Source organism: Heterocephalus glaber, unplaced genomic scaffold (genome assembly GCF_053883595.1).
Source record: "Heterocephalus glaber isolate CG9 unplaced genomic scaffold, H.glaber_assembly_v1.0 deba00001594, whole genome shotgun sequence".
In the NCBI taxonomy this organism is placed as follows: domain Eukaryota; kingdom Metazoa; phylum Chordata; class Mammalia; order Rodentia; family Bathyergidae; genus Heterocephalus; species Heterocephalus glaber.
This window is the reverse complement of record NW_028258369.1, coordinates 17,635,409-17,779,587: the sequence shown is the minus strand read 5'-3', so window position 1 is coordinate 17,779,587 and position 144,179 is coordinate 17,635,409. Positions and strand designations below refer to the sequence as shown.

At 41.8% G+C, this 144,179-nt stretch overlaps 1 protein-coding gene, 3 long non-coding RNA genes and 1 pseudogene across 5 annotated transcripts; 2 read left to right on the top strand and 3 right to left on the bottom strand.

Moving 5' to 3' along the window:
- Nucleotides 1–56,517: 56,517 nt before the first annotated feature.
- Nucleotides 56,518–57,067, bottom strand: LOC147823304 (uncharacterized). Its single transcript, XR_015444163.1, has 2 exons — nucleotides 56,800–57,067; nucleotides 56,518–56,639 (listed from the first exon to the last, which is right to left on the bottom strand). It is a non-coding gene; the product is annotated as an uncharacterized LOC147823304 (long non-coding RNA).
- Nucleotides 57,068–64,251: 7,184 nt separating this feature from the next.
- Nucleotides 64,252–65,138, top strand: LOC147823303 (uncharacterized). Its single transcript, XR_015444162.1, has 2 exons — nucleotides 64,252–64,856; nucleotides 65,017–65,138. It is a non-coding gene; the product is annotated as an uncharacterized LOC147823303 (long non-coding RNA).
- Nucleotides 65,139–86,478: 21,340 nt separating this feature from the next.
- On the top strand, nucleotides 86,479–111,688 carry Tlr8 (toll like receptor 8). Of its 2 annotated transcripts, XM_021249132.2 has the most exons (3): nucleotides 86,488–86,615; nucleotides 105,640–105,752; nucleotides 108,575–111,688. In XM_021249132.2, exons 2-3 carry the CDS (start codon nucleotides 105,660–105,662, stop codon nucleotides 111,686–111,688), a joined length of 3,207 nt encoding a protein of 1,068 aa, XP_021104791.1. In that variant the 5' UTR covers nucleotides 86,488–86,615; nucleotides 105,640–105,659. The 2 variants fall into 2 exon arrangements, with proteins under 2 accessions (XP_087049871.1, XP_021104791.1); XM_087193745.1 differs by lacking the exon at nucleotides 105,640–105,752 and having other exon boundaries at nucleotides 86,479–86,615.
- LOC101705171 (small ubiquitin-related modifier 2 pseudogene) lies at nucleotides 101,665–102,311 on the bottom strand (annotated as a pseudogene).
- LOC147823302 (uncharacterized) lies at nucleotides 110,025–122,799 on the bottom strand. The gene is made up of 4 exons (XR_015444141.1): nucleotides 122,583–122,799; nucleotides 113,278–113,397; nucleotides 112,526–112,854; nucleotides 110,025–112,238 (listed from the first exon to the last, which is right to left on the bottom strand). It is a non-coding gene; the product is annotated as an uncharacterized LOC147823302 (long non-coding RNA).
- Between the last annotated feature and the right edge of the window lie 21,380 nt (nucleotides 122,800–144,179).

Sequence of the window (144,179 nt, the reverse complement as noted above, 5' to 3'; positions counted from 1 at the left end):
GGGGAAGAGGGACAAGTCCCTATCCTTCCTCATTTCAGGGGTTGATGTCAAAATGTAGGGAAAAGAGATAACTCCCTCTAAAGTACCATTCTGAATCAACAATAAATGAATAGTAAATTCTCAACTAATTGTCACTCTATACATATAAATTAGGTCTGTAAAACACGATGCCATACTTGAATTGGTGAGATGAAAAAGACTCTTCTCTTTCGGCCAGAGATCAATGGTTACAAGTTTCCCTTCATTATGTATGTGCCTCACAGGAGAGAGAATCTCTACCTTCAAGGAGCTAAAGATATAATTTCCAAGACTCATTATAATTAATTGGGTTCTATAATTTCCTATGGGCAATTATAAGATATATACAATATAACTATGTGACTTGTGTTCTACATTACATAGATGCAGTATTTAGGGGCCATCAATTGTATTCATTTATTCTGTCAATAAATATTTATTGTGTACCTACCATGGTCCAGGTATTGTGCAAGTAGGCAGACACTGGTGAGCAAAAACCAGAAACATTCCCTGTTCTCCCAAAGATTACTTGGAAACCCATTAATCAGATAATCAAACTTAGGGAGCCTAATTGCTATGAAGGAAAGGAAAGGAAAAGGAAAGGAAAGGGTTTCTGTAAGATAATTCTCATGTAATTACTCAAAGAACTGAGTCAGAGTGAGGAGCAGAGGGACAAGCTGCCCTGAGGATGATCACACAAGTTGAGATGAAAGACCATACTTGGGTTTGGGAAATAGTGTGTCTTAGTCATATTGAACTTGAGAACCTTCAAATAGCCACATTGGGGATGCTGAGTCAGTAATTGACCATAATCGTAGGAGCTCAAGAAAGACAGTTGAGCTGGAGAGATGTAGCTGGAGTCTCCTGTGACAATGGTAGTGATGGACACCTTGGGTGAGGCCTTGCTGCTCACACTCTGGTCCTTGGAGCATCTGTATCAGCATCTGCTGGGGGTTATTAGAAACACAGATTCTCGAGCCCTGCTTCAGACCTGCACAATAAGAATGTGAATTTTAACAAGAGACCCAGATGATTCCTGGGCATGTTATAATTTGAGAAGTACTTCCATAGTGTAGAATTCTTCAACCTCAGCACTATTGACAGTCAGGGGCAGAAAACTCTTGCTGGGTGAGAGAAGAGCTATTCTGTGCATTGAGGAAGATTGAGCAGCATCTTTGGCCTCCACCCACTCAATGACCAGAGTGCTTCCCTCCCCAAGTTGTGACAACCAAAAATGTTTTCAGACAATGCCAAATGTCCCTTGAAGAATAAAATACAGCTCCTGCCCGGAAATGAGAACCACTGACCTAGGGACAGGGTATGGAGTAAAAGGGAAAACATGATTATAACTGAGCTTTGAATAATTCTAATCTTCCACAGCTAATAGATGAAGATGAGCCTGAAAAGGAAAGTGAAAAGAGAGATGGAAGAAAACCCAGGAGAACAGTGTCTAAGAAATCATGGAAAGGAGGATGCTGCTGAGATCAAGGTGCAAAATGCAACATACCCATTTAATTTAGAGAAACAAATGCTACTGGTGATGCCAAAACGAACTCTGTGGCAGAGAGGAAAGGATGAAGGCCAATTGGAGAAAGGTGGAAGGTGAATAGGTGTGAAAACTGAAACTGTGTGTTAGTTCCTTGTTGTTCAATGTGGCCCTCAGACAGCAGCATCAGAAGGCCCTGTGAGCTGGCTAGAAATGTAGCCTCTTGGGTCCCACCTCGGCCTACAGACTCACAATCTGCACTTTATAAGAGCCCCAGGTGACTCCTATGCAACAATAAAGTTTGAGAAACACCACAAATAGGCAATTCTTTAAATCTGGTAGTAAAGGAAAGGAAAGAAACAGACATTATGCAACAAGTTTGCTATGTGTAAGTACCTTAAATATACTACCTTCTATAGATGTAAGAAAACCACATATGGTTGAACATCTTGGATCTGTAAAAAGGAAAGTGTGGAATTTACAAGCTCATAAATCAGAACTCTGATTGCATTCCTATTTTAGAGATGTGTGCTAGACTCAAAATTTGACGATTTTACTAAGATCTCTGAGATACTTGTTATTCCCATTTTCATTCAGGCAATGAGTGTCCATGAACAAGTACAAATATGTTTGTCACCATTTGACTTCCATAGAAGAAAATGTTCTAGTGCTGTATACTATATTATTTTAACCTTTTTATTGATTGGTAGCCAGCAGGAATGCAGTTGACCTGCATTGTTCTAAATTTGTGGCTTTCAATATTTTCCCCATGCAAGCACTCAGGTAGAAGATGACACTATCCCATCAATGACAGGGGATAAAACTGCAGAGATTTTCATTGTGAAGCTATTACTAGGATATCCCAGCTGGGAGCATATACTAGCTTTCCACTGCTAGGACAAAATACCTGAAATTCACAACTTAAAGGAGAAAAGGTTTGTTCTGGCTCAAGATTTCAGTCCATGGCCTGTTGGCTTCAAGGCAGAAAACACCGTGGTGGAAGGGCATGGCAGAGGAACGCTGCTCAACTAATGGCATCCAGGAAGCAGAAAGCAGAAGAAAAGTACTGGAGAGGAAGTGGCCAGAGACCAGATATAGTCCCTGACTTAGTTACTACCATCATTTCTGGGACAGAGTACCCCAAGTACAACTTAAAGGAGGAAAAGTTTATTTGGGTTATACTTTGTAGAGGTTTCAGTTCATAGTCCGCTGGCTCCAAGGCAGGGCAGCACAGCAGAGGAGCATGGTGGGGGAGGTCTGAGGAGAGCTGCTCATGGCATGGTGGGAGGGAAGCAGAGACAGTGAGTCAAGGGAGGGGCATGGAGGGAGATAAACCCATCTAGGCCATACCCACACTGCCCCACCTCTTCAGACAAGATCCTACCTCCTAACTGCAAGTCAGCTGTAAGCCCCCTAATCTGATCACTTTCTACAAGCTCAACCTAGGAGCACATGAGGCTTTGGGGTGACATCCAGCTATAAATCATAACAGTCCCTAAGGTTCTGGCTCCATGATCAGCCCAGACACACTCAGAAGTGAGCTTTACTAATCTCTTGGGTGTCTCTCAAGCCAAACAAGTTGACAATCAAGATTAACCACCACAGAGCATATCTTTATTGTGAAACAGTCCTAGTAATTCAGATTTCAATTTCCCCACCTGTTATAGTGGTTCTTTACCTCAGTTCCACCTTGAAATTACCTGGGTATCTTTAAAAATACCCATGCCCAGGCCATATCATGGAAGTTCTAATTTAATTGGTTTGACCTTTTGGATTTTTAAAACCTGAGGATCATTCCAATGTGCAGGCAAAGAGCTCCCCACCTCAGGGTACCTGATGCAATAGAACTGGAGGTGGAGCATGAGGATTTGTATCTTTTTTTGTTGTTGTTGTTAAATTCTTTTATTGGTACATTTTAGGTATGCAACACAATTACATTTCCCATTGGGAACTGTACCTTTACATAATGCATCTTGGTTCTTATTTTTTCCCCATTCCTAGCCCTCCCTTCACCCCCTCCACCCTTCCCTATTTACAAAGAATTTGTTTCCATTTTTTCCATTTCTCATCATTTTCCTTTCCCTTCTTTCCTTTCCCCTGCCCCTCCCACTACCCCTACCCCTTTGGACCTTTTCTTCCTATTTTGCATTATCGATTATTCATTCTAGTCATTGGTACATTTTAGGTATACAATATAATGACATTCATCATTGGAAATTTGCACCTTTACATAATCTCTCTTGGTTCTTATTTTTTACCCTTGCCCAGCCCTCCCTTCAACCCCTCCATTCCTCCCTATTCACAAAGATTTTGTTCCTATTTTTCCATTTTCTCATATTAATCCCATTCCCTTCTATCTTTTCCCCTAGCCCTCCCACTTCCTTCCCCTTTGCCCCTTTTCTTCCTATTTCACATTACCTAGTATACATTTTAGTCCTTATTTACACTTTCAGTTTCTCACACCAGAGAAACTATTCAGTATTTATACATGTGTGTCCTATTTATTTCACTAAAGAGTATCGCCTCAATGTGCATCCACTTAGCTATAAATGTCTCTAATTTCTCATTTTTGATGGCTGAGTAGTACTCCATTTTAGAAAAAAAAAGCACATTTTCTTTACCTAGTCTCCAGTTGATGGGCATTTGGGCTGTTTCCAAGTTTTAGCTATTACAAACCGCGCTGCTATGAACATGGGTGCACATATATCACTGTGGTAAATTCATGAAATTTTGTGGTTTCTTTTGCTATGGATCTCCAATTTCATCCCACTATGGTCTGATAATATACAGGGGATAACTTCAATTCCTTTGCACTTACTTAAACATATTCTATGTGTGAGTATGTGGTCTATTTTGGAGAATGAGCCATGTGCAGCTGAGAAGAATGTGTATTCTGATTTTGTGGGGTGGAACACTCTGTAAACATCTGTTAAGTTCATTTGTTCAAGAGTTCAATTGAGTTCTTGTATTGCATTACTTATTTTTAGTCTAGTTGATCTATCTATTTGTGACAGTGGGGTGTTGAGGTCCCCCACTACAATTGTATTAGTGCATATATGACTTTTCATGTCCGTTAGTATTTGTTTTATCTAGTTGGGTGCACTAGTGTTTGGTGCATAGATATTTATGATTGTCATCTCTTCCTCTTGGATTCTTCCCTTTACAAGGATATAGTGTCCTTATTCGTCTCTCTTAATTAGTGTTGGTTTGAAATCTACTTAATCTTCCAAGAGGATAGCTCCTGCTTTTTTGGGGGTTCCCATCGCATTGAGTACTGTTTTTCACACTTTAACTTTCAGTCTATGAGTTTCCTTTTGAATTAAGTGTGTGTCTTGTATGCAGCATATTGTTGGATTTTGCTTCTTGACCAATTCTGCCAGTCTATTTCTTTTGATTGGTGAATTGAGACCATTAACGTTGATGGTTATAACTGAAACGTATTGATTTGTCACTTCCATGACGTTTTCTTTTTGTTGGGTTCTCCCCCTTTACATTTAATTTCTTGTCCTGCCAGATGGGTTCATTCTGCTTTGCTTCCTGGGGTTGTGATCCTCAATGTCTGTTCCTAGGATATTGTGTAAAATTCTCTGGAGTGCTGGTTTGGTATTCACGAAGTTCCTAAGGTGCTCTTTGTCATGAAAATATCTTATTTCTCCATCCATTTTGAAAGATAGTTTTGCAGGGTCCATCAATCTGGGTTGGAGGCTGTTTTCTTTTAGGGCTTGGAATATGTCACTCCAAGCTCTTCTTGCCTTGATGGTTTGTGTGGAGAAGTCTGCTGTGATTCTGATGGGCTTTCCTTTGTATGTGATTTGTTTCTTTTCTCTAACTGCTTGTAGAACTTTGTTCTTCTGTTGAGTTTCTGGAATCTTAACAATTATATGCCTATGTGTAGATGTTTTTTGATGAAGGCTAGCTGGAGTCCTATATGCCTCACTTATCTGTATTTCAAGCTCTTTTCCCCTGCTTGGGAAGTTTTCTGCCATTATTTCTGTTAAGAGTTTTTTTATGTCATCTGCACTCTCTCCTCTTTCTTCATTGACTCCAGTCAGTCTTATGTTATTCTTCTTTGCATTGTCTAGCAGCTGCTGGATTGATTTCTCATGTTCCTTTATAATTTTGAAACAATTTTTCTTTTCCTGGTCATTAATTGCAATCTTATCTTCTATATCTGAAATTCTGTCCTCTCATTGGCTCATTCTGCTGTGTAGACTTTCAATGGAGTTTTTCATCTCCTCGAAACCTGTTTGCATCTGTTTTATGGATTCCATTTGTTTCCTATGTTGGGATTCCATCATGTTCCTCAGCTCCTCTCTAGATTTATTAATCATGTTTTGCCCTAAGAGCACAATTTCTCCTGTTATCTGAGAAACTATTTGTGATTTCATTTTTTCTAGATCCCCTTTTGTTGCCAGTTCAGTAGGTCCAGGTGGTTGAGTATCAGAGTGTTCCATCTCATTTCCCTTTGGGGTTGCTGTAGGTGATCTGGAAGTCTGGTTTTGAGACTTATTTACGTGTTTTCTCATTTCGACTGGGGGGCGGGAGGTGCTGTTGGCACCCACGTGGATCACCTCCTCTGACCTGGGAGAGGTGGGACAGGGGCTGGGAGTAGCTGTAGGGATGGTGGCCCAGAAGCCCCTTCCTCTGGGCGGGGAGCAGCGGGAAGGATGGTGACTGGGATGCCCCTTCCTCTGGCCCAGGAGCAGTGTGACAGTGGCTCAGAAGCCCCTACCTCTGGGCCAGGAGTGGCAGGAGGGATGGTGGCCCAGAAGCCCCTTCCTCTGGGCCCAGTATTTGTATCTTTAACAAGCTAGGCACAGGTGAGGCTGATGGTCCTAGTCTTGCCCTATTGAATGGTTTTCAAATTTCATTGGCTGATATAATCATCTGAGGATTCCTAAATCCTGTCCTGGAGCCCTTGGATTACCTCTAAGGGTTAAGTCCTAACATCTACATTTTAAATAAAAACCCTCTCAGATAATGTTCATGCAAGTGATCTAAAGATGAGCTTTAAAGTTTAGATAAAAGCTTCAGATATAATTTATAACTTTAGGCACTGGGATGATACTGGGAGGTAATCTTGAAGAATGTTATCTCTTAGCCAGATATAGTGGTACATACCTATAGTCCCAACACTCTGGTATGCTGAGGCAGGAGAATTGCAAGTTTGAGCCTAGCATGGGAAACTTAGTGATTTATCAAGACTCTGTCTCAAAATATAGATTTTTTTTTAAAGGCTGTGTTTGGACATAGCTCAGTGCAAAGACCCTGGGTTCAATTCTCAGTTTCACAAAAAAAAGCCATCTCTTTCCTTTCTTTTCTCCTTGTCTTTCATTCTCATTCAAGCTGAATGTAAGCTCTGTACATGTTGTCACAAGGGACATGTTCAGAGTAAGCAATGTATATGGATTTTATCTTTTAATGGTTGAATGGTTTTAGGGAATTATGGGAGAAGTTGTGGAAGTAAATCTACTCACAGACATCAACAGGGTGAATATCCAGGATGTACAAAGAGAGACAGCTGTTTCTTGGCCCCTTTTGGATAAAAAACTGAAGAGGGAAGGGAAGAAAAACTACTGCAAAGGCTAGGAGGGTCTGTTAGACCTGAGAAAAGAAGCAACCTACTAATTCTATGTGGAAAATGATTCTACATAGAATTGGGACTAAGAAGTCAAATTAAGATTTCTGGGAAGATGGTGGAGTGGTAAACAGCAGCAAATCAACCTCTCGGAGATTCAGAATCCAGACAATGGAAAATAACAATTTGAGGAAGAAAAGAAGGAAGAAGGTGGATCTCCTGGACCCAGGAAGGATCTGAAGTGAAAATTTGAGCCCACTGGGGTTGGGGATTTAGCTCAGTGGTTTCACTGCCTGCTATGCAAGCACAAGGACCCAAGTTCGATCCCCAGTACCAATAAATAAATAAATAAATATTTGTGCTCACAGAGAAAGTGAAGAGACAGACCACAACACAGAAAAAGGAAGTGGCAAATTGCACTTTCTTCCTGACTCCTGGTTTGTAGTAAGAAAGAGGAGGCTTGAATCTACAAAGACACAGTGAGGGTGGATGACTCCAGAGGCCTCCAGGGAGAAATGCGTCAGTGGAACAGAGCAGTGGATACTGTAAGCTACAATAGCAGGTGAGTGACTCCAGTCCAAGCACAGGCCACGTCCCCTGGAGAGGGTGCTTGACCAGACACCATTTTAGGGCCAACTGAACCCTGAACTCTGAGAAGCCATGGGTTGGCTTCATCTCAGGGCTCTCAGTGAATGGGTGAGGAACAACCATGGGAAATGTCCAGGGTCGAGGAGCCAAAGTTAGGCCAGCAAGAGACACCCAGAGTGTTGTAGACTGAACATTTCAGGTCCAACTGCACAACCAGAGGCCAGGATCAGCTTGAAGTTCTGTGGGGTTGAAAGCACAAGAATCAGCACCCTGTTCCATTCCTGCTGCACGCTTGTTGGGATTATCCAGTACCCTGCCCTAATCCTACCGCAGGCTTGCTGGGATCATCCAGCACAGATATAGACTCTGACTCCTTTCTCTAACAGTAACAGCAGAGACACCACAGGCTTGAAATAACAGAGAAATCTCTTCTGTTTTCTCTTCTTTGTTCTTTGTTTTTGTTTTTTTTCTTGATTGTTTGTTTTGCTTTTTAATGAGTGTGAACATTGCTTTTAGGTTAGCTCTTGTTTTTGCTTTTTCCTTCTTTCTTTCTCTCCTGTCTCCTTCACCAGTTTTCCAAAGGCTGGGTAATCTTCCTTTGTGCTTTAACTTTGGTTCTTATCTTTTTCTCTTCTTTTATTCCTCTAGTTTTCCTCTTATGCATTTAAAATTTTTTCCCTGGAGAATAAAATCCGTCTACTGAGGGGATATTTGCTGTATATAATTTTCTCGTTTGTTTTAGATTTTCTTATATACCTATAAATCTTGTACCTATAGTTAAAGGTGACAAATTAACCATTACCACAGTTTGTCATTTTCTAGACTGTGCTTGATGCTATTGTTATTACTGATTGTACTACTTTAGCTAAGGTGACATAGTTGTGATCAGTTGTTCTTCCTAGATTGTCCAGGCATCATAAACAACACCATTGTTCAGTTCCACAGCAGAAGGTGCTAGGCCAAACAGGCACCAACTTCTCATCTCTAATAAGTTGGAGAGGTGGGATGTTGGGACAGACTCAAAAGCCAAAATCCATCTACAACAAGAAGATAACTTCAAAAAGTAGTCATTTCCTAAAGAGGTCTCAATACTAGTAATAAAGCAACCTACCATAAGCAATTTACAAACAACAACACAAAAAATTTTTTTTCAATAGAAAATGAGAAAACACATAAGTAAGACACAACCCCAGGCCTCCAGCTCCCCCACAGCAAATTCAGAGGATATTGAAATGGAGTATATCAAAAGCCATCCAGCAGAACGTTCTGAGATGGTAACCAGATGTAGCAAAGCAGATGAATGAGTCTTTAAAAAAGCAAAACAGAGACCGCCATCTCAGGCTCCTAGGGCAGTGAAGCTCAGCCGGTCCCAGCACCCAGAAGGAAGCTCCCTGCCTCCATCCCAGGCTCCTAGGGTAGAGAGGGTGAGCCGGTCCCAGCACCCGGAAGGAAGTTCCCCCACAGCCATCCCAGGCTCCTAGGGCAGTGAAGCTCAGCTAGTCCCAGCAACCAGAAGGAAGCTCCCTGCCTCCATCCCAGGCTCTTAGGGCAGAGAAGCTGAGCTGGTCCCAGCACCTGGAAGGAAGCTCCCCTGCTGCCATCCCAAGCTCCTAGGGCAGAGAAGGTGACCCGCGTGGGTGCCAGAAGCACCCCCCCCCATGGAAATGAGAAGACACATAAACAAGCCTCAAAAACAGACTTCTGGATCACCTACAGCAACCCCAAAGGGAAATGAGATGGAACACTCTGATACTCAACCACCTGGACTCTCTGAACTGGCAACAAAAGAGGATCTGGGAAAAATGAAATCAGAAATAATTACTCAGATAACAGCAAAGATTTTGCTCATGGTGCAAGACATGATTAAAAAATCTAGAGAAGACACAGATAAAAAAATAGAGGACCTGAGGAATATGATGGAACCCCAACATAGGACACAAATGGAATCCATAAAACAGATACAAACAGATTTCTAAGAGATTAAAAACTCCATCAAGGGCCGGGGATTTAGCTCAGTGGTTCTGCTGCCTGCCTTGCAAGCACAAGGACCTGAGTTTGATCCCTGGTACCAAAAAAAAAAAAAAAAAGAAAAGGAAAAAACTCCATCGAAAGTCTGCACAGCAGAATGAATCAATGTGAGGATAGAATTACACATATAGAAGATAAGATTGCAATTAGTGAGGAGGAAAAGAAAAATTGCTTTAAAATTGTAAGGGAACATGAGAAATCAATCCAGCAGCTGCTAGACGATGCAAAGAAGAATAACATAAGACTGATTGGAGTCAATGAAGAAGGAGGAGAGAGTGCAGATGACATAAAAAAACTCTTCACAGAAGTGATGGCAGAAAACTTCCCAAGCAGGGGAAAAGAACTTGACATACAGATAAGTGAGGCATATAGGACTCCAGCTAGCCTTAATCAAAAAAAATCTACACATATGCATATAATAGGATTCCAGAAATCTAACAGAAGAACAAAATTCTACAAGCAGTGAGAGAAAAGAAACTAATCACATACAAAGGAAAGCCCATCAGAATCACAGGAGACTTCTCAATGCAAACCCTCAAGGCAAGAAGAGCTTGGAGTGACGTATTTCAAGCCCTAATGAAAAACAGCCTCCAACCCAGATTGATGTACCCTGCAAAACTATCTTTCAAAATGGATGGAGAAATAAGATATTTTCATGACAACGAACACCTTAGGAACTTCGTGAATACCAAACCAGCAATCCAAAAAATTTTAGACAATATCCTAGGAAAAGACAATGAGGATCACAACCCCAGGAAACCCAGCAGAATGAATCCATTGGGTGTGACAAATTAAAAGCAAAGGGGGAGAATCCAACAAAAAGAAAAAGTCATGACAAGGCTTTTAAAACTTTTGACTTCATCTCTCTAATGAGTGTATAATTCAATCTTATTATTGTACTGATTAGTATTTTCCTGATTCTAGTGTTGCACACCATTCCTTGTGCTATACTGGCTATTTATCATCTTCTTATGTCTACATTTTAATTAGGTTGTCTATTAATGAGCTCTAAGAATTCTTTAGATATTCTGCTCAAAAGTTATATGCATTGTAAATATGGTCTTTTAAGGACTATTTTTCACTTTAATGATGTCATTTAAAGTTCTAAATTTTGATGGAATCTCATTTATCAATTTTTTTCTTTTATACATCATGTTTCTTGTATCCTAGGTAGTTCTTGCCTACCCTGAATTCATAAATATTTTCCCTTATAATTTCTTCTTAAAGTTTTATACTTTTAGGCTTTCTTATTTAGGTTCATAGATTCCTTCAAGTTATTTTCATGTATGGAAAAAAAGGGTTGAGGTTAATTTTTTATATATGGATACCAGGTGTTCTAGTGCCATTTGCTGAAGACACTATCTCTTCCTCGGCTCTTGAATCGAGTTTATATTCTATAAAATGCTAATGTTAAATAATCTTTCAAAACTCAGTGGACCATATATGTGTGGTTCTATTTCTAGATTCTCTATTTTATTCCAATGATCGATATGTCTTTCCTTACACCAACACTGCCTTGATTACTGTAACTTTAGAAGAAGTCTTAAAATCGGGTGCTAAACGTCTTCCAACACTGTTTTTGTTTTTGTTTTTGTTTTTGGCTTTTCTGAGTCCTTTATACTCCTACATAACTTTAAAATTTCAGTATCCAGTTCTTCATTTATAGCAAGTATACACAGACCTGAATTTTTATTTATACCTTGTGTTTTCTAATCCTGCTAAATTCAAGTATAAGTTCTAGGGGCTCCTAGAGATTTCTTAGTATTTTCTCTGGAGATGATCATTTCATCTACATATAAAGATTTTGCTTCTGCTGTGCCAATCCTATCCTAGTTGTGTCATTTTATTGCCAGACTATTTTGGTGGGGCCTAGGTTTCAAAGTTTAATGGACAGATAAAGAGTAAGCATATCTGCCCTTGTTCCCCACCTTAAGGAGAAAGCATTGTATCTTCTCCATTCATACAAGATGTTCTCGCTGGAAGTATGGAGTACATGTCTTTAATTTGTTGAGAAGTTTCTGTTCTACTTCTTGTCTCCTGATAGCTTTTACCATGAACAGCTGTAGAATTTGGTTCAATACTTTTTCTCCAACTAGTGACAGGATCATATGGCTTTTTCCTTTCCTCTGTTAAAATGATGACTTTTGGGGGTGGATCTTCCAATGCTGAACCAACACTGCCATCCCTGTAATAAAACCACTTTCTACATCCTACCAGATCTGACTTCCAATAGTTTGTTTTGTTAAACAAATTTCTCTCTATGTTCATACTTTTTTCTTCTATTATCTTTATCCAGTTTTAGGATTAGCACAATGTTGAGTTCCTAAAATGAGGAGAGAAGTGTTCCTTCCTTTATCTGCTTTAATTATTTAATATAATTTCTCAGTCAAAATGTTTATGAGCCTGCTGTTGTCATATAGGTAGGTTTTCAAGCTAGGAATATACTTCCTTTAATAGGTGCTATTCAAATTTTATATTTCCTCCAGAGTTAGTTTCATTAATTTGTCTTCTAAGGTACTTCTTAGAAGTTGTCAAATTTATTTCAAAACAGATTTTTGTAATATGCTTTCTATATCCTTTGAAATTCTGTAAAATCTGTGGTAATGTCTCCTAGATCTTAATATTGTAATTTTAAAAATGTATAACTGATATTGTGTAACGGGAATAAAAGGTCTAAAATAGCAGGGGAATTGGGAGGGGTAGGGGAAGGGAAAAAAGGGAAAGGAAAAAATATGAGAAGAGGAAAAAAATGGAAACAAGGTCTTTGCAAATAGGGAAGGGTGGAGGGGGTGAAGGGAGGGCAAGGGAAGGGAAAAAAAAAAAGAACCAAGATACTCATGTAATGGTACAAGATCCCAATGATGAATGTAACTGTATTTTATACCTAAAATGTACCAATAAAGTTAATGGGGAAAAAAGAAAACAAAACAAAACAGAAATAATTACACAAATAACTAAAGATGTTCACATAATGAAGGATATGGTTAGTGAATCTAGAGCAGATAAATATAAATCATAGAGGAGCTCAAGAAAGTGATGGAAACCATGAATGCCTGACATAGGAAAGAACTAGATTCTATGAAACGATCCAAACAGATATCTAGGAGATTAAAAATTCTATTAAAAGTATACACAGCAGAATCAACCATTGTGAGGATAGAATATCAGACCTAAAAGATAGGTTTGTGGTTAGGGAACATCAAATGAAAAATTTCTAAGAAAATAGCAAGGGACTACAAAAAATCAGCCCAATAGCTCCTAGATAATGCAAAGAAGAATGACGTAAGATTGATCAGAATCAATGAAAAATCAGAAGATAGCCCAAAGGACATAAATACCTGTTCACAGAAGTAATAGCAGAAAAATTCCCAAGCATGGAAAAAGTATTTGACTTACAGATAAGTGAAGCATATAGAAATCCAATGAGCCATGATCAGTAAAAAAACTACACAAAGGCATATAATAGTCAACATTCCAGAAATTAAACACAAGGACAGAATATTTAAAACCGCTAGAGAAAAGAAATAAATCACCTATAAAGGAAAACCCATCAGAATCACAGCAGACTTCTCAACACAAACCTTTAAATCAAGGAAAGCTTGAAGTGAAGTATTTTAGCTCAGTGGTGCCACCACCTGCCTCGCAAGTACAAGGTCCCGAGTTGGATTCCTGGTACCAAAAAAATTTTAAAAAGAAAAGAAAATGATAATGAAGACAAAACTTTCATGAATCCCAATTGAATGAATCCACCAGGCAAGGCAAGCAAATAAACAGAGGGAAAAGAAAGGGAATCCAAAAAAGGAAAATATGATAAGGATAAGTCAATACATATCAGTTATAACAGTCAATGTAAATGGACTCAATGCACCAATAAAAAAAAAAGACTGGCAGAATAGATCAAGAAACAACTTCCAACAATATGCTGTATACATGAAACATATTTAAAGCAGAAAGAAATTCATAGACTAAAAGTCAAAGGATGGAAAACAATACTCTGTGATAGGAACCTGGAAAAAAGCAAGGGTAGCTATTTAAATTGCAGACAAAGTGGATTTCAAGCCAAGACTGATCAAGAGAGACAAAGAAAACCACTACATACTTGTTAAGGGAACAATCCAAGAGAAAGAGATAACAATTATAAATATAGATGCACCAAATACAGGCACACCCAATTATATAAAATAAACATTAATGGATATGAAAAATCAGATAAACACTAATATAATTGTAATGATGGACCTCAATGCCTCACTGTCACAAATAGATAGATCAACTAGACAAAGAATCAACAGAGAAATACCAAAGCTGAACCAAACCTTTAAACAAATGGACTTTGTAAATATCTACAGAGCATTCCACCCCACAACAACAACAGAATACACATTCTTCTCAGCTGCACACTGGACTTTCTTCAAAACATATCACATAGTAGCTCATACAATATGCTTAAGTAAATGCAAAAGAATTGAAGTAATCCCATGAACATTATTAGATCATAGTGCGATGAAATTGGAAATCAATGGCAAAAGAAACCAAAAAAAAACTACATAAACATGTGGAAATTAAATAACACCCTCCAGAACAATCAAGAATCACAGATGAAATTAAAGAAGAAATTAGTTACTACAATAGAATAATAATGCCAATACAACATGCTGGAACTTACGGGATGCAATGAAAGCAGTTTTATGAGGGAGATTTATAGCGGTGCATTCTCATATCAGAAAAACAGAGAAAGCTCAAATAAATAACCTAATGTTGAACTTTAAGCTTCTAGTTAAAGAAGAGCAAGTTAAAGCCAAAGCATGTACAAGGGAGGAAATTATAAAGATCAGAGCAGAAACTATGGCAATTAAAACTAAGAAAACAATACAAAGAATCAATGAATTGAAGAGTTGGTTCTTTGAAAGATTAAATAAAATTGACAAACCCTTAGCCAACCTTATAAAAAACGGAAAGAAAAGACTAAAATCCATGCAATTAGGAATGAAAAGGGTGAGGTCACAACAGATGCTGCAGAAATTCAGAAGAAAATCTCTAATAAGATGGAAAATTCAGAAAAAATAAACAGATTCCTAGATACATATGAATTATCAAAGCTGAAACAAGAAAATATAAAAATTCTAAATAACCCAATATCAGTCAATGAAATTGAAGAAATAATTTTAAAATTACCAACAAAGAAAAGTCCAGGTTCTAATAGATTCACTGCTGAATTTTCCATGCAATTTACAGAAGATCTGATACCACTACTCCTCCAACTCTTTAATGAAATTTGAAGGGAAGCAATACTCTAAAATTCATACCCAGAAGAAAGCATTACCCTGTCACCAAAATCAGAGAAGGATACAACCAAAAAAGAAAACTACAGGCAATCTCCTTAATGAACATAGATGTAAAAATCCTCAATAAGATACTGGCAAACAGAATGCAACAAATCATCAAGAAGATTATACACCATGACCAAGTAGGATTCATCCCAGGGGTGCAAGGTTGGTTCAACATATGCAAGGCAATAAATGTAATACACCATATTAACAGAGCCAAGAACAAAAAACATATGATCATCTCATTAGATGCAGAAAAAGAGTTTGACAAAGTCCAACACCCATTCGTGAAAATTGCAGAAAATTGTAATAGATGGTCTTTATCTCAATCTGATAAAAGCCATCTATGACAAACCAGCAGCCAACATCATACCAAACCATCAAAAATTGAAAGCTTTCACTGTAAAATCTGAACAACACAAGGATGCCTGCTACCACCACTCCTGTTCAGTATAGTTCTGGAAATATCAGCCAGAGAAATTAGACAAGAGGAAGAAATAAAAGGAATAAGGATAGGAAATGAAGAAGTTAAATTATCATTATTTGTGGATGACATGATATTCTCCATAGAAGACACCAAAAACTCCACCAAAAAACTTCTAGATTTAATAACCAAATTCAGTAGCATAGCTGGATACAAAGTCAACACTCAAAAATCAATAGCATTCTTGTACACAATAACAAACTCATTGAGAAAGAAATTAGGGAAACAACAACTCTCATAATAACATTGAGAAAATGAAATACCTAAACATCAATCTAATGAAGTAAGTGAAGGACCTTTATATTGACAACTACAGCACCCTGAAAACGCAGATCAAGGAGGATATTAGAAAATGGAAAGATATCCCTTGTTCTTGGATAAGCCAAACCGATATAGTGAAAATATTCTTACTTCCAAAACTATTGTACTGATTTCATGCAATCTTGATCAAAATACCAATAGCATACCTCACAGAACTAGAGAAAACAATCCTAAGATTCATATGGAACCAGAAGAGACATAGAATAGCAATTCTGGTCAACAAGGCCAAAGCAGGGAGCACCACAATCCCTGATTTGAAATTATACTACAAAACTACCATGATAAAAACAGCATGGTACTGGCAAAGAAAAAACAAAAATAAATAAATAAAAACAAACAAAAAACCAAAAACAAAACAGACCCAAAGACCAATGGAATGGAATAGAAACTGAAGAAACAGCTTCAAGGACACTCAGCCGACTTATTTTTGACAAAGGGGCCAAACACCTTCATTGGAAGAAAGATAGCCTCTTTAATACATGGTGCTGGGAAAACTGGCTTTCCACATGGCAATTATTAAACCTAAACCCACATCTCTCATTATACACTAAAATAAAATTGAAATGGATCAAAGATCTAAATACTAAAACAGAAACAATCTGCTGGAAAATAGAACAGATAAAACTCTTGAAGGCATAGGTGCAGGCAAAGACTTTATGAACAAAACCCCAATTGCAGAGGAGATATTATAAAGAACCAACATCTGGGATCACATTATATTAAAATGCTTTTGCACAGTAAAAGAAACATCCAACAGATTGAAGAGACAACCCACAGAATGGGAAAAAATTTTGCCAGAGGTTCCTCAGACAAAAGAGTAATATCTAGACTATATAAAGAACTCAAAAAAATCGCACCTCCCCCAGTATTAAAGACCCAATCCAAATATGGGCATCTAAAATGAATAGATATGTCTCAGATGAAGAAGTATAAATGACAAATAAATATATGAAAAAATGTCCAACATCACTGGTCATTCAAGAAATGTAAATTAAAACAATACTGAGATTTCATCTCACTCCAGAAAGGATGGCTATCATCAAGAAATCAACCAATAACAAATGGTGGTGAGGCTGTGGGGAAAAAAGGAAACTTTCTTCACTGCTGGTGGCAATGTAAATTGGTACAAACAATATGGAAATCAGTATAAAGATTCCTGAAGAAACTAAAACTAGAGGTTCCATTTGATCTAGCTATTCCTCTTCTTGGTATCTTCCTGAAAGATTTAAAAGCATCATGCCACAGTGATATATGCATGCCTGTGTTTATAACAGTACTATCTGTAATAGCTAAATCTTGGAGACATCACGGATACCCATCAAGGAATGAATGGGTAAAGAAAATGTGGTTTTTATATCCAGTGGATTACTACATTGCCATAAAGAAGGATAAACTGAGACATTTTTAGGTAAATGAGTCCACCTTGAGAACATAATTTTAAGTGAAATAAATCAAACATACATGTTTAAATATCACATTTTTTCTCTTATGTGAGAAACTGAAACTGTAAATAAGGACCGAAATGGAGGATAGATATTTGGAAGTACAAAGAAAATGTCCAAATGGTAAGGGCAACAAGAGAGGGGGTGGGGGAACGGGAAAGAAGGGAAAAAGAAAAAAAGAGAAGAGAAAGAAAGGTGTGAAACCTGGTGTGATGATGAATCCAAACAAAGAGCCAAAACAATTGATCTGTGCAATAATCCCCAAACCAAAGAACCCAACCTAGAAGCTGCTGTCAGAATTATCCCAGAATGGGTGGAATATGATACAGAGATACGACAATTATTAGATCATCTTCAAAAGAAGAAGGAAAGTACAATTTTGGCACATGATGAGCTCTATCCCTGGTTTATGTGATTAACATGAAAGTATAACACAACACATCTGCCACCTGCTGGGGAAGTGTGGAACTACTGCTGTGACTAAGGAAGTTTCATTGACCAGTGACATTCTTCAATTTAAACCATCTTAAATATTTAAAATATTTAATGTACTTAATGTATGGAACAAATCTAGGTTATGTAAGAAATGTTTGTTGAATATTTAAAACTACATTGCTCTTTTTTCTGATTGCTCTGAACACTGTATTTTCACCAGTTAAAGTCTGATGTGCCAGATAACCCAGTAGAAGTTACATGACTAGCTGGTTCTCGTGGGTCTTTATCAAACCAGCAACTGCCTTTTGTATCCCAGATTTATGTGTATCTATATTTCCTTATTCACAAAATGCATTCAAAATTAAAAGAAACGTATTTTTTCTTCTAAGAAAGAAAAAAGACTTGTGGTTATCTCTGAATAGTAAAAACAAGTCCATTTATATTATAGCTATTCTTTTAAAATGGAAGTAATATTGTAGTATAATCATTTATTTACCATAAACCGTATGAGATTATTAAAAAAAGAAAAAATGGAAACCAAGCTTTTGTTAATAGGAAGGGGAAGAAGGGTTGAAGGGAGAGGAGGGGAGTGGGGGGAAAAGAAGAATCAGGATGTATTATGGAAAGGTACAAACTGCCTGTGATGAATGTGATCATTATGTATATCAAAAGAGTATGAATAAAATTAATTTTAAAAAATAAATCAACTTTAAAAATCAATTGTGCTAAAATAGACGTGTAGAGCTGGGTGTGGTGGTGCATGCCTGTAATCCTAGTACTCAGGAGGCTGAGGCAGGAGAATTGTGAGTTCAAGGCCAGCCTGGACTACCTATTGAGTTCAAGGTCAGACTGCACTTCATAGTGAGACCCTGTCTCAACAAACTGACAAAGATATGTTAAAATAGACTTGTAGACCAATAGCATAGAATAGAAAACAGAGGAACAGCCCTATGCACTTATAGCCATCTGATTTTTGACAAAGGGCCCAAAATATATGGTGGAGAAAAGACAGCCTCTTTAACAAATGGTGCTGGGAAAACTTGTCATCCATATGCAGAAGAAGGAAACTAGACCCTTACTTCTCACCCAGTAGTAAAACCAACAGAAATGGATCAATGACCTAGATATATGGAAAGCAGAAACCCTGAAACTTCTAGAAGATAAACACTTGAAGCCTTAGGCAGAGGGAAGGATTTCCTGAACAGAACTCCAATAGCGCAAGAAACAATAACAAGAATCAACAAATGAGACTATATGTCAAATTAAAAAGCAAACGAAAGAATCAACAGAGTGAAGAAACAACCTACAGAATGGGAAAAAATATTGCCAGCTACTCTCTTGAAGAGGACTAATATCTGGAACTTACAAAGAACTCAAAAAAATTAACATCCCAAAGCCAACAGCCCAATTTTTAAAAATGGGCAAATGAAATGATAGACACTTCCTAGAAGGAATACAAATGGCTAATAAGTACATGAAAACATATTCATCATCTTTAGCCATTAGGGAAATGCAAATTAAAACAACTTGGAGATTCCACCTCATCCTTGTTAGAACGGCTATCATCAAGCACATACAAAAAATTAATGCTGGCAAAGCTGCGGGAGAAAGGGAACCCTTCTACCTTGTTGGTGGGTTGGTGGGAATGTAAACTAGTAAAATCACTAAGGAGATTCCTCCAAAAAACTAAAAATTGAAATTCCATTTGACCCAGCTATACCTCTCCTGGTTATATTGCCAAAAGACTCATCTTACAGTAAGATGCATATCCATTGTTGTAGCAATGCAGTTCACAATAGCTATGCTTTGGAAACAGCTAGATGCCCATCAATGAACAAATGGGTGAAAAAGATGTGGCATATAATACACCATGGTGTCATTTGATCCTAAAGAAGAATGAAATCCTGTCACTTCCAGGAAAATGGATGGATCTTGAGACCATTATGTTAAGTGAAATAAGTCAGACCCAGGAAGTTAAATATCACATAATTTCCATATATGAGAAAATCGAAGCATAAATAAAGTAAAGGCCAACTCTTTAGAGATGGGAATGAGAATCAGGAGAAGGGGAAGGAGGGGGTAGAGGAGGGTGGAGATATATATATATGTGTGTATACACACATATATATATATATTCCATATATATCCTTCTATATATATTACCCCAAACAAATGTAAATACCATGTATTACAAATATATACCAATAAAAATATGCAACTAAAAAATAAGCTGGAGGACAAAATATAACAGTATTACAACTTTGAAAATCAAATTACACTACCTTCAATTTAATACCTACAGGATACATTCTGATTGACAACTTGTAATTTTTAAAATGCCAAATTAAAAAAAAAATCAATTGTGCTACCCCTCCACCACTGCCACTCTGGTTTGTCAATCAGGACCCAGAAATTGTGCCCAGATCCTGAAGTTAGGACTGCCCCACTCCACCCTCTGAGGGCCTAAGTTAAACTTCTGGACAGTTATGGAGGATGAAGCTCACAGACAAAAAGGAAGGGGATTCACAGAAAGTCAAGTCCTCTTTCTTACACTTGAATTTATGGACAGAATCACATCAGACACCAGACATATGTTTCCCTGTTTGAACATTTTCCCAACTGGTTCTATTTCTTACATTATCCTTTCTGTTTGGTGGGTTTTCAAAATTTAACTCGGTAGATTTAAATTTATACTTTGGAAACGCTGAACTTGATTTCACATCATTCATAATTTGTGAAATTGCCTACCCTCTAGCTTAGAACTTAGTTAAAATCCTCTACCTATTCTAAAACGGAAGGAGCAAAAATTACTGCTTCCTAGTGTTTGTTTTTCTTAAATCTTAAGTATTTTTAATATTCTTTGGGCAAATTATGAATGAAAGTATGTTTTTAACTTGGGTTACCATAACTGAAACTTCCCCCAAAACAAAAAATAAAATAGTTATACATGTGTCTATTTTCTTAATTTAAACAGCAGTTTGTATTTTATACTATATCCCTTATGTTAACACACAGAAACCGCCTGCCTGATCAGGAAGTCTAAACTAGTGCATAGTGAGCGCCATCTGGTGTCTAGATTGTTATTAACGCCTTTATGGTGGCTGGATCTTCCCCCCCGCCCCCCACCGTCTCTCTCTCCCTCCTCCATCTCTTTCCTTTTTTCTAATAGTCACCTTTTTAATTTCATGAGGATTTAATTTCAAAGAAATGTCTTTTTAAATTAAATATTTTTCTAGATTCCACATATGAAAGAAAACCTGATATTTGACTTTCTGAGGCTGGCTTGTTTCACTTTATATGATGATCTTCAGTTCCATCCAGTTTCCTGCACATGATATGATTTTATGCTTCTTTATGGCTGAACCATATTCTGCTCTGTATATACACCAAGCTGTCTTTATCCACTCTTCTTTAGGCTGATTCCATAGCTTAGCTATTTTGGACTGTGCCACAGTACACATAGATATGCAGGTATATCTATAGTGTGCTGATTTTAATTCTTTGGGGTATATACCAAGGAGTGATATAGTTGGATCATAGGGTGTTTGTTTGTTTGTTTGTTTGAGACACAGTCTCACTAAGTGGCAAAATTGCCCAGGCTGGTCTCAAACTCATGATGCTCCGGCATCAGCCTCCTAGAGTGCTGGGATTACAGGCCTTTGTCACCACACCTGTCTATTCTCAGTCTTTTGAGGAATCTCCACACTGATTTCCATACTGGCTATACTAATTTATGTATTTTTATTTTTATTTTTTTATTACTTACATTCTTTTATTGGTACATTGTAGGTATACAACACAATTACATTTCTCCTCGGGAATTGTACCTTTACATAATGCATCTTGGTTCTTATTTTTTCCCCCATTCCTAGCCCTCCCTTCACCCCCTCCACCCTTCCCTATTTACACAGGCTTTGTTTCCATTTTTTCCATTTCTCATCATTTTTCCTTTCCCTTCTTTCCTTTCCCCTGCCCCTCCCACTACCCCTACCCCTTTGGACTTTTTCTTCCTATTTTGCATTATCGATTATTCATTCTAATCATTGGTACATTTTAGGTATACAATATAATGACATTCATCATTGGAAATTTGCACCTTTACATAATCTCTCTTGGTTCTTATTTTTTCCCCATTCCCCTGCCCTCCCTTCAACCCCTCCATCCCTCCCTATTTACAAACATTTTGTTTACATTTTTCCATTTTCTCATATTAATACCATTCCCTTCTTTCCTTTCCCCTACCCCTCCCACTTCCTTCCCCTTTGCCCCTTTTCTTCCTATTTCACATTACCTATTATACCTTTTAGTCCTTATTTACACTTTCAGTTTCTCACACTAGAGAAACTATTTGGTATTTACACGTGTGTCCTATTTATTTCACTTAAGAGTATCGCCTCAATGTGCATCCATTTAGCTACAAATGTCTCTAATTTCTCATTTTTGATGGCTGAGTAGTACTCCATTTTAGAAAAAAAAACACATTTTCTTTATCCAGTCTCCAGTTGATGGGCATTTGGGCTCCTTCCAAGTTTTAGCTATCACAAATTGTGCTGCTATGAACATGGGTGCACATATATCACTGTGGTATGATTCTTTTAATTCTTTGGGGAAGATCCCCAGCAGGGGAATAGCTGGGTCAAATGGGACTTCCAGTTCTAGTTCTTTGAGGTATCTCCATACTGATTTCCACAGTGCTTGCACCAGTCTACACTCCCACCAGCAGTGGAGCAGGGTTCCTCTTTTCCCACAGCCCCACCAGCATTTGTTGGTGGTTGATTTCATGATAGCAGCCATTCTTTCTGGAGTGAGGTGGAATCTCAGCGTTGTTTTCATTTGCATCTCTCGAATGACCAGTGATGTGGAACATTTTTTCATGTATTTATTTGCTATTTCTACTTCCTTGTCTGAGAAATGTCTGTTCATTTCAGATGCCCATTTTTGGTTTGGGTCTTTAAATTTGGGAGGTCTGATCTTTTTAAGTTCTTTACAGATTCGAGATAGTAGACCTTTGTCTGAGGAACAGCAGGTGAAGATTTTTTCCCACATTATGGGCTGTCTCTTCACACTGTTGGTGGTTTCTCTTGCTGTGCAGAAGCTTTTTAATAAGAAGAGATCCCACTTATTGATTGTTTGTGCTAGTTCACGGGCAACTGAGGTTTTGTTCATAAAACCTTTTCCCACACCGATGTCTTCAAGAGTCCTACCCAACCTCTCTTCCAGACTGGCTATACCAATTTACATTCCCACCCACAGTACCAAAGAGTTCCCTCTTCCGACCTCCTTGCCAACATCTCCCAGTCATTTCTGACACATGAAGGCAATTGTGAAGTTCACAGGAGGCACAGATGCAGAAAGGCAAAAGGGACAATGGTTTTCTCCAGCACCACGAACCACTTCTGGAGATGTGAAGACCTGAAGAAAAGAATTCAAAGGACAGAGGAAGGAAACGTGTTGGTGGAAGGGGAGAATGGATCCTGGAAACGGGCATCAAACGAAGATCTTGTGGAAAACCAGCCTGAGCAGTAGAACCACCCGAGCCTGGGTCTCAAACAGAGCAGCTTGTCCCCATGGTTTCCAGTCTTCTTATATATTCTAATGCATTGGCCATCCCTCATATGTCTCAGCCTCTGGTGCTGGCCTTTCTGACCTGATGCCCTCAGCTCTAGCGCACAACTTCACTGCCTGAATCAGGAGGAAACCATTCCTTCCACTCTACACCAAAACAGGTTTTATGTCGCCAACCTCCCCGCTATCTCACAAAAACAATATTCCTCCTCCACAGAACCGATCTGCTTTTTGCTATCCCCAAAGAAAGGCGGCACTTCCCCTTTCGAGGCTGAGAGCCCATCCCTGGCTATGTCCCATCATCCCTCTCCCTACTTGGGAATCTGTCTCCAGCTGTTTTACTGTGTCTATTGTCTGTTGTCTCTTCCTTCCTGTGGCATCTCCTCCTCTCCTAAGCACACTTCTGTCTAAATCATCTTCCCTCCAGGGATTTTTGCCATGGCATTGTTTGTAATGTCAAAGCACTGGGATACACCCAAATGTCAGTCAACAGGAGATTCAGTAAATAAAGTGTTACATCCATAACAATATATGCAACATAGCCATTTAAAAACCCAGAAGACAGATTTGCATAGTCAAAACAGAATGAGAAGTGGAAAAAGTAGAATGGCATATATTATATGATCCCAATTTTACAAAAGAACTCTGTACATAATTATATTCTGGGATATGCATAACAAAAATCTTGAAGAACATACACCCATCTGTTAATAATGATTATCTCTGAGGAGTGGCATTTGTAGGGTTCTTATCATCTATGTCACACATTCTTATATTTGGATGTTTAGGACCACATGGGTATAATATTATAATGGGTAAGTATAATATTATAATCAGGAAATTGTACATATATAACAATTTCTTTAATCCTATCAATAGCATCCTTTGTGTGTTGCTTTCATTTTTACCAACATTCACCGACTGCTGTGTATACAAGACTCATCTGGATGAATAAAAACAGCACTTGGGCTCAAAAGTTTTACATTCTACTAGAGAATGGAAGGTGGTCCCATCAAAATAAATCCAGAGCAAAAAGTGACAAGTGCAATAGAGCCTTCAGTTCAAGTCCAACTTTACTGCTGAATTTGGGTAAATTACAGATCCATTGCAAGGAGGATGTGATGGCTGATTGATTGTGTCAACTTAATTAAGTGAAGCTAAACTCAATTGACTCAGCAATTCCACACCCTAGGGTATGGAAGACCCACCCTACGGTGGCTTGCCACCTGGATGGTATGAAGGGGAAATGAAGGAGGACAAATCTGCTTCTGTCTCTTCAGAGGCACCCCAATCTTCACCTTCACCTTGGACATCATGTCCTGGCTTCCAGGGCAGACTCTTCAGCTTTCCTCAGCCTTCCGGTGCAAACTCATCAGCCTCCTGATACAGACTCCCATGGAACACTGTAGTGAGCTCCACGCCTTCGACTGGATCCTTCAGTCTCAAGTGCACAGACAGACCCTCTGAACTCTTCCTCATCCAACTCTGTCGGGTGGCCATTGTAAGCCAATCTTGTAAATTCTTATATATTTGTATAGCATGTATCTGTTTCTCTAGTAAACACTAACTGATACAGAGGTGTGGTTTCTTTAATCAGAGAATGATACTAGAAATCAAACCTAAGCACTGGAATTGTCCACTGCTACTAGAGTGTCATTGCTTTTAGGTACTCTTGTTGTGCAGAACTGGGACACAGCTATATGAATACTAGTTTATATACACACCCAGGCCTATAATTATTTTTATATTTACTCATCAGTATCTCTATTAATCTGAGTATGACTTCATACTGACATCTCCAACCCTAATCTAGTACCACTTCGTTCATTCCAGCTTTCCCTCTTGTGTAAACTCAATCTTTGACCAAGCTCAATCCCATTTCAACTCATCCACCCTGGTCTTGCTGATAAGGAAGGCTAGTGCTCAAAGATTAATAAGCTATAGAAACATTTCCATATGATTGCAGACACAATGCATCAGTCATGCAGGATGATCTTGCTTCATCAACCAACCCACTCAATTGCAATCCTTCAGTCTCCACAGCCATCTTCTGGTCCCCTTGCCCTGACTCTGGGTCTAGTGTTCAATCTTGGAGCAAACTCTCACTCCCTCTCTAAAGCATTTTCCCTTGGGATACTCTGGGGCTTAGAGAAGACTGGAGCAGTGATCTCAGGCTCTCTCTGCTCCCATAACATGGTGGTAAGGAAAATTCCAGACAAATTGCTTCTTTCCAGGAATATAAGGTCTGGAGATGTAGCTCAGTGTGAGGCCCTGGGGTTCAATTCCCAGTACTGAAAAAAAAAAACCAGAATCTCAAAACACTAGTTAAGCACTTGACACCATCTGGCTCTAGTTTTTCACTTAGGGCATTTGTGAAGTGAGAAACTGAGAGAATACAAGAGCAGAAGTTGAATGATGAGAGTTCTCACACTCATGATCCCACAATTGCACATTTGGCCCTTGGTTCAGTTCCCTCACCCAGAGATAAAGGGGACCCTTCCAGCTCTAAACTGATATGGTTCTTTGTGTTGTTGTGAGTCCTTACTTGGGAGACACCAACTTAAGGCAACTTATAGGAAGGCCCAGGTTTTCAGATAATTACTCTTTAAGCCTAGATGGACTCAAGGAAATAATCTGTAGACAACTATGGAGAGTTTGCCCTATCCTTGCACCTGTGTGGTTAAGATGTGCCATTAGAAGGAGTCCCATTTATCATGGTGAAATAAGCTTCAATTGGGTTAGCTGGACTACCATGTACAGTTGCACAAGTTGTCTTCTATGGCAACTTATTTGGGCGTATGCCAGGTGAGCTTATACTCTGGCCCTCCCTCCTCCTGACCTACCCTTTGTCCTGAGTTGGAGGTATACCAGTTCACCGGAAGAGGGCTTTAGTGACTTTGTTCATCCAAAGAGTCACCATTTTCTAGTGGGCACAGAGAAGTTCTTTAGGCAAACACTTTGAGCTTTAATTGAATTGAAAAATAACAGTGCAGATGGCAAAACCCACCTGAGGTTGGGAATGAGTGTGGCGTGGTAGGTCCATGTCAGAGGGAGTGTTAAGACTTCTCTGAGAAGACTTGGGGAGAGTGGGGTAAGGGACTGCTGTGGTTTAAATGTTTGTGTCCCCTCCAAAATCCACAAAAAATTTCAATAAGTTGAAACTTATTGCCCAATGGAACAGTACTAAAAGGTGAGGCCCTCAGGGTTTGGTTATGAGGGCTTCCTCTTAATGAGTGGATTAGTGCCTTATAAAATGGCTTCAGTTCACGCTTTCCATCTTCTCCACCATGAGAGGACATAGCATTCATCCCCTCTCTCCAGAGGAGAGGGGAACAGGTGCCATCTTGGAAGCAGAGAGAAGCCTTCACCAGACACTGAACCCACTGGCCCCTTGACCTTGGCCTTCCCACCCTCCAGAACTGTGAAAAATGCATTTCTATTGTTTACACATTACCCAGTCTGTGTTATTTTGTTATCGCAGCACAAATGAACAAGGATAGGGGCCCTCGGGAATGAAGGAGGAGGACAGAGTAGGATGGGAGCTGGAAATTGTGAGGATCAGGACAGGACTGCCAGAGGGATGATGCCTCACCCTGTGGCTGAGTCCTCAGTCCATCCCGCCTCGGTCTGCCCTGACCAGGGAAGGGCAGCCAGCTTGGAAGGGCCAAGGGAAGCCACAGTGTGGCTCCTAGACATGGCTCCACAGCAACTTCTCCTTTAGGACCTCTGTATCTCAGTTTAAAACCAGAACAAAGTCCTGTAAGATTTGTTGTTTGTATAAGGGAATCCTCTTGTACAATTCTTCGTTCAAATATTTTGTTTAAAAACATTTCTTTTACATGACTCCTCCCATTTTGCCTTTTCTCTATTTAACACTGATTTTTTTTTCATGATAAATAGTTGATTCCAGACCCTTGGTGTTTGCTTAGGTCTTGAATCTTCTCCAGGGCTCCACATTATGTCCTTATGCAATATTTCATGGCAGCCCTGACATGGGGAAGCCATTAGCTACCTTCTGATTTTTCTACTGATTATTCCCAGTGAAGAAAGAGATGTGGCCAAGGCGAAGTAAGGCCCTGAGTAGTTCTCCATGCCTACTGTGGGCCACAGCCAGAGATGAATGGCGTGCCTAACCACAGCAAGGGTGGTAAGAAGAATACCAGCTGTACTTGTGGAATTTACTTTGTGCCAGGTGCTTTTCCATGAATTCCTCAGAGCCACTCTATTTATCTCATTTTGAGAGATGAGACCCCTGAGGCACAGAGAGGCTCATCTGCCAGCGACTTGTGTGTCTAAGATGCCAGACAGGAGTGATTAATGACAGACTTTCTTCTCCGTTTGGAGGAAAGACCTGCGCCAGCATGGGTGACTGGGAGAAGAAAGGGAACTGGCCTAGGAGATGTGCAAATGCTCTGTGCCACTTGGCAAGGCAAGGCAGGGAGGGCAGACATGGGCACGGAGCCCAGTTTCTGACTTGGGCAGGAGGAAAGATCACCCGAGCACTTTGGCATGGTGGATGGAGCTTCTGGTTTGCAGGGCCCTTCCTGCCTAAGTGTTGACTCCATTTTCATTTTTATCTTTCACAGTACTGGTAGCACAGAAAAAACTGAAAATCATGTTGTCATTTGCATAGACACAGAAAAATAACAAAATCTGATGCTCATTCTTGATTAAAAAACCCTCAAAAACATGTTCATAGAGGCATTTTAAATTTAAAAAGGCATAAAGGAAAAAGCTAAGGTTAACATATTTATTGTGAAATACTGAATGCTTTTAATCTAAGATCAGAAAAAAGGAAAGGTGGTCATGCTTACTACTTTCACCCAGCATTTTACTGGAAGTTGTAGTCAGTAAAATTTTTAAAAAGGTGAAATATTTTTAAAAGAGGAAGCAAAACTGTCTATATTTGCAGACGGTATGGCTGTTAATACAGAAACTATTAAGAAATCTATAAAACATCTACTTTAAAAACAAGTGAATTTAGCAATATCACTGGATACAAAATTAATATACAAAGGGGAAATTTGAAAATTTCAGTTTATAATAGTATTATAAGTTTTAAAAATATGTACAAGACCTCTATTCTGAAAAATGACAAAACATGATTGAAAAATTACTCAGTTGAAAACTTACTGGGAGACTAAGGCAAGAGGATTGCAAATTCAAGCCCAGACTGGGCAACTTAGCAAGACCCTGTCTTAAAATAAAAATTATAAAAGGTGGGGAAGAGGAAAGGGAGGGGGAGGGGGAACATGCAAAGGGGGAGGGGGAAGGAGAAGGAGAAGAGGAAGAAGAAGAAAAGAAAGAGTGGGGGGGAAACGTGTGATTAGAGGTATGTAAATGTTTTTATGCACATCACAGAGAACAACTACAAAAGGGAAAAATGATGAAAATCATCTGAATTAAAATTTTCTAATCATGAAAAAGACTGATAATCAGTATACATTAAGGATTCCTAAAACTCAATACAAATAACCTAATTTTATGCTGATCAAATTATTTCAGCACTCACTTCTGAAATGAAGATTACAGGAATGATCAAAAAGCACATGAAAAACAGTTTAGTAAATTAAAACCAGGAGATATCATTATATACCTCCAACGTGACTAACTTAAAAAGACTGGGGGACCAACAAATATGGATGATGATGTGGAACAACCAGAACTAACTATAGCCCATTGGATACCAAAAGTGCTTCTTTTAGAAAAAAAAAAAAGGCCTAGCTCCTTTATAAAAGGCTAAATATACACTGCCTAATGACTCAGAAATTCATCTTCCTAAAATCTACTGAAGAAAATCAAAAGCATTTGTTCACTCAACAACTTATACAAAACTGTGAATAACACTTTTATTCATAATAGTAAAAATTGAAAGCAACTCATGCTACAAAAATTAGTAGATTTGTAAAATGAGAATATCTGGTCAAAAGCAAAACAAAATTAGTAACTAGCAATCAGGCCAGAAATAATAGAGATGAGGTAAATAGAAGACCAGGGTGATGAAGAGAAAATCTTTAAAACAGTAAGGAGGAAAATCAAATTAGATACAGAGGAACAAATATAATAATGGTATCAGATTCCTCAACAGTAACCATGCAGAAGAAAATGGAACAGCATTTTTATAATGCTGAAAGAAAAAAACAAAGCTGTCAACCTCGAATCTTGGGGTCTTTTTTCCATTAAGTTTATTGGTACATTTTAGGTATACAATACAGTTACATTCATCATTGGGATCTTGCACCTTTACCTGATGTATCTTGGTTCTTATTTTTCCCCATTCCCCTGCCCTCCCTTCACCCCCTCCACCCCTCCCTATTTACAAAGACTTTGTTTCCATTTTTTCCTTTTCTAATATTTATTCCTTTCCCTTCTTTCCTTTCCCCTACCCCCTCCACTTCCCCTTCCCCCTTAGACCTTTTCTTCCTATTTCACAATATCAATTATACATTTGATCCTTATTTACACTTTTAGTTTTTCACACCAGAGAAACTATTCAGTATTTACATATGTGTGGCCTATTTATTTCACTCAAGAGTATCACCTCAATATGCATCCACTCAGCTATAAATGTCTCTAGTTTCTCATTCTTTATGGCTGAGTAGTACTCCATTTTATTTTTTTTTTAAAAAACACGTCTTCTTTATCCAGTCTCCAGTTGATGGGCATTTGGGGTGTTTCCAAATTTTAGCTATTACAAACTGTGCCACTATAAACATGGGTGCATATATATCACCGTGGTATATTGAATCTTGTATCTAATGAAAATATCTTTCAAAAATGTTGATGAAGCAAAGCATTTTGTAGTCTAACCAATGTTGAGAGAGTGTTATCACCAGCAGACACACCCTTCTAGAAATGCTTAAAAGGTTCTTCAAGGAAAAGGGTAACAGCATTACAAAGAAACTTAGATCTTTGGAAATGAATGGAGAATGACAGAAATGATAAATGTGAATAAATATAAAATAATATTTTTCTCATTTTTAATATGTGTTTTCACACTGACACTTTAAACCTAACACAGGAACAATGTATCAAGTAGAAATTGCATGCCAACAATAGCACAGATGATGGATGGGAAAAGGGAGTATATTATTGCAAGGTTTTGCCTTATAAGTCAACTGAAAGGGCATGATTTGAAAGTATAATGTGATGGGTTAAAGAAGCACATTGCAAACTCCAGAGCACATTACTAAAAAGTCAGCTACCTTCTATAAGACAATAACATGAACAAATTAGAATACTGAAACAATATTAAATTAATTTAAACCAAGGGAGCTAAGAAGAAACGGGAGTAGAAACAAATCAATAAACAGAAAACAAATAAAATGGTACTTTTAAAGCCAATACTGTTGATAATTACATTAAATGTATATGGTCTGAAACTCCACTTAAAAGACACAGATTATGTAATTGGAAAACAAAAAGAAAGCCCAATTTTATGCTATCTATAAAAATGCATTTTAAATGTACAGTCACATTACCTGTGCCTTTTATGAGTAACAGGATGTAAAAAGAAACCATGAAAACACCAAGTACCATAAAAGTGGAGAAGCTATATTAAGATTAGACAAAATAAACTTCATACAAGAAATATTAACAGAAGAAAATTGGAGAAGTTCACCATGGTAAAGGAAATAAGTATCCTAAATGTTTATGAACCAAGTAACAGAGATTCAAAATTCCGGAAGCAATAACTATCAGACTTGAAAAGAGGAATAGATAGACAAGAATACCTCTCTCAATAGTAAATAAAACAAGTAGACAGAAAATCAATAAGATTACAGAAAACTTTAATGACACTGCCAACTGGAATTTAGTTGAAATTTACAAGGGAGTCGCACCAACAACGTAGAACTATATTCTTTTCAAACACACATTGTGTGCGTGCTAAGATACACCATATGCTGGAACATTAAGAAATTAAGTCTAAATACATTTTAGAGTTTGTTTTCTGACTGCAATGGAATTAAACTAAAAAGCAGAAAGAGATCTTGAAAATTCTTAAATATTTGGAAATTAAACAAGAATTTCAAACCAATCCTGGAACTATGAAAAATCACATACGAGGGCTAGGGATTTAGCTCAGTGGTTCCGCCGCCTGCCTTGCAGGCACAAGGTCCAGAGTTTGATCCCTGGTACCAACCCCCCGCCAAAAAAAGTCACATAGGAAATTAGGAAATGTTTAGACTAACTGAAAACAAAATATAACATATCAAAAAATGAGATGTGGATAGTACTAACAAGGAAATATATAACTTTTTTAGCTAGGAAGAATAGTCTAAAACCAATGACTTAAATTTCTACTGCAAGAAGAGAAAGGAAAAAGAGGAGGAGGATACCAGAGTTCATATACATACATATATATATGTATATATATATAATGGAAATATTATAGGATAAAAATCAACATATTAGAAAATAGACACAAAATAGAAAATAGGAAAAAAATCAATGAAACAAAAAATGTGTCCTTTAAAAGAGCAATAAAATGAATGGACCTGTATCTACACTGATTAAGAGAAATTAGCAATCTAAATAGAGGGAACTGCTACAGATCCTTCAGACATTAGAAAATAAATAAGAGAATATCATAAACAGCCTTTGCTCACAAATTCAACAATTTGTACAAAATCTCCAATAGATACATATTATTAAAGGGGTAACAAGATATGCATAGCACTGTATTAATCACATAAAGTAAGTTTATAATGAAAAATCTCCCCACTAAGAAGACTCCAGATCCAGATGTTTCATTGATAAATTCTCTTAAGTTTTCATGGAAGAAAGAATGTAAATGCTACACAAACTCTTTCAGAAATAGTGGAGGAGGAGCCCTACACACCTTGAGCCATCTGATCTTTCACAAAGCAGCTAACGACAGCACAGGAGAAAAGACAACTTCTTTTACAAATGCTGCTTGGAAAACCATTATTCCTAGGTAAATATAGATCCATGTCTTTCTTACTGTACTAATATTAAATTGAAGTGAATCAAAGACCTAGATATAAAAACAGAAACACTGAATCTGCTGGAAGATGAAATAGGTAAAACAATTGAAGACATAGGCATAGGTAAGACTTCCTGAACAGAACTCAAATTGCACAAGAAATATTACCAATAATCAATAAATGGATTATATCACATTAAAAAGCTTCTACACAGCAAAGGAAACAATCAACAGAGTTAACAGACACCTGTGAAATGGGAAAATATTTTGTCACCTGCTCTCCTCAAAGAGGACTAATATCTTGAATATATAAAGAACTAAAAAAAATAGACCCCAAAAAGAAAAAGTTAAAATATGAGCAATTGAAAATGAATAGACACTTCTCAAAAGAAGAAGGCCAATAAGTACATGAAAAAAATTGCTTAGCATCTGTGGTCATTAGGGAAATGCAAATGAAAACAACACTAAGATTCCATCTTATTCCAATAAAAGTGGCTATCAAGGACTCAAAAAACAACAGATTCTGACCGGGATGTGGGGACAAAGGTAGCCTTCTACATTGCTGGTGGGATGTAAACTGGTATGACTACTATGGGAATCAATATGGTGAGTCCTGAAAACACTAAAATTAGAAATTCCATTTGACCCAGCTATATCTGGGTATCTCCTGGTTACCTTCCTAAAAGAGTTAAAGTGATCGTATTACCGTAACACATGCATACCCCTGTATATAGCAGCACAACTCATAACAGCTAAATCTTGGAAGTACCCTATATGCCCATAAACAGATGAATGGATAAAGAAAATGTGATATATGCATGTATATATGTATATATATATATATATGAATATTACTCAGCCATAAGGAAGGATAAGATTGAATCATTTGTAAAAAAAAAATGGATGGATCTTGAGAGTATAATATTAATTGAAATAAATCAGACACGGAAGGTCAAATATTGCTTAGTTTCTTTTACATGAAAAACCAAAATATAAATAGAGAGGAAAATAAAGAACAGATAATAGGAAACAGGGAGGTTAACTTTTTAGAGATAGGGAAAGGAAACTGGGGAAGGGAGAAAAGGGGTGTGGAGGGGTGAAAAAATAATCAAGATATAATATATATGTACTAATTCCCTGAAACAAATGGAATTATTATGTATCACAAACACACTAATAATTTTTAAAAGAAATAATGGAGGAAGAAAAATTTTCCAATATTTTTAAGAAATTAGTATTAATTTTTTTTGTAAGTGAAAACATTGTAGGAAAACAAAACTATAGACCAACATCCTTCATGAAACTGAAAAGTAATCTGAAAAGTCCTTCACAAAATACTAAATCAAACATTATATGTTAGAAAAGGTGATATATCTTGACTAAGTGGAGTTTGTCTAGAATTATAAGGCTGGCTTACTATTTTAATATTGATGCATACAATTTACCATATTAAGGGGCTAAAAAATACAAAACAAGCAGATACAGAAAATTAATTTGATATATGCTAAAATCCACTCATGAGGGGAAAAAAGGACAAATCTCTCGGGCTATTAGGGGTAGAAGGGAGCTTCTTGCTTCTGATAATATTGATCTATGAAAGACATACATCTGACACCATATTTAATAATGAAAGACCCCTAAAATTTTAAAAAAGTGTGTCCTTTGCCACTTATAGTTAACATTGGATTAGAGGTTCTGGACCATGCAGTAAGACTCACAAACAAATATGGCACAGATATTAGAAAAGAAGATGTAAAACACTCTATCCACACAAAAACTGCTTTGTGTATGTTCACAGAGATATTATTTATAATAGCAAAAACTGGAGGTGACCTAACTGCCTATCAACTTGTGTACTAATCAACAAATTTTGGTAAATCTAGAATATGGACTATTATTCAACAATATAAAGAATAAACTACTGATACCAGCAACAATTGCACCAATCAATAGTATGTTGAGTGAAAGAAGCCAAACACAAAAGTATACTTACCCTGTGTGAAGTTCTAGAAAAATCATAATTATTTTATACTTCAGAAAGGAGATAAATGGTTACTGTCTTAGTTACTTCTCTCATTGCAGGGAAAAAATACCCAACACTCACACATTAAAGGAAGAGAGATTTATTTTGGCTCACAGTTTTAGAGGTGTCAGTCCATAGCTGGCTGGCTTCAAGGCGGGATGGCAGGGCAGAGGAGCAGGACAGAGGAAAAAGAGTCCATGGCAAGAAGGAGAAAGAGATCAAGGGAAGAGGCAGGGAGACAAACTCTTCCATGCCACACCCTCAGTGACCCACCTGCTCCAACCAAGCTTCACCTTCTAACATCACATTTAGCTATAAACGCATCAGTGGAGTAATTCACTGATGAGTACCATGCCCCCATGATCCAGTCACCTCCCCAAAGCCCCACCTATGAGTGCGTGAGGCTTTCTGGGAACATCTGGATAGAAAACATAACAGCTGCCAAGGGTCAGAGTGGGTAAGATTTACTGCAAAATTGCAGGTGAGAACTTTCTCAAATGCTAGGAATACTCTATATCTTGATTTTGTGGTAGTATTATTCACATATACATTTGTTAGATCTCATTAATACATGTACTTCAAGTGAGTGTCTTTTATGTAAATTATTCCTCAATAGAAATGATTTCACATGTGGGGCCATAACAAAGTGTTAATATGCCGGGTAGAACACTGTGAACTGTGGGCAGTGTATTTGGGCACAACTGAAGCCAGGCCTTGCAGCCTGACTTGCGGTGTTCAATTGCTGGCTCTAACACTGTGTTTCCCATCTGTAAAGTCTGGATAATGGAATGAGAATTAAATATGCTGAATATAAAAAGTGTGTTAAGATATTTTAAACTATTACAATCATAAAAAGTATGTTCTCTGAACACAATGGAATTAAATTAGAAATCAATGGCATAATTATTTCTAGAAAATTCCCAAATATTTGGAAACTAGCACACTTTTAAATAATCCATGGCTCAAAAACTTTAAAAAAGCAAGAAATTAGAAAGCATTTTTTACTAAATGAAACTGAAAACAAAACATCAAAATTATAAAAATTATAAATTTTGGTCATAATTTACAACACTATATGCTTATACAAGAAAAGAATGATCTCAAAAATTACTGAAGTTAATTATTGAAGTACCCCACTGTGATTGCGCTGGAGTCTTTCTAACCTTATATGACAAGTAGTGTTTGTTTTATGAATTTGGGTGTGCTGATGTTTGGTGTGCACATAGTTTACAACAGTGTTCTCTTGGAGAATCTTTTTCTTTGTCTCTTCTCACCAGTGCATATCTTTGTAGATGAGCAGTGTTTCTTGTAGACAACATGTAAGTGGATCTTGGTTTGGGATCCAATCTATATCTTTTGATTAGAGAGTTAAGACCATTTCCATTAGGTGTTATTATTGAAAGGTATGTACAAATTCCCGACACTTTGTTTTTATTCTGGTGTTTATTTCTGTTTTCATTTGTTTATCTTCACTCCCAGTGAGATTTACTCTTTCCCGTTGTTTCACAGTTGTCATCTTCTTGATATGTGTTTAGAAGTCCTATAAAGCTTGGTGGTCATAAATTTTTCTAGTTTATACTTATCATGGAAAGTCTTTATTTCTCATTCAATTTTGAAAGACTTCTTTGCAGGGTATAATAATCTGGTTTGGCAACTGGTTTTCTTCAGAGCTTGAAAAACTTCCTTTCAAGCCCTCCCAGCCTTTGAGGATTCTGTTGAGAAATCTGCTGTTTTTGATGGGTTTGCTCTTATAAGTAATTTCTTGCTTCTTTCTAACAGCTTTTAATATTGCTAAGAGTTCCATACACCCTTTTTAAAAAATGTGTATTCTGCTGTTGGTGGTGAAGTGTTCTATAAATATCATTTAGGTCATTTTTGTTCTTTTCTTAATAATGTTGTTAAATTCTTCTACATCCTTACTGTGTTTCTGCTTACTGAGAAAGGAAGAGAAAAGGGTGTGACTATAATCTTGCATGGGCCTTTTTTTCACTCTAACAGTTCTATCTGGCTTTCTTCATGTATTTTGAAGCTCTATTATACAGTACATAAATTGTATGAATTCTTATATCCTCTTGATGAATTGACTTCTTGATCGTTATTAAATGACCTTAATTATCCCTATTTCCTCTGAAATTTGCTTTGTCTAGAGTTTATACAGCTGTTATAGCTTTCTTTTTTCAAAAGGGTTATTGTAGTGTATCTTTTCATAACCTTTTATTTAAACTTTTCATGTATTTGTACTTCAAATGTATTTCTCACCCCTTTTATTTCCAGTACCGGGGAGAGAATCGTGGGCCTACACACTGAGTTACATCCTGAGCCTTTTTTATTTTTAATTTTGAGACAGGGTCTCTTTAAACCTCAAGTTGCCCCGGCTGGATTTAAACTTGTGATTGTCCTGCTTCAGCCTCCCAGAGTGCTGGGATTACAGGCATGCACCCCATGCCTAGCTTCAAATGTATTTCTTATAGGCAGCATACACTTGGATCTTGTTTCTTTATCCAATCTGAAAATCTCTGCTTTTTGCTTGTCATATTTAAACTATTGCTCTTAAGTGATCATTGTTGTGGTTAGGTTTAAATCCATCAACTTGCTGTCCATTTTCCATTTGTTCCACCTATTCTTTGGTCCCCTATTTCTTTTTCTTCTCTGGTTGGAATTAATTGTATAGTTTTGTGATTCTAATTTACACATTTTTGATTTATTAACTATGACTCTTTGTTATTTTGGTGCCTATTTTAGGGCTCATGGTAAACATCTTTAACTTAGTACAGTCTACCTTCTAGTAATTCTGTATCGTTTAATGCATGGGATGAGAACCTTCTTGTGAGGGAAGATCGGCATGTGGTAATACTTTTCACCTGGCATGTCTGGGAACGCCTTCATTTTATCCTACAGAGCCTTCATTTTTTTCCTATTTGATCCGATACCAGTTATTTTCATATCACTTCATTTTTTAATATTTTTCCTGACTATGGAATTTTAGATCGACAGATTTTTTTCCAGCACCTGAAACATGCTACTTACCATCTTCTCACTGGCATTATTTCCAGCTGAAATCTTATGCCATCCTTATCTTTATTCCTGTAGCTGTAAGATGTCTCTGTCTCCTCTTCAGATTTTCTTATTATCACTGGTTTTCAGAATTTGTTGTGCATTGTTGTCGTTTTTGTTTCTAGGGGCTGATGTGTGTTGATTTTTTGGGATGTATGGGCTTCTATTTTACATAAAATTTGAAAACACAAACTGGCCATTATTTTGTAACATAACCTTTCTGTTTCCCCACCTCTTTTCTAACTATACATTTATTAAGCTAATTGAAGCTGTTCTACAGCTCAGTGCTGCTACTTTCTTTAAAAATGATTCTTTTCTCTCAGCTTTCCATTTTGCATGGTTCCTGTTGTTCTAAGTTCAAGTTGACTTTTATTTTTCTTCAATATCTGATCTATTTATCTTATACAGTATATTTTTAAAACTTAAACATTGGCCAGGTGTGGTGGCACTTACCTGTAATCCTAGCACTCTAGAGGCTGAGGCAGGAAGATTGCTGTGAGTTCGAGGCCTGCCTGGGCTACATGCAGAGTTCGAGGCCCACCTGAACTACTAAGGGCGACCCTGTCTTAAAAACGAACCAAAACAAAACAAAACTTGCACATTGTAGTTTTATCTGCAGAAGTTTGATTTATATCTTTTTACACATTTTGCATCATTACTTAGCTTTTGTACCACACGGAACACAATTATTATAATTGTTCAGTGTCCTTGTCTGCTAATCTGACAGCTACATTGGTTCTGATTGAGATTCAACTGATTGATTTCTCTCTTTTTTGTTTGGATCATCCTGGTTCATCACATGTCTGCTTATGTTTGTTTCGAATCAAACATTTTTATTTCACTTTGTCAAGTGATAGATATTTTTGTTTTCCTGGAAACATTCTTGAGTTTGGTTTTGGGATGCAGGTAAGTTACTCAGAAACAGTTTGATCCTTTTGGGTCTTGCTTTTAGGATTTGTTAGGCAGGAGTGGAGCACTGATCAGGCTCACTAATTCCCTACTTCTGAAGCAAGACACTGCTGAATACTCTGCTCAGTGCCAGGCGCATTATGAGTGCATCTAGTGCTGCTGGAGGGAACAGGTGCAAACCCAGGCCATAAGTGTGTCATGTCCTTTGTTTTCATCACTTGTTTTAGATCATTCTGACCCTGGCCTTGAATAGTTTCCTCTCGTGCACCTGCTGATCAGAACTCAGCTGAATACTTGAAGTGAGCCCTCTGCAGACCTCTGGAATTTGCTTCTTTCTCCTCTCCAATACTCTTCACTATGAACTCTGGCTGTCTTTGCCTTCCCAGACTCTCAGTTTTATGTCCTCAACTCAGGGACACTGTCACACTCTGCCTGGGTTTCTTCTCCTTGGGTCACGTCCTGAAAACTTTTCCAAGGAATCACTCTGGGACAGTCATACTGCTCGGTCTCCATTTCTCTGAGGCGGCTTTCCTCCATTGGCTGATGTTCTGTGTCTTGAAAACTGCTGTTTCATATATTTGCTTTCTCTCAGATGGGAGGATAAATCCAGTCCCTGTTACTCATCTTGGCCAGAAGTAAAAGTACCGATTTTATTGAATTTCCTTTCATTTAAAATTAAATTTACATGTGAGTAGCCACATTGCTATTTGAATAGCATTGCTAGAGGATTATAGAAGTTCGATGAAGCTGAAGATTGGAAGGTAAGTAGCATGTCACCAGATGAAGCAGGCCCAACCAGACTCTGTTTTGGATTCAACTTGTGTGTCACTGTAGTTTTGTTCAGTCCCATTTGCCTTTTAGACTCAAGGCTATTTTCTCCATGAAAATCCCCCTGTGCTCTGCTATTTCCAGTAATTTCAGGTGCCTTCCCCCCAGGGAGAGGGTTGAATTCTGTTAAATACCCCATTCAGTCCTCTGTGATGGATGTGGCATTGGTATGCCATCCCAGCCCGCCCAAGTGGACTCAATGGAACCCCCAGTCCCTCTTGTCACTTCCAGACTCAGATAAAGTGCTTGGCAGAATGTGGGACCTCACTTCCATCACGGATGTCTGAAGAGTGGATCGTACAACCTGGAAGTGCAGGGAGCTTAATAGCTTCGAGTTGAACCTTCAGCAACAAGCAGCAAGAGATAAGATGGACTATTTTGTATCAATGTGGCTCCATTCCACCTATCCACAGTTGTCTAATGAGACTGAACAACTGGCTGAGTTTCTTTTGAAACTGTGACCAGCTCCATAATCTTACACTTGCTTTCTCTCCTTTCTTACCTCAGTTCTTTCCTCCACATTCTCCCTGTCCTTGGACTGATACTCAAAATAATATATTAGGATGTAAACTTTGCCTTAGACCATAGTTTTAGACAACCTTGTGTAGGACTGTTTTGTAGGTCACAGTCAGAATTTAGGTCATCAGGGCCTGGAGGAACCCTGGGAGTGTGTTGGGAAGGAGAGTGGTATGTGTGCACTTTAGAAAATGCACAGTGGCTGCTAAAAGGAGAAAGGGTTTGAGGGGATGGAGTAGAGGCACCAAAGCCAATTAGGAGACTCTTGCCATAATTTAGACCAGAGTTGATGTTGGCTTGGTCTGGGGTGATAATAGTGGCGTAAGGGAGAAGTTGATATATTAGAGAGATTTAGAAGACAGAATCGAAAGTAATGATGGAATAGGTGAGAGGTAGGACAATGATGAGGAGTTAAAGCCTCTAATGTTACGGTGTGGATGCTGTTGTCATTCTTGGATTTGCGGGCAACTGAGGCAGAAGATCAGGAAAGAGAAGATGAAATTGAACTTGAACATATTGAATTTGAGGCTTGTATAGGTGCTCCAACTGGAGGGACTTATTTCTGTCTTCATGGAATGAGCATGTGTTCAGTCACCTCATTGTCCTCTGTGTATCTTTTCTGTTGCTCACTGATCAGTGGCTATCTCTCCACAGTTTCTGGGAGCAGGACTTGAGACCCCTGATCTTTTCGTTTTTCCTGGCAACAAAGCAGAGGTCAGGTGCCTGGGACTGGAAGCATTTTTTATAGCTTTCTTTGCCTTGTGTTCCTTAACCCACCTAGATGCCTACAGTCAGTGAAAGAATGGGCAACTCTGAAACCCACAGCAGTAAGTTGAGATCCAGCTATGGTGACCGAGAAGCAATCTGAGCTGTGTCACCTTTATGACATCACCACAGGCTGTCAAAGAGGGAGAAGCAATGATCTGTCCAAAAGCCCACCTGGGGCTTCTCTGCTCATTTAGTTGGGTCTTCAAAGCAGCAATGTCCTCTCCCTCCCAAGGAATCCCATGGCTCAGTCTATTTATTAGGACCCTGTCTTCAGTTTTGAGGGTTTGGGTTCAATACTGAGGATAAGTCTTATCCCAGACATAAAACTTGAGGCTTTTAGGCCCTCACTGTAGGTCTAAGTTATTACTGTGGCCACCTAGTTAAATATCTAGAAATGGAATCTATTTGTACCCCTGCCAAACACAGCTGTGTGTTCTAGAAGAATCCCCGCTGTGTTTTGCATTGATGAGTAATTCTCTGCCAACACTGCAGCTTTATCTGTAGGCAAGGTCCAACTATGTGTGTAGATAGACTGATGGGGCAGAGAAGTGCAGAGGTTTGACAAACCACCCTGCACATTTTCATGGCCCCACAGCCTCCACCTGACTACTTAGTCTCATATCCCAGGAGCTGGGAGGAGGTGCGAGAGGAGGAGATGCAACAGCCAGGGTGGGGTAGTTATGGTATTCAGTATGTGCTCCAGAGCCAAGAAAGATGTTGGAACTGCATGAAGTTAGACAGAGACATAATAACCACACAGACCTCCATCTTGGAAAAGCCAGTCTAGAGAACAGATCATGTGAGGAGAAAATGAGTTCTATCTGAAGATGATAGGATTTTCTAAGAACTGAGGAGACTCTAGGCATTAGAAGTAGGTTTGGAGACCAGAGGGAAGATTGGAGATACATTAAGGAGATACAATGGACAGGATTTGTCCTCCAGTTATAAGAGAGAGAGAGAGCAAGGAGAAAGGTAGTTCCTAGGGTGACTCCCCAGAATCCCTTAGGAGGATGAAGACCTGAAATGAGGAATCTAAGAGGAGCAATAAAGTGTGTGAGTGTGTAGGGGGGGATGGTAACAGGTTTACCACATTGAACTGCAAAGTGTATGTGGGGCAGCCAGGTGCCCGGCTGGCACGGTTCTTTTTTTTTTGTATTAAATTCTTTTATTGGTACATTGTAGGTATACAACACAATTACATTTCTCACTGGAAATTGTACCTTTACATAATGCATCTTGGTTCTTATTTTTTCCCCATTCCTAGCCCTCCCTTCACCCCCTCCACCCTTCTCTATTTACAAAGACTTTATTTCCATTTTTTCCATTTCTCATCATTTTTCCTTTCCCTTCTTTCCTTTCCCCTGCCCCTCCCACTACCCCTACCCCTTTGGACCTTTTCTTCCTATTTTGCATTATTGATTATTCATTCTAATCATTGGTACATTTTAGGTATACAATATAATGACATTCATCATTGGAAATTTGCACCTTTACATAATCTCTCTTGGTTCTTATTTTTCACCCTTTCCCAGCCCTCCCTTCAACCCCTCCACTCCTCCCTATTTACAAAGATTTTGTTCCTATTTTTCCATTTTCTCATATTAATCCCATTCCCTTCTATCCTTTCCCCTAGCCCTCCCACTTCCTTCCCCTTTGCCCCTTTTCTTCCTATTTCACATTACCTATTATACATTTAGTCCTTATTTACACTTTCAGTTTCTCACACTAGAGAAACTATTCAGTATTTACACATGTGTGTCCTACTTATTTCACTTAAGAGTATCGCCTCAATGAAGGCACGGTTCTTACAAGACAGAAAAGACCCACATGAACTATTCAGATTCTTTCCAATATGGCCTGCTACATTGTACTGCCTGTGCCGACCTCAGCTGGGGATTTGATTGCTCTTTACCCAATGGGACAAAAGGAGCAAAATGTCTACTTGTGACTCTAAAAGCCATGAGGACCTCAGCCTGGGTCCAGTCCTGATCTTAGCTCCACTAGGGAGCAACTTCAGTTAAACCATCTACAGAATAAAAGAGCAACAATTTTGTTCATTTTCTTGTTGGCAAAACACTGCAAATTTATAGGATGATTCTAGCAGCTTTTAGAGGCTGGGGGGATTACCAGGGCTCAGTAATGGAAAAATCAAATACCTTTATCTAAGGTTAAATGCTTTCCCTTGGGCATCTGTGGAGCCCTTGATGAGTTGATGGGGACCCAATCCGGGGAACTTTTCTGCACAAAGCCTGGAATCCAGTCCATCTGAGCCTTCTTGGAGTGAGAATGTGCAGGTCAGGGGGTGGTAGCCAGTGTGGCCGAGACAATACGGAAGTCTGTAACTCCTGGTGCCCCTGCGTCCTGGCCACAGAATGGGAAGACTCAGATCCCACCTCATCTACATCTTCATTGTGCCAATAAGCAAGCTAAAGCAGAATGTGGGACAGGGACAATCCAAGACTTTCAAATGTCTCTTAGGAGGCTGTACCCTAAAATGCCTGGCATAGATACTTGCAGAAATTTCCTCACCTCTAAGGTGAATCTTTCTGTGTCAATGCTGTGACAACACACGTGTTTTTACTATCCCCATTTTCAGGATGGAAATACTGAGGCTGACTGCTGTGAAGTGACTTGTCCTAGGCTACAGAGCTAGCAAACAGGCCCAGGTCTCCTGGCTTGGGATCACCCTGTACACTCTGTGGTGGCTCATGTGTTCATGAAAGGGGTTACCACAGAGAGCAGGTGGCTCCTAGAGCGGCGGCAGCCATGCTGGATATAATCGAGTCCCAGTAAGGAGAGAAGAGTCAAAACTCATACCTCCATTCCTTGATTCTCCAGATGGGAACAGAACCCCAACCAGGGGGAGCAGATTGGGAACATACCTACATCCAGAAAAGGCCCATTTCTCCTTTTGGTCTTACTGTAAATAGTATCAATCCCTCAGGGTTGGTGGGGGCTCCTTTTTCCTCTCAGACTAGATTAACGCCCTTGTTAAAACCCCATGTCATGCTGCACATCTCCATAACTCTTATCCCAACTCCAGTTAATCTTCAATGTCAGTTACCTTCTCTCACCTCCCTTTCCCATACAAGGATAGATAGGCCTTGTGAGGGCCAGAACCGGATCTATCCAGTTTACTTCCAGATCCTCAGCCCCTAGCACAGTGTTAGCACCCAGCAAGTGCTCATGGTGGTCATTAGGACTGTTTACCAGCTGTTTGTGGCTTTTGGCACTCTGGAAAAGTACTAAGATTCAGCCTTCTAGTGATGAGTAGGTACTGGGAGTGAGCTATCAATGTTTGCTTAAAATGAGCCACTTAGACTGTGGAGCAATGCTTATTACTGCAGTATAACCTGGAATCTCTTGACTGATAGAGGAATCAAAGAATGAGTATTTTCCATATGACTTGAATATGAAAGCTGAAACTGATAAGAATATAGAACATCTGAAAACTATGAAAGATACAGATAACTTTCTAGAAAAAGATATGTAAGTAAAATAGAAAATTACACATGAAAGTATGTGAACTATTTTTAAAAAGGAAAATGTAAGGATGATTGTTAATATCAAACACTGCTGGCTCAAAGTCAAGATTAACACAAGCAAAGAATGGGACCACAGGTGTAGTTCAGTGGTAGAGTGCTTGTCTAGCATGCACAAGTCCCTGAGTCTGATCCCCAGTACCACAAAATATATAGATAGTTAAATAAATATATATATATATTTAAGGGAATGAAAAGAAATAAGGGAATAATCCAGAAAATTCAGTTCATTGCTATGCCCTGGTTAAAGAGTAATATCAACTACTGGAAAGAATGGGATGGAGTGGAAAAACAATAAAAGAGCAACAAGTATGTTGGTGATAATGGCTGGGACAGGCAAACATATAGCTTATGTGAAGGTGACGTAATATACATTCTCTTGTAAATAATTTTGGCTGAAGCATTTTTTCCTCCTAATAAAAAGCAAGGGTGTCTTTGAAACTCTTTAATGTGTAGTTATTTATTTTCTCCCAGGCATAAGAGTGGCAGCATTTTGAGGCGGGACTGGAGCATTTAGTTGGAATTAAGAATGAACCTTGGTGACTGGGGTCTTGGCTGGAGAGGAGACTTAATGGGAGGGGCAAAAGAGGAGCGGCAGGAGCTGGAAGATGGAGACATTTCTAGAGGGACAAATTACTTCAGCTTGACGTAGGAAGTAGGAGCCTGTGCCCTGCTCTGCCACCAACTGACTGTGTGACTGGGCTCAAGCCAACCCCTTTCCTTGTTTTTGCATTGAGAAGGCTGACCTTGATACCTGAGTGTCCCCATCAGCTCTTGCTGTCCATGGTTTAGGAATCCTTGCCCATGTCAAGGCAGTAACATCTGGAAAGATTCAAGACAAACAAAAATTAGTCAGGAAGAGAGGCAGAGAGGTCAGCAGCTCAATGCACAAACATTTGGGGTCAGGTGCAGCTGCAGGTCAGGTAGAATTTCCTTTTCAACATCTACTGGAATAAGGAAAACAGTAACAGTAGTTGACACGTATACACAAAGTCAGGCTCTGTTCTAAGTGCTTTACATGAAGTATCTCTTATGAACTTGTGATAAAGGATGCTGTTAGGGTACCTATTTTATAGATGAAGAAACAAGAAGGCTAGCATACTAACTGGGAGATACTGATTAGAAACCACACATCTTAACCACACACCTGTGGTTAGGACTACTGTGAAAAAGTCTAAGAGGAGGCAAGATGGACACAAGCAAGTGTGGGAAATGTGTATCCATGGCCAAAAGACAGGACTGCTTAATGTGCTTCCAGTCCCACCAGCCAACATCCCAAGCCCTGCCCTGATCCCTGCCTCTGCCCACTCCTGCCTTCAGGCTTTCCTCCAGTGAGTGCAGAATGGTGCTTCCGGCCTTAGTTACCAGAGGGGTCAGGGTTTCAGCCCCAGTAAGCTTTAGCCAAGAGCAGTCGCTCAAATGAAACTTACTAAGGATGAGGCAAAAAGGAGGACTCATGCATTTGGGATACATTTTGATTGCTAGGAGACAGTGAAAGGATAAGTTCACCCTCTGTATACAATATTAGTGTTGATTCCAGATTGTAGGTCACACATTTTGGTCCTGGCATGGGACTGGAGAGAGAGCAAGTGGAAACTACATAAAGGAGGTTGACTCTTCCTTCCTTAGACCATTCCTGGGCAAATTTATGAGTCAGTCAGCAAGAAAGGGAGGACTTTATGAAGACACCTCAAGCTCTTAATTCAGTCTGCTTTTTGGATGGCACCTTTAATTTGTTTGTCTCCTGGCATTCTACAAAGAGCAGACATAGGTCCAAAGTTAATAGCCAATTAGAGAGTAGTAAAATATGGGGAGGGGGGCGCTCTGGGCCAGTTAAGGGAAGATGCAGGGATGCTGCTGGCTCTTGACATAAGAATAGAATGTGTCAGGCAGCGAGATCAAAATAAAAGGGGACCTGGATTTTCAAAATGCTGATGAGTGAAGCTTTTCCCAAGCATTGGCTATATGTGTCATTTCTTACATCATTGTGTTTCCAAGGCACTGGATGAGCAGAGACTCGAGGAAAATGTATTGTTCTCGAACTATGGTGTCAGGAGTGTTTCCTGCTCTGGCATGGCCTTTGACCCATAGATAATACGGATTGTGCTTGTATTTTCCCAAATGCGTTCAACTCAGGTCTGTATTCTCTAGTGCTCTCACTCAAAGGTTGGCCAGGAGTACTTCAGCCTGGGCAATACTATCCCCTTTCTTAGCCACAATTTGTACTGACACAAGAGCTTCCTATTTGGCCTCGGGTTGACCTCCAGTCTCGCTGCTCAAGAAATAAAAGTAATACTAAGTGCGTAGAGCCCAGATGATCCAGCCACTCCAGAATGTCACCACTCATTTTCTGAGCATCTTTTTCCTTTCCTTCTCTCTTCACCCAAGTTCTGATCAAGAATTGCTACTGTTGGAGGCTTTACCACTAGTAAGGGTAGATTTTGAGAGATTCTGCCTCCCCACTCCTTTGGCCTGTCCCTTCCAAAACTACTCTGTCCTCCTGAGCAATATAGGAAGCAGGGAGAGGCCATAACACTTCAGATAGAATAAACTAAGTATGATATATAAAGACTCAGATTGCAGAAAGTGAACCTGAAAGAACTCTAGTACAGCAGAAAAATAGAGTAGAGGCAAGGAGACAGGTGTGAGATGAACCAGGAGAGGCAGGCATCGGAAGGCTTTAAGTGTGGTAGAGAAATGATTTGATTTGTTCTTTCAAAAAAATCACTCTGCTGAGAGATAAGACTCTAGGGAGCTGTAGCCAGTGCCACTGGTGGATAGATGTGAAGTGCTGTTTAGAAGCTCAGATGCTGAAACCTTAGCAATGATTTTAACTCCCCAACTTCTTCCACTGCCAAACTTCTAGAAGGAGGTATGTGTGCTCATTGTTCCTACCACCTGCCAACCTCTCACTTACTCATCAGTCTGCGCTGGACTTTGTCCATTGTTCCACAGCATCCACACTTGTTTAGGGCAACAATAACTGTCCAATTGCTAAACTCATTGTAAAGTCTCAGTCCTCTTCTGACATGAGTCCTTGGTAGGATTGAAAATTGTTGCCCATTCCCTTCTTAAAAAGCTGTACTCCTTACAAAATACCTCGAGTTGTGTTCAAAATATATGGTGAATATTTAAATGAACAATTTTCTTATAGTAAAAGAATGATTGCCATTAACCTTCCCTCAAAATACTCCACCTTGCTTCAAACACTCTTATGTCATCATCCTTGCCATTCGTTTTTATTCGTATATAGTTTTTTTTATTCATTTGTGATATTTAATAACTACATTTATCTTGAGAACTTGCCAGTCTCTGGAGTAGTTCTGGAAGTCCTCTTTCATGAGTATTTTTAAGAAATGTGATCAAGGAAATGGTGAATGCTGCCACTGAGTGCCACCCAACAGAAAGGCAGGCTCTAAAAACATGACAGTGTGCTGGTGGGAGTGCAGAGTGGTGCAGCCACTGTGGAAGTCAGTATGGAGATACCTCAAAGCACTAGGACTAGAGGTTCCTTTTGACCCAGCTATTCCACTGCTGGGTATCTTCCCAAAAGAATTAAAAGACTCATAACACAGTGATATATGTGCACTTATGTTTATAGTGGCACAGTTTGTAATAGTTAAATCTTGGAAGCAGCCCAAATGCCCATCAACTGGAGACTGGATAAAGAAGATGGGTTTTTTTTAATAAAATGGAGTACTACTCAGCCATAAAGAAAGAGAAACTAGAGACATTTATAGCTAAATGGATGCATATTGAGGCCATACACTAAAGTGAAATAAATAGGACGCACATGTGTAAATACCTAACAGTTTCTCAGCTATGAGAAACTGAAAGTGTAAATAAGGATCAAAATGTATAATAGACAATGTGAAATAGGAAGAAAAAGTCCAAAGGGGAAGTGGGAGGGTAGGGGAAAGGAAAGAAGGGAAAGGAATCGATATGAGAAAAGGAAAAAATGAAAACAAAGTCTTTGTAAATAGGGAGGGATGGGGGGTGGGGTGAAGGGAGGGCAGGGGAATGGGAAAAAATAAGAACCAAGAGAGATTATGTAAAGGTACAAATCTCCAATGATGAATGTCATTATATTGTATACCTAAAATGTACCAATAAAATTAATTTTAAAAAGAAAAACATAACAGTGTGTCCTCATCCTCCTGTCCACCAGATCTGGCACCATGTGACTTCTGGCTCTTTCTCAAAGTCAAAATGATCATGGAAGGCAAACTTTTTAAATCCATTCAGGACGTAGAGGCAGAGCAACTAAAGACACTGATGAAAGAGGACTTCCAGAGCTTCTTCAGAAAATGTAGGAATGATGGGAAAGTGTGTTCGAAGGGAGGGGGAGGATTTTGATTGACATTGACGGTAATGTTTCTTTAACTGCAATAAACTTTTTAACTTTAACCATTCACCATGTATTTTCATCACAGCTCATAGTTCCTTTTGGGGCTGCCGCTTCTTTAATGATCTGTCAAATGTTAAGCAACCACGGTCCTTTTTCAAGTCCATAACTTTGTCCTAGACATTCTCATCTACAGTGGTTTCAACTACCACCTCTCAACTCAGGACCACCTCCTGCCACCAAAGTTGTATCTTCAACTCATATCTCTCCTGAGCTCCCTATATATACTGTCATATGTATCCACCTGACAGCTCAAACTGGACAGCTCATGAGCACCTAAAATGCAACACATCCAAAATGAATTAGTCATATTCTTCATGCCCCACCATTCGCAAATTAACTCCTTTCATAATTAGTGTATATTACTTATACAGAACAGTGGGTTTCATTTTGGCATATTTGCATATGCATGAAGATACTTTGATCATTTCCTTCCCATTATCCTTCATTCCCTATTTTCCCCCACCCCAATTCCCTTCATCTTCTCTAATAGTCTCCATTCTACTCTCATGTCACCTCTTTTTTTAATTTTTTAAATTTTTTCTAGATTTCTTGCATGAAAACAAACATTCAATATTTGACTTTCTGAGTGTGAGTTAATTTGCTTAACATGATGGTCTCCAATTCCATGCATTTTCCTACAAAAGAAATTATTTCACAATTTTTAAGGCTGAATAATATTTTGTTATGTATATATACCATGTTTTCTTTATTCATTCATCTGTCTATGGGCATCTAAACTGTTTCCATAGCTTAGCTATTGTTAATTGGGCTGTAATTAGCATGGCTATGCAAGTGTCTCTGTACTATGCTGACTTTAATTCTTTCAGTAATATACCAAGGGGTGGGATAGCTGAATCAAATGGTAGCTCTATTTTTAGTTTTTTGATGAACCTTAATACTGATTTCCATAGTGGCAGTATTAATTTACATTCCCATCAACGGTGTATATATTGCACATATATACCACATTTTCTTTACCTGTTCATGTGTTCATAGGTATATAGGCTATTTCCACAATTTAGTTATTATGAACTGTGCTGCTATAAATATGGGTATGAGTGTATCACTGTCATATGATGCCTTAACTCTTGGGAGAAGATACCCAGAAGGCACCCAGGTATATCTGCATCAAATGGAATTTCTATTTTTTTAAATTAAAAGTATTTGAGAAGAGTTTTTTTTTAATCATTGAGTTTATTGGTAGCTTTGATAATCTTTGGGTGAAAAGACACATATATAGAGTATTTTAACAAGTATATGAAAACCATTTTTTTTAAATTAGGAGAAAATTTATCAATGGTAATCTCAGAATGGTAATGATGATAATGTATACCTTTCTTCAGTTTTTCCTTTTCTAGTTTTCTAAAGTGTACATACATTGCTTTCTATAATTTTCCTAAAACAATGCCAATTTAGAAACTTACAGCATACTTTAAGATGTAATTTTTAAAATTTTAGTCTATTAGTATATGTGTATGGTATGCAATGATTACATTGTCATAGGATTCCTTTCCCCACACATTCGTGGCAGCATCTGTCGTTTTCTGAGACTTTGATGATAGCCATTCTCCCTGGACTAACGTGGAATCTCAGTGTTGTTTTGGTTTGTATTTCCCTACTGGCTAACAATGTTGAGCAATTTTTCATATGCAGTACTTACTGGCCATTTGTCTTTCTTCTTTTGAGAAGTGCATGTTTGAATTAATTCCTGTATGGTGCTTCCTGTTTCAGTGAATTATTATATCATCCTCGCAGTCCCCAGTGGCATAATATATGATTCCATAAAGTATCAAAGGCACTTTATGGTCTGTAGGTAACTGAAAAGCACATGATCACAACTCTGATTTACAAGTTTGTTGGCCATGTTATTGATTTTTACATTGTCTGTCTGGATATCACAGAAACTTTGGCAATGTCTCTAGTGTATCTCTGAAAGAGCTATTCTATAAATAATTCATATAAGAAAGGAAAAGCGTCCTCTCTTCCATAACATTCCATAGTCCCTAAGGTTTAGTCTCATACAAATGCCTTAAGAACTGGTATCACATTCCCAGGAGCAATGAGCCAAATCAGTGCTAGAAGGACCTTTAACTTTACACTGAATATGTGATTCTGAGAAGTCCTCTTGACACCTTGTGACATTATTCCTAGAAATACTGAGGGGCCAGGGATTTACTGAGTACCCTTTTTGTGTGGTACTAGGGATTGAACACGGGGCCTTCACACTGAGCTACATTCCTAGCCCTTTAAAAAATGCTTTTTTTCGAGACAGGGTCTCACTAAGTTATTTAGTTGCCCAGGCTAGGACTGAGCTTGTGATCTTCCTGCCTCAGCTTCCCAGAATTCTGAGATTACAAGTGTGTGCACCATGCCTGAGTTTTTACTTACTTTTTCAGCCAAAGTTTCTCTGGATCACCTTTTCTTCTGTAGCATCACTGCATTAGTTGAACATCTACTCCATACTTGGCAGAGTGCCAAGGGCTGGAGATTCAGCAATGAAAAAATACAGGCAAAGACTCTGCCCTCACAGAGCTCACCTTCTCAGGGGCTCAGGCACCCCAGGTCATGCGTCTTTCACAGCAAAGCTACTGGGAAAAGTTATTTGCACACGCTACCTGTGCCTTCTCACCTACCCTCTCTCTAATCAAGGCCATATCTCACAAAACCTCCAGAATGGTGCCTGAGAAGATCATAAATGATCAACACTGCCTAATCAGGCCACATTTCTGTCTTTACCTTTATTGACCTCTCTGTGGTGTTCAACTCCCTAAAATGTTCCCTCCTTCCAAAAATACTTTCTTCTCTTAAATTCCATGACACCACCATCTCCTGATTCTTGTCTGGATCTCTCAATGTCAGTGTGTGGCAGGCTCTAGTTCTCAAGCCTCCTTAATTTTCTCTGTGCTCTTGCAACTCTCTAAGAGTCCATCTGTTCTAATACTTACTCCATTCTGATGGCCTTAATTGGTTCCAGGGTCCACCCAATGGACATCTGTTGGAGCATGGATCCCAATGTCTATTCTGATGGCCTTAAATGGCACCTATAAACATACAACTCCCAAATATCTGTCTCCAGCTCAGAAGTTTGCTTTCTCAAAGCTTCTTCATCCCCCATGCTTTTCTAAAAAGCCATATGATTCTGGGAAACCAAATTCCATCCGTGCCCCATCCCTTGATCTAAATGACAAGTAAGTGATCTAACATAGATCAGTTAACAATTCCATTCTTTAGGTCATGGCAATTTCTTCTAGGGGAGGCATATAACTCAGGATAGCGCAATTAGAGGGACTTTAGGGCCTTTTCCTGCCTAGGGGTTTATATTCTAGATGTTCTTTCTTGCTTTACAGATGTAAGCTATGGATATGAGGCTGGCCACTACTGTAGCAGTTTTGCTCCACGTCAGACATGTTAACCTTCTTCCTGTTCTTTGAATAAGCTTCTTCCAACCCGGAGGCATTTGCACTTATTATCTCTTTTTCTAAATCACTACCTGCCCTGAAATTTGTATATTTTTTATATCCCATCATTCAAATCTGAGCTCGGGACCTGGGATTTAGCTCAGTGTTTCCATCGCCTGCCTGGAAAGTGCAAGGTCCTGAGTTCAATCCCCGGTACAAAAAAAAAAAAAAAAAAAGCTAGGGAATAGTCCATGGGGAGAGAGGAAAGACCATTCAAATCTGAGCTCAACTATTAACTCCTGAGAAAGGCCTTCCTCGACCTTCCTCAGCCATCTTATACAAATTAGCTAACATCCCTCCACCACACCCCAAACAGTGCCATATTTATCTTCTTTCAACTCAGACTGCATTTTCAATTTCATGATAGCAGGGCTAAGGCTATTCTCTCAGCCTCTGTATCACCAGAAGCCATTGAGGTATCCAACAGGGGTTGCTGGATGGATGAGTAAACATTCAAATGTCATAGACCTAGCACATCTATCAAGGAAGAGACAAAAGTCATCACACACTTTAAAAGGATGGCAGTGCAGAAGTCTCAGAGAACAATGACAAAACACACTATGCAGAGATGCCATAACTCTAGATGCCTCATTTCCCCACCAGCAAACACACTTAAGCCATGATCCAGGAAAATCTCCAATTCTGACAGAAACGCTCCTTAACACACTTACTGATAGAACATTGTTGAACATGTGGCTCACTTGTTCTATTTATGAGGACACCCAGAAACTAAGGGGATGAGAAAGGGAGATGAGGGGTTGAAGGTAAGACACAAGCTGGCCTCAGCCCTGCAGTATGGCCCTCACTCCCGGCTTGGTTTGCTGAGCAATTTCACATGGTTGATTCCATTAGAGCTGCAAGCCAACCCTGAGCCCCCAGCGCCCTAGCTACAGCAGGCCCTCACACACTTGCCACCACATTCTCTCCTGCTGTGCAGCATTTAGCAAGCACAACATAATCTAAGTTGGTCATTTACGTATTCTTTTAAAAAATTATTCATACATGTTTGCATGTAGAATGATTACGTTCCTCATGGGGAGTTGGTCCATGTACATAACACATCTTAATTTTTTACAGCCCCTTCCCCTTCCCGCTCTCCTTCTTCCTCCATCTCTTGGTCCTCTTCCCTTTTGCAAAAGATCTATCTCCCTGTTTCTTATTATCTATCTTTTATTTTTCTCTATACTTTATTTATACTTGGGGTTTCTTGTATAGGAGAAATCATGTGCTATTTAAGCTTGTGTATCTGACTTATTTTACTTAATATTATGGCCTTAAATTGCATCCATTTCCTACAAATGACTCAAGTCTTGTGTATAAATACCACATTTTCTTTATTCACCTGTTGATGGAATAGACCGACTCCAAGATTTAGCTATTATGAATTGTTCTGCTGTAAACATAGGTGTGCATGGTGCATTGTACATCCCATTCAGGAAGATTTCTAGAAGGGCAACAACTCAATCAAATGGAATTTCTCCTTTTAGTTTTTTGAGGACTCTCCATACTGATTTCCATAGTGCCTGTACCAGTTTGCACTCTGACCAATAATACAAAAAGTTTCCCTTTTCCCCACAGCTTTGCCAGCATCTGTTATCATTTGATTTCTTGATGATGGCCATTCTTTCTGGGTAAGATATAATCTCAGCATTGATTTAGTTTCCATTTCTCTAATGACCAGAGATGTTGAACATTTTTTCATGAATTTATTGGCCACTTGTACTTCTTTATTTGTATACTCTAACTGTCCTCCCTCAATAGATGTAAGCTCCTGAGGTATTGCTTCACTGTATCCCCAGTGCCTAGAATAATTGAGCACAAAATTTGTGCTCAGTGAACATCTTGACTGACTCAAGTTTGTAGTGTGGTCCACACTGTGAAGCCAAGGAAACTGATGCCCAGAAAGCTGCAGTGGTCCTGCCAAGGCTGCATGGCCAGGAGGGGGCCACACTGGACCTAGAAAGCAACCGTTCTGATTCTCATATTACCTGGTCACCATTATTCCACGGCTCCTTCCTCACTCTAGAGTACTCCAGGCCATCCAGAGAGAAAAAGAGGCTAGTGTGCAGTGGTAGGAGCCAGGGGTCTGAAATCCAACATGCAGGTTCCAAACCCCTCCCCTTTGCCCCTTAGTGACTATGTAACTTCCAGTAAGTTACTTTTCTAAGGGATGTTACGAAGACTCACTGAGACCACCTGAGAAAGGGACCCAGCCTGTCACCCTGTGGCCTTTGAGGAAGATGGATCTCTGCTAGGAAAATCACAGCTGTTCTGGAACCTTCTAGAACATTCTCCTCTCAGTCATGTGTGGGTACCCAACAGCCTCTGTCTGGCTGCTGAACTGTGGTGACCAGTGGAGCTGACCTTGGGAGGAGCACTTGCAGGACAGTTGACATGGAATCTCCAGATGGAGGGAGAAGAAATGAAAGGAGGGTGGCAGCCTCTCAGAGACACACAGAGGCAGGTGAGATCACAGGGAACAGTGGTGCTTTGGGAAGATGCCAGGTCTGGCATGCATAAGCAGCTCAACTCTGCCATTGATGGATTTGCTGGTGATCTTGGGCAAGACTGTTGTCTCTGGTTCTTGATTTCCTCCTTCATACAGCAAAGACCAAAAAGGCCCCCACCAGCCCTGCTATCCTCCCTGCTTGCCCTTCATAGCTAGTCTTTGATCTCTGCAGTGCTTTTATAATTATAAAGGGAACAGAAATCCACAGTTGCTCAGGAGCAGGGCCACTAAACCAGCGGGTTCCACAGTGCAGCAGCGACATAGTCCTCACACTTACCTTGTGCAAGGCACTGCCACCTTGACACCCAGGTTTCGGCCTGCAAAACTGGGAATACAGAGCCTGCTGGTGCTTTCCTCCTAATGGTAGGACAAAATGTCAATGCTATGAAAGGACTTGGGAAATTATAAATCATTAGCTTCATTATGAACCCCTCTTTGAGACTCTATTTCAGACAATGAGTGGTACAAGGGTGGAGAGCAGTACAAAGGTTGTGGAGGAAAATGATAGAATGTCACCTATAAGGGCCTTGCCACACTGTGCACCTAATCCCCTGTGGCACCCAGAGAGGGCCATTGTGATAGGGCTATAATGTGGCATAACACAAAACTGTCTCATCTGGCAGTAGCCTCTTTCACCAGGCTGATCAAGGGCTTTGTTTACAACATCCTGGCACCCAGACTGTGTCTAATGTGCCACTTGTGTCTCCACTGGCACATGGATGAGAGAGAATGTGCCTGCTTTGGGCAAGTTTTAGGACCCAAGTCCATGCAAAGCAGGCTGGGAGTTCTGCTTTAGAAAGGGAACAGCATTTGGTGCATGCTGACTAAGCAGCGGGGAGTTGGGCAAGATTGCAGTGCCCACAGTGTAATTGCAAGAAAAGGGATGAGTCATCAAGACAAGTCCAGGGAGGCCAGGGAAGCAGAGCTAGGCTTGGGGTCAGGTGATGGTCAAGAGAGAGAAGGAGAGCCTGTGACCAGACTGCCAGCTGGCCTTGTGTGATGCTGCTGATCTGGTTTTCTTCCTGGAGGCTACCAAGCTGTACTACCAAATGGCTCTCTCTGTCTACCTACCATTGTATGGAAGGGAAAATGCTCATGGCTGGCAGATGCACACTGCTGCTCACCACAGATCAAATCTAATGAAAAGATGGTTTGACTTCAAAAAGATAAGGCAACAACTTCTGGTGAAGATGAACGTATTTTGTGCCAGAACAGTACAAAATAAAGACAAGTATTAAAGATACAGAAGACCTGAATAGCATCAGTAGTTACGTTAATCTAATGCAGATGTATAGATCACTATGCCTAACAATCACAGAATAAACAAACCTCTATCATGAGATATTGATCTAGGTAATATGTACCCTGGGTCACAGAACAAAATTTAAAATTGCAAAGAAGAGCAATAATAGGAGTATGTTATCAAACATGATGGAATGAAACACAAAGTCAGAAAGAGAAAGTTATCTGGAAAAAGATAAAATATTGGAAATTTTTAAAGAGACTGATAATCAGTCATGACAGAGGTCTGAAGAGAATAAATTCATTGGATTCAATGGCCATAAAATATACACCAATTTTATTTGATTCAACAATTCTATTAGAAAACAATATTTACTTGAACTTCCACTCTCAAATTTCAATCAGTAGGAGGAAGATTCCACCTTCGTTTTTACACCGCCTCCTGCAGTTCCCTTCTTTCCTTCCCTCTTTCTACACTGAAATTTCAGTCAGTTGGAGAAGATCCCACATTCATTCAACCTCACAACCCCCTGCTGTTAATTTCCTCCCTCCCCTCTCCCTCCCTCCCTCCTTTTCTCCCTTCCCTTCTTCTACCCTAAATTTCAGTCAGTTGGAGGAGATCCCACCTTCCTCCCTTCTCCCCCTGCCTTCTCTCCCTGCCTCCCTTGTCCCCTCCCCGCCCCCAGACAGCACACAGACACATTCTCAGGTCGCCAAGAGTTAGTTTATTGCCCCATCACGGGGAAGCGTGGGTGGACACTTTCAGGACTACCTCAGTGGAGGCAGAGGCAGGCAGACCTCTGGCCACCTCTCAGATGGTAGCGAGGTGTCTGGCCACCTCTCTTGGCCTAGCGCATTGGCATTGTCTTGCGCGAGGCTGGGGCTCTGCGGCCTGGGCTTCGGCCTCGGGTGGACCTGTTGCGCCCCAGCTTGGCAGGGCTTCTCTTTGGGCCTCTCCTGGTGCAGCGTTTCCGGGCGCCCAGGGCCCTGCTGCTGCCCTGGCGCATCTTGCTGGGGCTGCTCCCCCTGTTGGTGCTGAGGACCGCCAAACCCTGCTGGGGTTTCCTTCTTCTATCTCGAGGAGGACGTGGCGATGCTCGGGGAGAGAGCTTCTTCCCTGTCCGGGGACCGGGTCTTCTGGCCCTGCTTGACTTCTTGGCCACCTGGAAGCACACGGGGAGGTCACAGAAGAGCACTGGCTGGGGGACAGAGGGTGGAGCCATGGGAGCAGGGGCTTCATGAGAAGGGTACAGTCTGGGGACCTCAGGCCTCTTGGGAGGGCTGTCAAGGGGGCCAAGGGGAGGAGCTTGGATGTCTACTCGCCTTTCCCTTCAGTTTAGGCCCTGAAATTCCTCTTCTCTTCTTTCTCGGCCTGGTCCTCTGGCCGCTGCTCTGCCCTGCTGGACACCTGGCCATGCTTCTCCCGGGAGCTCCTCCCAGCGGTCTGCCCCGTGTGGGCCTGACCCCCCTTTATATACCTGTCCCTGAGGTGGCCACGCCCTTGGGCTTTCTTTGGTCAGCAAGTCACCAGCCAATAAAAGCCCTGGCTGGGCACAGAGGCTCTGACGTGACAGAACACCCCGTGGACGGGTCCACGGGGGAGGGAGGGAAAGACGAGTCCAACATGCTATGGTTAGAGAAGGGGGGAATTTACTTCACAGCCCTCCAAAGCTTTCCCATCCTCTTCTCCACCCCTTTTATCTGCCTATGCTCACTTGTCACGGGTCACACCCCAGGGAGAGGGTCTTTCCTCCACACTGCTCCCAAGGCCACCCCCACTCAGTGGTCCATGCTGTCCTGGCCCTCCCCCTGCCAGTGCCCAATCTGTGTCTTCCCTGACCCTTCCTTCCTGCTAACCCGGTCCTACCTAAGACCATGTGCAGATGTGCCCCATCTTTCCCTCCGACACATTTCTCTCATGCACTGGCCGACTACTCACTTCTTGACACCACCAAGGTGCTCTTCCACCCCACTCCCACTCCCCACTGTCCACTGAGGTTCCCTCAGTTTTGTTTTCCAGTCTGCAATCACTGCCTTCAGGCGGTCTGTGAATAGACTGGCTCCACTAGGTGTCCCAGGCTCCTTTAAAATTGGAGGGGCCGCTTGGCTCAGGAGATGCACTACCCCTGTTCCATGAGCACCAATACAATCTGAGACTGATGAATTCATAAGGCAGAGCGGGCTTGGGAGGGATTGTACATCATTGTCTTTGAGGCTCTCTTCAGTGTAGCAAGGTTTTGTTTTATTCTGTTTTGCTTTTTGCTTTTTGAGGCAGGGTCTTGTTATGAACTCATGGTGATCCTCCTGCCTCAGCTTCCAGAGAGCTGAGATTACAGGCGTGTACCACCACGGCCAACAGTGTAACAAGTGTTTTACGACATTTTTCCAGCGTGGAAAGGGAGCGGTAAAACTATTTATTTCGAGAAAATGAGATAGCATATGCGTAAAATTCTACTAGGGTTTTCTTTGTTTACACAGCATGTCACTTGTAGCCCAGGCTGGCCTAGAACTTGTGGTGATTCTCCTCCCTCACGTCTTCTGAGTCCTAAGTTTACAGGCACTCTGGCTTGCGTCGAGATGTCCCCCCAGACCTCATGCAGTCGTGGGTGAGGCATTTCAGAGGTTGCTTTATCCAGGGTGTGTGCTGCTGGGATCAAGGATGTGAGGCTGGGATTGGTTCATGGTGCTGGGCTGATGCTGGGATGAAAGGTGCCCCACCCCGGGGTGACTGCTGCCTCCTCCAAGGGTGGGTTGCCTGGATAGGACATAAGGAGCAAAAGAGGGCCACTGCTTGTCGCTTGTGACTTGCTGCTTCTTTGCTCCTTTGCTGCCCTGTGATGCCCGTCTTTCACCATTGACTTCTAGTTCTTTATATATTCTAGATAGTAGTCCTTTGTCTGAGGAACAGCTGGTAAAAATTTTTTCCCACATTGTGGGTTGTCTCTTCACTCTGTTGTTGGTTTCTCTTGGTATGCAGAAGTTTTTTAACAAGATGGGATCCCAGTTGTTGACTCTTTGTGCTACTTCATGTGAAAATGAGGATTTGTTCTTAAAGTCTTTTCCTATGCCAATGTCTTCAAGAGTTCTACCTGTACTATCTTCCAGCAGGTTCAGTGTTTCTGTTTTTATATTTAGATCTTTGATCCATTTCAATTCTAGTTTAGTGCATGGTGAGAGATAAGGATCTAGGTTTAATTTTTTGTTGCCCATAATTTCAATAAAAATTTTAGTCTCCAAGATTTCTGTTTGAAACATTTTTATGGACTCCAACTGTTTTTTATGCTGGGCATTCATGGTTTGTATCCTTTTCTTTAGCTCATCCAGTAAGCTAGCCTCATCTATTATTTGTTTTATTAGGATCATTATGCCTTTAATTATCTGTGCTTTGAATTTGTCAAACATATTATTGATCTGTTTAGTTATCTCCACTGTTGATGTTTCAAATATTTCAGCTGTGTGGCTTTTGATTACTTCTCCCTTGATGTTCACTGAATGTCCTTTGGAGGACTTGGAAGCTTTTGGAGGTATTTTGTTTCCTCGTTTCCTCATTTTCTTCTTTTCTTTGTTTGTTTGATTGTTTGTTTTCTGTGCTGAGACTTGCGGTTTGTTTATAGCGGATGGCTTTATTGCTAGTATTGAGACCTCTTTAAGTAACGACTCCTTTTCAGAAATGTCCTCTACATGTGCCTAGATATTGGCCTTTAGGCCTGTTTCAGGATCCAACCACTTCTGTTTCTTTGGGAGAGGAGAATGTAGCCTATTTATCCCAGTATCCAGTTCTTTGGGAATGGGCTGTGGTGTTGTTTATGACCCCAAGGCAATCCAGATATTGACAAACGAGAAAACCAATCGATAACAACATCTAAGCCAGCTTGGCTAAAGTAGTAAAATCAACAAACACAGTAGTATCAAATAAAACTGGATAGTGATGAACCCTAGGATCCAACCGTGTAGCACACTTAACTGTAGAAGTGAGATCTCTAGTTAATAGCACAAACTCTAGTAGAAACAGCATATTGATGTACAATAGGTATCTACTCAGTAGAGGAATTTTACCTCCGTTAACAATAGAACCGTGTTCAACTGTAGTAAGATATAGCTAACTGTCTACAGATTCATAGTAGTTAATGGCTAATGGTTATACTAGTAAGGATAGAGGTTGCAGGGAACGAGAGCTTGAAAAAAACAGAATTTGAAAAATTGCATAATAGAAAATGGAGAGAATGTAATAAATGTACAATAAAGAATCCTAATAAAAAGCCCATGGTAACAGTAACAGAAAAAACCAACAAGGAAAGGGATAAACCAGAAGCAGTAGAGATGAAATTAGGGGAGAAATGAAAAAAGAATAAAGAAAAAAGTAGAATGAGAGAAAAGTTGAATGAGAAAAGAAGAGAGAGATATGGAAGAAGGAAAGGGGGGGAGAGAGAGAAAGAGAGAGAGAAAGACCCAATCAAACAAATAAAACAAAGCAATATCTTAATAGGGAGAACAAGAAAACGGGTGATAACACTCCAAACTCCCTCCCCCCCCCCCAAATAAAATATGACAAAGGTTAAAATAATACAAATGGAAAGAAAAACTTGGGGTCCAAAGACCTAAGGACACAATGTGAGAGACCATGGCACCGGATCTTAGTGTCATAAAAAGAAAAGATGCTCTGAAGAAGGCAGGAAGGGAAGAGTTGCTGATGTCCTCCCACTCCCTGCCCCGAGCAGTGTGAAGTGAGGGCCCTAGGGAGAGGGAGAGGGAATGAAGTCCAGGCCTCAGACATCAAACCAGTGCCAGCCCTGCTGAGGAGAAAGTGGGCGCCAGGTAGAGCCCCACCATCCCCGGCCCCCCGCCAGCGTCTGCAGACCGAACTGCTGGAAGCACATGAGCCAAGAAGCTCGCTGCCTTGATCTTCCCCCTCCCAGCCTCAGGCAGCAGTGGGGGGAGCAAGACTCCTTCCGTTAAGTAGCAAGTCACCACGGCTAGCACAGGACTTTGTTTTGCAGCTCAGTGCTGGGCCAGCTGCAGCAAGACTCACACAGGCAGAAACCAGAGTCGCTGTGTGTAGGGCCGAGCTCAGAGATGGAGCCTCTAGGCCTGCACTGGCCCTCGGTGGAGGCCCACACACCATGGGCAGACTTGTTTCTGCCTAGAGCATTGCAAGTCCTGGAGCACTCCAGCCACCCACCCCTGACTGCTCAGGTGCCTGCAGCTGCGAGTTTCAGGTGGCACCCAGCTCAGCGTCAGCCTTGGCGGCCAAGGACATCTGCATTACCCTCAGGGACCACAGCGGTTCCCAGGCCAGGGCTCACAGAGGGAGCCTCTGGACCTGATCCAGCACCAGGCACAGATGCTCCCCCGCCCGCCGGCAGTGGAAGGGACTTGTGCTGTGGCTGCTTCACTGCCAGCTGTGCTGTTGGCCTGTGTGACCTGTACCTGTGAGACTCAGGAATGACCCAGCTCAGTGTCAGCAGTGGTGACAAGGACCGGCCTTCACCAACACTACCTCCCACTCCGGAAGCACAGCGTGCAGCAAGACGCCTTTCCTGAGGCGAAGCAAGGGCAGTTAGCACGGGACCCGTGCCTTAGACCTCGGTGCCAGGCTGGCAAAGCCTAACGCAGGGCAGATCCTAGAGCCTCTGTCTCCAGGCCAGCGCCCGCAGACACATCTCTGGAATAGCGCTGGTGTCAGGAGGAGTCGCGCTGCCCCAGTCTGTCACACTCTTCCAGCGGGCATCACCTGTGTCTGGCTGCAGCAGTCCTGGGCCCCAAGTGCCCTGCAGCAGTAGGCGGCCCTCAGCTGTGCAGGCCTTGGTCCTGCCACATGCTGTGCTAGTGTTGGCGGGCTCTGGGCTCCGGGTGTGCCTTAGTCAGCTCTCCTGTCTGGGAGACACCTCCCTCCCTCCATTGCAGAATTTCAGTCTGTTGTGGAATTCTGGCTCCTTCTCTACTATGCCAATGGACTCAGATAAGTCTTTAAATATAAGTCTTCAAACCTACAAGAGTCCATTTTATTGTGAGGATAAGAATAACAACTTCAGAAGGCTATTGTAAAGTTGCAGGAATAAATTATTAATAAAGTGCTTAACAGCCTGAATGAATTAATAGTCATCACTATGAAGACTCTGAAGAAAGACTGTATTATGGGTCCTATATTAGGGACACCTATCCTGGTTGAGGTGACAGCGGTTGAGTGCTGCTCAGGAAGGTCTGGGGGCTAAAAGAAGAGAATCTGTTTAACTGTACTGAAAGGAGAGTTGGAGTGTGTCAGACATCTGCGAACACAGGTGATTCCAGGGAACAATGAGTTAATTGAGATGAGCATTGACCAGTTTTGCAACTGTGAAAATTGGAAGCAAAGTGTGATGAAAAAATATAAAACAAATACTTTACTGTAAATACTATTTAAAAACACTATCACACTCCCTTTTGTGCAAGTTTTCATAACTCAGTTCCAATTCAAATGCTCAACTAATTAGGTAACATGTTTGAGTCACTATAAGACCAAGGCCACTCCTAAAGGAAACTAGCACTAGTCAGAAAATAGTGCCAACCTCCTCAGAAGCAGAGAAAGTGGCAAGTAATTTTATAATTACTTTTATCTTAATCAGGGGTGATAAAAATGTATAAGAAGTCATGGGAGTCAGAGCCCAAGAATCAATTTGAAACAAAACTCAACTTTACCAGGTTCTCAATACTGCATAGACGTTATTATACATACCTCTGTAAGAGTACATTTTCTAACAAAATTACAATAAGAGACATGGCTTTGTTATTTCAAATATTAAGCCAATGCTTCCTGTATCCATGCCTTAAATGAAAATAGAAGTAATGCTGATGGCATAGAATATATGGGAAATACTGAGGTGATGGATGATAATTGGTTATTATTCAATTGCAATCAACTCAAAGAAATGCCATTTATTCATTTAATTTCAAACCCAGCTTGTCAGGTTTTAAAAATATTTAAAATTTCATTCCCCCCAATAAAAAAATGTACACTCTAAATGAACAGATGCTTCACGGAAGAAATACAAATGGACAATAAATATATAAAAAATGTTCAGCACATTTAGCCATTAGAGAAATGTGAATGAAAACAACACTGGGATTTCACTTTACTCCAGTAAGAACGACCATTATCAAAGACTCAATATACAAATGCTGGTGGAGATATGGCGGAGAAGAAACTCTTCTAGATTGTTGGTGGGCATGGAGATGAGTACAACCACTGTGGAAAGCAATAGGGAGATTTCTCACCAAACTAAAAGTAGAAATTCCACTTGAAGCAGACATACTTCTCCTGGGTATCTTCCTAGAGGAACTAAAGTTATCGTACTACAGTGATACATGCACACCCATGTTTGTAGCAATATAAAACACAATAGTTAAATCATGGAAGTGGACTATATGCCCATCACAGATGCCTGAATAAAGAAAAGGTGAGATATAGATCTTTATAATGATATATAGATATATACCATAAAAGGATAATTTTGAGTCATCTGTGAGAAAATGGATGGATCTTGGGACCATAATGCTAAGTGAAATAAGTCAGTCTCAAAAGGTTAAACATCATATGGCATGTCTAACTTGAGAGACCCAAAATATAAATGAAGAGCAAAATACAGATACATGTCAAGAGACAGGGAGGAACTCTTTGTTGGGATGGGATAGGGTCGTGGGGGAAGGAGAGGCAAGAAAAGGGGTAGAGGGGAATAAAAATGATCAAGAGGCACGTCTTAGTTACTTTTCTTATTGCTGAGACAAAGTACCCGATGCCCAAAGTTAGAGGAGGGAAGGTTTATTTGTGCACAATTTGTAGGGGTTTTAGGTGAGAGTTGGTTGGCTCCAAGGCGGGGTGGCATGGCAGAGGGGCATCACAGGGCAGCAAAGCAGCAAAGAAGCAGCAAGTCACAAGCGACAAGCAGTGGCCCTCTTTTGCTCCTTATGTCCTATCCAGGCAACCCACCCTTGGAGGAGGCAGCAGTCACCCCGGGGTGGGGCACCTTTCATCCCAGCATCGCACCACGAACCAATCCCAGCCTCACATCCTTGATCCCAGCAGCACACACCCTGGATAAAGCAACCTCTGAAATGCCTCACCCACGACTGCATGAGGTCTGGGGGGACATCTCGACGCAAGCCAGAGTGCCTGTAAACTTAGGACTCAGAAGACGTGAGGGAGGAGAATCACCACAAGTTCTAGGCCAGCCTGGGCTACAAGTGACATGCTGTGTAAACAAAGAAAACCCTAGTAGAATTTTACGCATATGCTATCTCATTTTCTCGAAATAAATAGTTTTACCGCTCCCTTTCCACGCTGGAAAAATGTCGTAAAACACTTGTTACACTGTTGGCCGTGGTGGTACACGCCTGTAATCTCAGCTCTCTGGAAGCTGAGGCAGGAGGATCACCATGAGTTCATAACAAGACCCTGCCTCAAAAAGCAAAAAGCAAAACAGAATAAAACAAAAACTTGCTACACTGAAGAGAGCCTCAAAGACAATGATGTGCAATCCCTCCCAAGCCCGCTCTGCCTTATGAATTCATCAGTCTCAGATTGTATTGGTGCTCATGGAACAGGGGTAGTGCATCTCCTGAGCCAAGCGGCCCCTCCAATTTTAAAGGAGCCTGGGACACCTAGTGGAGCCAGTCTATTCACAGACCGCCTGAAGGCAGTGATTGCAGACTGGAAAACAAAACTGAGGGAACCTCAGTGGACAGTGGGGAGTGGGAGTGGGGTGGAAAAGCACCTTGGTGGTGTCAAGAAGTGAGTAGTCGGCCAGTGCATGAGAGAAATGTGTCGGAGGGAAAGATGGGGCACATCTGCACATGGTCTTAGGTAGGACCGGGTTAGCAGGAAGGAAGGGTCAGGGAAGACACAGATTGGGCACTGGCAGGGGGAGGGCCAGGACAGCATGGACCACTGAGTGGGGGTGGCCTTGGGAGCAGTGTGGAGGAAAGACCCTCTCCCTGGCGTGTGACCCGTGACAAGTGAGCATAGGCAGATAAAAGGGGTGGAGAAGAGGATGGGAAAGCTTTGGAGGGCTGTGAAGTAAATTCCCCCCTTCTCTAACCATAGCATGTTGGACTCGCCTTTCCCTCCCTCCCCCGTGGACCCGTCCACGGGGTGTTCTGTCACGTCAGAGCCTCTGTGCCCAGCCAGGGCTTTTATTGGCTGGTGACTTGCTGACCAAAGAAAGCCCAAGGGCGTGGCCACCTCAGGGACAGGTATATAAAGGGGGGTCAGGCCCACACGGGGCAGACCGCTGGGAGGAGCTCCCGGGAGAAGCATGGCCAGGTGTCCAGCAGGGCAGAGCAGCGGCCAGAGGACCAGGCCGAGAAAGAAGAGAAGAGGAATTTCAGGGCCTAAACTGAAGGGAAAGGCGAGTAGACATCCAAGCTCCTCCCCTTGGCCCCCTTGACAGCCCTCCCAAGAGGCCTGAGGTCCCCAGACTGTACCCTTCTCATGAAGCCCCTGCTCCCATGGCTCCGCCCTCTGTCCCCCAGCCAGTGCTCTTCTGTGACCTCCCCGTGTGCTTCCAGGTGGCCAAGAAGTCAAGCAGGGCCAGAAGACCCGGTCCCCGGACAGGGAAGAAGCTCTCTCCCCGAGCATCGCCACGTCCTCCTCGAGATAGAAGAAGGAAACCCCAGCAGGGTTTGGCGGTCCTCAGCACCAACAGGGGGAGCAGCCCCAGCAAGATGCGCCAGGGCAGCAGCAGGGCCCTGGGCGCCCGGAAACGCTGCACCAGGAGAGGCCCAAAGAGAAGCCCTGCCAAGCTGGGCCGCAACAGGTCCACCCGAGGCCGAAGCCGAGGCCGCAGAGCCCCAGCCTCGCGCAAGACAATGCCAATGCGCTAGGCCAAGAGAGGTGGCCAGACACCTCGCTACCATCTGAGAGGTGGCCAGAGGTCTGCCTGCCTCTGCCTCCACTGAGGTAGACCTGAAAGTGTCCACCCACGCTTCCCCGTGATGGGGCAATAAACTAACTCTTGGCGACCTGAGAATGTGTCTGTGTGCTGTCTGGGGGCGGGGAGGGGACAAGGGAGGCAGGGAGGGAGGGCAGGGGGAGAAGGGAGGAAGGTGGGATCCTGTTCCCAGGGATTGAAATTCGAGGGGGAGGGAGAGGGGGAGGGAGGGAGGGGAAGGGGAGGAGGGGGAGGGAGGGAACTGCAATGCGGGATGGGGGAATAGAAGTCAGGGGAAGGGAGGGAGGGAGGGAGGAGAGGGGAAGTGAGGAATGGAGGGAGGGAGGGAGGGGAGCAGGGAGGGAGGGAGGAGGGAGGGAGGAGGGAATGGAAGGAGGGAGGGTGAGGAAGAGCTGAGGGAGGGACGGAGAGGAGGCCTGGAGAGAGAGAGGGAGGGAGGGAGGGAGGGAGGGAAGGAGGGAACTGCAATGCGGCGTGGGGGAATAGAAGTCAGGGGTAGAGAGGGCCAGAGGGAAGCAAAGCCAGAGGGGGAAAGGGAGAGAAGGAGGGAGGAACAGTTCCCAGCCCTCGCGGGCAGCTCCCTGCCTCTCTTCCTGCCTCCCTCACGCTTTTCCTCCCTCTGCCCCCTCCATACCCCGACTTCTCATGCCCTGCGCCATGTGCAGTCCCCTCCCTCCCGCTATATTCCCCCTTTTCCTCCCACCCTCCCACAGTTCCTCCCTCCCTCCCTCTCTCTTTTCCTCCCTCCCTCCCTCTCTTCCCCTGACTTCTATTCCCCCATCCCGCATTGCAGTTCCCTCCCTCCCCCTCCTCCCCTTCCCCTCCCTCCCTCCCCCTCTCCCTCCCCCTCGAATTTCAATCCCTGGAAACAGGAGGATCCCACCTTCCTCCCTTCTCCCCCTGCCTTCCCTCCCTGCCTCCCTTGTCCCCTCCCCGCCCCCAGAGAGCACACAGACACATTCTCAGGTCGCCAAGAGTTAGTTTATTGCCCCATCACGGGGAAGCGTGGGTGTACACTTTCAGGACTACCTCAGTGGAGGCAGAGGCAGGCAGACCTCTGGCCACCTCTCAGATAAGCTGGAGGTTTCCCACCTCTCTTGGCATGGGACACTGACATCACCTTGCGCTGGACTGCGTCTCTCTGGCTCATCTTGGTGGCCTCTTTTGGCATGGCGTTTCTGTATCGACATGCATCGGGCTGGACCTCTACTGGCTCCCTTGGAGTTGCTCTGACGCATCTTGCAGGAGTTTCTTGTCAGGATGGTGACAATGGCCCAACCCTGCAGCCCCTTTCCCTCTTTGGTTGGGAATGCTGAGGGACAGGTTTTCTTCCAAACCACTGAAGGAAGGAGTCTCTGAGCCCTCCTGGTCACCTGGAAGGACACAGGCGGATCATAGAACAGCACTGGTTTGGGAGAAGAATGGGGAGGACTGACCTGAACAGGGGCTTCATGAGAAGGGGTACAGTTGTACCCCTTGCCTTTGAGAGCATGAGGATCATGGGGGACACCTAGATACAAACCACAACCCATACCCAAACTCAGATTTTAACAGCATAAGAAAAAGGAGCCAGGTACTCATGTGCCAGAAATTTTGCAGGTTGTGTGCATATGTGGAAAGACCATGTAAGACTGATGAATTCACTGAGCAAGGTGGGCTTAGGTTGGACTGCTTACCATTGTCTTTGACATTATGTTCTGTGTAACGTGTTTTTGACAAAGTATTTTCCCAGATGGAATGGGAGAATTAAAACTATTTGTTTACAGAAAATAGGATCACAAATACATAAAATTCTGTTAATGTAAAAAAATGCTTCTGTAACAATATTTAAATTAAGCAATGTTACTGGATACTCATATTTTTATACAAGCAATGAGTAATTGGAAATTGATAAAATGGTATAATTTAAAATAATATTAGAAAATGTACATTAAATGGGACAAAACTGACAAATGTTATACAAGATCTGTACAATGAAAACTAAAAAGCATTGAAAAGATAAATTAATGAAGATCAAATAAATAGAGGATATAAACCTTATTTATTACTTAGAAAACTGAATATTGCTACAGTTCCAATTCTGTTCAGTGCAATCTAAATTGTGTTATTCAGCTTTCCTGTCACTGAGATACAATACCCAACACCTACAATTTGAATAAGTTTATTTTGGCTCATGGTTTCAGAGTATTTAGTCCATGGTTTACCGACCCCAAGACAGAAACATCTTAGTGAAATGCATGATGGAGCAAAACTGCTTAGCTCATGGCAGCCAGAAAGCAGAGTAGGGGAACAGTGTCAGAGTAGAAGTGGCCAGGGATGAGATATAGTCCCCAAGGTTATGCTTTGTCATAGTTTTGGCCCAAAGTGTCCCTCAAAAGTGTCATGTGTTCAGAGATGGGGCTTTCAGCATTTGATTGGGTGATGGGGGCACTATCCTCAATAATAGATCAAATCCATTGATGGATTCATAAATGAATGTGCAGAAGAAGTGGGCACATGGCCTGGAAGAGTGGCTTTCCTTTGCCAAGCCCTTCCATCATGCTGTTTCTGCCTTGGAGCCAGCAAACCTTAGGCTGAACACTGTGAACCTGCAAGCCAAATAAACCTCTCCTTTTTAAAGTTGTGACTGTGGAGTATTTTGTCCCAGCAATGGAAAAATAACTAATACTTGCTTCTGCGACCCATCCAGATACATTCCAAAATGTGATTTACTAATTCTCTAGGTGGCTCCCGAGCCAAATAAGTTGAAAATTAAGCTTAACTGTGACACACATCAAAATTCCAAAAATTTTCCATAGAAATTGGGAGGCTAATTCTAACATATGTATAAAAATCCAAAGGACTTAGAACAGCTGAAGAAGCTTTTAAACAGGACACAGTTGGAGGCATTATCTGATTTCAAGGACTATAAAGTGACAATAATCAAAATAGCTTGGTAACTGTAGAAATACATTAGTGGGGCTGAGGAATTAGCTCAGTGGCTCCGAGCCTGCCTGGCAAGCACAAAGTCCTGAGTTCGATTCCCGGTACTGGAAAAAAAATGAAAAAAAAAAGAGAAATACATCAGTGGAACAGAATGACATTCAAGAATAGCTCCACATGTGCATGCATATATAGACAACTAATTATGAAAAGATGGAAGAGATTATTGGAGAGGAAGTATACTCTAAAACATCTGGGTCTGGAGCAATTCAATGTGCATATGGAAAAAGTAAACTTCCATCTATATTATATCTATCTATTTCTATATCCATATATAGATGGATATCTATTTCTCTGTCTATAATTTGTGAGGCAAGCCAACAGGTCAGAAAATCACACAGCATTTTTTTCTTAAGATATTTTATTCTATTTTTTATTAACATGTACAAATTACACATATTAACAGGGTTCTTGGGACATTCCAATAAATGCATACAGTATGAATTAATCAGTTCCATCTCCCCTCTATCTATTCTCCCTCTACATCCTTCCCAACTTCTAATGACCACTATCCTACATTTAGGTTGACACTTTTAGCTTCTACATATGAGACAGAACAGGCAGTACTTGTCTTGGTATGTCTGGGTTATTTCATTTATCATGATGTCCTTCCACCCATTTTGTGACAAATGGCAGGATTTCATTCTTCTTAATGGAGAATGATATTCTATTGTGTACATATACCATCTTTTCTTTATCCAATCATCCATTGACTGGTGCCTATGCTTATTCCATGTCTTAGCTATGGTGAATAGTGCCACAATAAACATGGGCATGTAGGTATCTATTTGGTATTCTGATTTAAATTATTTTGGATGCATACCCAGAATGAGATAGCTAGATCATATAGTAAATCTATTTTCACGTTTTTGAGGAACTTCCCTACTATTTTTGGAAATGGCTGTATTAATTAACATTCTCACTGACAAAGTGTGAGAGTCTTTTTCTCTGCATTGTCACCAGCATTGCTATTTTTTGCTTTTTGATGATAGCCATTCTAACTCGGGAGTGATGGTATCTCACTGCAGTTTCGATTTGCATTTCCATGATGGTTAGTGATATTGAGTATTTTTTCATGCATTTGTTGGTTATTTCTTCTTTTCTGAAAGTGTCTACTCATGCAGCTTTTCTACATTACAGTTTTGTAGCAGAATCCCTCCTTTTCTAGGAAACCCCAGTTTTTCTCTTAGTCCTTCAACTGATTGGAAAAGTTTCACCTATATTACGCAGTGGCACCTTAGTTTACGAACTTCATTTTTTCCACGATTCTAGTCACAAACTGAATTGGTCGTGAACTGAATCAAATCTCCCCATAAGGTCAACATTGAACCTAACCATTGAATTTGATTTTGTTCATGACCAATTTGGTTTGCAAACAGAATCATGGAAAGAATTAAGTTCATGAGCCAAGGTACCACTGTAGAAGCTAATCTATTTTACTTGAAATAAACTGATCATAAATGTTAATCACATCTACAAAATACCTTCACAGACAAATCTATACTATTGTTTGAGCACACAACAGAGTATTATAGCCTAGATAAGTTAACACATGAAGTTAACTATCACACATACCTTCCTTCATATAACAATATAGCTCAAAATGAATCATAGGCCTAAATACCAAAACTAAATCTATATCTAATAGAAAACAAGAAAAATATGATTATCTTGGGGTATATCTTAGTCAAGCTGCTATATCAAAATGTCATAAACTCATAGTTGAAAGAAAAGTTTATTTCCTCTCAGTTCTGAAGGCTAGAAGTCCCCAGTAAAGGTCTGGAAGGGTCAGTTCCTAGTGATGGATTAATCTTCAGCTTGTAAATGGCTGTTTCTCGTCATGTCCTTTCATGGCCTTTCTACAGTGTGTGCACACAGAAAGGAGAGGGAAGAGAGAGAGAGAGAGAGAGAGAGAGAGAGAGAGAGAGAGAGAGAGAGAGAGAGAGAGAGCTCTCTTGTATCTCGTCTTACAAGAATACTAATCCTATCAAACCAGGGCTCCACTTCATTTAACCTTAATTACTTCCTTAGAGACCCTATCTTCAAATACAGCACACTAGGGGTTAGGGTGTCACATAAAAATTTGTGGAAGGACATAAACATTCAGTCCATAACATTATACCCCTTACCCCCAAATGCATGTCCCTCTAACATGGAAAATACATTCATTCCATCCTCAAATTATAGAAATGGAAAATACATTAGTGATTGCCAAGGGGATTAGAAGAAAAGCATGGAAAACTGAGCAGCAGAAGTAACAAAACAAATAAATAAGTCTCTTGACAAAGCCAAAACAGAAATCACACAGATAATTAAAGAGATGGTAACCATAATGAAGGAAAAGTTTAATGAGTTTAGAGTAGATACACATAAAATAATAGAAAAGCTTAAGAAAGATATGGAAACCATGACATGGAAACCACAAATTCCCAACATAGAAAATAACTGTAGTACATAAAACAGACTCAAATAAAAATCCAGGAGATTAAAAATTCTACTGAAAGTATATGCAGCAGAGTCAACCAATGTGAAGTGGAATTGAAGAGAAGAAGAGAGGTGGAGTAGAAGACAGGTTTGTAGTTGGCCATCATGAAATGAAAAGTTGCTTTAAATTAGCAAGTCATCATGAAAAATCAATGCAACAGCTACTAGATGATGCAAAAACTAATATAAGATTAATTAGAATCAATGAAAATCAGAGAATAACACAAAGAGCATAAAAAAACTGTTCACAGAAGTAATAGCAGAAAATTTTCTAAGCATGGAAAAAGAATTTGACATACAAATAAGTGCAGCTTATAGAACTCCAAATAGCAAAGATCAGAAAAAACTACACCAAGGCATATAATAGTCAAGATTCCAGAAATTAAACACAAGAACAGAACATTAAAAGCTGCTAGAGAAAAGAAATAAATCACCTATAAAGCAAAGCCCATTAGAATCATAGCAGACTTCTCAACACAAGCTCTTAAGTCAAGGAGAGCTTGGAGTGAAATATTTCAAGTCCTAAAAGAAAACAACTTCCAACCTAGATTGATGTGTCTTCTTCCAAAATTATCTTTCAAAATTGAAAGACAAACAAGATACTTTCATGATAAAGAACACCTGAAGAAATTCATAGCCACCAAACCACCACTCCAAGGTGTTCTGAAGGACATTCTAGGAAAGGACAGTGCACACAACAATTCCAAGGATCCCAAATAGAATGAATTCACCAGGAAAGACAAGCAATTAAATGGAAGGGAAAAAAGGGAACCAACAATAGGAAAATAATATAAATAATGACAAGGATAACTCAATAGCGATCAGTCATAGCCATCAGTATGAATGGTTTCAATCCACCTATCAAAAGAAACAAATTGGCAGAATGGATCAAGAAACAAGATCCAACAATATGCTGCATACAAGAGAAACATTACCTAAAAAAGAAATTCATAGACAGAAAGTCAAAGGATAGAAAATAATACTCCATGCAACAGTCCAGAAAAGAGCAGGCTTAGCTATTCTATTTGCAAACAAAGTGGATTTCAAGCCATGACTAATCAGAAGAGAGAAAAAATGTTGCTACAAACATGTTAAGGGAACAATCCAAGAGGAAAAGAAAACAATCATAAATATATATGTACCAAATACCAGCGCACCCAACTATATAAAGCAAACATTAGACTGGAAGTCCCATTTGACCCAGCTATTCCCCTGTTGGTTATCTCCCCCAAAGAATTAAAAGAATCATACCACAGTGATATATGTGCACCCATGTTCATAGCAGCACAATTTGTAATAGCTAAAACTTGGAAACAGCCCAAATGCCCATCAACTGGATACTGGATCAAGAAAATGTGGTTTTTTGGGCTGGGGATTTAGCTCAGTGGTTCTGCTGCCTGCCTCGCAAGCTCAAGGACCTGAGTTCGATCCCTGGTACCAAAAAAAAAAAAAAGAAGAAAAAAATGTGTTTTTTTTATAAAATGGAGTACTACTCAGCCATAAAAAGTGAGAAATTAGAGACATTTATAGGTAAATGGAGGCACATTGAGGTGATACTCTTAAGGGAAATAAATAGGACACACGTGTGTAAATACCAAATAGTTTCTCTAGTGTGAGAAACTGAAAGTGTAAATAAGGACTAAAAGGTATAATAGACAGTGTGAAATAGGAAGAAAAAGAGCAAAGGGGAAGGGGAAGTGGGAGGGGTAGGGGAAAGGGAAGAAGGGAATGGAATTAATATGAGAAAATGAAAAAATGGAAACAAAGTCTTTGTAAATAGGGAGTGATGGAGGGGCTGAAGGGAGGGCAGGGGAAGGGGGAAAAATAAGAACCAAGAGAGATTATGTAAGGGTGCAAATTTCCAATGATGAATGTCATTATGTTGTATACCTAAAATGTACCAACAAAATAAAAATTAAAAAAACAAACATTAATGGATATGAAAAATCAGATTAGCACTAATACAATTATAGTGAGGGAACTCACTATCTGACTGTCACATAGAGATAGATCAACTAGACAAAAAAAATCAACAAAGACATATCAGAGTTGAACCAAACCCGATGTCTACAGAGTGTTCCACCCCACAACATCAGAATACACATTGTTCTCAGCTGCACATGGGACGTTCTCCAAAATAAGCCACATACTAGCTCATAGAATGTGCTTAAGTAAATGCAAAGGAATTGAAATTGTCCCATTCATATTATCAGATAATAGTGCAATGAAATTGGAAATCAATAGCAGAAGAAACCACAAAATTACATAAACACATGGAAAGTAAATAATATCCTCCTGAACAACCAATGGGTCACAGATGAAATTAAAGAAGAAATTAGATAGTTTCTACAATTAAACAATAATGCCAATGCAACATACTGGAATGTAAGGGACACAATGAAAGCAGTCCTATGAGGGAAATTTATAACGGTGATTTCCACATCAGAAAAACAGAGCCAACTCAAATAAATAACCTAATGTTGAACCTCAGGCTTCTAGAATAAGAAGAACAAGTTAAACCCAAAGCTAGCACAAAGAAGGAAATTATAAATATCAAAGCAGAAATTAATGCAATTGAGAGTAAGAAAACAATACAAAGAATCAATGAATTGAAGAGTTGGGTCATTGAAAGATAAGGATCCAACCAAAAAATAAAACTACAGGCCATTCTCCTTAATAAACATAGATGCAAAAATCCTCAATAAGGTATTGGAAAAGAGAATGTAGCAAATCATCAAGAAGGTTGTACACCATGACCAAATAGGATTCATCACAGGGAAACAGAGATGGTTCAATGTATGCAAATCAATAAATATAATAAAACATATCAACGAACCAAGAATCAAAACCACATGATCATCTTCATAGATGCAGAAAAAGCATTTGACAAAGTCCAACACTTATTCATGATAAAAAAAAACCCTACAGAAAATTGTAATAGATGGTCTTTATCTCAATTTGATAAAGGCTATCTATGACACACCAACAGCCAACATCATACTAAATGGTCAAATATTAAAAGCTTTCCCTCTAAAATCAGGAACAAGACAATGATGTCCACTATAACCTCTCCTATTCAATATTGTTCTGAGAACATTAGCCAGAGCAATTAGACAAAAGAAAGAAATAAAAGGAACAAGGATAGGAAAGGAAGAATTTAAATTATTGCTATTTGCAGATGACATGATACTCTACATTGAAGCCCCGAAAAACTCCACCAAAAGACTTCTATATATTTTTTGTATTAAATTCTTTTATTGGTACATTGTAGGTATACAACACATTTACATTTCTCATTGAGAATTGTACCTTTATATAATGCATCTTGGTTCTTATTTTTTCCCCATTCCTAGCCCTCCCTTCACGCCCTCCACCCTTCCCTATTTACAAAGACTTTATTTCCATTTTTTCCATTTCTCATCATTTTTTCCTTTCCCTTCTTTCCTTTTCCCTGCCCCTTCTACTACCCCTACCCCTTTGGACCTTTTCTTCCTATTTTGCATTATCGATTATTCATTCTAATAATTGGTACATTTTAGGTACACAATATAATGACATTCATCATTGGAAATTTGCACCTTTACATAGTCTCTCTTGGTTCTTATTTTTCACCCTTGCCCAGCCCTCCCTTCAACCCCTCCAGTCCTCCCTATTTATGAAGATTTTGTTCCTATTTTTCCATTTTCTCATATTAATCCCATTCCCTTCTATCCTTTCCCCTAGCCCTCCCACTTCCTTCCCCTTTGCCCCTTTTCTTCCTATTTCACATTACCTATTATACATTTAGTCCTTATTTACACTTTCAGTTCTCACACCAGAGAAACTATTCATTATTTATACATGTGTGTCCTATTTATTTCACTTAAGAGTATTGCCTCAGTGTGCATCCACTTAGCTGTAAATGTCTCTAATTTCTCATTTTTCATGGCTGAGTAGTACTCCATTTTATTAAAAAACCACATTTTCTTTATCCAGTCTCCAGTTGATGGGCATTTGGGCTGTTTCCAAGTTTTAGCTATTACAAACTGCACTGCTATGAACATGGGCACATATGTATCACTGTGGTATGATTCTTTTAATTCTTTAGGGAAGATCCCCAGCAGTGGACTAGTGGGGTCAAATGGGACTTCCAGTCCTAGTTCTTTGAGGTATCTCCATACTGATTTGCACAGTGCTTGCACCAGTCTACACTCCCACCAGCAGTGGAGCAGGGTTCCTCTTTCCCCACAGCCCCACCAGCATTTGTTATTGGTTGATTTCATGATAACAGCCATTCTTTCTGGAGTGAAGTGGAATCTTAGCGTTGTTTTCATTTGCATCTCTTGAATGACCCGTGATGTTGAACATTTTTTCATGTATTTATTTGCTATTTCTACTTCTTTGTCTGAGAAATAAGACTTCTATATTTAATAACCAAATTCAGCAGTGTAGCTGGAAAAAAAAGTCAAGACTCAAAAATAAATAGCATTTCTGTACACAAATAGTAAACTCACTGAGAAAGAAATTAAGGAAACCACACCCTTCACAATAGCATTAGAAAAAATGAAATACTTAGGAATTAATCTAATGAAGGAAGTAAAAGACCTTTACATGGAAATGTACAGTAAGCTGAAAAAAAAGAGATCAAGAGAATATCAGAAAATGGAAAGATATCCCTTGTTCTTGGGTAGGATGACCCAATATAGAGAAAAGGGCCATACTTCCAACTTTTATACAATTTTTAACAATTTTATACAGATTTAATGCAATCCCAATCAAAATACCAATACCATATCTCACAAAATTAAAGAAAAGAATCCTAAAATTCATTTGTAATTGGAAGAGACCTAGAATAGCAAAAGGAATTCTGGGCAACAAAGGCAAAGCAGGGGGCATCACAATCCCTGACTTGAAATTATACTACAAAGCTACCATGATAAAAACAGCATGATACTGGCAAAAAACAAAAAACAAACACACACACACACACATACACACAAAAACCAGACCTGAGGATCAATGCAACAGATTATAAGATGCAGAAACAACTTTGAACACAGCCATCTTATCACTGACAAAGGGGCCAAACACTCAAACACCTTCACTGGAAGAAAGATAGCCTCTTAATAAATGGTGTTGGAAAAACTACCTTTCCATATGCCAAAGATTAAACTGAGACCCATGTCTCTCACTATGCACCAAATTAAAATGGAAATGGATCAAAGACCTAAATATTAAAACAGAAAGCCTAGATCTATTAGAAGATAGAAGAGTTAGAACTCTTGAAGAAATAAGTGTAGGCAAAGATTTTTTAAAAACCTGATCACACAGGAAATAATACAAAGAATCAACAAATGGGATCTCATTTTCTTAAAGAGCTTTTGCACAGCAAAAGAAGCCACCAACAGTGTGAAGAAACAACCCAAAGAGTGGGAAAAACTTTTTGCCAGCTGTTCCTCAGACAAAGGACTACTATCCAGAATATGTAAAGAACTCAAAAAAATCAGATCTCCCAAATTCAAAGACCCAATCCAAAAATGGGCATCTGAAATGAATAGACACTTCTCAGATGAAGAAGCAAAAATGGCAAATAAATGTATGAAAAAATGTTCAACATCACTGGTCATTCAAGAGATGCAAATGTAAACAACACTGAGATTTCATCTCATTCCTGAAAGAATGGCTGCTATTAAGAAATCAAGAAATAGCAAATGCTGGCAGGGCTGTGGGGAAAGAGGAACCCTGCTCCACTGCTGGTGGGAGTGCAGACTGGTGCAAGCACTGTGCAAATCAGTATGGAGATACCTCAAAGAACTAGGACTGGAAGTCCCATTTGACCCAGCTATTCCCCTTCTTAGTATCTTCCCAAAAGAATTAAAAGCATCATACCACAGTGATATATTAACATCCATGTTTATAGCAGCTCAATTTGTAATAACTAAATCTTAAAAACAGCCAAAATGCCCATCAATGGATGAATGGATAAAGAAGATGTGTTTTTTTTCATATTTTTATACAATGGAATACTACTCTGCTATAAAGAAGGATAAACTTGAGGCATTTATAGGTAAAGGAATGCACTTTGAAACCACACTTTTAAGTGAAATAAATCGAACACACATGTTTAAATATCACATTGTTTCTCTGTTGTGAAAAACTGACAGTGTAAACAAAGACTGAAATGTATAATAGATATTGGGAAATGGGAAGGAAATTTTCAAATGGCAAGGGGAACAAGAGAGGGGAAGGGAGAAAGAAGGAAGGGAAAAGAAAAAAGACAATAGAAGGAAAAAATTGAAACAAAACTTTTGTAAATAAAGAGGGGAAGAAGGTTGAAGGGAGAGGAGGGGAATGGAAAAATAGAAGAATCAAGATATATCTTGTACAGGTATAAATTCCAGTGGTATAATTATGTATATCTAAAATGTACCAATAAAATAAACTTTTTAAAAAAGAATGTAACCTCTAGAACCAGAAAAAACAAGAAATGTCAATAATCAGGTGGGGGGGGCAGTTATGAGGGTAAATATTGTTGGAAATGAGTGGAATCTGTAAGACTAAAGGTCAAAGGAATGACAAATAAACACTGCATTGTAATTGACAAGAGTGTTTCCAATAGGGGTGTGGTTTAATCTAAAGGTACTATTCATGTACACTAAATTGAGTCATTAATTAAATGGATAGTGGATGGTGGGAGCCAGGTCTCTCACAGATGGAGTGGGAAGCTATAGATAAGCAAGAGGACATGGCCAGAATGATTCTTATGGAAATGGATTATAGTTGAAGATATCAGTATAAAATCCCATTCAATTTAATATAAAAATTAGTGTTTACATACATAAATGTTTGTATGTATCTGTATATACAGGTTTTATACACACACACACACACATATTTCACTGTGCTGTCAGCAAAGAAGGCTGGTAACTAACAACTCCCCAGTAGCAATGAGCTCTCCTAGCAATGAGATTAGATTTCTAGAACTATTTCCCAACAGAAGGAACCAGACCTTGGAGAAATGGTTGAATTTAGAACTTGGGTTGGACAAATATAAGACAATCCTGGAGCCACATTGTTATGGTATCCAAAACGTCCCCCAAAAGGCTCGTTGTCTTGGGTGCCACCTACTGAGCTTTGGGGGAGTGATGGATCACAAGGCCTCTGACCTCATCAGTTAGTTCATCCATCCATTAGTTCATTGTTCCTTGGGCTTACTGGGAGGTGGCCTAATTGGATGCCATGCTCCACTGGGGACATGGTTTTGAGAGGTATATTTTGTCCCAGCCCCTTCTGGGGTTCCCTTTCCTCTCTCCCCTCACCCCCCTCCCTCCTCTCTCTCTCCTCTTCCTGGCTGCCATGAAGTGAGCAGCTTGCCTTTGCTACTTCCTTCTCCCACTATGTTTCTGCTTCACCATAGGCCCGGTAGCAATGGAGTCAGCCAACCATGGAGGGAAACTCCTGAAATTCTTTGCCAAAATAAATCTTCCCTCCTTTAAGTTGTCACTCGCAAGCATTTTATCACATTGACAAAAAGCTAACTAATACAATTATGTAGCTCAGGACCACAGTGTTGCATTCGGCAAAATTCAGAGTATGGAAAAAATACAAGGCTTGTTTTTTTTAACAACAAAAAACAATTTTAAGGATAAAGAGATCATGTTTACAAGACATGAGAAGGAAATCCACAGATTTAAAAAGGTGTTAGGGACATAACTAAAAAAATACTATGTATACACCATATTTAGATGTTCATTCATAGAAATAACCAATATGTAAGTCTGTCAGAAAATGCATGAAAATAGCTGCACATTTAATGGTCATTTATTTCTTTTTCAGAAATTATAACTATTTGGCTTGCTTTATTTTTAAAAAGCCCTAATCTTTTAGATTACGGTTATTGGAATATTTCCAGATGAAATAGTATGATAGTTTCATTCCAGTGGCTGGGGTGCAGGTGGGTGCAGTCTCTGACTCGAACCAAATCTGTATTTAAGGCTCCTGATGCTGAGTGTCAGGCATGATGAGTTTGTTATATTAATCTGTCTAATGTATGTTTGAGGCATTATAAAAAGTTTCCATCGTAAATACTATGACATTGCAGGTGAAATCCTAAGGCACTGACCACATTTTAGAAACAAAATAAAAGAATGAATAAATTGGTCTAAAAAGAAATTGAAATCATTAAACTACCCAAAATAAAATTGTATCAAAACTCAAGCCACCTGCCACTGTTCCAGGACAAGACAGTTTTGGAGACTAGTTCCACGAAATGGTCAGGGGAAACTAATCACCATCTGATGTCAACCCTTCTATAGCACACAAAAAGATGACAGTTGTTCAACTCACTCTCCCAGGCTAGCTTTCCTGGATGCAAAACCATATGCAGGACCCCGCCCCACACCATTATAAGAACAGCAATTTACTACATTAATTACAGCCTACACAAATTACTAGCATTATGTACATAGTAGCAAATTAAATGAACAAACTGGATTTTTTCCAAGAAATGAAAAGAGATGTAACATTAGAAGAAAGAAAGAAAGAAAGAAAGGAAGAAAGAAAGAAAGAAAGAAAGACCCCCCCACTGTAATTCCTTATATAGAGAATACATCAGGGAGAAAAAAAATTTGGTCCTATCAGTAGGTATATAGAAAAAGCTTTAGAGAGAAATTCAACCGGAGCTTATGATAAAAACATTAATTCAATGAATATAAAAAAGAAACTTTCATTTCCTAAAACTAACAGCAAACATACTTAAATGAGAGATGTTGGAAGAATTTCTGTTAAAGTTAAGAATAAGATGTAGATATATGCTATTGCCTGTATGTTTCAAAACAGCGCTGAGACATAATGCCAGAGCTGTGAATACTAAAAGGGGGATAAGAATAGTGGGAAGTGATAATGTCTAGTGACTACATCATTATCTTGAATATTCAAGGGAATGAGCATGTGGAATATTGAAATGAACAAGACTTCAGAACTAGGTGGAAAACAGACTGCTAAAGCAAAATACAAATCTTTGCCACACAAAACACTGATTGCAACAATGAATAGACAATATGGTGTTTAAAATGGTAACTAAATCCCAGAAATATCAAAAAAGAAGCCCAAGAAAAACATACACATTCTTTATAGAGACACGTATAACAATGTACTGGCAGATTCAGATGAAAGAAGTCTGACATAAATAGAGCAGTATGTCGTATTCACTGGTAGAGAACAGAAGAAAGTAAAGCTCTCAATTTTCCTTAAATTTCTTATAATTCATGGCCTTACTTGTAGCTGACAAAATGACAAAATGACAAATGAGTGTGGGCTACTGTTTTGTACTTTCCAAATCAGCCCTGAAAAACATTAGGGGCGGCATGGGGTGGGAGGGAGACCGAAGGAACCACACATAAACAAGTAAATCTAAAAAAAACATAGTATGAGAAAGTCGTGGAGGGGCCTGAAGACTGAACTGGTACTTGTGTTTGGGGTGCAGGCAAGGAAGTGAGCGGGCACTGTAGACTGCATAGATGGCAGATGACCGCATGAGTTGGAGGAAGAGCTAACATTACTGCCGCTACTTCCCTGTGAAGTCTGCAGCATCCCCTCACCCCACAGGGGCCAGTAGGCTCAGGGTAATATCAGAACAGCAAGAAAGGAGAGACAGTAGGTGTCTGAGGTTGTGTTAATAGCCCCCCCAAACCACCTCAGTGTGTGGTCTGGCTTTTCAAAACAGTTATTATTTTAACAATATAAAGAATGCACTTGAAACAGAAGAGTGAGTATAACAGTGAATCATGCACAGTAAGAATAGATATTACTTAATCAAATTCAGTAATATTTCGGTTCAGATTCATGAACGCTTCTGTTTGTGAACAATTCGGTTCACAAACAGAAGCAGTTGGAAAAACTTTGCTTCCATCGAGAACTCCACATAGGATGACAAACATGACTGCGACCATCTTCCCAGAATAGTGGAACAGACTGAGTTTGTGAACTGAGGCATCACTGTAAGTATTTGTAGTCCACATACATTAATGTATAAATATAAACACATACAATATAATACATTGTACATGTAAAATTTACATGTTTACATGCATATATGTTTATGTATATAAATACATGTAAGTATAATCTATCCATACACTTTATATAGAATTGACATATATGTGGTAGAAATGTAAAATACTTTTCCTACTCTAAATGAGAGTTTAAAAGTGAAAATCGCCTCACTGGCCTGTGAATGTTACGTAACTCCAAAAACATAAATAAGACTAGACTCGATTCCCTGCTGCCACTCACCAGCTTTGGTGTTAACATCAATCTTTTAGAAGGAGAGGGTTGGAAATGCTACCTCTGGCTGGTGAAAGGATCCCACAGGAAGGCATGGCCTGTCCTCCACCAGGCCACCATAATCTGGGGGACTAGAGCATGGCCTCTGCCATCAGCACTGGAGACCCAGGCAACACTGTCAACCTGACCATTCATTCCCCCCACCACCTCAGGACCTCAGGGGTCTCTGGACCTCAGGGTCTCTGGGAGTCCCAAGGGGGTAGACTGAGGAGGGCACAGGACTGGGGTACAGCCTCTTCCAGGAACCAACTTGAGAAGTGAGGGAGGATGGACAGGATCCAGAGAATCCCGTTCTGCCCCTGCTGTCAGCCTTGGGAGGCCCCAGGCATGGTGCTGGTCATGAGCTCCACTTACTTCAGCTCCATGGGGTTGGAGTAAGGTGAGGACCTTGTTCTGAGATTCACTCTGCAGGTGGGTGAAGCAGAGAGGGCCCTGACTCTGTTAGGTCAAGGTGAGGTGCTGTGGGGGGATTGAGGAAGTCCCCTCCCCATAGAGGGTCTCCAAACAATTCAGCTCAGCCTCTGTTGTCTTCCCTAAGCCACCTGGGTCTGACTTGTGAGGTGGCCCTGAGACTCAGAGCCTTGGTCTGAGGAAAGCTGACTGAGGTCTGAAGGGGAACAGGGTCCAGGTTCTGCAAGGAACAAAGGGAAGGACCCTGAGGGAAGACAGGGGGGCCAGAAAGCATCCCATTTCACCACTGCTGTCAACCACAGGAAGCTCAGGTCATGGTGGCCAGATGTGTTGTCCCCTAACTTCCACTTTGGGTTGGAAGAGATGGGAGGGTCTTGATCAGAAGGGACAGAGTACAGATTGAGGAAGAAGAACTTAGACTCCAGAACAGGGCCGAGACCCTACAGAAATTTGCCCCTGCTGTCAGCACTGTATTTCTGGACTTCTGCATCTGGACCTGAGAGAAGATAGAGCATTGGTAGAAGAATAACTTCAGGTGATGCAGGGAAAGTGCTGAGCCCTTCCTGGAGTCAGAGTGAGAACTGAAGGGACCCAGGGGACAGAAGGACCAGTCCTACCCCTGCTATCACTCTGAAGTATGTCCTGAATCCCTGCTGTCTTCACTCTACTGAAGATCAGAGAGGGGGACTCTGGTCAGCAGAGGAATGGGGTCTACATCCTGTCAAGAGTCAACAGGAGGACTCACAGCATTAAGGGGACCTGCACTCCAGATCAGACAGTGACCTCCAACCTGCTGTCAGCCAACCCTGGGAGGTCTTCAGCATGGTGGCTCAATGCAGTGCTTCCTGCTGTCTGCCCTTGGGGTGTCAGGGAGGAGTGGGCCTTGGTCTGAGAGGTATGGCCTCAAGTCAGCAGATCTAAGACATGAGAAATCCAGCCCTGCTGTCAGGCCAGGACCACGAGGAAGTCACTATACCCCACTTCCACCTCTGGGGTCTCAGGACATGGTAGCCTTGGCCACAAGATGCATCTGCAGGTCAGCAGAGGGAAATGGCCCAGACCCTCTGAGGAGGAAATATGCCTATGGGGGCATGCTCCAGACTAAGGAAGCACCCTGGAATGTGCTCCTTCTGTTGGCCTTGAGAAACCCCCATGCAGGGGTGTCCAGATGTGCTGCATCCTCACTTCTGTCTCCTTGGTCTCAAGGAAGTGACGCTTGGTGTAAGGGCCACCACTAGGTCAACAGAAGGAGGAAGTCAGGATCTGCCAGGAATCAAGGTGAGAACCTTCATGAGGACTGAAGGCATGAAGGCACCCAACATCCCCCTAAATAAGGGACCTCACAGAACCTGAATTCCCCTATTGTCAGGCTGAGGACCCACAGAGGAAGGCTGCATGTGAACTGCCCTCAATTCTGCTTCATTGTTGGAGATGAGAAGTCTCAGGAAGGTGATTTGGTCCAAGAAGTGACAACAACTCACCAGAGAGAGCTACATGTAGATATCAAAGGAAGGAGTCCCAGGAACTTCCAGACCCAAGGTATGGACCCTCCACAAGGACTGAAGATGTCCCAAGCCCAGAAACAATGGATGCCAGAGTCTACCTGTCCGATGGGGCCGGCCCTAGGAGGGCCTAAGTGGCATGCTCACTTCTACCATGGCAGAGGTATTAGTCAGTGCTTACAGAGCTTGCAGGGCTGGGGCACGGCTCCTCGAAAGACTGCACATACTCTGAATCAGATTTAATGCAGGATACAGAAATTTACAAGATTGGGCTACAATGGCCACCCACAGAGCCAAAGGTCGAAGAGTGGAAAAGATCTGTCCCTGAGTTAGAGATCCAAAGGATCCAGCTGAAGGCCTGGGGCCCACAGCAATGTCCCTGTAGGAGTCTGCCTCAGGAGGCCAAAGGATCAACAACAGAAGACCCAGGGGTCTGCACTGGGAGGTCAAAGTGTTGATGCTAAAAGCTAGAGTCTGTGCAGACAGGCCAAAAGGCCAGTGCTGAAAGCTGAAGAATGTATGCCAAAAGCCAGGAGACAACGCCCAAGGCAAAGGTGAAGACTGGAGCTCCTCTGGAAGCTCCTCTGAGGAAAGTCAGCTGAAATCCTTCCCTCTCATTCTCCTTTTATACTGTTCTGACAACAATCCGCCTTAAAGTGGGTCTTCCATGCCCAGAACCACGCTGACTCAACTCAGCTGGGCGTTCCCACTCAAGTTGACCATCAGTTAACCACTATAGCAGGAAATGCGAGAGGACGTCTGGGTCTCAGGGAGAGTCAGCTGTTTTCAGATGGGGTGAAGATGAGGAAGGGCAGGGCTCTACAGGAGGAAGATGGAGAAATGACAAAAGCATGTAGGGAACCCTAATCTCAGAAGAGAAGGGAGCCAGGTCCTGCTGTCAGCTCTGGAGACTCCACACAGAGGCAATAGAATGTGGCACCTGCTCACTTCTGAGAATTCTGGGACTCTTAGGGAGGTGAGGAACTTGATCTGAGAGGATGACTTCAGGTCGATACAGTGAACCCTATCTGGCGAGAGGACACATGGATCCCAAGAGTCAAGGTAGAACTGAGGGTACACCTTGCATAGAACACAGCTGGGGGGTGCTCCACACACATCAAGAAGCCTGCACAGGGCTGTCTGGTTGAGGTCCTATTGTTTCTGGATCCCTGATCTCAGGGAGGCCAAGGATCTGTAAGAGGGAGCTGGATTCAGGTAACAGAAGTAGGATTCCAGGCCTGGCTAGGAGTCAAGGTGAGGCCACCCGAACACAAAGGACTCCAGCTTCAACCTGTCCCTTCTGCCACCCATGGGAAGACCCAGGGACCATGAGTAGACTGGCGCCCCCTCACCACTTCTCTTCTGGTGTTGTAACAGGAGTTAGTGGAACATGGGTTAGGATTCTATTAGGCAGTAAGGACTGTGGCTCCAAAATGGAATTGGAGTCTTCTGTGTCAGGGCCCTCCAGGGATCTTACAATACTATCTACTGGGTGTCCTTCGGCTATCTGGAACCTCCCCAGAGCAGGATCAGGCAGGCCATTGGCTCAAGGGCACATGGGCCCTGTGTGGACACTGCAGGAACACTGCCTAAACACTGCATAGATTGGACCCTAAAATTATGCAGTCTCCTACAAAGTAGAGATTCTACTGCTTACGCAACAGCCCGAGCTCCCTTTTAAATCCCTTAAAAACCCCTAGTCAATGAGCCCCTGTAGGTTTCCTACTCAGAAACCCACTCGCAGCTAGCGAGAGCTTTACTTGCTTGCCTTTAAATCTTTTATTTTCTTGCCCATGCCTCTTTTAAATAAAATTGCTCACACTCTGCCTCCTCTGCACTTTCATTCTTCATCACCATGGGACACGACCTTGGCATTCAGTAACAGTGTCTCACAGAGATAGGGCTTTGGTTTAAGGAAAGTGGCCTTAGGTCATCCAAGGGAGAGTCTCAAACCTTACCATTCATCAAGGACCAAGCAGGTCCCCCATCCCAGCACACATGGACCCCACTGAATTTGCCACTTCCTGCTGTTGTCTGAGGGAAGTTGACACTTGTTCCAAGAGTTTAGCTCAGATGGGCAGAGAGCTGGGGTCCAGGCCCTGCCAGGGAAAGGTTGAGAGCCCATAGTGAAAATAGAAGGGACTATCCACCCCCAGAATAATGGGGATCTCACAGAGCCTGGCCCGCCATCTTGTCAGGACTGCTGCCCAGGACTCTGCTTACAGTCCTCAACCTGAGGGAACACCCATGCCTGTTTCAGGAGTTCCTGGATCCAGGTCCTCAGAAGGTTCACCTCAGAGCAGATAGCAGCAAGCCTAATTTTGCCCAGAAGGGAAAAAGAAACTTTACAGATGAGCATTTGCAATTGATTGATAAAAAGGAATACTAACTCCAACTAATGAAATCAGGAAAGGAAATCTTCTAGCCTCGTGAATGTTCGTCACCCACTCACTCATTCATTCAATGAACTTTTGTTGAGCTCATACTATGCGCCAGGTGTTACTTGAAGTACAAGGACATCTGAAGGAAAGATACCTTTTTTGCAGTGACAGCCTAGCAGATGATCCACACCCATGTGTGCTGCGTGCTTGCCAGAAATGTATGGAATAAAGAGGAAGCAGTGTTCATATTTACCTACATAACAAAAAATGAGTTTGGGAAATCCTAATTGGATACAAATTTATGGTGAGATTTTTATTTTTTAAGAGAATACACTGGAGTACTATTCTGCTATAAAGGATAAGTTTGAGTCATTTACAGAAAAATGGATGCACCTTGAAAAATAATGTTAACTTAATTAAATCAGACACACAAGCTTAAATATCACATGGTTTCTCTTATATGCCAAACCCAAAGTATAAATAAGTTAAAGAGGAAAATAAAAGATAGATAATAGCGAATAGGGAGATAGATCTTTTACAAATGAGAAGAGGTCCAAGAGATGTAGGGGAAGAGAAAAGGATGTAAAAAGAATTAAGATGTATTATGTACGTATACCAACTACCCACAATGAATGTAATCATTATGTATTGAAACATGTACTAATGAAAAGAGAATACAATGACATTTTCTCTCTACTGAAAAAATGTCCCTATTTTCTCTCCCTCATTTCCCTCCAATTCTGCTCTCCAGAACTAATTGATATGAATATTTTGGTGATAATCTCCTTGGCTATGCCCCAACACACGCACATACTCACACAAATACACATTAACTTACAAAAATAGCTGTAGAGACCTGGTTTGGGTCATATTTAAATCATTTTATAAATGACTTTTTCTCCTATTTCAGTTTCGAAATTTTAAAGCAGGGTCAATGAATGATTTGGCAACAGTTAAGAAATCAGAAGTTCCCTTCTTCCCACATAAACTTCTGCAAACACGGTGGTAGTTTCCGCTGCTGATGGTTTCAGATCAGCCAGTCTCCTCTCCTCAAGCCTACTGCCCAGAGAAGACCATTCTGTGCTGTTGCAGTGGGGAGGTGAGAAATTAGAAGCGACATCACCTGGAAAGAGGTAAGCCCTGTCTGTTCTTTTAGCAAAGAACTATCCAATAAAATACGATCAACTGGCCCAGAAATCTGGGTTGGTGGCCATTGCTGTGAACAAAGAAGTAATAAATGGTCAAGTATTCAAAGGTTAAGTGTTGGGACAGCACTAAGAGCAGGCAAAGAGGCTTGGTATTTCCTTCAAATGTGTGTGGATGTTAGTACAATGTAATTAGAGTGTAAATTTTAACATCAAGTGCAGTGGTCATCCTATTACTTTGAACTGGAAAACAAAAAAATTCCAACATAAAAATTGAACTGGAATATTACTTTCTGGCCCTGCCAGAGGTAATAGTCTCTTCTAGAATGACAGGGTTCCAATTGAAAGGGGAGGGACAGACTTTTACCTTGTTATTTCTATCAGAAAGGACAAACTCTCCTTCACATGCATGGATCATTTATTAGAGCCTAGTGAATCCTGAGCTTAACATAGCTACAAAAAGCTTCACGTTTGAGCTGGGGATTTAGCTCAGTGGTTTTGCTGCCTGCTGCGCAAGCGCAAGGACCTGAGTTCAATCCCCAGTACCAAAAATAAAAAAATAAAAAAGTTTCAAGTTCAATATTAATTGCCACTTTTCTTGTTCGGAGTTTAAAGTAACATGTTACTACTTCTATAACTTCTACAGTGTCTAGACATAACAGATGGTCTGTTGTTTTATTGTTGTCGAAAGCTGTCAGATTGAAAAACAAATAAACTTTGCAAATCTTTTTAAATGATACATTCTTTCTAGAAAAATCAGCAAGGTTTAAGAGCAATTGCAAAATCTGATTTCAAGAGAATCTCACCAAAATTTCCTGTACATTTTCTCCCAGTCATCTAATGCTTGTTAAAGTCCTTGGAGTCTTTTTAAAAAACAATTTAAGGCATAGTTAGGATTTTTAAGTTAATTTTTATACATACCTGATGTCCATTGTGAATCTTGAAGGTAAATTAATTCTGCACTAAAATTTTAGGGTGCTTTACATAATGACTGTATCGGTCCATATAGGAATGGACCAATTGGGCCAATGATACCTATGAAGCTGCAGTTGATGTTATCCAATTTCCATTTAATAAGTTGCTGTGATAGTTGATATACTTGTATCATAAGAAAGTCAGATGTAGAATTATAATAGAATCAAATTAAACTTGGAAAAATGCCTACCTCGCTCCCATTGGCAGCAGAGAGAGGCCAAGGCTACAAATTAGAATCACAGGGAGAATTTTTAAAAGTCTTCCTGCCCACGCTGAACTCAGGATGCACAAAAGCAGAATGTCCTGGGCTATTCTTGGGCATTTGTGGCTTTTTAAATTCTCAAGTATCTCCGATGTGCAGCCAAAGTTAAGAACCACTGTCTCAGTGTGACACATCAAGTTTCTTGTTCCTTTTGCTAACAAGCACAATCCTTTCTTGGGAGGGAGGAGATTCAGGAAAGACCTGAAGCTTATTCATTAGCTACCTTGGTTTGACTTTGAGAGCAAAATAAAAGTCCCAGGAATACTTCTCTGACAAGCTGAGGCTGTGGATAAGGGGGAGGGCAGGTGACAGAGTTTGTTCTCCTCCTTCGATCACTGCTTTTCATCCTTCTTGTAATAGCCCTAAAAACTGCAAATTTAAGAAAGGAAACACAGTTCCATGAGAAGCCCCAGACTCGTAGGGCATCTCCAGGGAAGGACCCCATGACCCATGCTTAGTCTTTGAAACCCCAATAATTCTTTAAGTGAATCTAAGGATCACCTACAGGGTCCATGGAGGGGAACATCATTGCAAAGGAATGTCTTTTGCATTTAACTGAGTTATTAAATGCAGTTGTAGAATTTGTTATCTTCAAACTCTACATTTCAAACTAGGCCAAGCACCTAGTCTCGGGAGCTGTAACTAATGACTATTCGGAGCTATACATTCAGTAAATTTAAATACATTACCTGTGTTCTGGATAGGCCAGGCAATTACAAGCTGTGTTGACTTTTCAGATGGTCACAGAGAGCTGCTAGGTGGTGTATATATCTAAAGCCAGTGGGTTTCCTGTTGTACTACGGGATGTCAGGGACTCTAGATGTTCTCTATGGTAGCCTGCTCAGTACAGAAAGGCAAGTGGGAAAATCTGCTCCCAGTATTGAATTCTGTGAGTTCTAGGTATAGTTCTGATGTCTGTGTTGATCACTGAAATGAGGGTTGCCAACTAGCCCCTTGGTTCAGTCCTCCTGATTCACTACTCAGGGAGATCCAAGCTCGGTTTCAGTTCTGTCACGTGACCTTAGGTCAATTAACCTCTCTGAGACTTAGATTCCATAAGTGTGAAGTGAGGACTTATGATACCATCCACCTCCTTGATTTTTAGGATGAAATGAGAAAATGCAGGACTTGTGCTTGCCCCAGTGTTTGCCTCACAGGAAAAGCACTTAACAAATGTTCCCTACAGTATTCCTGGGATCCAAGCAGCGTATGTAAAATCAGGATCTATCATGTCAGTGACGGGTGCATTTACTGTTTTTTTTCTTTTGTCTTCCAAAGCTGTTTGTGAATCCATCATATTTGGAATGAATACAATTAAGTATCTATTATTAACAGTAAATCTCCTCTAACATGACAAATCTTATCTGCATAGCCATTTCTTAATTAATTTACTGTAATAATTAGCCAATGGTCAGCATTGTCAAACAGAATCCATTACAAATTAGAAATAATTCCAGTTTGACAATAAGTGAGTTCTAGTTGAATTCCACATTCCAGAACAGCTAAGTCGTTCAGTTGGGGGGATCCATTGCCTTTATAATTGATAGGCTTTCTTGGCACTGTGGAATTAGGGGGCACCTGCAGGACCATCTTTAGAGAAGTACGCAGCTGGGGAGAAGGTTTGAGACCAATCACAACTTGTCAAAGGGAGAACCAGCTCATCTGGAAGGAAGCCTCTGAAGAGGGATGAGGAGGGGATCATCTTTGTAAAATGGCAGTCTGCAGTGAAGATCTGTGTCAAGATAAAAGTGCCATTGTCCGGTAGGGGACCTCTCCAGAGGCTTCCTAGGCATGCCCTCATGGTGTGGGATTTATTTCAGTCTCACCTGAGGGTGCTGCTGTCTTCCTGGCCAAGCACTTAGTCTCTGCCCTGCATGGAGGTCTCCCTGCAGCAGGGGCCAGTCCTCAGCTAGGGCACACTTTCTGAGCTGCTCTTTAAGCTACACTGATGTTTGTTCTTGTGGCAGCAGGAATCAGACTCAGGGCCTCATGCATGCCAGACAAGCACTCTGCCCCTGAGCTACAACCCCAGCCCTGAACTGGTGTTTTCTAATGCGAATTAGCTGCCAGGTGTGGTGGCACTTGTAATCCCAGCACTCTCGGAGGCTGAGGCAAGAGAATTGCAAGTTCAAGTCCAGCCTGGACAATTTAATAGAAGCCCTGTCTCCAAGTAAAAAAGGCTGAGGAGGTGGATCTCAATGAGATGGCCCTGGGTTCAATCCCCAGTGAAATAAAATAATGAAATATTTATTAGCTGTCCATTTGGGCTCAGTTGGAGAGGAAGGTTTGGGTGAGCGCTGGCAGAAGTTGTTTCCCTTTGCAGAACATGAAGGAGAGAATTGGAGTGTTTGTCCCCTGGACTCAACCAAAGCTCAGATTGTGCCCAGGAAACAGAAAACTTGCTATGAAATCACTTCCTCAGTAGCAACAACTGTATTTGGCTGAGAGGAGGAAGTTAGCCAACGTTTGGTCACGATTCATACCTGATCTTTGAAGACCTGGTTCTGTATTTCTCTGGGTGCTCCTAGGCAACTGCCCATGAAAGATGTGAACCTCACAGCCCCTGCCATCCTCCTCAGGGAGTTCTGGGCAGTGAGTTCGTAGCTGTGGCCAGGCAAAGGCTTTTTCTTTCTGGCAGTTTTAATTGTTCTGCTGAGAGCTTCCAGAGAACAACTCATCTTTACCTGCTCTCTGCTCTTGCTGCACTAGTTTCCTAGGACTATAGTAATAAAGTGCCCCAAACTTTGGGGCCTGAACAACAGAAATTTACTCTGTCCCATTTCTGGAAGCCAGAAGTCTGAAATCAAGGTGTTGCCAACAGACTGACTCCTTCTAGGGGCTCAGAGGGAAAAACTGCTTCACAGCCCTCTGCCAGCTTCTGACGGTGGCTCCCTGTCTTCCATGCTGCTCAGCCTGCTCTTGTTTATTTATTTTTTTACACTCCTTTTTAGACCCTCTATTCTGCCACTTCTGTTCAATCATGGTCCCTGTCATTTCATCATCTCCCAATCTAGTACTTACCTTCTAGCAAGTGTCTCCTCCTGTTTAACGAGTTGGCTGCAGCCTGATCTGAACTCCATTACGTGATCCTTGACAGCTCAAGAGTGATTCCTCTTGAGGCATAAAAGCCCAAAGGCCAAGGAACCATGATTCTTTAAACAAAGGTTTTTATTTCTTTTAAAATCAGAAAAATAATGAATATAATGCAACCTGGATTGTATTTGTCTTCCTACCAGTACAATCATAAAATATTTTTTAAATGGAAGAAAGGACCCATGAAACCCAAAGTGCCTCAAGCCCACTGCAGTCATAACTTGACCCTCTTGATAACCTGACATTCTATTTTCTGATTTAGTGGAGATGCCAATGCAAATTCAGGAATTACTGACTCTTGTGTCCCCAGGGGAAGAAGGTTGAAGCACTCACTGATCTACAATCTCTTTTCTGCAACCCGTGGGCCAGAATCATGTCAAAGTTCAGAACTCATATTTTGACGTAACTGTTACACCCAGCGAGAGAGAACCAACGACAAACAGATATTAAATCCACACAGAAGTTTATTACCGGCCGGGACCCAAGCCGAGCATCGGACTCGAGCCCCGACTGGGGGGAGACAAACATGTTTTATACACCTTTGAGGCCAACAGTTTCTAGGCCCCCATATGGGATAGAACTAGTAAAGCAAGCAAAAGGTACAGAAGTGGAACGTCCTGCCGATAGAACATTTGTAAAACAATAGTTGATTAATTGTTGTTTCTAAGAGACTCTAAGGGGAGGAGGTTTCTAAGCTTCCTCCTTCTGAGTTCATCTAAAGGGCAGGCAGGTGGGTCAAGCAGCAATATGGAGTCTGTCTTGCTAACAGGGTCCTTCATTCCCCACTGGTTCTTTTTTTTTTTTTTTTTGCAATAACAAAATAAAAGTTTATTTTATTAGAATTAGGAATGTTCTTTCCCTCTGGGCAACCTGAACAGTCCAGTTACAATGAAAAAATCTAACAACAGTTATTTCCACAGCACAGGGTGCTCTATGCACAAAATTACAGGGTTAGGAGCATTTAATCAATTTACCAACCTGATTGTCTCACCAACCCACCCCATCCCATCCCCCAAGTGCTCTATACCAGGATACGTAGCTATAAGAATTTGTCACATTACATCCTTTTCTTTCTTGTACTAAATTTGAATTCCTAATCGTGGCTGAACCATGCACTCCACTGTAGATTCAACCATTTCAAACCAAGTCCGTCTCGGATCTGTTATATACGTGTGTATGTATACACGTGTATTTAATATATTTATTTAAACACACAAAAAACCATATGACCTGAGTGGCAGCAAATTACACAAAATTTAGTCTGATATTATATGCTACTCCATTTTACCACTATGGTTTGAGTCCTGAGCTTTGGATCAAAATTTTATTGTAAATCAATGGAAGTCCATCTGCTGCTCATTGAACTGTTTGGGTGAAGCATGCACTTTTCAGAAGACAATGTCACTGACCTCAAAATGACACGGAGACCCTTGTGCTGACTGAACCTTCTGACAGACTCAGGTAGGTGTATGTAGTAGGGAAGCTGTCATATAATATAGCTTGCTCAGCCCATCTGGGGGCACTGAAGCTACTAACAAGAGTGGTTAACTCTGGGAATCCTGTCAAATATGAGGATTGCTAGTAAAAGCTTGGAAGTAGGAAAGGCCAGTTCACCTTGTCATACCAATTAGCAAATGCACCCAACAACCGCAGTGTCCTCGGGTAGTATGCCAACACTGGAACTAGAAAGCAGCTCTAGGAAGTACTGCTCCTCCACAGGCGGGGTTATGAGGAAGTGCACACTGCTCCTGGAGTCTTGTTTCAGAGGAGCGAGGGGAGAGGATGAATGACACTCAGATCTAGACACTGCAGAGTTAACTGGGAAGATGGCTGAAAAACACCACACACAAAGCATCTGAAGGGAGCCACATACATCTATGCAGCAACTCTGGGCTGCTCTTCAAAGTTACCAGGGAAAGGAACTTATTCAAGCTTTCCTCTAAAAATTTTTCCTTAGTCTTCATAAATGTCATTTAAGATTGATGCCATTAAAGTAAAGGTCAAGTAGGATGACGGGGGAGGGAGGAAGAGAGAATATGGAAGAAGCAGACACTGAGTTCAGTTTTTCACCTGAGGTGGCAAGAAGGGGAAGAACAAGGTACAGGTAAAGTCGATCCTAAAGCGACAAGTGGTTTAGGAAGCAGCATAATATACTCAGCAAACATTCACTGGTTTTTGATGGGAAAAGAACAGTTGCAAGTACATCTCATGTAACAACCTTTCTAAAAGGAAAAGTAGGGTTGATTCAGCAAAGCCTCACTTAGGCAAAAGGCCCAGAGGAAAGTGAGCCTACTTCCCAATGGTGTATTAAGATGTACAGTGCAAGAGCAGACGAGGCTGCCTCACGTGTGGTAAACACGCCCTAGGCACAAGACACTGAAAGGAAGACAAAGAGGTCCTCAGCCCAAACTGTTATTTCATATTCAGACCTCTTAATCGAGTTGCCTAGTTCACGCTACACACTTGTATAAAACGGACAGATTTAGGGATGCTGACCTGTTGAAAAATACACAGCCAGAATGACCTGAACAAGTAACACAGTTAATAAAACCACCACCATACTTTACTTCTAACATAGCTCTTAGTAGAAAGGTCATAAAAAATGGACGTCAGAGTTAAAATGCAGAATTAATTCCCCTATCTGCTGACAACAGAAAAGAAGCAAACGCAGTGATTCCTATGTAAATGCCCTGAACAGGATCATCATTTCCTAGTGGTATTTGACTTTAAACAGAGCCCACAGCAACACACACAAGCCATTCCGGTATCTGTCATCTTCAGTTCACAATCTGACACTCTTTAGTGAATGGCTGTTTACTTCTATTTAAAGCAAAATCACTCTATTTGATACCCTCACATAGAGACAGGTGAGAGATGAGCCATAACTGAAATCTTACTAAGAGGCTCAAAGCAGCAATTAAGGAAAAACTTTAAAAGGAAAAGAAATTGTGAAACACTTCCTCTGGATGTGATGGGAGCACAGGAAGCCTACAGCTAGCTACATGTATGACCCAGGCACCTGAGTTTGGGAAAGGCCTGAGACCACGGATGGAAGAGGGCTGGGCACAGGACCATTTGTGAACAGTAGTCACAAACATCTGGTGCCATCCTTACCAGGCCATGGCACATAGAGCTTGACCTTCTGGTTCCTGAACAAGAGCTGGGAATTCAAGGCATGAAGTCCATGGTCAGCAAATGACATAACACAAATCCGAAAGGGCAAAGGAACTTCAGGAAAGGAAAACTGCAGAGCTCTAGTAAGGTCTTCCAGAGGTGCTAAACAAACATACATTTTATCCCAACCCCAACCCTGGAAAGAAAGCAAACTGAAAGAAAATGCACAGCAAATAGACATAATCTTGAAGATTTTTAAAGAATAAATATTTTTTGTAATTAAACATTATGCAAACACTTGCCACGCTTGCTTTGTCCATGCATATGAGCTATATACAATTTTGAAAAATACTGTGTTGTCCTCTTGTTTTAAAAGTCATATACAAAGTGTGTGTGTGTGTGTGTGTGTGTGTATGTGTGTGTGTGTTGTTTAATCTCCCCACTGGTTCTTGTAACTTAATCAAATCTTTGATTTCTGTATTTATTCTTTGCATTATTCCTCTAAAACATCTTCTAAAATCTCATAATTTTGTCTCAACACCATCAGTTTAACTGCATCAACCCTCTGTCTAGCATATTTAGTGAGAGCATTTATAATGCAAGGTCTCACGAGCAAAAGCAGAAGTAAGATAACTGGGGGCCTGCTACAGCAGAAACTAGGGTAGTTAACCATTAACATAGAAGTGATAGGTTTTTTTCTAGGTCTACACATAACCTTCCTTGTTTTATGAACAGGCGGTCAAGTCCCCTTTGATTTTGCAGGACCATCTCAGCTAGGGAATCAACCTGGTTTTGTTTAATCTGGAGATCGAGTCTTTCACGTGACCCAAATCTCTGGCTACTTGGTGACTTAGGGCTTTAAAATTTGTGTCCTGAAGGATCAGGTAGGAAGTTCCAATAGCCACTGACCCGGCTATTCCTAATCCCACCAGAATGGGCACTAAAACGGGGGCAGCCCATTTACTCCTATAGTGTTCAGTGGTTAATCCCAGATGTTCGTGGCCCCCTTTTTTATTATAATACAACACTTGTGGAACAACATACACGGTGACACAAAATAAAGTGGCAGATTGGGTAGCCAAGACTGATTTGGGAATGTATTTAGTCAAGTCAGCGGTGCAAGCAAACCAAGCATATCAGGACCAGGGCTCCTGGCTTAAAACTGTGGGGCTGGAATGTCGCAAAGGGTTTTTCTCCAGCCTGTTGTATTGTAGCCTGGATCTCACTCTGAAGAATCTGTAAGGCTTGAAGAGACTGAAGTAAAGAGACACAAGAACTCTGTTAACTGTTTAAGGTTTAACTTAGGGGGGAGTGGCGGCACCTGGGATTGAAAACTTAGAGCTCATTAGTCTTTTTAACTTTGATTCTCCCAGGTGAGTTAAGTGATGTAACTGATGAACAAGTTGTCACCCCAGGGCTTGGGGGAGACAAATTTGTTCGTTTGTCCCTTTTCACCAGCCTGAGTCCAGTTTTGTACCCCCTCACTTTTGGTTTTCCTCTTCCTCTTCTGGGGTATATGTGGGTCTTTCTAGCAGGTAGCCAAAGGGTCGGATGGGCAGAATGTCTATTGGCCCCACTGGTTCTCTGGCCACTCGTCGGGCCACATCATCAGCCTCTCGGTTACCACGGGCCTCGAAGCTGTCTCTTTTTTGGTGGCTTTTGTAATGAATAATGGCCAATGCCCTGGGTTCCCAAATTGTCTCCAATAAGGCCAAAATTTTTTTTTGATAGTTTTCCCTTCTGATGTCAATAGCCCTCTCTGTCTGTAGATGTCGCCATGCACATGGGCAGTGGCAAATGCATACTGGCTGTCAGTGGAGATGTTTACAGCCTTGTCTCAACCTAACAGGGCTTGAGTTAAGGCTATTAGTTCAGCCCTCGGCGTTGAAGCCCCCGGCTTAATGCCTGTGTCCAGTGCACCTGTCTTTCTGGACTGACTACAGCCACCCCCACATACCTGACTCTGTCTTCCACAAAGCTGTTTTCATCGGTGAAGCAGGTCTCATCAGTCAGGCCTGGGTGCTTGGTGGTGGAAGTTTTCAGAGTGTCCAGACAGTCATGGAGGGGCATGCATACGAGTTGGAGTCCTGGAGTAAGGTGGCCAGATTGAGGGTCATTTCTCGGGAGAATTTGATGTGTGGAGCATCCAGCAACAGGGCCTGGTACTAAGTCAGGCAGGCACTGGAGAGCCATCATTCTGGGGCCCCTCTCAGCAACGTCTCCACTGCATGGGGTGCGGTGATGACCAGGTCCTGTCCCAGGCTGAGCTTACCTGCCTCCTGGACCAGGAGGTCGGTGGCTGCAACTGCCCTCAAACAGGTAGGCCATCCACTTGCCGCAGGATCAAGTCTTTTAGACAGGTAGGCCACAGGCCTGTTTTAAGGCCCTAATGCCTGAGCTAGCACTCCTTTGGCTATGCCCCCTCGTTCAGCCACAAATAACCAAAGGGGCTTGGTGACATCAGGTAGGGCCAGGGCTGGTGCTGACACTAAGGCTTTCTTTAAAGCCAAAAAGGCGCTTTCTCCTTTTCTGTCTGGAGGGACTGTCTCTTCTGCCTAGAGGGCAACAATAGTGACTTTCCCCAGTTTTTTGGCTAGGACTTCCTCGGGGGCATCACAGTTATCATAAACTTTCTGGGCTATGTTCAGGAGTTTAGTCCTATTCTTTCCCTCAAATCCTTCCAATTTCTGTAATTTTTTTTCTAATATCTGGGGCCGACTGGGAAACAAAGGCCAAATTTAAAACTGCTACATCTTTGGGAGCCTCTGGGTCAATAGGAGTGAAAACTCTGTAGGCTTCCAAGAGTCTCTCTAAAAAAGCAGTCGGAGACTCTGTTTTTTCCTGGCAAACCTCACTTACCTTACTCAAATTAGTGGACTTTTTGGCAGCTGCCCAGAGTCCCCCTAATAAGTGCTGGCGGTAGGTCCCCAGCCTCCTCTTACCATCATCATCATTGAGGTCCCATTTAGGGTGTTGCGATGGAACTACTGTTTCAGCCTTGGCCAAATGCCCCGGAGTTCTGGGAGTGACACCAGGGTTTGGCCCCAGGGCATCTTTGACTGCCTGTTGATAAATGCGGTCCCGCTCCTCAGTGGTGAACAGGATCTGTAAAAGCTGTTGGCAATCATCCCAAGTTGGCTGATGGGTATGAAAAACAGACTCAAGAAGAGAGTAATGCCTGAGGTTTTTCAGAGAAGGGGGGATTTTGATGTTTCCAATTGTAAAGATCACTAGTAGTAAAAGGGACATAAATCAATCCTCCCCTAGGATGGCTCTGTCTGTTTTAAAGGAAAAAGGGAGGAGGAAGACACAGCTGATGGACCACAGTCCTGTCCCAATCAAGTGCCAAAGGTTGATCGGGACCTGTGGGACCCTGAATCCCATGACCACATTCCAAACCTTGTGAGCAATGTGCACAGAATAAGTTCCCACCGGGGGCCAACTGACTCTGAAACTTGGCCATTCTGATTGACACAGAGTTCACAATTTGCCTTTAGAAAATTTCATGCCATATTCATCTTCTCTGTCTGTGGAATAAATTTTTTTGAAGTTATTCAAAACACAGTCAAGTGGAGTTCCCTCTGTGGACTGTGAGGAACCCATAATTTTAGCCTGTGAAAATGCAAAAGGCACACAGAGCAAGCAGACAGACAACAATAAACAGACAAAGACAAAGTTTGGCCAAGTAAAACCTCTGGGGCCAATGGATTCAGACCCCACCCAGGGAATCACTCTTCTGAGGACTCCGACCCAGTGAGTCTGCTTGCCATCACCAAGAGACTCTAGATAGGGGAACCTGTGCTGTATCCAGCTTCCTCCTACCTACCCACAGTGCACTATGAATCATTCAATTCTTACCTCTAGAGGGTTTCCCAATAAACTCCTGTGGGTCAGTTGATCAGGGATAGGGCCCAACTGGGACCGGCCTACCTGGAGCCCCGGAATACCATCAGGGTGGCCTAGCCCCAGAATACCATCAGGGTGGCCTCTCCTTCTGCAGACCAGTGTCCAGAGGGGCCAAACACTGCAGATGTCCAATCCTGGTCTCTCCTAAAAAGAAACAAAGGGTCTAAGATAAGCTCCAGAGCAGCTGGCTATCTCGCTGGGGCCTCCAAGAATGTTACACCCTATGGGAGAGAACCAACCAGAGGCTGATATTAAATCCACACAGGAGTTTATTACCAGCCGGGACCCAAGCCGAGCCTCGACTGGGGGGGACACAAACAGGTTTTATACACCTTTGAGGCCAACAGTTTCTAGGCCCCCCTATGGGATAGAACTAGTAAAGCAAGCAAAAGGTACAGAAGCAGAACATCCTGCTGTTAGAACATTTGTAAAACAATAGCTGATTAATTGTTATTTCTAAAGAGACTTTCTAAGGGGAGGAGGTTTCTAAGCTTCCTCCTTCTGAGTTCATCTGAAGGGCAGGCAGGTGGGTCAAGCAGCAATATGGAGTCTGTCTTGCTAACTAGGGTCCTTCAATAACAATATGCTACATACATGATATATTACAAGATGCACCTGATGCTCTGGATCAATACCCAGTGGAGTATTTCTGGTTCAAAACATCAATGTCCATGCTGAGTGGATAACAGAAGTTTAGAGGAGCCATGAGTTAATTCAGATCAGGTTTTGCTGCCAATAAGTTATGAAAAACAAAACAAAAAATCCTCCAAATGCATAGACTTTTCAGGCTTTCAGATTTGCAGAAAAGGAGCTGAGGATCTGTACAAAATAGGATTAGGAAAATGAGCCATAAACCATTGTCTTAGGAGCCAGAAGGCCTCATTGTACCAAGTCCTCCTCTTCTGTTTTCTTTTTGCTTGTTTCCATCTCTAGTTTTCAGCCAGCTATGGTAGCACACTCCTGGAATTCCAGCAACTGGGAAGCTGAGGCAGGAGGATCGCTGTGAACTCAAGGCCAGCCTGGCCTAATAGTGAGTTCAAGGCCATCCTGAACTACATAGTGAATCTCTGTCTCAACCTCCACCCCCTCTCTTACTAAAAAATCTCTATTTTTCAGTTTGGAGGAATTAGGGCTGAGCAAAAGCCCCAGTAGTATGGACGGAGTGTCCCACTCAGTGAGTCTCAGCACAGGAAGAGGGGGGCGTGTCTTGCTTGTAGATCAGGCTGTGCCCCATGTGATCGGGACATCTGTCCTGTTGTGCAGGGCCAAGCATAGAGAAGGCAAAAGAGGCAGTGGCTTTTTTTTTTTTTTAGTTTTTTGAAACCGGGTCTCACTATGTAGCCCAGGCTGGCCTCGAACTCACAGTGATCCTCCTGCCTCAGCCTCCCAAGTGAGTGCTGGGATTACAGGTGTGCACCACCACAGCCCAGCTAGAGAGACACCGGCTTTAAGTGCAACTTTTAAGACAGGGCAGGGGCATCAACAAAACACAGGAAAATCAAGATAAATGACATTTGAATGCCCTAGTTTTAAAAAATCAAATCAGCAAACTGCAGCCACAGACAGAGTACCGACTTTAGTAAGTAGAATTGTACTGGAACCAGAACCAGGCTGAAAGAGAGAGAAATGAGACTGCCTTGCAAGTGGTGGGGTGGCTCTTGTCTGTTCATCATGATTTTAATTTCTTAATCCCCTTCATCTTGACGACTAAGTTTTCTGTGGTCCCTTACTTTGTGCACTCATAGCGTGTGCCTCAGTAGCCTCACCTGGCACAGCTCTGCTACTTTGCCACTGTGTTTTCCCAAAGCAAGGTCCTCTGATCTCTCACCGGGGTACCAGGGCAGGATATTCCTAAGGCAGCAGATGCTGGAGTTCCCAGTGCTGAGGAGGGGAGAGGATGGGGTGGGGTCTGAACCCACAGACCCTCCTGTAAGCCCAGTGTTATCTCCTGGCAGTTCTCATTTGATTTCACCTTGCAAGACGAAACCCTATGCCTTGGGGAAGGGATGGAGAGGGGTGAGATTTCTCATGCAGACTCAGCCAATGCACTGTCCAGCTGCAGCTGGCAGCCACCTCCAGGTCCCTGAGGCCTCCAGTTCCCACATCTTCCCAGGTTGTCCCTGGAGGTTCAGCTCTCTTTGCCACTTGTTGGTCATTTGGCTCCTTTCCATCGTCCTAAGCTGCATGGACATTTCAAGTCTGCTGTTGTCTCCTCTAACACCTTCTTTGACCATGAGGATGTTATTCCTTTACTGTGTTTAATAGGAGCATTCAGTTGTCATGTTCAACCAACAACTCTCTCTCTCTCTCCCTCTGTCTCTCTCTCTCTCTCAAACATACATACACATTTGCATAGTTGCACTTATTCCTCTACTTTTTTGGTAGAGTTGTCATTTCTCCTTTTTATTTACATGGTTACTATTTCTGTACTTTGTTTGTGTGGTTGTCATTTCATTTTTACCAGGAGAGATGGGTTTTGTTATGCCACAGTAAGAGTGAACTCTCCAGCTGGGGCTGAAGCTTAGTAGTAGAGTGCTTCCTGAACATGTACAGGCCTTGAGTTTTCCCCAGGACCTAAGAGGGAGAGGGAGAGGGGGGAGGGTGAAGGGAAAGGAGGAGGGGAAAAGGAGGGGGAGGGGGGAGAAAGGGAGCAAGAATATGAGAATGAATTCTCTTTGGTACTCTTCATTTTGTCTGGGAACAGTTTCCCTTTGATATCCTTCTGGACTCAGATTCTGACAGACAAAAGCATGGGTGTGGCTGAGAGGAAGATCTTGCCCCTGAGAACTGGCTCTCTCTCTCTCTCTCTCTCTCTCTCTCTCTCTCTCTCTGGCTCAGATGGATGGCATGAGCTGGGATTCATGCTACCAGGTGCTGTTAATGACACTCTCGAAGACTTCTGCCAGAACACTGCAAATGCGTGACAGTGATTTCCTCAAACTCTCTGAGGTCCTGCATGGAATGTAGACACTTGAACGAATGATCAGTAATTTCCTCTCAACTTCTTTGCTAACTATGTAGCTAGTCATCTTTTTCTGCTGTTCTCATTCATGGATTCTCCAAATTGTGGTTATTCAGAATTTGTCAACTCATGTTCTTACTTCGGTACTGTTTTGGAGAAAGGTTGCATTAGGAATCTCAAGCACTTTGCTTAGGACTGTCCTCTGGAGTGTTTTGTTCATTTTCATGATCCATAGCTTACTATAAATTATTTCAGACTCCTGGGAGGCCATTTTCATCCTGAAAGAATTTTGAGTGAACTTCTCTGGGTCGCTAGTGTGCCTAGAGGTTTTTCTCCTCAGTTGTTCTGCTTCACATGAGGTAGATGTGGACCTTACCTTGAGGCTAGTGAGGCCACAGAGGACTGCCAAATTATCCACCTAAAATGTCTCACCTACCAATACTGTTTGGAACCTGGCCTTATTCTGACATGCTCCCCATGGGCTTCTTTTTTTATTTTAAACAAGAAGTTTATTTAAACAACAAGACACTTGACTTACAGGGAAAACTATCTAGGATTCTTTTTCCTTTAAAGAGTAATTTACTCCTACATAAAGACAGATTGCCCTACATGTAACAGCTATGTACAAAAAAGTTATAAAATTGTCCTTGGTTTTATAATGATAAATGAAAAATATTAAAATTCTCCAATCAAACAAGGTATGCAAGGATTTTTTATGTTGTTGTCTTTTCTGTTAAAACAGTGAGAGCAAAATAACTTACTGGAATATAAAGATAAGAGCTGATGAGCATGCCACTAATGGAGAGAGGGAATTATTTTCACAGAACCAGTATCTCCCCAGCCCATCTCCATCTGATGTCAATTAAAACATATTGTTGGCCATTTAGTTAAAAAAAAAAAAAGCAATATGCTTGTGCTTTATGTACAATAAAGGAATGGGGAAGGGGTAAATGAAAGAATAGAGAAAACTATACTGTAGTAGTCAGGATGTGGTGGAACCAAATTGCAGTTTTCTAATTGAGAATGTATTCTTAGTCTGTAAGAACAGAGTTCTGGAGTAGAGTTGTTGCAGGTTCCCTTTTTAGTCGACACCTCCTGTCTGCTGCTGGAACACATCAATTGTATCTTCGTCCTCCATTTCCAATTGTGCAGGTGTGTCTGTTTCATTGATTGGCTGTCCATCAACTCGGAATCTGATCTGCCTCATTGACAAACCCTATTGCCATTCGCAATGGGCTTTCATTAGTTTACTAAGTGGTGTGTGCCTCTTAATCTTAAACTGCACCACAGAACCATCCTGCCCCACCACCTTCAAATTAATATGATCGTTGTTCTCAGTCTTGACTCCTTCCTTGGGCTTCTCATCGGCCATAGAGAGCGCCTGAGTCTTCTCAGCTGCCACTTCACAGAAGAGGTACCAGGTCCGCACCGAACAAGCACATCCCCATGGGCTTCTTTAAAATGAATGTTTTATGAATTTACGGCTCATAATTATAGTAGGAACCTGACAGGCACCACGTCAGCCAGATGGTCAAAGTCCATATCAACAGGGGAAGTCATACAGATAGCATGAACTCTGGGCACCAGAATGGCCTCGCACCTCTGAGGTCTTCCTCTCCCAATGACTTGCTCTATGACTTCAGCCCAACTGGGACAGAAACTCCAGACAAGTCCAATTGAGGAATATTCTACAGAGCCATCTTCCTTCCCATCTTTATTTTTTCCACAGTACTTTCCACCATCTTAAAGTCTGTCTTTCACCGTCATTTCACTCCAAATGGGCAGGTATTTTCATCTGTTTTTCTTTTTTTTTCAGTGTTGCATCCTCAGCTTGAAAACAGCTCTTAAAATAAAACATATGCTCAATAAATATTTGTAGAATGAATTCATGAACACAGAGTTGTTATACAGTATTCCACTGAAGGAATATAACCACACTGTGAGTCACAAGTATTTAGATGATTTCCAATATTTTGCTATTGCTAACAGCTTTGAACTAAACATCTTTGTATAGAGTCATTTGCTTATGTGGAGGTATGTCTTTAAGATTTATGTTTAAAATTCAAATTGCTGACTCCAAGTGTATGTTTCAGTTTTGACAGATACAGTATTACAGAGTGCTGCCCATCTTAAAGATGGTATTCATTCAGACTTCTGCCACCAAAATATGAGAGCATGTGCCTCCCAACATCCTTACCTATACAATATTTTTAGTGAGGTTGAGTATCTTTTTCTTTTTTTAACTTACCATGTGTGTGTGTGTGTGTGTGTGTAACTTACCGTGTGTGTGTGTGTGTGTGTGTGTGTGTAGTACATGTTTGCATTCATCAGTTATCATGGAGGATTTGTGCATGTACAAAACACATTTAATTTTTCGTCCCCTTCTGCTCCCCTCCCTCCAAATCTTCTTCCCCTCCCCGTTTGCAAAATCTCATTTTCATCCTTATTGCTTTCCTTCCCTCCCCCTCCCCCATCTCTTGATCCCTTCCCATTTGAAAAAGCTCTTCCTACTCCCTAATATCTATCCTCTATTTTGTTCCTTATTTATACTTTGGGTCTTTCACACAAGAGAAACAACACAATATTTAAACTTGTGTGTCTGATTTACTTCACTTAAGATTATGGTCTCGAAGTGCATCCATTTACCTAAAAATACCTCGAGTTTATCCTTCTTTATGACAGTATGTTTTTCTATGTTTAAGAAATATTTATAGCTAGGTGTGCTGCTACATGCCTGTAATCCCAGCACTCTGGGAGGCTGAGATGGGAGGATCTCAAGTTGAAGCTCAGTCTGAATAATTTAGTGACTTGTTGAGGCCTGTCTCAAAAAAACTTTTCTTTAAGGGTTAGGAGTATAGTTCAGTGTGAAGGCCCTGGGTTTGATCTTCAGTACCTAAAAAAGGTGATATTTATGTTTTTTTGTTTGTTTGTTTATTTGTTTTTGGTACCGGGGATGGAACTCGGGTCCTTGTGCTTGTGAGGTAGACAGCATATGTTTCTTTTTTATGTGAACTCTTGTTACTATTTTTGTACATTTTTCTATTGAGTTCTTTGTCTTCTCATTATTGCATAAGTTTATATGTATTAAATGTGTGTTAAATGCAAATGGACTGATGAAAGAGACCAGAAAGTCTAGATGTAGATCCAAACACACAGGAAAGTTAGTGCATAATATAGTGAGTATATCAACTCAGTGAGCCGAAGATTATTCAATAAATGATGTTGGATCAACTGAGTCTCCATTTACAAAAAATAATGTGAGTCTACATCTCACATTTTATGCCAAACAATCCCAGTGGGATAGTTCAGTGTGAGAAAATGTAATTATAAAATTACTAGAAACACAGGAAAATTCTTCTTTCCAAAAGTGCACTGTGGAAGACCCAGGATGATCTCATTCCTGCCCATGGCTTTAATTGCCATGCCTTCCAAATTCCTTCTTCTAGTAGAACTCTCATCTGAGTTTCAGATCCATATATTCAACTGCCTACTGCACATTTCTATGTGGACAATGCAAACTTAACTCAAAATCAACATGTTCGATTTTATGAATAATACCTGCTTTCCTCTCCCTCCACTGAACACTTTTTTCATTGAACGTCACCCTTATCCATCCAGGTGCACAGCCCAGGACCCTAGAAGTCACTCTGAATAAATTATTCTCCCTCTCTACCCCCATTCCCCTTACACATCCATTGCTATGTCCCCCAGATTTACTTCCTAAGTATCCCTGGAATCCATTTCTCACTGTGTCCATTGCCACCAACCTAGCTCGAGGTATCACCATCTCACATCTGATGGTCTGCATCCTCTTGCCAGTGATCACTGCAGGGTCCATCTAAGGGTGACACCAGCCTGCTTTAACCCCCCAAAGGCTTACAATACTCCTCAGACAAAGATCAAAATTCACGCTTGGGGTAGGGCATTGGGGATCTGTTGGTCAAAGTTTACAAAATTTCAATCAGATTAAAGGAATGATGTTAAAGATATCTGTTGTCCAACATGGTGGCTATGTTTAATAATAATGACTGGGTTCAATTCCCAGTACCATAAAAGGGGGGGAGAGACAGAGAGAGAGAAAGAGAGAGAGAGAGAGAGAGAGAGAGAGAGAGAGAGAGAGAGAGAGAGAGAGAGAGAGAGAGGAGAGAGGGAGGGAGAGAGAGAAAAGGAGGAGGAGGAGGAAAAGAAGTAAAAACGGAAGGAAGGAAGACAAAGAAAACAAAATCTCTAAGGGAATACATTTCCAGTGTTCTCAGCACACAAAAAGAGTATGTGAGGTGATGTATATGTTAGTTTGATTCAGCTATTCCACAGTGCATACATATTTCAAAACATCATGTTGTATACCATATAGAGTGGTACTTCGATTCACAAACTTAATTCTTTCCATGTTGCTGGTCACAACCCAAATCAGTCAAGAACCGAATCAAATTTCCCCATAAGGTCAACATCCAACCTAACCATTGAATTTGAGTCGGTTCTCATCCAATTTGGTTTGTGACCAGAATTGTGAAAAGAATTAGGTTCATGAACCATGGTACTACTGCATAATTTTATATGTGTGTATATATGTATATCTGTGTATATGCATATGTGTGCATATATATATATGTATATATAATTTTGGGTTATTGATTTAAATAAACAAATACATTTTAAAAATCCATTTTCCTTATCTTAAATCCATGACTTTCTTCTAGTGCCTTCCATTTCTGTGCTCATGAAGACAAGGACTGGGCATTATCCATTGGATGTGGTGACAAAGATCTTAATAACCTCCTCAACATCTCTGTTAGTTACCTCTGTGTGCCAGGTACTCTCTTAGCAATTTCATTTTTTTTCTATCAATCAGTTGAAATCTCACAATGTTCATGTATTCAATGCAAGTCTATCTACCCAGTAGGTTGTGAGGGAATAAGTAGTGAGTGTGATTAAATAGACTCCTCAGAGCACCCCTGGCTGACAAAGACAGGGAACAGTCTAGATGTGGCCTTCAAATCCAATAACGTTCAGGTTGGAATTTATGCAGGCTTAGATCTACTCACATCCCCAAACAAATCTATTTCCCAGGTTCTCCCCCAAAGTCCATGCATTCCTGAGCTTCACCAGCCCTTTGGCGTACCTCTGTCTCTCCATGAGGATATGTTGCCTGGAGATGTCTGGAGGGGGTGCAAAGCTACACGTTTTCAAGCCATACGTCATCTTAGAAATTTATTTTCTAGATGTGCATTCATTTTCTACTGCTGCATAACAGACAGTTCCCAAATATAGAGTTTCCATAGCATCAGTTTATTAGCTTAAATTGCCACTGTTTAGAATCTGGGCAGGCTTTTCTGAGTTCTCTGCTCCAGTTCTCTTAAGGCTACAATCAACATATTGGCCAAACTGGGTTTCTATCTGGAGATTTTGGGTAAAACCTCACTTCCAATTTCACTCAGATCATGCATCCATTTTGGTCCCTTAAGCCTATTGTAGGGATATAGCCCCTTTTCCTGCCAGCTGTCCAGAGAGCCACACTTGGCTTCTAATGCCTTTTAATATTCCTTGCCATGAGGGTCTTTCACCTTTAAGCCAGCTTCCAATATTTCAGACTTTCTTTCTGCCGGTAGTCAGAGAAAACTCTCTGCTTTTAAAGGCTCCTGTTATTAAACACTTCCAGAAAATCTCCCATTTGCCATATCATGTAACATAAACAGAGAGGACATAGCAGAGGACAAAAGCTATGGTCCTGTCTTCAAATTCTGCCTACCACACCAGGTAAAGCAGTGCCTTCTTTCAGTAGAAATTGAACATCAAGCAGTAGTGCCTTGATATTGCTGTGCTTGAAATAACTATAAGCAACTGAAAATGTCTGAAAGTTATGCTCCGCTCTAATTTTCATCTCATAAGGAGCTGACTTTGCCTTGACCATTAGAAATGAGCAGTAATGGGCTGGGAATTTAGCTCAGTGGCATGATGCCTGCCTCACAAGCACAGGGTCCTGAGTTTAATCCCTGGTAAAAAAGAAGAGGAGGAGGAGGAAGGGGAAGGGGAAGAAAAAGGGGAAGGGGAAGAGGAGCAGGAAGATGAGGAGGAAGACAAGGAAGAGGGAGAGGAAGAAGAAGAAGAAGAAGAAGAAGAAGAAGAAGAAGAAGAAGAAGAAGAAGAAGAAGAAGAAGAAGAAATGTGCAGTAATTATTGATTCTCAGAATAATCAACATCCACATAAAAATCTTTTGTATCATTTGAAGGTATAACATATAAAGGTGCTAGTTCACCAGCCCTAAATTGTAGGAGAATTTAAAAAGAGAGAGCTTTTCTGCTTTAACTCACAATGAAGGCATGAGTTGGGGTTTAATAAAAGGGCTAATTCAGCCTAGTTGGTCTCCATAATCAGTGAAATAAGATTTTAAGAGTCCTCTTAAGCACAACTCTTGATCAAGTCAGTCACATAAATCTGTTTATTGCACTGTAGGCTTACCAAAAGTAATGCATTCAGCCCTTTCTATGTTAGAAATAGTCATAGAAAGTGAGCACTCTACTACGTGTTATAGTGGATGCAGAAAAAGCATAAAGCCCCACATCTTCCTTAACAGAAGCTTCAAAACTAATAAACAAATGGGCATTGGTACCAATGTCTGCATAAGAGACGAATGAGGGGTAGCCATTCCACAGTTTACTGAGTGCTGTCTACATTTGAAGTTCTGTACTGGCCTGAGGATTTCCAAAGGAAATTGTGTGGCATGATGGTCATTGGTTAAAAACATATACTGAAAAATAAATGAATAAACAAATAAATACATACATACATACATATACTGAGGGCTAGAGATAAGGCTCAGTGGCAGAGCACTTGCCTATCAGACTGGAGGCCCTGGATCCAATCCTTAGCACAGAAAAATATGGACTCAGATTGGTTCACATCTCAGCCCAGTACTGTACTGTCCTTCTGAAAGTTACTTAAGTATTAGAGTTTGTCTCTTCATCTGCCAAATATGGATAATAATAAGGTCTAGTTTCTTGTGATCCTGTGAGCTTTAGTGTGGGTGAAGAAATGCTTCTGCAGCACTTAGCACAGTACCTGCTACGTTGTTTTATTATCACCATCAACATCAGGTGTCCACTTTCTAGTCATAAGAGAACTTCATGCATAGCATCAACAGAGAGGTATAGAAAAGTTGTGGGAAACATCAGTGAGGGATGTATGTGGTTGTATGGATAAGATGGCAATAACTCTGTTTTGAATGTCTTGGATGATCATTTAATATAAGCTATATCTGGTCTCTCTTTTGGGGCTTCCTAAAGTTTCCTCAAGAGTTGTGCCAATAGGTTGGTGTTATAAAGATATAACATGCTGTGCTTAAACTGCATAACCCATAACCATAATCCAGCCTCAGGCTCTATATGCCACGGGGTGGGAGGGGGCATCTTTATTAATGTCTCTGCAAAAACTTCTCCAGTCTTCTCATCATGATGTCAGATAGCTTCATCTTCTTTTAGCACTTGAAGCTGAACACGGTAAAATAGTAAAATGGTTCTGAACCTAACATGATGCATGTATTTAACTATTAAGAGAATTGACATTTTGATTCATCATGATACCTGACAAATATTGCTACTCTACTATTGTGCTTTTATTTTTTTTATCTTCCTTAGGAAAACATGCCCCTTCAGCCTTCCATTCTGACCTGCATTTTCCTGCTTATCTCTGGTTCCTGTGAGTTCTTCACTGAAAATTCAAGAAGCTTTCCTTGCGATGAGAGTAGGCAGAATGCCTCTGTTATTGCGGAATGCAATAGCCGTCGACTGCAAGCAGTTCCCAAAACAGTGGGCAGAAACGTGACGGAACTAGACCTGTCTGATAATTTCATCACACACATAACAAATGAATCATTTCAAGGGCTGCAGAAGCTCACTAGAATAAATCTGAACCACAATGCCAATCAGCAGCACCAGGATGAAAATCCTAATATAAACAAAACTGGCATGAACATTACAGATGGAGCATTCCTCAACCTAAAAAACCTAAAGCAGTTGCTGCTTGAAGACAATCAGCTATACAAAATACCTACTGGTTTGCCAGAGTCTTTGCGAGAACTTAGTCTAATTCAAAACAATATAGTTTCGGTAACTAAAAATAACACGTTGGAACTTGGGAATTTGGAAAAATTCTATTTGAGCTGGAACTGCTATTTTGCATGTAATAAAACATTTGAAGTGAAAGATGGGGCATTTGAAAAGCTTACAAACTTGAAGGAGCTGTCACTATCTTTCAATACTCTTAACCATGTGCCCCCCAAACTACCAAGCTCCCTAGTAACACTGTATCTGAGCAATGCCAAGATCCAAACCATCGGTCCAGAAGACTTCAAGGGACTGGGGAATTTATCATCACTAGATTTAAGTGGCAACTGTCCGAGGTGTTTCAATGCACCATTTCCTTGCACACCTTGTGAGGGGGGTGCTTCACTTAAGATACATCCTCTCGCTTTTCAAAATCTGACCAAACTTCTCTCCCTAAACCTCTCTAGCACTTCTCTCCAAACTGTGGATTCCACCTGGTTTGACAACATGCCTTCTCTGAAGGCACTGCATCTTGAATTCAACTATTTAGTGCAAGAAATAGCTTCTGGGGCATTTTTAACAAAACTGCCCAATTTAGAAACACTTGATTTATCTTTTAACTATGTGAAGACAGAATATTTCCAATATATTAATCTTTCTTCCAACTTTTCTAAGCTTGAGAAACTGGAGGCATTGCATTTAAGAGGTTATGTGTTCCAGGAACTTAGAAGAGAGGATTTCCAGCCTCTGATGGGTCTTCCACACTTAAAGACCATCAACCTTGGGGTTAACTTTATTAAGCAAATTGATTTTAAAATTTTCAAAAATCTTCCCAGCCTGAAGGTTATTTACTTGTCAGAAAACAGAATATCACCCTTGGTAGATGATACCAGGCAAAATTGTGCAAATGGATCCTCTTTTCAAAATCACAACCGCAAGCCACGTTCACCAGATTCTGAGTTTGACCCACATTCAAATTTTTACCATCCAACCTATCCTTTAATGAAGCCCCAATGTACCAGCTATGGAAAAGCCTTAGATCTAAGTTTAAACAGTATTTTCTTTATTGGCAGAAAGCAATTTGAAGATTTTCAAGACATTGTCTGCTTAAATCTGTCTTCCAATGGCAATGGTCAAGTATTTAATGGAAGTGAATTTTCAACTGTGAGTCAGGTCAAATATTTGGATTTGACCAACAACAAACTAGACTTTGATGATGATAATGCTCTCAGTGCACTGCACAACTTAGAAGTCCTAGATCTCAGCCGTAATGAGCACTACTTCAAAATAGCAGGGGTGACGCATCGTCTGGGATTTCTTCAAAATTTAACTCACCTCAAGGTTTTAAACTTGAGCTACAACAGCATTTATACTTTAACAGAGGAAAAAGAACTGAAAAGCATGTCCCTGGAAGAATTAAACTTCAGTGGAAACCGCCTTGACCTTTTGTGGAAGACTGGAGATACTAGCTACTGGCCCATTTTTAAATGCCTCAGCAATCTGACACGGCTCGACTTATCTGACAATAATCTTCAACGGATCCCAAATGATGCATTTTTGAACTTGCCTCAGGGTCTCATCCATCTCTATTTAAAAGACAACATATTAAATTTCTTCAATTGGACATTGCTCCAGCAGTTTCCTCGGCTCCAGGTGCTTGATTTAAGTGGAAATCAACTGTCCTCTTTAACAAGCAGCTTGTCTAGATTTACATCTTCTCTTCAGACCCTGCTGCTGAGCCAGAATCGGATTTCCCACCTGCCCTCTGGCTTCCTCTCAGGGGCCAGCAGTCTGATGTACCTCGATTTAAGCTCTAACCTGATAAAGATGATCAACAAATCCACGCTACAGACCAAGACCACCACCAATTTAGCTACTTTGAAACTGGATGGAAACCCTTTCGACTGTACATGTGACATTGGAGATTTTCGAAGATGGATGGATGAAAATCTGAGTGTCTCAATTCCTAGATTGACAGATGTCATTTGTGCCAGTCCTGGGGACCAAAGCGGGAAGAGCATTGTGTCTCTAGAGCTAACAACTTGTGTTTCAGATAGCACTGCAGCGGCATTATTTTTCTTAACATTCTTTATCACCATCTTGGTTATGTTGGTTGCCTTGGCTCACCATTTGTTTTACTGGGATGTTTGGTTTATGTATCAAATGTGTTTAGCTAAGGTAAAAGGCTACAGGTCTCTTTCCACATCTCAAACTTTCTACGATGCTTACATTTCTTATGACACCAGAGATGCTTCTGTTACTGACTGGGTAATAAATGAACTACGCTACCACCTGGAAGACAGTAAAGGCAAAAATGCCCTCCTTTGTTTAGAGGAGAGGGATTGGGACCCGGGATTAGCCATCATTGATAACCTCATGCAGAGCATAAACCAGAGCAAAAAAACAATATTCGTTTTAACCAAAAAATATGCAAAAAGCTGGAACTTTAAAACAGCTTTCTACTTGGCCTTGCAGAGGCTAATGGATGAAAACATGGACGTGATTCTGTTTATTCTCCTGGAGCCTGTGTTGCAACATTCCCAGTACTTGCGGCTGCGGCGGCGGATCTGTAAGAGCTCCGTCCTGCAGTGGCCCGACAACCCCAAGGCGGAAGGCTTGTTTTGGCAAAGTCTGAAGAACGTGGTCTTAACTGAAAATGATTCCCGTTATAACAATTTGTATGTTGATTCCATTAGGCAATACTAACTGATATTAAGCCATGGTTCAGCACTAGAATAAAAATACAATCATCGTTCTCCCTTAACTATTACTATGGAACAAATTACCCCAACACTTGGTGGTTTCAAAAGACCCACGTTTGTGATCTCACAGTGCCTGAGGGTCAAGAGTCCAGGTACAGGATGTCTGGGTCCCCTGCTGCAGGGTCTCTCAAAGCTACAATGGAGGAGTGGCCAGGGCCACAGGCATCTTTGGGGTTAGGACCCACTTCTGAGCTCACACATCAGCATCACATGTCTGTTTTCTGGATTCATTTTCTCCCAGACTGTTGGTTAGCAGTTCCTCTCAGTTTCCTGCTATATGGCCCTCTCTCATCAGGCACTCTACTTCATCAAAGCCAGCAAGAGACAGAGGTCACTAGCAAGACTATGTCACACTTTTTGTAGTCTACTCATGGAAATGGTATCCTATCATACTACCCATATTCTGCTTCTTTGAAGTCAACCACAGGTACCACCAGCTCTGGGACAATGGCCACCTCAGTCCAGAAAACAGTTGAAGATAGTCCAGGGGAAAACTGTTAAGAAATAAAGACATTTAAAAACAGTTTTTAGCATATACATCTAAATTGAAATTTGTGGTATTTACTAGTACTCATTGCTATAAATCTTAAAGATGAATGATTAATCTCTTTTCATTGTATATAACAAAGGTATGATAATTATACAGTATGGAAATAGTGGTATAAGAGAAAATAAATTGCCATTTACACTGACCTTTTTGAGAATTTTTAAAACATTGTAGAAATCAAAGAGGAAGCAGCTTTCATATTAGTGTAATTATTAATAAAGAAATTAATTCTACCTTGTTTCCATTCTCAGAAGACGTAAGGTCTTGGGGCCGGGGATTTAGCTCAGTGGTTCCGGCGCCTGCCTCGAAAGCGCAAGGTCCCGAGTTCGATCCCCGGTACCAAAAAAAAAAAAAAAAGAAGAAGAAGAAGATGTAAGGTCAGATGTCTTTGGTGTTCTTTACACAATTCTTCCAAATTAAACAACTTTGGCACATCTCACCACCTCTGTTATTCCCATAGTTCCTCTGCCTCAGTTCTTAGCATCCTCTGTCCAGGATAGGTGTGAGTCGTGAAGCATCTTATGAAATTGAAACTGGAAATTATCCAAGTATAAGAAAAATCTCTTTGGAATGAAAAGAAGGAAAATATTCAGCACACCATCCTTCTTTAACTACAGCCTTTTAGTTAATCTTGCACAATGAGTCATCTTTAAATATGTGTCTCTAGGAATTTGACCAAAATGATGCATCATAATCTTATTTAATACTGACAAAATAGAAATCAGTACAAGTTTTCCTAGGACAATTTAATTTTGTCTCATTAAATCCTATTTTGTGACTCTGGTATATTTATAGAGAGATATTTGTGGTTGTACTTGCTGAGGCAAGGAAATAAATATCTAAGAAACAAGACTGTTCCACTGAAAAGACTCCCTAAAAAGAACAAGGTAGAGGAAGTTAGATTCCACATCTTGTCTTAGTTTCAGCTCCTATAACAAAGTACCATAGATTGGATGGATTACAAACATGAGAGATTTATTTCTCACTGTTTTGGAGTTCAGTTTCCATGAAAGCCAGAAATCCAAGATCAGGATGATGACATGGATGGGATCTGGTCAGGGCCCTCTTCTAAACTGCAGCTTACTCAGTTCAGCTCGCTTCTTCACCTAGTGGACAGAGAGTGTCTTAGTTACTTTTCTCATTGCTGAGACAAAATACCTGACACCCAAAATTACAGGAAGAAAGGTTTAGTTTGGCTCACAGTTTGTAGACGTTTCAGTTCATAACTGGCTGCCTCCAAGGCAGAGTAGCATGGCAGAGTGGCATTGCAGAGAAGAAACAGTTCATGGTGGGCAGAAGGCAGGAAGGCAGCAAAACAGTGAAGTACTGAGGAAGCACCAGCAGCCATCCTGCCTTCTTTCTGTCCTTTTATACCCACCCAGGCTACACATCCTTAGGGTGGGTAACACTCACACCTAGAGTGGGCCTTCCTATTATCCACACCCAGAACTATGCCAAACCAATCAGTCGGCTAATTTAGTAATCACACACCATTAATCCCAGCATCACACACTCTAGATTCAGCTGCCTATAAAAAGGTCCACCTAAAATCTCATGAGGCTTTTGGGGGACATCTAGACACAAGCCTTAACAGAGAGTTAGCAAGCTCTCTGGGGTAACTATTATGAGGGCACTAATCTCATTCATGAGGCCCTCACCCTCACAACCTAATCACCTCCCAAAGACCCCATCTTTTAATTACCATCACATTCTGGACTTAAATTTTTGATATATATGAATTTAGGAGAAAAAAAACCTTTTAATTTATAACATCACTCTTGATACTACATGAATTTGTTGTTGGGTAGAAGTTCTTTCTTATGGTCCCTAGTTGTTCTGGTAAAATAAAAATGTAGATTTTTTCAGTAGCATTAATAATTATGAATCTGTTATGCTCATGCATTTTGACAGTGTCCCACTGGGAGAATCAAAACTTAATGAAAGACACAGTTTTATCTCCTCTTTAGCAAATATCTTCACAAAGTGAAGATAGTGAACTCAGTGGTTAATAAAAATGTTTCTGAAACTCACTTAGTGCTCATTGAAGACACCTGTATAAAAACTTAGATCTATGATTTGTTGATAGTCAACACTGTTATGCTTTCAATTATTATTTTTAAATGAATATATGTTAATAGGTATGTGTGAACTTTTTTAAATTCAAGCTTTACAGAAGGAGGTACAAGGAAGCTTCAGTCTTTCCACAACACATCTTTACTTCCTAAAAGCAATCAGTATTAAAGATTCTTGTGTGTGTTTCTGCATTATAAGCATAAAGGCTCTTTGTTCCAGCAAAGAGACCCAACAACATAGAAGCTTATTTCTGTGTCCTATCATTGTCCCAATCAGAATAGATTGCATGGCCATTTGAGAATCCTTGTTCCTTGCTCTTATGACCTTGCTCTTCCCTAGGAAATTGACAACATCTCCCTGGTCCATATTGGGTCACCACCACAGCTAGATACCAACTGGTAGCAAGGGGACAAATACAAGAAGGACTACACAGACCAGTGTCATATGGTCCAGACTCAACAGTGGCCCATAGCTTCTGCTTACCTTCCATTGGTGAAGATCTAATTGACCCCACTTAACTGCAAGATGCGCTAGGAAATATGCCTAACAAAAAGTCTATAACCATGGAAGAAAAGGAGAAAATATTTAGTAGACAGCTAGCAGTGTCTGTCACAACTTCTACTAGTTTTCAGCATACATCTAAGCCATTAATTGCTCTTTAAGTATAAGAGAACAAACCTTAAAACATTGCTCCATATTTTACTCTTTTCCCTTAATATTTCTCAAAGTGTATTTCCTTTTTAATAGCCGTCTAAGCATTTTCTTAGACAAATACTCATTACTGTGCCTATACACGATAAAGATTTTCAGTAAATGCTTTTCAAGTGACTGAAAGAATGACAATGTTTCAGGTAAACTTCTACAGCTGCACTCTAGGACAAATGTGATATGAGCAGGAGGTCACACTGTCACATGTCACATTTCACACTTATGCATAGGGACAGTTTCTTCATGCACCATTCTCCCCTCCCTCACTCTCAGTGGCACATACACTGGCTATCTCTTAGGTACCATAGAGTGCTAATGATTGTGGGTGCCATGATGTAGATTCCATGTGGCTCTGTGCCTGGGCAAGAATCATTTGTACTCTTAGCTGAATGTTGGGCTGTGGTCTGAGCAGGCACAGCATAGACTTAGAAGGCAGGAGAAGATGTCATGAAATAGAAGTGAGTTGAAAGCAAATGTAGGAATGATGCAGTGGTCCATAAACTAATATGTAGTACAAGTGAGTCTGAAGTCTCACCAACCACAGGCTGGTAGTTTTACAGGTTCTATGGCACCATTCAAAGCTGAAGTTCCCATGTTAATTCCACACAATAGGTACTCCAGGAAAAATGCTACTTAAGTCAAATGGGTTTGGGAAGTATTTGCACTTACTATAGTAAAATATTTCTAATGTACATTGTAATCTCTAAAAGGGACTGTCTTAGTTACTTATCTTGTCACTGAGACACAATACCTGACACCCACAAGTGTAAGAAGGAGAGATTTCTTTCAGCTCACAGTTTGTAGAGTTTTCAGACTATAGTCTGCTGGCTCCAAGGCAGGGCGGCATGGCAAAGGGGACATGGCAGAGAAGAAACATCTCATGGCATGCCAGCAGGAAGCAGAGAGAAGTCAAGAGAGGAGGAACAGAGATGGACCCCTCCAGGCCATGCCCCCAGAGACCACTTCCTCCAACAAGGATTCACCTCCCAACATCACATTTAACTATAAACTCATCAATGGACTAACCCACTGATGAGTATCACACCCCCATGATCCAATCACTTCCCAATTGCCCTACCTATGCCACATGAGGCTTTGGGGGACATCTAGATATAAAGCATAACTGAGACCTATGTTCTTCTGTGTTCCAAACGTATTCTTTTTTTTTTCCTTAAATTCTTTTATTGGTACATTTTAGGTATACAACACGTTAACATTTATCATTGGGTGCTTGTACCTGTACATGATGTATCTTGGGGTTTTTTTCCCCCCATTACCTGTGCACCCTTCACCCCCTCAACCCTTCCCTATTTACATAGATTTCATTTCCATTTTTTTTCTTTTCTCATAATTTTTCCTTTCCCTTCTTTCATTTCCCCTTCCCCTCCCACCAGCCCTACACCTTTGGAACTTTTTCTATTTCAAATTATCAATTATTCATTATTAATCCTTTTCATCCTTATTTACACTTTCAGTTTCTCACACTAGAGAAACTATTTGGTATTTACACGTGTGTCCTATTTATTTCACTTGGGCTCAATATGCATCCATTTAGCTATAAATGTCTCTAGTTTCTCATTCTTTATAGCTGAGTAGTACCATATTTTATTTTAAAAACCACATCTTCTTTATCCAGTCTCCAGTTGATGGGCACTTGGGCTGTTTCCAAGCTTTCGTTATTACAAACTGTGCTGCTATAAACATGGGTGCACATATATCACTATAGTACAATTCATTAAATTCTTTTGGGAAGATACCCAGTAGAGGAATAGCTGGGTCAAATGGGACCTCTAGCCCTAGTTCTTTGAGGTATCTCCATACTTATTTCCACAGTACTTGCACCAGTTTGCACTCCCACCAACAATGGAGAAGGGTTCCTTTCTTCCCAGACACCCGCCAACATTTGTTATTGGTTGATTTCTTGATAGCAGCCATTCTTTCTGGGGTGACGTAGAATCTCAGTGTTGTTTTCATCTGCATCTCTTGAATGACCAGTGATGTTGAACATTTTATCATATATTTATTTGCTGCTTTTATTTCTTTGTCTGAGAAATGTCTGTTCATTTCAGATGCGCATTTTTGAATTGGGTCTTTGAATTTGGGGGTTCTGATTTTTTTCAGTTCTTTATATATTCTAGATAGTAGACCTTTGTCTGAGGAACAGCTGCTAAAATTTTTTTCCCACATTGTAGGTTGTCTCTTAGCTCTGCTGGTGGTTTCTCTTGCAGAGCAGAGGCTTTTTAATAAGATGAGATCCCAGTTGTTGATTCTTTGTGCTAGTTTCCATGCTACTGAGGTTTTGTTCATGAAGTCTTTTCCTATGCCAATGTCTTCAAGAGTTCTACCTAACTAATCTTCCAGCAAGTTTAGTGTTTCTGTTTTAATATTTAGATCTTTAATCCACTTCGATCTTAGTTTAGTGCATGGTGATAGGTATGGATCTAGTTTTAATCTTTGGCAGGTTGAAATCCAGTTTTTCCAACACCATTTATTAAATAGGCTATCTTTCCTCCAATGATGGTGGTTGGCTCCTTTTTCAAAGATGAGGTGGCTGTGTATGTCTGAAGTTGTTTCTGCATCTTCTAATCTATTCCACTGATCCTTGGGTCTGTTTCTTTGTCACTACCATGCTGTTTTTATCACTGTAGCTTTGTAGTATAGTTTCAAGTTGGGGATTATGATATCCCCTGCCATGACTCTGTTGGCTAGACTTGCTTTTGCTATTCTAGGTCTCTTCTGGTTCCAAATGAATTTTTGGATTGTTTCTCTAGTTCTGTCAAGTATATTGTTGGAATTTCAATTGACATTGCATTAAATCTATATAGTAGTTTTGGAAGTATGGCCATTTTCACAATATTTGTCCTTCCTACCCAGGAACAAGGGATGTCTTTCCATTTTCTTGTATCCTTCTCGATCTCGTTTTTCAGAGTGCTGTAGTTTTCAGTGTAGAGGTCTTTTGCTTCCTTTGTTAGATTGATTCCTAGACATTTCATTTTTTTGGATGCTATTGTAAAAGGAATTGTTTCCTTAATTTCTCTCTCAGTGAATCTGCTATTTGTGTAGAAGAAGGCTATTGTTTTTTGAGTGTTGACCTTATATCCAGCTACTCTACTGAATCTGTCAATTAAGCCTAGAAGTCTTTTGGCTGAGTTTTTTGGGTCTTCTATGTAAAGTATCATATCATCAGCAAATAATGACAGTTCAAATTCTTCCTTTCTTTTCTTTATTCCTTTTATTTCTTTCTCTTTTCTAATTGCTGTGGCTAATGCTTCCAGAACTATATTGAACAGGAGTGGTGACGGTGGGCATCCTTGTCTTGTTCCTGATTTTAGTGTGAAAGTTGTCAGTTTTTGACCATTTACTATGATGTTGGCTATTGGTTTTTCATAGATAGCCTTAATCAGGTTGAGATAAAGACCTTCCATGCCAAGTTTCTGTAGGTTTTTTATCATGAATGGGTGTTGGATTTTGTCAAATGCCTTTTCTGCATCTATTGAGATTATCATATGTTTTTTGTCCTTGGCTCTGTTAATATAGTGTATTACATTTACTGATTTACATATGTTGAACCATCCTTGTATCCCTGGGATAAATCCAACTTGGTCAGGGTGTGTGATCTTCTTGGTAACCCTCTGTATTCTGTTTGCCAGTATCTTGTTGAGGATTTTTGCATCTATGTTCATTAGGGAGATTGACCTGTAGTTCTCTTTTTGGGTTAGGTCTTTCCCTGGTTTTGGAATCAAAGTAACACTTGCTTCCAGGAATGAATTTGGAAGCCTTGCTTCCCTTTCCATTTCCTTGATGAGTTTAAAGAGTAATGGTGATAGTTCTTCTTTAAATGTCTTGTAGAATTCATCAGTGAAGCCGTCAGGACCTGGGCTTTTCTTCGTTGGTAAGTTTTTTATTACATTTTCAATTTCACTCATTGTAATTGGGGTGTTTAGAATTTCTATATCTTCTTCCTTTAACTTTGGCAACTCATATGTATCTAGGAATCTGTCTATTCTGTGTTTTCCATTTTATTAGAGTACAGATTCTCAAAGTATGTATTGATGATCCTCTGGATTTCTGCTGGGTCTGTTGTGACCTCACCTTTTTTATTCTTAATTGCATGGATTTAAGCCTTTTTGTTCCTCTTTTTTGATAAGGTTGGCTAAAGGTTTATTGATTTTATTTATTTTTTAGAAAAACCAGCTCTTTGATTCATTAATTTTTTGTATCGTTCTCTTAGTCTCCATTGCATTGATTTCTGCTCTGTTCTTTATAATTTCCTCTCTTGTACAAGCTTTGGGTTTGTTAGGCTCTTCTTTTCCTAGGAGCTTGAGGTTCTGCATTAGGTTATTTATCTGAGTTCTCTCTGTTTTCCTAATATGGGCATTCACTGCTATGAATATCCCATGTAGAACTGCTTTCATTGTGTCCCATAGATTCCTGTATGTTGTACTGGCATTAGCATTTACTTGTTGAAACTGTCTACTTTCTTCTTCAATTTCCTCTGTGACCCATTGGTTGTTCAGGAAGGTGTTATTCAGTTTCCATGTGTTTGTGGGAGTTTTATGGTTTCTTATGTTATTGATCTCCAATTTTATTGCAGTATGGTCTGATAATATACAGGGGGTAACTTCAATTCTTTTACATTTACTTAGACATGTCCTATGAGCTCGCATGTGGTCTATTTTGGAGAATGACCAGTGTGCAGCCAAAAAGAATGTGTATTCTGATTTTGTGGGGTGGAACACTCTATAAACATCTATTAAGTCCATTTGTTCAATAGGTTGGTTCAGGTCTAGAATTTCATTGTTAATTTTTTGTCTAGATAATCTAACTGTTTTTTGTTTTGGGGGGTTTTTTTGGTACTGAGGATCGAACCCTGGACCTTGGGCTTTGATCTGTCTATTTGTGATAGTGGGGTATTGAGGTCCCCCACTACAATTGCATTAGTGCTTATTTGGTTTTCCATGTCCATCAATATTTGTTTTGTATAATTGGGGGCATTCATATTTGGTGCATATATATTTAGGATTGTCATCTCTTCCTCTTGGATTGTTCCCTTCACAAGGATGTGGTGACGATCGTTGTCTCTCTTAATTAGTTTTGGTTTGAAATCTGCTTTGTCTGCAAATAAGATTGCTACCCCTGCTTTTTTCTGGGTTCCTTTCACATGGAGAGCTTTTTCCCATCCTTTTACTTTGAGTCTATGAGTTTCTTTTTGAGTTAGGTGTGTTTCTTGCATACAGCATATTGCTGTATTTTGCTTCTTAATCCATTCTGTCAGTCTATTTCTTTTGATTGGTGAATTGAGGCCATTAACATTGACAGTTATAATTGATAGATATTGACTGATCCTTGTCATGATGTTTTACTATTGTTCGCTCTTTTATTTCTTATTTTTCCCCCTTTCCCTTTAGTTTCTTACCTTGCCTGGTGGCTTCCCTCTGTTGGGTCTCAAAGAGTTGTGACCTTCATTGTCTTTTTCTAGGATACTGCTTAGAATTGTTTGGAGTGCTGGTTTGGTGTTCATGAAATTTCTCAGGTGTTCTTTGTCATGGAAGTATCTAATTTCCCCATTGATTTTGAAAGATAATTTTGCAGGGTACAACAGTCTAGATTGGAAGTTATTTTCTTTTAGAGCTTGAAATACTTCACTCCAGGCTCTCCTTGATTTGAGGGTTTGTGTTTAGAAGCCTGCCGTGATTCTGATGGGCTTTCCTTTGTAGGTGATTTGTTTCTTTTCTCTAACTGCCTGTATGATTTTGTTCTTCTGTTGGGTTTCTGGGATCTTGACTATTATATGTCTAGGTGTAGGGTGTTTTTGATCATGGCTGGTTGGAGTTCTATATGCCTCCCTTATCTGTATGTCCAACTCTCTACCTCTGTCTGGGATGTTTTCTACTATTACTTCTGTGAACAGTTTTTTTTTAAGTCAATTGTACTTTCTTCTGTCTTTTCGTGGACTCCTGTCAGTCTTACATTGTTCTTCTTTGCATCATCTAGCAGGTGCTGGATTGATTTCTTGTGATCCCTCACTATTTTTAAGAAATCTCTGTTTTCATGGTCCTTCACTGCAATCCTGTCTTCTATATCTGATATTCTATCTTCAGATTCCCTTAATCTGTTCTGCATGCTTTCAGTGGAGTTTTTAATCTCCTGAATATCTGTTTGAATCTGTTTCATGGATTCCATTTCTGTCTTATGTTGGGCGGTCATGGTTTCCATTTCTTTCTTATGCTGGGCATTCATGGCTTCCAGCATGTTTCTATTCTAGAGCCTCTAATCATGTCTTTCTTTTTTTTTTCTAATCATGTCTTTCACTGTGCTCACCATCTTTGTAGTTACCTGGGAGATTATTTCTGCTTTGAATTTTTCTAGAGCCTCATTCATCTGTTTTGTTCCTTCCTGCGCTATCAGTTCAGGGTGTCCAGGTGGTTGATTATCAGACTTTTCCATCTCGTTTCTCCCAGAATTTGCCTTTTGTGGGGTGGAAGTCTTAGTTTCTGTCTTGCTTAAATGTCTTCTCATTTTTGTTTTTGGTGCTGTCCTTGGTTTAGTTCCTGGGTTGATACTTTGGAGTTGCTTATTGTAAGTATCTTTGTTGATGTATTTAGAACCCTTATGGAATGACTGCTTCTCCGAGGTAGCTTTCAGACATAGCTGGTCTTTAGGTTTTGAGCCTCTAGTAGCTCTGCGGCAATCTCATTTTCATTATACCGGAAGAGCAACTGATTAGATCAATCACAGCACCTTAGCCCAAGTGATACAATCAGCAACACCATAGCATCAAGTACTTCTTAGAAAATGACAATTTGTGGTAGTTATTGATATATCAGCTTTAACTGTGTGAATTAAATCAAAATGGAGGACCAAGTCAACATATGTTTATAGTGAATAAACTCTTCAATATAGCAACTTTACCCTTTGGGATGGGGAATTGGAGTTGGGGAGGGAGGAATAGGTAGGTAGAAGGATAGGGGAAGGTTAGCATTGAGGCCAGAGGGCACAGGCAAGAGAAGGAAAGAGAAGAAAAGACACATAAAGAAGAAATACAAATTAGGGCCTGAACAGGAACACCAAGGGTAGATGAAGAACAATGTGGGACAGCAAGGGAGCAAGGCAGAGAGAGAGAGAAAGAAAAGAGAAAAGAAAGAAAAAAGAGAAAAATAAAAATTTTTAAAGAGTAGAAAAGAAGAAAAAAATTTAAAATAAGAGCAAAAATATAGTGATGATTTTGAAAATAACAAATAAAAGATAAAAATAAAGGGCCTCCTTCAGGGTATGTTTCTGCCATCATAATAGACAACGTGGGCAGCAGTCTGCAGATATAAATCAATGAGTCTCAGTAAACCAGTCAAAGGCCGGTGAGATTCAGGCAGATTTCTGGCTGCAAGTCCCAAGTTGAGCTCCCTGTCCTCCTGCAGGGTTGAGCTCTGCAAGGTTCTATTACAGGTTCCAGCTGCCTTTCCCCTGGAGCTAGTCCAGGTTCCCATGGGAGGTGATGAACCCTCCAACTTACCAAGCCTGGTGGTCTGGTGTGCCTTTATTGCAGAGATTCTCTTCACTTTTCCAGTTGGCTTCAGTTTTCATCAGGGAGCATGAAAGAGGCCCTCTCTCTGTTGTTCACTTCTGCAGCTCAGAATAATGGCCTTTTTGTCCCCCTGTGCCTATGTAGTGCGGAACCAAGTAGCCGCACAGTCAAGAGGCCAGGGCGGGCGGGGCTGTTGTTGCAGGTGCCCGCGAGGCTAAACTGGCGGCTGGTGGGGGTGCGGGGCGGGGGGGGGGGAGGTGTCCACACCATCTCCTGTTCCCAAGTGGGCGGAGCGAGCTGGACGGAGCAGGTCGCAGTCAGCCCACGACTGCTTAGCCCACGACTGCTTTGCCCACACAGCTAAGCTGGCGGCTGGTGGGCGTGCCTCCAAACTTATTCTTATTTGAACATTTATTTTATTAAACAAGGCATTTCCTAGGATCTCTTTCTCTTCCTTTTCTTCCCCCTCCCGCTCTGTCTTCCCCTCCCTCCTGCCATCCATCTCCCCCTCAAAAAAAAGTTTGAAGGCCTGATGGAGTTTTACCCAGCCTGTGAGTGCCACAAGATATTCCCAGGTACATGGTGACACTCACTCTTCTGAATTGGTTTGTTCTATTTTTTTTTTTGTACCAGGGATCGAACTCAGGTCCTTGCGCTTGCGCAGCAGGCAGTGAAACCACTGAGCTAAATCCCCGGCCCCTGTTTGTTCTATTTTAATAGTAAGAAGAAAGAAAAAATGCAGGCTATGTGCCCTGAGGTCTTTATATCCAGAGGATTACTTTCTTGAACTGCTTCCACTAGGTCTCTAGAGGGGACATTATTGCTTGTAAAGAGAGAGCTGACAACAAGACAGATTACAAATCAGCAGGAATAATAATGAAACTGTAAAAATGATAGATTTCTGTTTGATATAGGATGAAGAGAATAATATTCATTTCTGAAATATCATTAGCTGTATAATGGATAATTGTAGCCCTTGACATAAATGGAAAACAATCATAATACTTCCATTGACTGGGCTGAGCTTTTCTGTGGCTAAATGAGCTCTCTCGTGACTTATTAGGGAATATTGTGCTTTCAAAGATGTTCAATCCATGGGGAATAACGAGAGCAATTAGTCTTTGATCTTGAAAGAATTTCCAGCTTTGAATCAGCAAACCAGATTCAGTCAAGGTTAGATACTCTAGGGATGATGTTGTTTACACTGGAAAACAGTGTGAAATGTGCACGTGTATGGACAGCACACACATATATCATTGCTGTGCGGAGAAGCAGCAACGTATGAACAGCGAGTCAGGAGTGTCTAGTAGATATAAAGAAATTAAGGGATACAATTTAAAATAAGGAAATGATGAAGAAAATGAGAGTATGGTGCAGCATTGTCTCTATCTTTATTTAACTGTTTTTAACATCCAGTTTATAACCATGAAGTTACTGAAAAGCATTACCTCATCAAAAAAAAATTAAACATAGGCTTAGCACATAGGCTAATGTAAGCAGGTAAGGTGGTAAGAAAGAAGACAAAGAAAAACTGGGAAGGCTGTAGGTACATGCACAGACGAGAGAAGTATGGCTGGGGTGAGCTGAGAAAGTCACAAGAGAAACAGAAAATAAACTACTTTGCAGCTGTAAGAACACTCACAAAACTTACAACCTCTCTAGAAAGTAATATTTGACTGGCATATATGCAAATCAAGAGAGAAAGAGAAGTGATGATAAAGATGGTTGAATGGAGCTTTCAGAAGAAAGTCTAAAATTGATTTCAGCCGGGTGCAGTGGCACATAACTATAATCCCAGTGCTGGGGAGGCTGAGACAGGAAGATCACCTCAAGTTTGAGGCCAACCCGGGATACACAGTGAGTCCAAAGCCAGCCTGAACTACATAGCTAGATTCTGCCTCAGACAAACAAAAAAAAATTATGTCAGCATATTGACTCTTCTTTTATGAAGCATATTCAATTTAAATAAAATGTACCACCAGGCATGGTGGCCCACACCTGTAATCCCAGCACTCAGGAGACTGAGGCAGGAGGATCACTGTGAGTTTGAGGCCAGCCTGAGCTACATAGAGACTCCATCTCAAAAAAATAGATATTTATCATAATCACACACACACTAAAAGACACTGGAATCTGTTGGGCACATTTTGGTTGAAATGTTAGGAATTTGTGTTTATATTGAGCCAGAGACCTTTCTCCCTATATACTCCCATGTATTTCCTTTTAAACACTCCACTCACCAGGCACTGTGCTGGACTAGAGGACTTGAAGAGAAAAATAGAAAGCTCCTGAATGCCAGGAGTCCCCATCTGTCAGGGGCAATCCTGGACAAACTGTAATGGACAGTAGTGCTGTCACCGGAAACCTGGGATTGTGGCCCGTGGTGACCAAGAATGAAATTGCAGATAGAGGAGATAAGGTGCAGGCGAATTTATTTAAAAGACAGAAAGGCCAGAAAGGGCCAAATGTGATGGCATAGGCCTGTAACTCCAGCACTTGGGAGGCTGAGCCAGGCAGATCCCTGTGAGTTCGAGCCCAGTGTGGGCTTCATAGTAAGTTCAAGGCCAATTCGAACTACATACAAGGCTCTGTCTCAAAATAAATAAATAAATGGCTAGAAAGTAAAATATATAGGCAAGGAAGTAGAAGATAAAAGGGCAAGTGTCATGTTGGGGATGAGCAGCCCAGTAAAAAATTAGAGGGGCAAAGTTTAATAAAAGGAAGACACTTTATTTGTAAAAAGGCAAAAGAGAAGATAGATGGCCACCCTGAAAAGAGAGAATCGGGGTGGGGGCTCCTGAAAGATGGAAGATATGGGGGCCTTTGTTCTCGGCTGCTTTCATAGGGCAGTCAAGGGCCTTTCCCCCACTCCTAACTGGCCAGAACTGGCTTGGCTTCTGGGCACCTCTGCCTATATCATTTCTTCGGTGGTCCATGTGCAGCTTCTTTCCGTCTATTTGTCCTTGCCCTACTTTTTAAGGCCTTATCTTTGGGGTGGGTGGCTAATGGCAAGGAGGTGCCTTAGTCATGGTTAGCTTAGGGTTAGTAATGGGGGTGTGGATAGCTGTTGAACCGTATAATGACCCTAGAGTGAACACTGTAGCGACTCTGGGGTGAATACACACACATGTATATGTATACATTAGTGCATAGGTGTGAGCATATCCTTGTGGACAGTGAATAAGAGCCTTCCCCAATGTTAGGCAACCCCCTCCCTCTTTTTTGCTTTCCCTGCATTCTACTGGAGGCGGGCAGCTTAGGGTTTGTGCACGTGGCTTTCTCTCTTTGTCCTTCCTGCCAGCTCTTTTTCTGGTCCCTTGGTGCAAGTTCCAAGGCCATTTGGTGCCCTTCTTTATCTGGTTTTTCTCTCTTTCTCTACCCGCCATCCTTGACCTGCTTCCCAGGGAAACTGCACTAGTAAAGTTTGTTTTTAAGTCCTTCTAGTCAGGATTAGACAGAAGACCAATGAGGTCCCTATTATATGGGGGTTTTTTTCCTCCTGTCTACAGACCCTTGACCCTACACAAGGAAGTAAGAATCCCCTAGCCAGGAGGGGATTCTGAGTAGGAAAACCACGGGGGCTCTTTGTCTAGGGGTTTTTAAGAGATTTAGAAGGGATCTTGGGCTGTCGTGTAAGCAATATAATCTCTACATTACAGAAGGCTGCATATTTTTCAGGATCCAATCTATGCAGTATTCACACAGGGTCCACCCGGGACCACGCACACTTGAGCCAATGACCTGCCTGATTGTGCTCCAAGTAGGTCCCTGACAGCAACGAGATACCCTGAAGATGTTTCTATAAGAGCCCTAGAGGGCCAGGACTCAGCAGACTCCACTGTGGGCTTCCTGACTCCAGTTTGGAGTCACTATCCTCACTGTCTGATAGAATCCTAATTCCTGTCTCACTCATTCCTGTTAAAGTACTTGACCAGACTGGAGCAAATGGGGAAAAAAGACACAAATCAGAAAAATGGTATGGGGCAAAAATCCACATACATTAGAGACTGAATGGAAGTAGGTCTCAAGGTAATGCTAAGAGTTTTCACCTGAAAGAGGTGGAAGAACAGTGAGGAATCAGTCACAGTAAGAGAGAAGCCCAGGGAGAAGGGGCTGTGAGTTGTGCTTGCTGCCTTTGAGGTGACAGTGAGATTAGGGCGGGGCTTCTCAATTTGGCACTAGTGACCACGGAGACTACATTCCTTTTGGTTGGGGACTGGAGGGGGCCATCCGGCACATTTTGGGTGTGTGGTAGTATCCCTGGCTGGGGTTCATGGCATGTCAGGAGCACCCTCCTGCAGTTTGTGTGCTGGACGTACAGGAAACAGTCACGCTGAGCTCCCCCAGGCCAAGTCTCTGTACAGTGGCTGCTGAGTACACAAGACTTCCTGCTTTTGCCTTTGAACCTTGGGAAACCCTGAGAGAGCTTCTCTATCTTGCTTCCCCAAAGTAGCTAATTTAACTGGGGAGCAAGCGACACGTGCACTGGTGCTTATGTGTAACTCAGTCTTGTGAATTCTTCTGGGCGTGCCATTACTGTCACACTAGCTGCCATGTTCCCATCCAATCGAGGAGCCCTCTACAGTCACAGAACCAAGCTGACAAGGCCATAAACTAAGAGAAGTCCTTTGTAAAGGCCCCAGGCATCAGGAAACCAACCCACAATGGAGAGGAGCCAAGTGGCAGTCTCCAGTCCGCTATCAAGCCTGAGTTCTCTCATGAGCAATAAGGGTTTATAAAAATAAACATAATACACATGAATTAATAGCTATTTAGTAGCACCAACTCTCTGTATTGTATGGGCTCCTTACCCCAAATCCCTACAGTGCACATTACTGTCACTACAGGTGAGAAAACATATTCTAAGAGCTCAAAGGACTTGCCTCAACTCTTTTGGGACAGAGTGAGAATTCAGAACCCAGGGCCTTTGCATCGAGCTACATCCCTAGCCCTTTTATTTTTCTTTATTTTGAAACAAGCCTTCACTAAATCTCTAAATTGTCTAGGCTGTGCTCTAATTTGAAATCCTCCTGCCCCAGCCTCTCAGAGTACTGGGATTACAGGCGTGTGTCACCACGCCTGACTGATCGTTAATTTGAGATTCACACGAACATGCTCCAAAGATAAGGTATACTACTAGATGAGTATGTCTCTCTATTCTTGTTTCCCCATCTGATATACAGTATTTAAGGGGACTCCTTTCTGCCTATAACATTGGCTTTGCCAGTAGTGACCATGTGACCCTCACAAGTCAATACCAATATCTGACAGCAGATGGCAGCAACAATCTGCCTGGACTGGCCTCACCATGCACTGGAGTGTGGAATCTTCATTGTTTACTCTGCAACCTAGCTTCTCACCTGTCTGAAGACTCAAATCCTCCTCCTGCCAATACTCCAGCAGCTCCACAGCAGAAGTGTGGAAACTAAGAGAACTGATAAAAGGCTAGGTCCACTGGAAATCAGAGAATGGACACACAAAACAAGCACTGTTAGGAAGCAAAGCTTCACAGCCTGTCCAGCGATGCCTAAATTGAATCGATTCAGACCTTAACTGGTAAAAGCAAGTGCAAGTTTCTTATTGGCTCCTGGTGATGTCACCCCCAATGAGGCTGGGAAAACTGGTTTTCTAGGTGTGTGATCCTTTATTCTCTGAAATGCCTCTCACTCCTGCAGGCATCTCCTGATAACTGAACCCACTTCAGTGCTGTTCCCAAGCACACTCTTCACACCAACAGAAAACCCAAATAAACAGAAGGGTAAAGTGGGAATTAGGCAAAGAAACCATGCAAGGGTTGGTCTCCACCATGGCCATACACAGGAATCACCTCGGAACTTGAATACACTCAAGTGATGCCAGCCCCACCCCCAATCCACCAGCCACCCCCACTTCTGGCAAGCTGCTCTGGAGGCACCCTCCACAGTGAAGTTCCTCAAGGTCCCCAGTGATTGCCATGTGCAGCCAAGGCTGAGAACCACTGCTAGGTCCAGTCTGTACTCCTGGGATCATTATATTCCTGTCCTCACTCACCATTTTAGATTCCTTATGCTGTGGGTACATTTCAAATAAAACCTAACACTCAATGAGAAAAGAAAATGTTGGCACAGGGCTCGAAGAATAGGAACCTGATGAAAACATAAAGCAAAGTGTGCTTTTTTTTCTCGCTCCAATTGCCACTATTCATGGCTGCCAAAGGCCAATAGTGCCAGCCTGATATTTCCTTTATCCATTTCTGAATGGGGCACTTGTGTTTGATGGCCTGCAAACACTTGCAGGTTGTCTAAGAGAAGTCATGTGGCGCTTTGACTTTGGTTTGACCCAGAAATTTCTTTACATAAGATCCCTTTAACCCTCTGCAGTTGATGGAAAAGAATGCAGCGGTTCTATATGCTGCCCAACCTCTAGAGAGGCTTCCAGTGCAATTCAGGACAGGATGGGAGCAAGCTGGTCAGCCCCATGAAACGTCACTTCTATTAAATTCTCACGACAACACCGAGTTGGGCAGGGGCAGTATTATTTCTACGTTTACCAATGAGAATCCTCTAGCTCAGACATTGGAGCAAATTACTCGGGGGCACATTGCAATAACCTGTAAGATGGGTGTAGTCGGCTAAGTAATAGCCTCCCAAAGATGCCTGCATCCTAGCTCCTGGAACCTGTGAACACGTTTGGTGACACGCCAAAAGAGAATTTGGTTGCAGATAGAATTAAGGTTTTGAGTCAGCTGACTTTAAAATAGGGAGGTTGTTCTGGATTATCAGATGGAGCCAGGGGAAGAGCAAGTGGAAGAAGGAGGCACAAGAGCAGAGGGAAATGTGACTATGGAAGAAAGGGCAGAGAGGTGCCACAGTGCTGGCTTTGAAAGTGGCAGAAGGGGCCAAGGAGTGTGGCCAGTGTTGAGAAAATGAAAAGACAAGAACCCTGATTCTCACCAAGGGTGGTAGCTAGGCTACCTTAATCCCAGCACTCTAGGAGCCCGAGGCAGAAAGGCCCATAATTCAAGGCCAGTGGGACCTTGTCTCAAAAAATTGTTTTCAAAGGCTGCAAATGTAGCTCAGTGTGAAAGCCTCAGGTGCATTCCCAGTATCACAAAAATAAATAAATGAAAAAAAGAACTCGGATTCTCCCCCAGGGCCTCCAGGAAGGGACTTTGCCTTCCAACACCTGGCTTTTGGCCCAGTGAGACTTGTGACCATCAGAAGTGTACGGTGACAAATGTGTGTTGCTTAAGCTGCTAAATGAGGGGTGACCCTCAGATACTACTGCTCCTGGCGGAGCCTTCTTTGCCTGACCTGTCTAGGATTCCCTTCTTGCTTTCTCCTCCCAGAGCTCCAACAAAGCCTGGCTTTTAGCACTTGCCGCTCATAATTTTCAGCCTTCTCCCTAGTCCCCAAAAGCATGAAGACTACTCGGTCACTTTTGCCTCACTTTCCTTCTGCAGGGTCCCTTCCCCAAGAACACTGTAAAATAACTCGATCCAGAATGGACTAGCGCCTAAGTTAAGGAATGAATGGAAGTTGCATCAGCACCAGTCCACCAGGAAGCAGTAGCGCTGAGCTGCCCTTGCTGCGGGACAATGGAAAGCACTGGGGTGTGTCCTGAGCTCCCTACCCCTCTCGCCTGGCACCCCAGGCTCGCGAGGAAGGGCGGGGCTGCTTGTCTTAAGCAGGGTCCCCAGAGATCTGCCCAGCCACTAGCCTCTCTGCAGGGGAGCGAGGATTCTGGCTCAGACCAAAGACAGCCCGCAGGATGTCTGGGCTGCTGGAGCCGCAGCCTCTGCCTTCGGCATCTTTGTCTCCACCAAGCCTTTATAATTGGATTTGGGCTTTGAGACCAGTTGCTTATTTACTGCACTCATTTATCAACTGTGAGAAATACCAGCCCTGTGCTCGGCTTCCTTCTGAGACTTGTAAAAAAGGAACAATAGAGGTCTGTAGCCTGTGCCTACTGCCACGTGACACACTGAGCGCGGGCGGGACCGCGTGCCCGTGCCCGGAAGAGGCCTGGCCCGAGCAAAGTTCCCATTCGCCTGGGAAGGGAAAGCGGATCGCGTCACCGTTGCTGTCACGTGACAGCTGCGGGGCGCACAGCAACTGGTTGAGCCTCTGCCTTCTGGCGCTGGAGACAGGCTGTGAGAGCTGCTGTTTCCTGACCCGCCCTAAGCCCTTCTGCTTTTCTTTTTGAGTGTGTGTGTGTGTATGTGTGTGTGTGTGTGTGTGTGTGTGTATGCGTGTGACACTGAACCCAGGGTAGCACTGTTTTACAGCCCCAGCCCTTTTTATTTGATTTGATTGATTGATTTTGGTTTTTTAAAACAGGATCGCTACGTAGTTCAGACTGGCCTTGAACTCACTATGTAGCCCAGGCTGGCTTTGAACTCACAGTGATCCTCCTGGCTCAGCCTTCCAAGTGCAGGAAGTATAGGCATGCACCACCACTCCCAGGTTATTTTATTTTGGAGAGAGGGTCTTACTAAATTGCTCAGGATGGGCTCAACCTTGCAATCCTCCTGCCCCAGCCACCCTAGTAGTGGGGATTACAGGCAACCTCCTTGCCTTTATTTTATAGTTACACAGCTTGTCAGTGTCAGATCCAGCTACAGTTTGTGAACCCAGTGTCCTTGCTCAGAATGATTAAGAGAGGGCCTGGGGTGTGGCTCAGTGGTAAGGTGTTTGCTTAGCACTCTCGGTCTTCAGTCCCCAGGCTTCCTGTCTTCAGTCCTGTGCCGCAGTGGTGAGGTTGGACCTGGGAATGGTGTGGATGGCAGCCTGGGAGGCTGCAGAGGAGCAGGAGGGAGGAGTGGCAGCGCTTGGGGCTGCCGCTCTAGCTCCACAGAGGAAGCAGAAGTGTCCTGGCAGGTCATATGAGCTCTGACAGGGACACTCTGAGGGCCACCCGGGCTGTGCGCTTATTGCTGCTGGTGGTAAGAGCACTGGAAGGGTTAGAAACAGGAGTGACCCGGACACAGGTCAGAGAGGTAACACTATGGCGCGGTGTGGAGCAGAGCTGCCTGGAGCCCAGGCAGCCCAAGGGGGCTGTGACAGAAGCACTTGGTGGCCCAAAGCCAGGAGAGAGCTTGTGGAGTACAGGCAGGGAAATGGGGACAAGTGCTCAAGCTCCAGGCAAGTAGAAATGACATTCAAGAGCCAGGCAAGGTACTGCATGGCTATAATCCCAGCACCTATGAGGCTGAGACAGGAGAATGGCTACACGTTCGAGGCCAACCTGGGCTACATTGGGAGTTCAAGGCCAGCGTAGACTACACAATGAGACCCTGTCTCAAACCACCCCCTCCCCCAAAAAAGAAAGAAAGAAAGAAAAGAAATGACATTCAATCTGGTTACAAAGGATGGGGAAAAGGAAGTTTATGATACTTACTGGCCTGGCCCTTGTTTGAGGGGACATCAGGATGTCACCACCTACACACTATGCCTGTGAATACACAGTAAAAAGGTACAAATCATCAGGAAGCAGAAACTCTTTGAGAAAAGGAAGCCAATTCAACTTCCTATAAAGAACAGCTGTTACCGGCTAAAAACTCGGCCATTTCTCAATTTGCGATTTTTCCCCCAAATATTCCCTTCCAGCTTTCAGAAGCATAATCAGTTCTGTGATTGTGTTCCTTGCATATAATTACATCACATAATAATAATAACAGTTGTGAGCTCTGCAGGAAACAAACAGTGCAATTCAAACAAAACAAAACCAGAAAGAAAAGAAATGTTGCAAATCTCTGAGATTCTTCTCCTAAATGAGGCAGGGAAGGAGGACTTCTCAGCGCAGCTGCCTGGATGGGACACCAGGTCCCGTTTATTAGCTTCCGGCCGTACAGTGAGTGTGGCCACACCACTCCTTCCCTTCATCACGCCGGGTTATCTTACTGTGACATGAAAGGTTCGTCTGCGGTGTCCCTGAACGATCCTGGAGGTCAGGAACATTTGTATAAGACGATCACGGCCTTACCATGACCATCTATTCATTTAAAAGGTGGCATGGGGACACCACGGACTTGAGGATGTGGCAGGCTTTCTGACTGTTCCAGAAGCCAAGCCAAAAGGGCGCAGAGGCCTGCCTGCCACATGGGCTGGTGACAAACTGGGTCTCCAGCAGGAGACCTGAGCTAAGGCACAGGAAACAGAAGCAGACCCCACATCTGCAGCTGTTTAGGAAGAGGTGCTCTCCAGATTAGGGACAATGTCCCCACTTGGTGTGTCCCCAGTCCTGTTCTTATTCATTCAACAAACACCATTTCTTCAGGGCCGATGTTGCTGTGTGCTTGAGGCACAAACAGAAAAGGAGCCACAGAGCAGACCTGCACAATGGGCAGAGAAAACAGGGTGCCAATAATGGCAGCAACGTGGTCTCATCGGGCATGATGGCACACGCCTGTAATCCCAGCACTCAAGAGGCTGAGGCAGGAGGCTTGCTATGAGTTTGAGACCAGCCTGAGCTGCATAGGAAGTTCAAGGCCAGCCTGGACTACATAGCTAGACCCTGTCTCCAAAAACCAAAATGAAAACAAACAAGAAAATGGGGAAGAATACCATGACAGAAGGCCCTGAGGCACGAAGACCGTGGTCCCTGTCCTTCCCAGTGTCCAAGCTTCACACAGCCCGCACCTCGGCACAAGTCTCAGGTGGCTGACACAGGGAAATTTCTGAGGTGGCGCCAATGTTCTGCCTCCCCTTGGGATGGTAGGGACGTAGGCCATATCGGGTTTTCAACACCCACTTAAAATGAAAGCACTTTGCTTCATGTAAACAAAGTTCACTCGAATTGACTGCTAAGTGTCCACAAGGGTAGGCACACTGTCCTCGCGCTGTCGCACGGCCTGGCCTGGCACAGAATCCACTTTCTGTATTCTCTCCTGAGGCGACCCAGAAGGGTATGGAGAGTGGGCGCTGAAGCTGTGTGTGTCCCCAGGAGGGGGGTGGAGGCTGCCCCTTCCTCTGAATCCTGTCTTCCAGTGGCCACCAGGACACCACAGGCTCCCCTTGTCTGAACACAGACTTCTGCTGAGGTCCCCAGAGCGCTGTCTGCTGATCACCTCCCCCTTCCTGCTCTCTTTCCCACCCCTGCCTCTCTTTCTTTTCCCCTTTCCTTGTGGTCAGGGCTGGGGGCCCCCTCTAAGGGGAACTCAGAGGCCTGAGATTTGCCTGGGGGGTGTTGTGGCTGTGTGTCCGGTTGGCTCTGCGTGACAGGCAGCTGAAGTAGCAGTGGAATCTGTGAAAGCGTCTACACTTTCCTTTTCAGGACAGGATTGCCACAAAAAATATAGAACGCACCATTACGTTACAATTTCAGAGAAATGAGGGGTTTCCCAGCTGGATGTAGTGACACACGCCTGTAATCCCAGTACTCTGAGGCAGGAGAATTGGAAGTCTGAGCCCAGCCTGGGCAACTAGGTGACAAAAGGAGAGCCTATCTCAGAATAAAAAAATAAAATAAAAAAGGGCTGAAGATGCAGCTCGGTGCAAAGGCCCTGGGTTCAAGCCCCAGGACCTCAAAAAATGTTTTTCCAATATAAGAATGTTGCAAAGATTGCATTTGATATAGTAGAAAGTGGCTTGTGGTGTATCTGAAACTCCATTCTCACTGGGCATCCTGCGTTTTCATTGGGTCACCTGGCAGCGCCTCTCTTGGGGTGCCTGTGACAGCAATGGAGTCCTTTAAGGCCCATTTGGTGGCCTCAGGGCAGCAGAGCCCAGACCGGATGCCATGCAGGAAGAAAGGATGGCGACGGCACAGCAGGCCAGTTGTGTGACTCAGGCGGCTGACCCAGGGGGAACAGGACTGTCACAACCCTGTGCCACCTCTGCCCTTGGGCCCCTCCCTGCAGCACCCCCTGCCTCCACCAGCGCCCCCTTGGCACTTGGCCCCTGAGGGAGCCCTGGTAGAAGTGTGTGGAAAGTTACTTCCACATAAAAGCTCGCTGAAGGATGATGAAACCCCAGGAAACCGCAGTGCCTCCCCTGCTGGGGCACGTGGCTAGAAGCCACCCATCATGCTGGCCTGGGGACCCGCTGGTTCTGGTGTCTCTCCATGCACGCACAGAGACCTTGAGCCAGCCATTCACCATGTGCCTCGTGTCTCCACTTTATTGCAATAAAGCAGTGAAAACTGTCTAGGCCTACAAATGTTAGTGTCTTCCCACCAAAACGAAATATACCTGTGATTTATTATCTATTATACATTTCTTTAAGTGGGAAGCTAGCGTGCCAGTAACACCCTTACAGGCCCCTCAAGACTCAAAACTAATGTAGCAGACACAAAAATAACAGTAAAATGAACAAAACCCAGCACCTGTACAAATTATACTTTTACAGTGTTCAATCTGAGCACCTGTGCTTTGATTTGAAGAAGCCTCACATGACAACTCAAAAACATGCGTGCACATCACTATATGATTCCAAGAGCAGTTTCCCTACCTGGCTAAATAAGATGCCACCAAAATGTACTATTGGGCTCATGCTGAGTAGGAAAACACCCTGGAACAGCTGCTGTGATTAGGGTGGCTCTCACCAGGGCCTGCACTGGGGCTGGCTGCTAGGGTCGCAGGGTAGGACAGGGGCCCGCTGTGAGAGACAGACTTGAAACTAAGCATCATCCTGCCCTTTTACGGCCACCAGTTCCTTAAGTTGAAAGCCAGCAGGAAGCTCCTTTCTGCTACCTCGGGCTGGCATCTGGGCTGCCAGCTTCACTCCCCTACAAGGTGTTTTCTCACTAAAGAGAGCCCGGCTCATTCTGCTATGCTCCTTGCCAAGGCGGGCTGTGGGAAAAGTGTCGAGAGCAGGAAAACACTCCAAGAGTAATTCTGAAATACATAAAAGATAAATGTGAAATTGCAAAAGGCGTAGTTAAAACCAACACGCCGATAACCTGTGCTTGCGGCCCAAGTGTGCACTTTGCAAATGGAGTCTCCCTCCCCTGTCCACCAGGCACGCTCCGCTGAAACTTCCTAGAGGTGCCTTTTGTGATCACTCCCGGGGGTCACTGTCACCCAGTGCTGAGACTCCCTGTTTTCCACTTCGGGGTAGCCTGGGACATTGCTCCCGGCAGGGTGAGCAAACCTGCCCGCCTGTGCCTAGAGGCTGCTCTTGTCCATTGTTCGGGTCTTAAGGGATCTGCTCATTAATATGCGCCTGCCGCCTTCCAGCCTTCCGTCCCCTCTGCCAGGACAGCGCTGAGTGTCCGCGCGCGCATGTGTAAGTGTCCCGCGCGGCTCTAGAGCATCGCCTCCGGGGGACTCCGGAAAGCTGTCGCGCTGGCGAAGGCCCTAGCACAGTGCCCTCTTCCAACAGGCACAGGAGAATGCCTCCCTGTCCCTTCCCGCATTCGGGCCAGCTGCAGGCGGGACTCGGTCTTTTCACGTTTGTCCCTCTGAAAGGCACAGAGAGGGCCCCTTGCTGGATTTGCATTTGAAAGCCAACCCCGCAGGCCCTCTCCCTGCCGGGGTCCCGCTCAGCCGGGAGGGGCGCAGAGGCTGCGCTTCGGGCCATCTGCTGGGGCTGCACACAATCTCCCCGCCATCGCCTCGCTCTTTCTGTCTGTAAAATGAGCTCCCACAAGGCCAAGTTCAAGGGGTTCACTCAGAGGCGGCAAAAACGCAATGTAAGCCGGGCTTGGTAGCTGCAGGCCTGTCATCCTAGCACGATGCGAGGCTGGGCAGGAGGATCGAAAGTTTGAACCCAGCCTGGGCAATTTAGTGGCTTAGTAAGACTGTCTCAAAATTAAAAATTTAAATATGGGTCTGGGGACATAGCTCAGTGTGAACGCCCTGGGTTCAATCCCAATTACTAAGAAAGTAAAAGATTATCACAACAAATGTGTTTCCCATCAAATGTATTTCTTTACACATTTATTATGCGCATTTATTAAAATAAGTTTATATAATATGATGCTTTGACTCGATGGCTGATGAAATTTTTATAATTTCTGAGGCCTCACTTTCTCCTCACTTACTGCCCTGTGCTCAAGAGGGGAAAATGAAAATAAAATGCTGCAAAATAAAACTCGAAACTGTCACGCTCAACAGTTGGCCTCTTTGTGCGACTCTGAAGCCAGTTTCTTCCTCTGTAAAGTGGAATGGTATTTGTACTGACTCAAAAAGGTCCTTTGTGGAATTCAAAAGCCCTGGGAGGGGGGTGGACCCCCCCCAAAATGCTCAGCCCATCTCCCCCAGCAGGGTAAAAAAGAAAGGAGACTCTCTATTAAAACTAGGCCAGGTGTGGTGGCACACACCTGTCATTCCAGAACTCTGGAGGCTGAGGCGGGAGAATCGTCACAAGTTTGAGGCCAGCCTGGGCTACATAGAGAAACACTGTCTCAAAAATCAATCAATCAGGTATAAATATTAAGACAGAAACACTAAACTTGCTGGAAGATAAGTTAGGTAGACCTCTTGAAGACATTGGCATAGGAAAAGACTTCATGAACAAAACCTCAGCAGCATGGGAACTAGCAGAAAGAATCGACAACTGGGACCCCATCTTATTAAAAAGCTTCTGGGGGCCGGGGAGTTAGCTCAGTGGTTTCACCGCCTGCTATGCAAGAGCAAGGACCCGAGTTCGATCCCCGGTACCGGAAAAAAAAAAAAGCTTCTGCACTGCAAAAGAAACCACCAACAGAGCTAACAGACAACCTACAATATGGGAAAAAATTTTAGCAGCTGTACCTCAGACAAAGGACTACTATCTAGAATATATAAAGAATTGAAAAAAATCAGACCCCCCAAATTCAAAGACCCAATTCAAAAATGGGCATTTGCAATGAACAGACATTTCTCAGACAAAGAAGTAAAAGCAGCAAACAAATATATGAAAAATGTTCAACATCACTCGTCATTCAAGAGATGCAGATGAAAACAACACTGAGGTTCCACCTCACCCCAGAAAGAATGGCTGCTATCAAGAAATCAACCAATAACAAATGCTGGCAGGGGTGTGGCGAGAAAGGAACCCTTCTCCATTGCTGGTGGGAGTGCAGACTGGTGCAGCCACTGTGGAAATCAGTATGGAGATACCTCAAAGAACTAGGACTTGAGGTCCCATTTGACCCAGCTACTCCCCTACTGGGTATCTTCCCAATAGAATTAAAAGAATCATACCACAGCGATATATGTGCACCCATGTTTATAGTGGCACTGTTTGTAATAGCTAAAGCTTGGAAGCAGCCCAAGTGCCCATCAACTGGAAACTGGATAAAGAAAATGTGGGGTTTTTGATAAAATGGAGTACTACTCAGCCATGAAGAATGAAAAACTAGAGTCATTTATAGCTAAATGGATGCATATCGAGTCCATACTCTTAAGTGAAATAAATAGGACACACATGTGTAAATACCAAATAGTTTCTCTGGTGTGAGAAACTGAGAGTGTAAACAAGGGTTAAAATGATTAAAATGAATAATTGATAATTTGAAATAGGAAAAAAGGTCCAAAGACAAAGGAGTGAAGGGAGGGGAAGGGGAAAGTAAAAGAGGGAAAGGAAAAACTATGAGAAAAGAAAAAAAAGGAAATGAAATCTATGTAAATCGGGAAGGGTGGAGGGCGTGAAGGGTGCACAGGTAATGGGGAAAAAAAATAAGAACCAAGACACATCATGTACAGGTACAAACACCCAATGATAAATGTAAATGAATTGTATACCTAAAATGTACCAATAAAAGAACTAAAAAAAAAATCAATCAATCAGGGTCAGGGATTTAGCTCAGTGGTTCTGCCCCCTGCCTGGAAAGCACAAGGTCCCAAGTTCGATCCCCAGTACCAAAAAAAAAAAAAGATCAATCAAAGGGGCAAGGCTCCAGGTTAGTGGAGACCCTGTGGACCTCTACGTGATGCAGTAAGTTGCTGGGGAGGGGCTTTCTGGTCCCATCACAGATAAAGCTGCATTCTGCCTGGCTCTGCCTCTGGTGGGTTTGTCTTTTCTCTTGTGGTACTAGGAGTTGAACCCAGGGCCTTCACAGTGGCCCACTGACCTACATCCTTTGTATATTTTGGCACTGGAGAATCATACTCACCGGCCCTCTGCCACTGACCTGCCCAGCCCTTTTTATTTTCTATTTTGAGATAAGCTGTCACTAAGTTGCCCAGGCAGAACTTGAACCTGCAGTCCTCCTGCCTCAGTGTCCTGAATGCTGGGATTACAGATGTGTACTACCATGCCTGGCTTCTAGTGTTTAATTAAAAAGACCCTCATGGGAAGGGGGGTATTATGGGTCTACTTTGAAGAAAATAGCACTTCCTGAGTGGTTTTTCTGCCATGTTTTACCTTCTAAATTTTTCCCTTTGGAAGCGGGGTGCACTCAACACGCTGTGTGGCTGCTCAGGTGATGGCTGGGTTGTCTGTAATCAGGTAGGGCACCTGCTTGGCTTCTCTGAGCCCTTCAGTCCACACACACTCTCACTTCCAGGGGAGAAGCTTTTCCTCCATCTGTGAAGCCAGCTGAAATCACCACACCTGCTAAGGAATAGAGACGAATTCAAGAGCATGTCTCAAAACATAGCCACTCCCCAGTGGAGCGACCTGCCAGAAAAGACCTTCGTCAAGTGGCCAGAGCTAACAGGGCCAGCCACAGAACCAGCCGACACTGCACCCAGCCACGCACAGCCCCAAGATTGGAGCATCTCTCCCACTGCATTCCTGCTGGAGGAGAAAGCCCATGTCTAATCATGAGGAAATATCAGGCCCACCCCAATCAAAAGGACTTCTACGGAAGAGCTGGGCTGCCTTCAAAAAACAAGAGGCCAAGGAAGTCCTAAATGAAAAGATGCCAGTGGGGCTTGACAGCTAAGTGTGTGGCTCCATCCTGAGTGGGGTGTGGACCACAAAGATTGGGGGAAGGGTGTTATCAGGCTCTGGGACTGAAGAAGGCCTGTAGATAAGATAGCAATACTGTGGCAAAGGGACATTTCCTGGCACTGATAATTGTCCTGTGACCGTGTTGGAGAGGGCCTTGCTCTTAGCGAATGCACAGTAGTATCTGAGGGGAAAAAGACATCATATTCACAGCTAATTCTTAAATAGTTTTTGTTTTGTCTTGTTTTTGCCCTACTGGGGGTTGAACCCAGGCTCTTTGCACTGAACTACATCTCTAGCCGTTTGTTGGTTTTGAGACAGGGTCTCACTCTGCAGTCCAGGCTGGCCTTGCACTCACTATGTACCCCAGGCTGGCTTCAAACTCACAGCGATCCTCCTGCCTCAACCTCTCAAGTGCTGAGATTACAGGAGTGTACCCCATGCCCAGCCCCCAGTCCTTTTTTTATTTTTTATTTTGAGACAAGATCTCCCTAAGTCAGTAAGTTGCCTGGGCTGGATTCAAACTTGCCATCTTCCTGCCTCAGCCTCCCAGAGTGCTAGGATTACAGGAGTGCACCATTATGCTCATCTTACGTTCAAATAGTTAAGAAAAAATAAATAAGTAGGCACATGATAGAATTATAGGGAGCGTGTGGCAAAATATTAACAACTTGATGAATCCAGCTGAAAAGTATACAAGAGTTCATCGTTGTATTTTTTTTTTTTTTTGGTGCCCAGGATCAAACTTGGGTCCTTGAGCTTGCAAGGCAGGCGGCGGAATCACTTCATCGTTGTATTTTTGCACCTTCTTTCTTTCTTTTTTTCTTTAAAGCAAAGTTCCACTTTTTAGCACACAAACTGGCCACAAACTCGTTATACAGTCCAGGCTGGCCTCAAACTTGTGACCCTCCTGCCTCAGCCTCTCCAGTACTAGGATTATTTTGCAGCTTTTCTGAAAGTTTGAAATTACTCCCAGGTGAAAACTTTGAACCATTTTGCTAATTCCAACCAGGGCCCAAGTTACAAACTAAATGACAATTTGGTCCTAATAAAGAAAATAAAACAGTAAAGTTGGAGAAATGTAAAAGGAAAAGCAAGCAGCACCTTTCTTCTGACATGGAGCACTTCCTTCTATTCCTTGTACCCATGGCTGTGCCCTATCTCCCTTTCCTGGCAGTGCTGGCATTCTTGTGTACAGAATGATAAATTCAGCTTCCTTTTCAGATCCCTCTTAGTACAAAGGTTAAATATCTTTCATCCAAATGATACAGAAAGTACTTGAGGTGCCAGGAGATGACCCACAATTAATCCAGTTCTTGGTGGTTCTTGTTCTCACTGAAAGTTGAGGCCACAGAAGTTTGAGCCCAGTAGGGTCCTCTCTGTGCCTTGGAGAGAGGAGGCATGAAGAATCCAAAAAAAGAGATGGGCATAGCGGCACTTGCCTATTACCTCAGTACTCTGGGAAGCTGAGACAGGAAGCTTGCAAATTCCACCTCAGCCTGGGCAACTTAGTGACTTAGTGAGAATCTGTCTCAAAATTAAAAACTGAAAAAGGGTCAGGGATGTAGCTCAGTACAAAACCCCTGAGGTCAATCTCCAGTACTTGCAAAAAAAAGAATGGAGAGAAGGAAGAGAGAAAAATCTTCATTAAGATACTTGTGGACATGTCTACTTGTGCTGTACTAGTGATCAGACGTCTTATGTCCCATCCGATCTCCTCATCTTCCACCCTAAAACCTGAGCCTACCACATCCTTCCCCACCTCAGTGTACGCCAACACCACCCTTCTGATCACTCAGACCAAAATCTTTGGTGTCAGCCTCAACTTCTCACCCTCTTCCCTCCAGACATCAACAAATCTTGTTGGCTCCATCTTTTAAAAAAAATCCACCCAGCTCCTGCCACTCATGGCCACTCCACTGTCCCATCAGGGTCCAGCTCCACCCTGTGGTCCCTGTGCCTATAGTCTATTCTCAACTCAGCAGCCAGAGTAGGTCCCTTGTGGACCTAAATCACATCCTGGGACTTCTCAGATTGCAAACAACAAACAGCTGCGTAACTCAACAGAATGTAAGACCAAGGTTCTTAGAATGGCCCAGAACATGGGCGTCCCACCTTTTGGCTTGTCTGGGCCACACCGAGTGACAAGGCATTGCTTGGCAGTGTACTGGTCAGCTTTCCCACTGCAGGGTCAAAATAGGCGGCACCTCCACCTTAAAGGAGAACTTTAATTTGGCTCATGGTTTCAGAGGATTCAGTCCATGGTTCACAAGCTCCAAGGCAGAATCATCATGCTGGAAGGGCATGAGGGAGCAAAGATGCTCACTTCATAGAATTGAAAAGCAGAGCACCAGAAAAGAGTGCCAGTGCGACGTACACCTCCAAAGGCATCCAGTGACCTGTTTCCAACCAGCTCCACCTCCTAACATGACATTCAGCTCTGAACACTAATGGATGAATCCACTCACAAGCATAGTGCTGCCATGATCCAACCACTTCTGCTGGAGTCTCTTAATCCAGTCGAATTGACATTAAGATTGAGATGGTGCTTGCCTGTAATCCTATCACTCTGTGAGGCTGAGGCAGGAGGATTCCAAGTTCAAGTCAAGCATGGGCAATTTAGCAAGGCCTTGTCTCAAAATAAAAAAGAAAAAGGGCTAGAGATGAAGTTCAGGGCAAAGGCCCTGGGTTCCATCCTTAATACAAAAAAAAAAAAAAAGATGACTTGGCATAGGCTGCATATAAAATCTATAATGTAGTTTATGTATGTAAGTAACAAAACTTCCTTTTAAAAATATTTTTATTACAATGTTAAAATGAAATAACATAACAACTCCAAGTTTAGTAATTAAATAAAAAACTTAATGTCTGTTTAAAAATAATAGACAGCTGTCTTCAAAGGTAGGTGGGAATCCTGCTACTGATAAAGACTGCGTTTTACCCACCAAGTCGCACAAGCACGTGTAGCATCTGCTGTGCACTAAGGCTGTAATCGGACTGTGTGTGGAGGCTGCAGAAGGTGGAGTGGGCCCTACACTGTGCCCTCCCCAACCCTGTGTTCTGTTGTCACCTACACAGCCCAAGCCCCAACACCACTCCCCCGAGTCATGAAACACCTCACTGGAAAACACACAATCACGTTCCAAGTTCACGATCTTGTGGGTCCTATAACTAGCTGTCCAGGCTGCGTGCGGGCCACAGGCATGGTTGGACACACCTGCTTTACAAGGTTTAGACAAACTGGGCTTGGTGGTGCTCGCCTGTAATCTCAGCACTGTGGGAGGCTGAGGCAGGAGAATCGTAAATGCAAACTCAGCCTGGGCAATTTAGTAACTTAGCAACTCTATCTCAAAACAAACAAACAAACAAACAAACAATAAATGGCTGGGGATGTAGTTCATGTGAAAACCCTGGGTTCAATCCCGAGTACTGCCAGAGAAAGAGAGAGAGAGAGAGAGAGAGAGAGAGAGAGAGAGAGAGAGAGAGAGAGAGAAAGAGAAAGAGAAAGAAAGATTTTGACAGGAAATTATATTAGATAATCCTCCCTGCCCTGCCTTAATAATTGGGGGTATGAAGTTTTTTCCCACACTTTTTCATTCTGTAAATCTCCTCAAATTTTAGGGACAGAGTCTTCCAGAAGACTTCCCTCATTTTAGGTACCAGTCCCGACTTCAGGGGTCCCCAGAGCCACTCTCTCTTTGACCAACTGGCTCAAAATCGAAGGCTTCTAACATCATAGCACTCTAGAAAGTGCAGTGCTTGCAGGTACCATTTTATTATTGCAAGACGATCCAAAGCAGAGCCTGCCAAAGAAGAACTGCACAGCGTAAAGTCTCAAAGGGTTCCGTGTGTGCAAAGCTTCTATCACCCTGAGGGATCAGTGATGGTCCCAGAATCATAATGCGACAATACTCACGGAGTGCTTGGGTTTCCTGAGTTCTCACTGAGGCCTCTGGCTGCAGGGGTGGCTGATAAAAATCATCGGCCAGGTAATGGAAGACAATATCCAGCTGCCCTTCCTTTCCCAGAAGTTGGGTTTGTTACCATGTGGCTTAAAGTCTCTAGTCACACACTCAGTCACTTTGGCACAGATGTCCTCCCATCCTGCAGCATCTATTACCGTAGCCCACCCACCAGTTCCGTACCTCAGTATCCTCAATAACCTGGCCTGGTCCCAGGGGCCACCACGAATAACAGTGGCACTTCAGTCCCTTGGGAAATCCCAAGGCTTTGTAAGCCACCTACCAGGAACCAGGAACAAAAGCCCACCAAATTATTTAGCATACAAAATGCTCTTGATCTTAGCCAAAAGTCAGAGAAGCGATTTTCGCACACAAAATGAAAGAAGATATTCTGGCTATAAAAGTGAGTCATTTATGCAAACATAGCCATAGAATACAAAATATAAAACTCAGACATTAAAACACCTCCTCGTGACCCAATCTAAAACTGTGTCCCTGTCCATTCCTGGCAAAATTTCTCTAGTTCAAAGTTCTCCTCTTCCTCCTCCTTTTTTTTTTCTTTTTCTGGTACCGAGGATTGAACCCAGGGCCTTTGCACTGACTTATAGGCCCAACCCCCGTAGGTATGTATGTATGTACGTTATGTATGTATGTATGAAATTACTTGAGCCAGGGTCTCACTAAGTTGCTATATCACCCAGCCTGGCTGCAGTTCTCCAGCCTCAGCCTCCCAGAGTGCTGGGATTACAGATGTGAGCCATCATCGCCAGCTAAGGCACACCTTAGTCTAGGGTCCTCAGACACTGCAAGAGATCTTTGGAGAGAAT

Coding starts and splice junctions, on each gene's coding strand:
- Tlr8 (XM_021249132.2), top strand. CDS start 105,660: ATGAAGACAAGGACTGGGCATTATCCATTGGATGTGGTGACAAAGATC. Junction 105,753..108,574: donor TAGTTACCTCTGTGTGCCAG/GTACTCTCTTAG, acceptor TATCTTCCTTAG/GAAAACATGCCCCTTCAGCC.